Source organism: Molothrus ater, chromosome 1 (genome assembly GCF_012460135.2).
Source record: "Molothrus ater isolate BHLD 08-10-18 breed brown headed cowbird chromosome 1, BPBGC_Mater_1.1, whole genome shotgun sequence".
Lineage (NCBI taxonomy): Eukaryota > Metazoa > Chordata > Aves > Passeriformes > Icteridae > Molothrus > Molothrus ater.
The window spans coordinates 145562894-145707072 of NC_050478.2; the positions used below are offsets into that span (position 1 = coordinate 145562894).

Here is a 144179-nt window from a genome sequence, read left to right on the forward strand (position 1 = left end):
TTACTGATTAACTCCTGGCTTTTGTAACCCCCAGAGCTCTTCAGTTGGCTTGCTGGGAGACCAAAACACAGAGTTGTGCCAGTGGAATAATTTATAATGCACTTTATCTCTCCTTGGCACAGGTGTGCCTGGGCTGTGAGTGAGGACAGAGCTGCCCTCTCTTGATGGGAAGGGTTCAGATCCCTTTCAACACCTGCAGTGCCTCTCAAAGTGTGTCAAGACAGCCAAAAAATCCGTGTAGGACAGGGTGGATTGAAGTATAACCTCTTCTTTGGGGTGTCAGCTGCCAGAAGTTGGGAGAGAAGAGAAGGAATCATTGACTTGCTGTGTGTGCACATCCTCAGGCAGCTGCTTCAGGATGTCCCCTGCAGATGGGATGCTGGGCCAGCTTTGGTCTGTGACTCTGTGGCCAAGCTTATGCTCTGGGCTGGAAAGGGAAGGTGGAATCTCAGCCCGTCCAGGAGCAATCACAGTGAAAGCAGAGCAACACGCCTGCCTGGCAGGATGGAGAGCAGCCTGACGCTCATCTGTGAGGGAAAAAGGTGATTTCAGATGCCTTCTTCCACCTGACGCATCTTGTTTTCCCTCCTGCCCCAGCCAGCTGCGTTCAGTGTGGAGTGTTGCCTCGGGCCATGTCTCTCCCTGCTGTCGGTGTTGATGTTGTCGCCTGTCTCTGCGGCCTGTCACCGCTTCCGCTCAGCACACGCTGTTTGCCATCTGGAGGAAGGGCTGAGGAGCGAGGGGGCAGCACTCGCTGCCATCGAGGGCTCAGCTCAGCCTCCTCAGCTGCTGGCTCTCCCTTCTGCTGCCTGACAGAGCATCCGAGGCCCTGCAGGGATGGGAGGAAACTCCCGGAGATGTCAGTCCCTGAAGAGGGGCAGCTTTGCCATGTGGTGCAGAGGAAGGGCTTCCAAAATTTAATAGCTGCATTTTTAACTAACACAGCTTGTGTTTAAGTAGCTCTGGCAAAGAACTGATCCCGTGACACCTCAATCTCTGCTTCACTCTGAGATTGTAAATGTGGAGAAACAAACAGAAGCACCCAGCGCCATCAGCAGAGATGGACACAGGCCTGCTGAATGGGCAGGGTGTCAGGGGCCCCCCAGGCTGAAAGTGAATGCTGCACCAAGGAGGGCCTAGCTGTGTCTCTGGGGATAAAGGATGCCCTGTGAATGTAGTCTGAACAGATCCAAGTCTGGTTTGTGTTCTCTCTGACTTCTGCTCAGTCTCTTTTGAAACTCCTCATCTCTAAGCCAAAAACAATAGCCATTAAATATCCAAACTGTTGTTTCTCACCATTAGCTGTCACAGAAGGCAAAAATACCCATTTGCTGGACCAGCTCATTCTGCTGCTTGACCTGCCTTTGCAATGCTCAGCTTTAATATTTTTCACTTTAAATTTCACAGTAAGGCTCTGTTTTCCAGGTCCCAAACAAACAGCAGGGTGCACACTGAACAATAGCAAAGGGTTTGGCAGCGTGCAGGTTCCTTCTCTGTGCCAGAAAAGCTTTTCTGATGGCCCTGAGTTCCTCTTTACCCCCCTCTGCCAGGGCCTGACATCAGGGAAAGAGAAAATACAATTGAATGCCATCAAGAGTAATGTTCTGTTTATTTTCCTGCTAACAGAATTATTTTCAGAACATCTCAGAAAGCAGAAATGGGAGCAATGGGAGGGGTGGGAAAAATCAGAACAAGTCCACTTTGGGATTTCATTAGCTGCCAGCAGAGAAGAGACTGGGATCATGACTGAAATGCAGACCAGAGACACAATAAATGAAGGTGGACATGTCACATGTCCTTGTTTACCCTCCTATTAAAAGATCATAAAGAACTGGGGAGGTTTCTCTGCCAGAAGCAGGATGATGCAATCTGTTAATTGTGTTTATTGGTTATTGCAGGTTCCTATAGCTGTGTGGGACAGTCCCTCCAGAGCAGCTCATACATCAGTATGGATTTACCAGGGGAGAAAATAAAAGGAGATCTGGGCTCCTCCCCATGAGCAGGGGCTGCTACTGTTTGCCCTTGTGCCCAGAGATGTGGTTGTGCATCTGCACAGCCCCTTCCTTGTGACACAAAATGGGACAGCCAGTCTGGCATCTCCTGGCTGCTGGAAGGGACAGGTCTCACTCCTTCTTTTTTCCTCTCTTTCCTCCCCACAGTTGTACCAGTGCAGTCTTGCTCTCTTGCACAAGCTGTAGCTTGGATGGGAAGGGGAAAAAATAAGTATCAGTGGGGCTGAGGCTCTACCAGCTTCTGTAAAACAATTTTTTTTTGTTTAGTAAGAGTACTGTGTTAAATCTTGCTTTGTTAGCTTTAAACAGTTGAGATCCTAGTCTGTTCTTGTTCTGTGAAACTGTTCTGGCTTAAAATTGGCTTAATTATTCCTTAAAGGGAGGATCTTAGGATGCTGAGCTCTCTTATCCAGCACAGAGCAGCAGGACACATGGACTATGCAGATCATCTCAAGGTTAGTGGAATGTTCTCTCTGTCTTCTTGCATGAGTGGGGTCCCCTTGTCCAAATGTTGTGTGCCCATCAGAGATGCTCAGTTCTGCCTTCCAGGATTTTGAAAAACCCTCAAGATTCAAGTGGTCTGCTTGTCCTCAGGCCAGGAGAAATGAGGTGGATGCACATGTGATCAGGAGTGGGTAGAGGAAAATGGGCTGGTTTCCATCCAGGTTTGCACAGTGGGGATCAGAGATCGAGTGTGCTGCTCCTGACCATGCAGTCTCTAGAGCACCTCTGCCCACTCCTGCAGGGGAGATGTTCCTCCTCTGGAAACCCCCACAGCTAACACTGTTTCCACTGCTTTAATTGTTATTCCCATCCCTGCAATTACAACTGCTGTGACGTGGATCAATAACAAACTGATGAGCCAGAGCCTTTCCTGAGGCTACTGCATGGAGCAGGGCATGAGGAACGGACCAGGAGGCTGTCAGCTCACTACTCCTGTCTCACCAAGGTCAGAAATACCCAAAATCAGGCAGAACAGAGGGCTGACTCAGCAGGACCCCCTGATGGGCTTGCTGCCTGCTCCTCTCTGAACTGACTGTGCTGGTGATGATGGGGAAGAAAATATATGGAAAGGGATGATGGACCTGTCACCTCCTGATGGCAGGCTGGTATCAGCCATGGACTTAATGGGGCTGGGTAGAATAAGGGCACTTGACCTTTCTCTCTCTCCATTCCCTGGACCAGGAATGTCCTTCCACAGACAACTGTGCTATGAAATGAGCTTACAATTTTCCAAGAGAAGTAGTTCTTTCCATAGGAAATGAATGAGCCATGAAATGACATTTCTGTCCTTTACACAGTATCAGGAACCACAACTCAATGGAGCTTTTAACCAGAACAAGTTACTTTACTGATCTGTGTGCTGTGAACTCCCTTCCCTTGCCCATTCCCATTTTGGTAGGGACTGCATTTGTGGCATCATTTTCTTTGTACATCTCTTTTCCAGCATAAATCACTTTCCATTGTTCCAGTCCAACCAACAAGTGGAAAAGAAAACATGCATGGGCTTTGATTGCCATCTCTATTGCTGTAAAGGAGAAGTGCCAAACCCACTCTGAGTCAAAGCTAACAGTGGGTGGCCAACACCTGCTTGGCAGTGGGGAGGAACAGTGAGGAGATGGCAAAGAACATGGGGATGGCTCAGCCTGCCCCTGGCAGAGAGGCATTTCCTCTGCTGCAGAGTGCTCTGGTGGGATCTGGCTTTGAGCTGACTCAGGTTGGCTCCACAGTGATGAATAAAACGCAGACTGAAACCCTGTCCCACAGCTGTCCTTTCTGCTTGGTTGTTTGCACACTTGCTGGCCTGGTTTTGGGGGCCATTCTCAGGAGGCAGCACCTGGAACATGGATCTAACTGCAGCCAGCTGGGTGGATGTGAGCTGTGCTAAAGGTTTGGGACATGGACATGACCTGCAGTTCTCATCCAAACCCCCTAAAAACAATGGAAAGATCTCCCGGTGGCTCCTGCAGCCTGTGTGTCATGTCCTAAACTGGATTCAGGCCACAATGGGATCAGACCAACCTCACTGCCCAGGCAGCTTTGGGCTGATGTCAGTGCAGTGGTTGGTGTGAATGCTCAGCAGCAGGGCTGGTGTTGGGGGCCGAGAGCTTCCTCAGGGATGGATGTTGCTCATCAGGTCCAGGAGTTTATAACTGTGAGCATGACAAGTCCAGTCAGGGTAAATTTTGGAACAGTGGCCTGGGTAATGGTAATGACTGACCTATGGAATAAATTATTGTAGATTAAATCTGTTAACCTCATGCTTAAAGCAGCCATGCTGTACTCTCCCTCTACAGATGAGGGTTTTTTCAAAACAGAATGGGATTTAATAACGTATAAAATAATAACTTAAAGTTATTAATTTTTTCCAAGGAAAATTTTCACTTTGTTCCAGAATCTATTGCTACTTGTAAATACAGATGCTTTTTACTCTTTTCTCTGACTTTCAAAATTACTCCACAACTCTTAAAAATTTGGAGGTGGGAAAAAAAGATTTGGACAACATGTTAAAAAATTTAAAACTTAGGCTCCAAGGATAGCTAGATTTTTGTTGTGTAAATATATGTATATTTCTGTACAACCCCCTTTGTAAAAATAAGGTTAAGATAATTTTGAAAATTATATAGTCATTAATTCCATTTCTTCATTATTCTTTGTAGCAGAGTAGCTACATTAAATATTTACACAGCCTGTGTATCTTGGGGATAGGAATAATTTCTTTTCTGTGTTTGTGCATCTGGTAGTGAGGACAGACACCATTATGAAGACACTGAACACTTTTGCTCCAGCAACAAGGACTCACCCTGTCACTGTCATTTTGGTGACAACCTGTGGCCCTGCTGCATGCCATTAAGTGATAGGATTTTTAGGAACCTTTTGAGGTACAGGAAAACATTTGACTGACAGACAAGTTTTGCCAGGCTTTCTTTTTCATGGCTGCTGAGCAGATCCAAACTGTCTGGTCAAGGCCCAGATCTTCCTGTGCTAAGCTCCAGGCAAGAGTTTGACAAAAGACAAGCTCAAAGTGTTGAATGAATGGATACCAAGTATGGCATACCTATAAATGCCATGTGGCATTTCCATAAATCCAGATCCAGAAAGTTAAATTCAAGGAGAAGGTACAGGTGATTACAAAATTGGTAATTTTTAAACTTCTTTTTTGGTTTTTTTTCTGGGACTAATGGAAAATCATGCTGCCTGGTGTAAATTGATGTAGCTTTGGCCTCTGGGGGAGATGATCTACACCCATGAGAACATGGCCAAGTATTGCTGTGCTGCAGGACTGCACAGGAGTGGAGGGTCTGAAGGGCACTGCTATCAAAGGAAGTGAATACTTCAAACACAAAGAATTAAAGTTGTTCTGTACCAGTTGTGAGGCCAACATTTGTTGCTGTAAGCACAGTAATCTCTCTATCCTTCCTGCAAAATAGAGCCTCTCCCAAAATAACCTGGATGACAGGACTCTTCCCTGATGAGCTTAAAGGAATTTTTCGGTCTTTTGTTCCAAATCCTGCAACATCAGCTGGCTCACCAGAGCTATTCCCCTCCTGGTATAACCCCAAAACCACAGCCTTGCACATCAACAGAAAAATACTGTTCAATCAGTGTTTTTTCTCCCTGGAAACCTCAGCTGAAAGGACTCTTGGGAGGTGTCTGACCCAAGAGGGAATCCACAGTTCTGTATAAGACCAGCCATGGCTTTATCTAGCCATGCCCTGATGTCCTCCAGGACAGAGGTCCCATTTCTTCTCCTGGCTGGCCTGTTTCCTTCTCACCCTCCTGGTGAGAAAGGGCTCTTGCCTCATGTCCAGCCTGAACCTCCCAAGGTGTAATGCACAGCTGCTGTTGTTTCTCTCCATTTGATCTACAGAAATGAATGTGTCTCAGCCATCTTCACCTCCCCTTTACAGAAGGGCAAGGCATCAAAGCCAGACAGCATTTCTTGGCCTTTTTATACACTGTTTGCTCATATGGTAGAAAAGAAGGCTCAGGGCACACATTCATTCTAGGGACTAACCAGGACCTGATATCATCAATGTTATTTAGTCCATAGTGTGTTTGCTGGCACTGCTTTAGCTCATGGCTATCCATCCCCCCACAGACTGTGCCTGGGACACAGCATCAGCCAAGAACTGCTCCCAAACACAGCAGAGATGAAGCCATCCAGTATTTTTAAGACAGTGAGGTTTAGCTGTACAGTCACACTCCATGCCCTTGGTCACAAGAATGGGATATGATCTATCCTATTGCATCCTACTTTTATTATGTTCATATATCTACAGATATCAACACATCCCAGAACATCCTCTTAAGTGTCAGCTGCCAGGTCACCCTTTGCAATTCCAGCATTCCCTTCCTGCCACCTCTGGGGACACAGTGCAAACATTCTGCTTCATGTCACAGGAATCCCATTCTGATGGTGCTGCTGCAATACTCCTACATTATCTCATATACTTTTATTTAAAACGCATGAGTTTAAGGAATACCATTATTTTAGGGAACAGTATTTTAGGACAGTACTTGGGGCTACAAGAGATGCAGGGTTAGGGGCTAATCAGAACAGACATGGTCAGTCAGCTGGAGAGAACTCATCCTCAGCACAGTGGGGGAGACCAGCTCCAAAAAATTAAGTCTGAGCAGTGCTGATGTAGCCACAGGAATGAACAGTTGGCTGTTCCTGGAAGGATATCTAGAGCTGGTAGATGAGCCTTATTGTGCTTCCCATTATCATGAAGAAAGCACTGGGCAAAGAGCTCACACACTGCTGGCAGCCAGCAGCCAGATAGACCTGTTTTCATTGAACCCAGATAATTAATTTGCAGCATGGATTGTTTTTTACAATATATCTGTGCCTCATTTAACATTTGGTACTACAGCTGAGAATAAATAAATCCAAAACTACAGAAGCTGATGGTGTAGCATAACATGAAAGTCCTTCTAGAAATAACTGAGTTGCCTTTATGGTCCACAAAGGACATTTTGTCTGCTATAACTAAAGCCTTTTACATCCCCAAATAAAAGTTTTGTACCACTACAACATAGCCAGGACTCCCAAATATGTGTTCCTTATCAGGAAATTAGGTTACAAGGGAAGAATATTTTATTTATTTTTTTCAATGATGAGCATTTCTATAGGGTCAGAGAAAAAAAAAAAAACAACCACAATGTATCTGGTTGTATCTGGGGGTGCTGTCCCCTTTCAAACAGAAAGAAAAACTTCCCAGAAAGCAGCACTGATAGAAACCCTTAGGGTGTGAAGCCTTGCAGAACTTCTCCCATCTTGTTCTCCCTCATGGCCTGTGGGCTCTTGCATTTAGTTATTACCCAGAGGCCAAAATAGATAGATTCAGCAAATAAATCCCAAGCCTTACAGCTGTGAAGACAGAAGTGTCAGGAGGGAACACACTCTGAGCCTGTGATGTGACGCTGCTCCGAGAGGGCTCCAGAAGCCAGGGATAACTCATGGGAACGGGAAAAGAGCACGCTCTAGTGGGGGAATTATTAAAGTCTGTTAGAAAAATCTGTTGGAAAACAAATCACTGCACTGAACGCTGCACGTGAGAGCAGCTGCTGCTCCCTGTCTCTGTCCAGTGCTTCCTCTCCCACCACTGTGCATCTCCTGTCACTTGTTGGCCCTGGTACCCCTTCGCCCGGGCAAGGGGACAGTCCCTCCAAGGCTGTCCCACTTCTGACTCAGCTTGGGCTGATTGAGGGAGCCAGAACTGGGGTTTCTCCCTTTGCCTGGCTGAGTGCACTTGGCACAGGGCAGGTTTGTCTGTGCCAGGGTGGCAGGGCCTGCAAGGGGGGCGTGGGAGGACAGCTGGGTCAGACCTTGATGGCAAAGGGCCCCCTCAGCGCAGTGATTAGCAAGATCCTTCCCTCTTCCTTCCACTGTCACACGGTGGCAAACTCTGTCTCCATTAGGAAGGAGAACTCATTACTGGCAAAACAGACACTAATCAGATATTAGTTGTAACCATTAATGAAAGAGCTAATGAGGTGCTGAGATGCCCAGCTGACTAAAATGAGTTAATCACATCTCACTGCTCAAAGGCCCATTAATCTGTGTGCATGCTGATGTTTCCCATTCCTTTGCTTATTATAGGGAATAAAAACCACTGTTCTGGCTTCATTTGTGTGCATCTGCTGGATCTCTCTGCTAAGCTGTAAAGCCAAGTTGCAAATCCTGCAACTGGTGACAAGCAGTGACACTCCCTTGGCCCACAGGAAGCCACCACAGAGAGGTGGAATGGCACCCACCTTCAAGGGAGGAAGCAAACACCATTCCCACAGCCACATAACAGTGACTCCTCACTGCCCCTGGCTTTTGGTCTAAAATGTTATTTCAGCCCTAAGAAGTAACAAGAAGTGAAGAGCCACCAATGCCCCAGGTGCATTCCTCCTGAAGCAGCTTGTAGTTTTTTCAGCTACTTTCCTGTCTTTCCTGCTACAGGTGAGTATTAATGGTGAGTACTGATCTCACCTGATTCCAGTGGGAAATCTCTGGAATGGATGGGTAATGAGAAGCATGCAGCAATTGAGGTAGTTAGGTGTAAATTTGACCTAGATTTATTTCGGGTGTTGTTGGCAATACATGTTTGCAGACTTCCAGAGATCCCCTGGAATCCACAAGATTCCTCCAATGTCTAGTTTATTTTAATCTGCCTGGAATGGAGTTAGTTTTATTCCTAGCACCCATAGAGTGCTGTGTTTTGGATTGGTGGCTGTGGGGAGTGAGTGAGGGGGCTGTGTGGGTGCTTGGCTACTGGCCAGGGACAAATCACATTTGTGCCCAAAAGCATCACCAGCCTAATTCACTCCTGGCCCACCTACTTTGATGAACCAAACAAATGGGTAAAACTCTGCTTTTCTTCAAAAGGTTCTCCAAAAGATCCATTTGCTTTATTTTTATGTATCCTGTCTTCACCTTTAAACCTGTTTATTTTTATTTCCTTACCTACCTATTCAAATCAAACCCTCAGATGATAGAGCCTGCCAGCTTGCAGAATTTCTCCCTGCAGCCAACTCTTTGGTGTCCCCAGTGAAGAACCATCAGTCATCAGTTTCTCCCACACCTTTTTCCCGTGGCTCTACCTCTGCAGGCAGGAGCTCTGTGCCTCATCAGCATCTTGGGGAACTTGCTCACACTTACCCACCCTCTGATACCTGAATTCTTCAACATTTAAAGGAGAAAGAGCTGAAATGGTGGTGGGACAAGGGGGAACAGTTTTAAATTAACAGACCAGAGATTTAGATTAGATGTTATTAAGAAATTATTTACAGTGAGGGTGGTGAGGCACTGGCACAGGCTGCCCAGAGAAGCTAGCTGTGGATTTCCCATCCCTGGAAATGTTCAAGGCCAGGTTGGATGGATCTCAGAGCAGCCTGGTCTAGTGGAAGGCGTCCCTGCACATGGCAGCAGGGCTGGAACTGGATGATCTTGAGGGTCCCTTCCAAGCCAACCATTCTATCCAACCATCTCTGTGTTTTTGAATACAGCAGCAAAAAATTTTCACTTTTCTTTATCCCCCACTTCTCTCTTGGATCTAGTTTTAAAGGCACAAAACTTATTTCTGGGGATGAATGGGGATACAGTTCAGCATCATAAGGCAACAATGATTCTATGATTGGTTCTGTGACTGATGCTATGAAATCACTGTGCTATTTTGTAGCACGTGAAACCCCCTCTGGTCTTTGCACAGGCTGACCATGGGATGTGGCTGCAAACCCAAAAAACCACTTCAAAGCACAGCTCAAGTGTGGCCAGTCCATTCACAGCCCCAGCCCCAGACTGTGGGTTTGGGATGGGGCTGGGGGAGCAATGTGCAGCTTCCCTGGGGGGTGGCAGCTCTTTGGGGCCAGCCCCAGTACAGCAGGGAGAGGAACACAAAAATGCCATGGGGAGAAAAGGCCATAAGGGGCTCCATGATGTAACACTTGATTTGGGGCATCCTTGGGGGTGCTGCACGATGCAGTGTTGGTGGAACAGCTTAGGAGGCTTTCCTCACTGATCTGGGTGGACAGGGAGGCCAGCTGGCAGTGCCTGTGTAACTCTGGAGTCTGATTATGTGGAAACTATTGTGGAAAATGTCCTGTCTTAATAGGAGTATTAATGTCATGGGGACAGACAAACTCCCACAAGGATATATTTCTATTCTGCCAGCCAAAGGTTACCTTAGAAACTACAAACTAAGGGGTAGACCAACACAGTAAATTTCCTACAGGAGAAAATTTAACTGAAAACACAGAGATTTGCCTCTGCATACAAGTAGCTGACCATGAAGAACTTTTCACTGTGTGAACCCTATTTTATTTCATATTGCCTGGAGACAATAAATGTAATGAGATCAACTCCCTCAAATTCTATAGAAAAGACAAGGGAAATCAGATTTTTAAGGGTGGCAAGGGACTCCTTTGCCTTTTCATTCATTGGGTTTAATTGCTACTCTGACTGTGAGCCATCAAAGGAACCCATGCCATGGACTGAAGCCATAGAGTTCCCCTGTGGGTCCTTTTGTTCTTCATTTGATGGTATAAGCAAAGTCCTCTGTCCAAGTCCTGTGCCTGGTCCATCTGTTTGCATGCTGCTGGTGTTGTTGCTGCATGTCTTACTCGTCTCAAGTGGTTTCCAGATTGTAATTTTATGCAAACTACTTTCCTGACAAAATAATTTCAGATCTGGAAGCTGCATTGCATTGCACCTCTTGTGAGTGGACATGAAGCAAAATACAAAATGAGTTCTAAGACAGCTGTTCCTTGGTGTTAATTTGCTTTGCTGAGGATAAGAAAGGAGCAAATGCTTTGCATCTCCTCTGCACATGAAGTGACTGGAATAGCTCCTCAGGCCTGTGTGTCTCTACTTTCCACCTACTTTCAACAAGTGTGGTTCTGGCTGGGCTGTATCCATTAATATCTTACTGATGGAGCCTGGGTTGAAAAGCAAAGTGTCAAGAGAACCTGATCCTCTCAGGGTCACACTAGACAGCAGCTCCTACTGTGACCAGCTCACCACTGTTTGAACAGGAGCTCCCTGAGCTGACCTCTGGTGACTCCCTGAGCTCCTTCCACCAGGATGGTTCCATACCAAAGGGCACCTTGCATCACTGCAGACCATCTACCCTACTCAGTCCCTTAAACAATGAAAAGGAAAGGACAGATAAGCAAAGGGAGCAGTTGATGAGGTCCATGAGAGACAGCCAAGGTGGTGTTTCCACATGTAGAGCCATGGTCCTGCAGATGTGGGTGTGACCTGCTGAGGGGCACCTGACCACAGGGATCCATCTCTGGAGGGATTCTTCTACTGGGCAGCTGAGCCAGCCATGACTGCAGTGCCTGTGTGACCCTGAGAACAGGGACCTGGGGTGGATCCTCAGATCTCAGCCAGCTCACACAAGCTGAATTTCTTCTTGAGTCACTGATTTCTGAGTCTGCATTATTTTCCCTTATTTATCTTTAAATAGAGCATAGATCCATGAGGAGGCCACATGCATATTAAGTTCAATTTCTTTTCTCCAGAGAGGCCTAGAGCTGCCATGTGAGCAGTGTGATGATCACAAGCAGCCTGAAACATGCCACTGTCACCCAAGGGATCACAGAATCATAAAGGCTGGAAAAGATCTTTACGATCACTGAGTCCAACTAGATGGGTGTGAGGAAGTGGAATAAGTTTCATTACACTGTTATGTGACAGAGGAGGTTCTAGGAGTTAATAAAAATACTGGAGGAAAAAGAAGTGTGCACAGAAACACTTTGATTTGATTACAATAAAAAATTTATTTTGATTCATATCATACTGAAAAATTAAATAAATAAAGTGTCAACAAATGATTGTGTGAGACTCCCACCATTAGAGAAAAAAATCATAATTGATTGTGTAGTCAGAGAAAAGTACAAAGAAAACCTGGACATGGGAGGAAAAAAGTGCTCAAGAGATTTGGCTTTGGTAAAAAACATAACACACACTCAAGGAGTGCTTCAGAGATTTTGCAGTGGTGGCAAATACAGTCCAAGAGTTTGAAGCCTTGACATGTTGTTAAATGTTTTCCTCAGTTCTTTTAAACTAAATAAACCCAAAAAGTTTCTAATAGGAAAACAGTCTTCAACAATGCCAGTAGGAATTAATTTTTCCCTCAGCATCATCTGTTGGTATCTCCTGATTCTGAAGGCAATTGAAAGAGCAGCAAAATTGTGGAGAAACTGAGACAAGACTCAAACACAACAGTCAGCTGCCTAAAGGACTCTAGAGAAAGTTCCCCTGGAATAGAAACATGATGGCACAGACTATTCCTCATCCTGCACCTGGAGAGATCCACTCTCTGCTCTCCCTACACTCTGAAAAATGGACATCAGTGGTACACAGTTACTGCTTGCTGTTGGCAACAAAATTAAATGGGAATTGCAGCTTGTTCCATGATGAAGACACTAAATCTATCTGCATGTATGAGCCATGAGGTTTTATATGTGCTGTCAGAGGCAGAATGTTCAGGGGGAAATAGAAATTTTATTAGAACAGCAAAAGGAAACTTTCAAATAACACAGGCTAGAATATAGCTGGCTTATTTTCCACTGTTTTTGATTCCAAATTGATTTGATTCCCTGTGATTAAAAAAAAAACAAAACAAACAAAAAAACCCCAACAACAAAACATCAAGGGGATTTAACCACCAAGAGTTTTCTTCCAAGTCTTTCTAAAAATGACTGAAAGAGCAGTCAATGTTTCTGAATTACTAATATTTGTCTATGAGGAAAAAAAGAAAAGTACTTGAAGCTCCAAAATCCAGCCACACTGTGAAGCTATGACTGGCATTTTACACTAGTCTTTTACCTCTTAAACTTGCTTTGTTTGTATTACTGCAGCATCTCACAAGAGCCATATTGATTAACAGCAATCTAAACAAGCTGGAATCCTTAAAGCAAACAAACATAGTTCAGGCAGTAATGCTTCATTCTTTCACAAAGGACTTGTAGAAGACAGTGAGCCCATCAAATCTGCTGTGCCTGTGACATCCAGGTCAGTTCATGCTGGGAAATGGCTTCTTGACATGAGGATTGTGAACAGGTCTCATCATGAGGATTTGAGGATTTGAAAATCCTGCCCTTTCCATATTGCTGCAATGAAGGGTCACACGAGCTGAGGGAGCTCAACTCCCACAAAGGCTTTTGGCATTCTTGGCTCTTTATGAGCCACAAGTCCAGTAATACTCACACGGGTAAAGCAATTTGTGTTGGTGAGGGGTGCTGCCTTGGAGGCCCAAAATTCCAGTGCCCATGCCACTGTGCCCAGGACACTGTGCCCAGGACACTGTGCCCAGGACACTGTGCCATGTGCTGCTGCCTTGGAGGGCACCTCACTGGTACCAACTGGTGCAGAAAGACAAGGGGATAAATCTTGGATGAAGTACATCACTGTTGAAGGGCTTTCACTGACTCAGAAACTCATCTGCTTGGACATTCTGCCACAACTGGTGCATAGAAGAGAGGAGGTTTAGATGATGATTTTTTTTTTTGCCAGAAATTCCAACCAATGTGATACATTAAAAATTAAATATGCCATTTTTCCCAAGCCTGATCAAAAGTTCCTTGAAGCCTGTGGCAAGAACTCCTCTGGTTTCACCAAGGCTGAAAGTTGATCCATAATCCATGAGTCCTGTTTTCATCATATGGAGAAGAAAGGACCACAGTTTTCTATTCTTCACTGACTGAACTTGGATTTACACTTTATCTGTCCTTGAAGCTTTAATGCATTGATTCCAGCAAAAATCTGTGAGAATAAAACCTCCATTGTAACTTCCCTCCTCTCACTGCCTGGGGGTAGTGACATCAATATACTCATTTCTCCAGAGATGTACATGATTTTGAAATTGTCTCCTGCTCTAAGATGAGCTTGGACAGACTGTGTCTTTGTAGGTGCTGCTACAGAGCAAAAGATTCTTAGTGTATAGCTAGTTAATATTCCAAACCATGATTTTTTTTCCATTTTGGATAGACTTTGTAAAGAGATACTGCATTTTTAAACTTGTAAAAAAAATTAAGAAGAAATTTTTCATTGGGACTTTTGAATATTTTCCATAAAAAAGGTAAAAGCTACCTTCAAAAATTGTCTTATTTGTGTTGTTCAAATACAATATAGGAGTTGTTATTATTGGTTTTGACTACAAAAGCATACCAGACAGAAGCTAAACTTTGGTTAATTTTTCCCCCTTTTATAAAAATGTTGAATTTAGGGTTTGTCATCTTAAAAAAAAATCACATTTGTTGCACAATTATAAAAGGCACATATAAATGACTTGAAGAAAGTCCACTTTCCAATTTTAAACTGATTAAATAAAAAAAATTAAAAAAAAAACCCCAATCCAGAGTATTTTCCACCAAAACACCCCCAAAAACCCCAAAAATTACATATAATCAAATGAGACAAAGAAGTGGCTAAAAAGGCCATTTTTTTCCTGGAGTTTTCAGTATTATTTCCTCCATCATTATGGCTGTGTAGGAAGCAATATTAAATAATACATGAGATGATTTGATTCATATTTTCTAGACACTATCAATGCAAAATGAGGCAATGGTTGAAATATTTACTCCTCCAGGCAACTTCATCATGTTTTTCCTTAATACAGCATGAAAACAGAATAAGAGAACAGAGAAGAGGTGGTTCAAAAAGAAGACCAACAGCAGAAGTGAATTCATTTCTTTGAGGTAATCCTTACTATGATGTTCACAGCTGCCTTAGCAGATTTCAGGTCCCAGAAGTAATTTTCACTCTTCTTCAAGGATCTGCTGCTTTGCTCGAGGAGAGAACAGACACACAGACAGCAGTTCCCGTGCTCAGGCTTCCTCTAATTGCAACAGGCAGATCTTTCATCAGTAATTCAAGAATTGAGCCATAGAGCCTAAGCAGAGATTAATTTATTCCAGCTGATTGGCAGCTCCCAGCTATCCCAGGATGGGAAATCATGTGCAGCTTGGAAGCCTCGGCCTCGTCCCTGCGGTGTGAGATGCTCCAAACCCACTGCAGATCCACGCATTCAAACCTGGCTGGTGCCCAGATCACCTTCACTGAACTTTGTTCTGCTGCATGCTGGAAATTGCAGCCCCCACTTGTCCCCATGGCCAGGGTCATCTGCCCTTGAAGAATTTTATTTTTTCAATGGAGGCCAGAGTCAAAGTTATATTGAACTCAAAATCCCCGTCATGGACGCCGGTCTTCCGGAAAGCCCCACCTGAAGTGTTGTTCTCCCAGTAATGGTGCCAGTGTCCTTTGCTGTCTGCTCCAAAGCCATACACATTCACCTAGGTGGGAAGGGAGAACTAGTGTTATGGACTGGAAAGTAATTGCTCTTCATCTGAAGTGCTGAAGAAACTCTTTCTTCTTAGTATATTTACATGCAGCAGCACCTGAGGTGCTCAGTGGTGTCCCGAGCTCTCCTGCTGCATGACAGGACCACAGAGAAACAGCACAAGGCCTACCCAGGGCATGTGACATCCTAAGCTATGCTGAGACACCACCAGATCTGAACTCAGAGGGAAAACGAGATTTCTATCCATTAATTCTTGTTTAGCAATATGAAAATGCATTCCTATCCCTTAAGCATGATTGACCTCAGGAGATCCGTGGCTTGGGATGGGAATCTCCTTTTCAGCTGATTTAAGCCACAAAAAGTGAAAAAAAATTTGGTTTTGTCCTGGTCTTCCAAATAATGACCTAAGGTGACTACCCTTATATGCTTGACTATATGATATTTGCAGTTACTTCAGAGAAAGATGGATTTTATGTTCTTTGCATGTGTACCCAGCTGCAGCCTCTCCCCTCCCAAAGGCTCATTTGTCAATGGCTGTGCCTGTCTCCTCTGATGGTAACAGTCCAAATATCACCAGTGATTTATTTAAACTGAGAGTGGTGGTAAGTCTTGCTGGATTAGAATGGGTCATAGCCCCAAACCAGCTCCCTAAACCAACCACACCCAGGCCCATTCAAATATGAACTATTTTTAAGTTGTTTTTGGTAATGTCAGAGCCTTGTTCATTGCCTGCTTATCAGAAAACAGGCTCCAGCCAACCTGCTGTGACTATGATAACATTTCTTCCAGTATCTTTAGGAGTATTTCCATCACCTCTCCAAGCAAAACTCTCAGCAGCAGATGTGTGTCCAGGACAGGGATTTTGCCAGCAAAGTGATTTTGATGCACCATGCTGACAAGCCCATACTTGCAGGATTTTGTAGAGCTGACCTGGCCTTACTCTAACTAACTAACTCTAACTAACTACTCTAACTGGACCCCAAGGGTCTCCAGTCACCTTGGGGCACCCCACATCACTCAAACCAGGGAATTTCCCCAAGTGACTGCAGGAGCAAAGGTACTTACTACAACCTACAGTATAAACCCACAAGCCTGAGTTTGAAAATAGGAGACAAAATAGAATTCAGACTTTCACTAGCAAGATGGGCACAGATACCATTCATGTTTAGATGTCTTTTGATACCAGCTGGAATCTCTGTTTATGTCTAATTATATTCTCCTGGAGTACATAGTAAACCCTATGACTTGCTGACATTAAAAAAATCTATCACTGGCACTGGAGCATGTCTGCATGCTTCTGAGGAGTTTGCACATGTTTGAAGACAAGGTGGAGAGGGGGAAACAAAGGCTGAGTGAGTGGCCAGGGGTTGTTCCTGGCTCTTCAGTGTGAAATGTTCTGATTTTTATCCATATATCCACACACAGACAGACTTTACCTCATCACAGACATGGAGAGCAAACATCAAAGACAGAAGGCCCGTGGAGGGGTATCTCCCATGATGCTCCAGCCAGTTTTCATAGATGTATTTCATAAAAGCTGGATTATAAACCAGGATCTAGGCAGAATTGGAGAGAAAGACTCATTAGTAACATACCCTGAGGAAAAAACAATGGTAGCACATCATTCCTAAAGGACACTGGGGTAGGGGATGGGGTAAGAAAGGAATAATAGTTATTCCTTGGAGGCGAAAATAAGTCCCATATTAAGGGCATTCAGGAGTATTTCCCATGTGCAATTACACATCAATAGCCCTTCCTTGGTCTTGATATCCCCCCTGCTTGCAGTAATGTAAATCCTGGAGATTCCTACTGAAATCAATGGGAATGAAACAGCACAACTGACATGGAAATTAGGTATTGGCCATTCAACTCCCCCTGCAGCCTGCAGGTGAGCTCTGGGGAGCTGGAGTCCTGAACAAGGCAAACATGAGATGCCACAACACATTTCACAGAACCATGGATTAATTCGGGTTGGGAAAGACCCCTAAGATCATCAGCTCCCATCAGTTTGAGTGGGAACATAAGAACAGCTGCCTTTTCTGCACAATGTGCCAGCCATGTCTTGGTACCTCTACAGGTACCTCTAAGGAAACCAAGGGCCAAATGCAACTATCAGGAAGCCTATCAGGTCGTGTATGCTTCTTTTATCTTTCTTTTATCTTTTATCTTGTTTTTCAAATATGCCATTTTTCTATGCTGTATGTTTTTTTCTTACAAGACATAAAATGCATTTGTTTATCTCACAAAGGTCATCTCCCAGAGACAGAGCACTTAAGATAAGACCTGAGAGTACAGTAAATCCAAGGACTGGTAGGAGCCCTTGGTTTGAACCCCCTCCCCTGAGTGAGGGAAACAGAGACTTTTCCTTCCATGCTGTGTTTGTAATTAGAATGACAGCATTTCAGTGGTATTTGGTTAGCTGCAAGGCTTTTCCTTTTACAGAGTCAGAGGTTAATTGCTGATGTTGCATCTGTGTGTAATCTCTTCTCACAGGCTGTTTTGCATTGCACAGTGTGGGAAGGAACACAGGGTTCTCCTCTCATGCTCAGGAAGCTGCTGCATATCACTGTACCCTGGGCTGCTGCCACTCAGCTGTGCTGTGAGTTTAACAACCTGCCCTGGTGCTTCTCACAGGGGTGTTGCAGAGGTTGTCATGTACCTCACAACAGGTCAGGATGAGCTAAGGGATTATTTATTGCACCCTAGAGATCCATGGTTTGAAGCGAAGGAAAATAAACTGATACTAGCTCAGGGTGTCACCTGAAGGCTTTGGCAAAACCTGGCCTCTTGAATGAAAGGTGTGTGCCTTAATTTGTAATTTTAATGTTCTGGAACTAATGCCATACCTTAACAGCCTTTGATGGACTAGACACCTGTACTTCTTGGAAAATCTCTCCAAAGGCTGAGAGAATGAGACCTTTGTTTCTCTGGAAGCCAGAGGTTCTTCATGGTTATAGGAAGAGCCTGCCTGGGTTAAAGCCAAACCATGCAGCTACAGCAGCAGAAGTCTTTGCACAGGGGCTGAAGTTCCTCCATGGGTATTAACATCCTGCCCCATGGCAAATCCTGCCTCCAGCCTGTCCCTGTCTGTGCTCTCATGCACACTGTGCTTGAGCATTGCCTGTGAGACCTGGAACAAACCTTGCTGGACCTGGCCTGAGCTCAGCCTCCAAGCTTGTTTAATTGGGTACAGGTAATTACTGCAGCTGTGGGCTAAGAGCCTAGCACCAGGAATTCTGCACTGACCTGGAAACACACTGCTTTATGTGTTCAAAGTTCACTTAGCTCCTTATTACAAGGAACTGACCTGGGAGTCAGGAACACCCTTGGTGTTCAAATATTAAAATTATTCAAGAAAACCTCTGAAGTCTCTCCTCAGTATTATTACATACAAATGGCTGCAATGGGTAGGAACAGAGCAGTTACTGTGGAGGACAATGCTGCACTTTTTATGTTCCTGAGCAGCACCAGAGGAAGTGATGCAACCTTCAGAACAGAGCTCATGCAATGGCATAGCCACAAAAGCAATTTCTTTCCAACCACAGTTATTTAGTGGTTGATCTATGGCCTAAATGGCACACAGGAGCCAAATCTTAGCTTAACTGAGCCTTTTAAAGTGTCTGTATTTTGGCTGCAACTTTTTATCAATGTCAAGGGCTTGCTTGGATTCTTGCAGTCTCCCAAACAGGCAAAAGACCTACAAATAAATTAGCAGAACAAATCCACAAACTAGCACTGCTCACCTTTTCTTTTTTGACTTTGATTTTCCTTGGAACTGGAACATAAGTGCTGTTAAAGAAAAAGAAAGACAGCACCATTATCAATAAAAGCCCAACTTATTAGTATTTTCATCTAATTCCAAAGAAAGAATATTCTTCACATACAGTGATAAATTCAAATTATTCTAAAGTAATAAATTCAAGAAGTTGTAAAATGAGGCTGCAATTAAGTAACACAGCAGGAAAAAACCTGAGCTGTCACTGAAGCAATTTTATAGGAAACTATTACATTCTTAAATATTCAAGGTAATTATTGACAGTAGGACACGAAGATTTAGTTGAGAAAATACTGTAGAGTCAATACTATGTGGAGCTTGAGACTTCTAATTCTTGGATCATTACTGTTGCAGTCTTCGCTCTTTGATGATGGGAAAGACTTTCCATTTAATTTCATGGCAGAAAAACCTTCTCCCACCAGGGGGAGACTTTTCCTCTCCTAACACTCGGAGCTACCACATGATTTTCAGAGCCGGTGGCAGCAGAGTTCACCAGTTCTGTGGTTATATGGAACTCGGGCATTCCCAGTACATAGCCCCTCTCAGAGAGCTCTTTCCCTCCTCCCCAGGGGGATGCTGAAGGCTTCCTGCAGTTTCCAGCATAAAACTTCCAAGTTACACCTTATGACTGGGTTGAAATCACGAGTCATGTCTTGAAAATGAAAAAAACTTTTATTCCCCATATCTCATACACAGTGTGTGCTGGCATTGCACAGCTCATCACGAGTGCTGTAAGAAAAAAATCATCCTCAGTTTGTTTCAAGTGAAAAAATTTGGGTGAGCTGGCCTTGTAATTGGAGTATATCCCAAAATATATCCTGCACACTTTTTAGATGGGTTGTGCTAAAGCACCAATTTACTTTCCATTAGTTCAATCTCAATGTTTTCACTTGGGTTTTGGTGACAAGGTTCCTGTCATCAAGGTTTTATTTTCTTTGAACCATGGAACATCATCACTTTTAAAACTTAGTCTGAATCTGCCCAAACCAGTGGTGACCTGGCAAAGTTCTCCTGTGTTCTGGGCTGGAGGCAGTGAAAGAGGAGATGGTGGTTCCAATGCTCCTAGGAGGTGATGCTGGTGGGGAAAGGGACACTCATGCAGACTTCTCAAATATGTCCTTGCAGCTGCAGCCCATGCCTGACCTTGATCAGCAAATCAGTAAACACAGTCTTGGTGATCCATCCCCTTTTTGTGCTCAGGAAGACAAAAAGGGCTTCTTTGCTGGTAGAATCCACTTAGTATCATATAAAATAACAGTTAATCTTTTCTAAAAAAGTGATGTGAGAGAGGGCTGAGTTTCATAGATAGATACAGTAGAAGACCAAAGAGATGAAAATGCTGTGTCATGATAGTACTTGTGGACATCTCTGATCTAACCAGGAGACTGCTGGAGCTTTTGTCAGATGATATATTAGTCATTTTAACCAAGATCTACTTCGTTGTCTCAGAAGAAATACCCAAGTCCTGCTGTCATGTGACTGCAGAATTTCATAAAATGACACAGAAAATATTGGCACACTTGGTTAAGACCTCTGCTCTGATGCTCATGTAAAACCTGGGCTGCAGGGCAACCAGGGAATGAGTGACCCAGGAGGTACCAAACAGGAGTGGGACAGTGACACCTGTGATGGAGGTGGCTGCAGGCAGTGGAACATCAGCTGGGAAACATCTTCCATGAAGCACTTTGCAGGGCTCCAGTGGAATCTGTCAGTGACCCTGTACAAAACATTCATTTCATTGTACAAAACCTTTACTGAACCCTTGACCCAAGATGTGTAACATTTTAGGGAATACAGTAACTGTCTTTGCCAAACAAAGTGGAGGTTTTTCACCATACAGATTCCTAGAAGGTTTACAAGTGAAGGCAGCCAGGGTAAATATATGGCTCCTGAGGGTCTGAAAGTTTCCTACCCCAGAAAAGGCATTTCTTAGTCTTTTCTGGAACAATGCTTAGTCTTAGAAAGATGTTTTTAGATGGAAACACATCAGTCAAATGGGACTGAGAATGTCTGAGAGAATCACTCAGCTGTCAATTGAAGCTAATATTAAGGCAATCTGAAGTTTGGCTTTTGTTTTGAATCATAAAAAATTGCATGGATTATAGTAATACTAAGAGAAGAATATATTTAACTCACAGGTTTTGAGTTTGAGGAAATTCTTTCATACAGAAAATTAAAGACTGTGTAAAAGTCTAACCAATACAGGATGCTTATCTTTTTTTAGCTATGAGTGCACTTGGGTTCTTGTTAGCCTAAACTCAGCTGACACTATGCAGCCTGTGCACGTGGAACAATGCCCAAGCAGACCAGGGTAAGGAGATAAGTACTTCTTCCTTTCTAAAATACTGACTTTCATATGTGTTTTATTTTTCTTTCATGCTTTCTTCCCTTTAAAAATGTGCACTCAACAATTTCCTTATACCCATTATCTGACACTGTGTGTTTAATGCAGGATCATAGGTTAATTCTACAAGGCTAAAATTATGCTGTGTACATTGCTATGATTTGCATGCTTATGATTTTCTGCTTTTACTATTCCAGCTTATTAATTATGCAATTTCTCAGTTTTGAGTATGGCAAATATCTTAAAATAGTGGTATTTCTTTCATGTGGTTAAATAATTGCACACTAATTTATACCAGATGCTTACCAAGCCCATGTATACAATCTAATTATAAATATATAATATATCCTGTAATTTATTAGGCAAAGGTGTTTTCACTTTCATGTGCTGTGACTGCATTGTGGTCAGTTATATCTCCCTAACAGGCTAAGGGCTTACTTGAAATCAGTGCAGGGCTCAGAGCTCAGAAGCACCAAGAGCTTTCTCCTGGGGCAGGGACAGGCAGTGGACCTGCTTGAAAAACATGTGCCTATGTAAATTATAGAACAATAGCATCATTTAGGTTGGAAAGACCTCTAAGATCATTGAGTCCAAAAGTTAACCTACCACTGCCAAGTCATCACTAAGCCATGTCCCTAAGAGCCACACCTATAGTGTTTTAAATCCTTTCAGGGACAGTGACACCACCACTCCCATGCTTCAGTGAGGGACAACTCTTCTGGTGAAGAAATTGGTTTTGATATTCAATCTAAACCTCCCCTGGTGAAACTTGAGGCATTTCCTCTTTTCCTGTCTGTTGTTATTTGAGAGAATAGACTGACCCCCACCTGCCTACAGCTCCTGTCAGGCAGTTAGAGAGATTGGTAAGGAGCCCCCTGAGCATCATTTTGTCCAGGCTGAGCATCCCCAGCTCCCTCAGCTGCTCCTCATCAGACTTGCTCTGCAGACCCTTCCCCAGCTCCATGACCCTTCTCTGGACAGGTTTCAGCACCCCAATGACTCGTAGTGAGTGGTACACTTTTCTAAGTGTACTGATTTTTCCAAGTTATGTGTGTGTCTTCAGAGTGGATTTTTTTTAAGCCAGTTTGTGATTGTATGTATTAAATGCTGGTGATAAAAAAGGTAAAAGGAAGCTAACACAGATTTTTTACAAGTTAAAGGAATCTTAATAATAAATGAAAAGAATCTAAAATGTATCTACAAAGAGAGAAAAGGAAATGAAGAGAAGAAATAAATCTTCATTTGTTTTTCCATCAAAGAGTCTTAAAATTGTGAAGTGGGTCCTTATGCCCAGTCAGCAAGCCCAAGACACATTTTTCCAAGTTTAAATATTCTGAGACTTTCGAAACTGGGAAAAAAGTTTAAATGTCTTGAACTCTTTCTCTCTGGAGTAAAGCAATCTGATCTGCTCTTGCTGCCTGTGTGGAGCAGAGTGTCACCAAGCAACCCCTACAGGACTGTGGTTTCACATCCAGCAGATAACCTCACACACAGTACAAATGTCACGTATTTCATTCTCTGGATTAGGAAAAGCCAGCTTAGAGGGAGGAAAAGAATCTGCTAGCAGGCTTCCAGAAGAAACATGCATTTTGATCACATTTCTAATTCTGGTGCTTCCATAAATCTAGCAGGAGACAACCTTTACTTCTGACAGCACTCAGAAAAGAACTGGGGAATAAATTCCAATGTGCCACATCACTGCCAAGTAGAACTCTTGATTTAAGGCTAAGACATGCAGGTGACACACAAAAACATTGTTTCCTCTGCACAGATCTCAGTCACATTCCACCAGGAAAGACAGACCAAATTCCTGACCAACATACCCAGGGGAGCTCATCCTCTGGACGGGGCACTAAGTGCTGTGGTGTGCATCTGCTCTCCCTGCCTCAGGTGAGCAGCCTACACAGCCCTCTCTGCCTCCTCGTCCTCTTCTGCAAGTGTACTGACTCCCAAGGGGTTATTCTTGTGCTGAGAATAACACAGGAACAGGCAGGAGGTAGTATTGTAGAAAGAGCAAAGAAGGCTTTATTCAATAGAACCACACAGTTTTTATAGAGTGATATGATAGATTTTATTTGATTGGCTAACTAACAAAAACATCTTCACACTGTCTTTAAGAAGAACAGAAAGATGAAGTAGAAAAACACCATTTGCAGATTGTTTATACTTAACAAGTTATTACATCTTTACAACTCTCTAAAACTTCTCACAAGCCGCTGTGAGAAACGCTTGCTGTTTCTCTCTCTCTGTCCCATTGCATCCACACCAAGGAACCAGAGAGGAGGAGGCATGAGCAGAAAAGCCCAAAATGAGGCACTGAACCCCAAAGCTCAAGCCTTCTGACCAAACTGGTCACCTCCACCAGCAAAAACTTCCCTTTTCATTTCTCTGAGACCACTGGAGACGTAAGGGACTGGATCTCGATCCTTGCCTCAACAACAATCATAACATTAAACTTTTCCTAGAAATCAAGTGTTTAGGGCTGAACTCTGAATTGAGAGGGTCTGTAAAGCAGCCCTAGGCCTTACCAGAAGCAGGGATTTGCCCCACATAGGCTACCATCTCCTACAGCAGCATGAAATATGGAGCTCCCACCCCTTGTGCCTGCCCTTACTCACAAATTGATGGTGCCTGTGGTGAGAGCGGTGATGACCCAGCGCAGATCCAGGGTTTTGAAGGGGATCAGGATCATGCTCACATTTGCTGCCAGCTCTCTGTAGCTCTCAGGATAAACAAAGTGGTGAGTGGTCTTGCTCCCAACATCTGATTCGTAGCCAGCAGTGGGGGCACGGTTCATTCTGCAGCCCGAAAATAAGAATTGAGACAGAAGGCGAATTAGGTAAGCACAAGAACATGTGAGTTTTCACCAAGTCATTTGCTTGAGGTCAGGAATATGCTGCCATGGCTCAGGGGAGTCCTATATGCAGGGTCTTCAGACAGCCCTGAGAGGTGTAGGGGTCCTCAGGCAAGCTGGAATGATCATAACCCATGTGACTGAACAGTAAATGAAAGCTCAGCTTTAGTGTGGAATTCTTGGACTGAACAGGAGTGTACCAAGTGTATTTCTGAGCACATCCCTGTGTTCCCTTTACAGTCATCAAAAAAGTGGTGAGTCCATGAGGACACATCTCACTTCATCCTAAAGCTGCATCCTCCAGCTGTTGAGAAAAACATTGCCCTGAAGTACATCAGCTTGACTTCTTGCAGTTCCATTTCCCCCTTATCCATCCAGGTGTATTTGTATATCTTAGGGTCAGGGTAACAGACTGTGCTATGTGTGATGAGAAGCAGCAAATATTCCATATGGCTCCTCCACAAAAAGGCACAAAAGTCAATGCCAAATAGACACAAAGACAGTGACAAATACAGGACCTGCTGCTGATCCTTCATTTTCTCAAACCTTATCTTTACTTTGTAGTAGGTACTCCAACAGATACTCAGGGTCACTGCACACACATGGGATGCTTTAGGGAACCCTGGGGTCGGTGCATGGAAATCTGCCCAGGGCCTCCAGGGCTCAGTTAAGACATGTTGGCCAAACAGGGCTGCCCTACCTCATGTTGGATGCATCACAGATTCACAGAATCAGGGGATATTCTGTTGGAAGGGATCCACAAGGATCACTGAGTCCACCTCTTAAATGAGTGGCCCATACAGGGAACAGAGAGGGGATTTCTGGACTCAGGACTGCAGAAATGCCTCTGTGCCTGTGTTCACTTCTGAAAGCCAATCTGGGAACACATCAACAATTCTCTCCCTGATGCTTTAGCTCCTCAGTGGCAGAGATTTGCATATTTCTGTGGTGCAGCACAGTGCACATTAGAGATCCCTGAAGCAACTTGTACAAATCCATGGTGCTGTGCAAAACCATGGAGAAATCCCTCAGTTGTCTCTGAGCAAAATGGTTTTTTTCCCTGCAATAACATTATCTCAGCTCCTGGCAGAAGCACAGGGAGGACAAGGAAGGATGTAGCTGACAAGGTAATGAGGAGCATCATACACTGCCAGGCAACATGCTGCCCTGGTTAATGATAACAGGAGAGGCAAAATCTGTTTATCAAGTCTATGCCAGGCTGTGTTATTGCAGCTCTCCCCCAGGTGAATTACTTAAGTTTCTTCTAACTCCCTTCAAGGGAGTTATTAGTGTAGTTAGAGTATCCTGCCAGCTCGAGGATTTGTTACTGAGTTCCCTTTTACTGCCTTCCCTGCCAGAGACCCACACCACTGTGTAGAAACACTGGAAAAGCACAGGACTTTCTGTGTTTTGCCTTGAGATTAGTCAGTCAAAGGTATCAAATATGGGTCTTTCTTTCCATCAAGACAAAACCAAGGGTGACATGTTGGTTATCTTACAGCCTGCCCTTGGGTCCATGTACCTTTCCTGCCACCATGGTGGGGCTGTTGGTGCCATACAGCAGAAGGCAGAGCTCATACCCAGGCTCAGCAGGAAGGACCAAGTAGGAACTTCCTTCTGTTGGAAAGTAGATAGTTATACAAATAAAAGTGGGCTGTTTGGAAGGAAAGGTGCTTCCTCAGACTCCTTGGTTCTCCTCTGCACTTGGCTATATTGCCAGAGCATGTGGAAGTGAATTTCAGGTCAGAGAGATTTTGTGTTTGATGCATAGAGGGGTCACCTTCTCTTCTCACCCATGGTGAATCCTAAAACCTTGTGCAATCCTCTCAGATCTGGCTTAAGATTACTCAAATATAAATCTGAGACTGAAGGAGTCATTAAGTCACCCAGAGTTTTGCCCTTGCTAGGGATGGCTGGCTATGGGATGGACAAGGCCTTGGAGCAGGAACATGCAGCTGGGTGTGTTACTCTTTAGTTATTACTACCAGCTTTTGAGTCCAGCAAGGTCTTTTCTGCAGGGGTCTGGAAATGTAAGACAGGCAGTACAAGAAAGTCCACAGAGGAACAGGGCTGTCTCCTTATGGAAGGACACAGAGTTAAGCACCACAGCTTCCCACATTTGCAGCTGTCCCACATTTACAACCTGTAGGAATAATGTCAAGGGCTCTCCCTTTCCCTTCATGGATCTGAAGACCAGGTTGGTGCCTCTGCCTTTGGGGAGGTACTTTTGGCAGGGAGCAAGACATGCAACTGAAGGAAGCAACTCCTGATACGATTTGTGAAGATGTAGCTGTCTCTATGCCATGCTCAAGCCACATCAGAAGCCAAGGTGGCTTAACAGTTCAAACAGTGTTGACCTTTTGTTGATTTGTTCTTGACTTCAGTGCACAGCTTCCTACCAAGGCTTTTGTTGCTTTTGAGAGAATATTCCCCCATGTGGCATTTCAAGAGCAATCTCTCCCTTCCTGCCCTTTATTGCTCTCCAAATTGTACTGTGCTGGCAGCTGTGGTGTGAAAGAAAAAAAATCATCCTGAGTTTGTTTCAAGTGAAAAAACTTGGGTGAACTGGCCTTGTAATTGGAGTATATCCCAATTGCTCTGCTTACCTAGCTCCTGCTCGCCTTTCAGTAGAACAAAGTAGCCAACCTTGCTGCCTCAAAAGGGAGAAACAATGCCATCCTTTACAAATTACCTGCAGCCAAACAGGTGACTCCTGTCCACTGAAAAGTGTGTTTGGCTTCCCCACCCTACCACTGCTTAAGAATGAACTAGTGAAAGAAAGTCAAATCTAATACAGTCAGCTAAATGTCTAAAAGATCACTCGTGAGCACTGGCTGCAGAAATAACTTTTACTCATAAATGCAAATCTTTTTTTCTCCTATATTTTTTAACACAGGCAATTATGGGCTGTGCAGAACAAGCTACACCATCAACACCTATTAATGTTTTTTCATCCAAGCTAAAACACAAGGTGATATCTCCAACACACATAGTTGATGCCCCTGAAACTTAGACTTAAGTACCAGGTTTCACTAGGCAGACCCTGAAACCTTGTTTACTCACTTGTCCCCCCTATTACCAGTGAATTTTAGCCAGCAAAGGCAGCTGTAGCTGAGTGTTTCCTCTCACCTGAGCACGAAGTCGTGGGAGTCGATGTCGTGGCCGTACCGGGACTGCAGCAGGTTGCCCGAGTTGCCCACGACGGCGCAGCGCCGGCAGGAGTCGGAGCCGCGCTCCTGCAGAGGATCCCCGTCCCCAGGGATCAACCCAAACAGCTCTGCCAGAGTGGCATTCAAGCTCTTTGGAGCTTTCTCTCTTTGCAGCTTCTGTTAGGGAGAAAAAGCACTCCAGGTTACCAACACTGGCAGCTTTTCTGTGAGGTAGAGACGGCTTGAATGTCTCCTCAAAGAGTAATCCTGCAGCTACCCACAGATACTGCCTTCTGCAGTACAAGGCTTCATGTTGGGAGCCAAAGTGTGAAAAAAATCAAGTGGAAAACTCCTTAACTTTTCAAACTTGGCTTCCTTTTTCTCCTCCTCCTCCTCATCAGATTCCCACACTTCCTCTATCTAGCCATGACAGAACAGATCAGGTATTTTCCCCGAGGCTGGCCTTAGCAGAATAAATGTTCCTCTGGGGTTCTATAAGCCTAAACCCACTCTGGGTCAGGTATTTTCTGTTAGGATATGTGTAAGATTTCGTTTATTTATTTATGTTTAAGATTTCTTTTAACTCTCCTATAAATGACAGAAAAGCCTCAGGGGAGCTGATGGAAGACAGAAGTGGCTGATATCCCTACCACAAATTTTGGCACATGCCAAGAGTGGGAGAGGGAGATGGGAAGTGAACTGTGGAGGAACCAGCTACTCACACAATAAGAAACTCTACTAGAGCTAGCCCTGAGGGCTGGAGATGTATGATCATCTAAAAAAACCTCCAGGATGAAGAAAACCACCCGGATTTGGTCATTGTGGCTGTTGCCATGGAGGGGAACTGCTCTGTAGCAGCTCTGTGGTGCATGTTGGAAACAATGGCTGCATTGGGAAAGCAGAGGCAAGGTGCAGGGCAGGTGATGGTCAGACACTCCCCTTCTGGGGCTCAGCTCTCTGAGATTTACTGAAGAGGCTGGCAGTGCTGGCATGCTCACACACTGCATTGCTCACCCTCGTGGTGCCACGCGCTTCCAAGCTCACAAAAGGAGAACGGCTCCAGCACAAGGCCAAAAAGGCTCTGTCTTGCTCTGCCAGCCCAGGGCATGGAAAGCCAGGGAGGGAGAGAAGAGAAACACCTTTTCCCACGACTCCAGGAATGGCCTGGGCAAACCTGGCTTTAGTTTCCAATGTGTTTCCCTTGACTGCACCAGGAACTGTTAATTTGTCCTGCTCTCTCCCTCTCTCACACAAACAGGTGCAGCACAGTAATTTTTGTTTATATTCTGTGCTTTTTGCAGGACCTTATTTGCACTGAAGCAAACAACAGGTCTCTGGAGCTCAGAGCTAGAAGATGACATTGAGAACTTGGAACAAAGAAGACAAAGAAATGCATACACAGACTTAACCTTCCCACTAATCCTTCCTAATCTACATACATTTATATGGACTGCACAAGGTGATTAGGATGCAAAGTAATTAGGATGACCAGACAAGCATTGTAATTATGACTGTGTATGTCACCATTCAGTGCAAGGCTCATAAAAAAGGTCATTTTCTAAATTTGTGTGTGATCCAACAAACACATGGCCAAGTATCTAAACTCCTGTGTGTTCTTTATGAATAGAATCTAACCTTGCCTTACTTTGAATATGAGAAAAACAATGTTAGAAAACTTGTAGCCTTCAAAATAATTTGCGACTTCACAGATGTCACAGAGGCTAGTACAGGTGTATAATGTAGTAAAATACAATCTTTTTTGAAAAAGGTACTTATTTTGAGTCATTTGAACACACATTTACAAATACCATATATAAGCTCTTTCTCTGTAAAGATGAGCTGACTCTTAAGTGTCTTTAAAAAATGAGAAGGAAACCCACCAAAACCTTATTCTTGAACTGATTTTGCCTGAGAAAATTCAAGAATGGGAAGGCAATTTTCAGAAAATTCCAAGTACGTAAGTGCCCTTTTTAAGTTACATTTTCTTTTTGTCCAGATTGACAGCATCAGAAAAGGGAAAGACCTGGAGTAGTGATGCATTTTTGCTGCGCTAAGATAGTAAGAAACATCCTGGATAGGCACCTCCATTTACACAGCTCAGGCATCCACCATTCTTTTATGTTTCTGTCCAGAGTAACTCTACTGCAACCAAGCTGAAACAACACCAACCTGAAGCAGGACACCATTGTCCTACAATCCCTCTGTTGTACCCAACTTCCATGGGGAAGACCATTACTAATGCTAGAAATTCCCTGAGTGACCTCAAATACAGTGATGACCTTACTGCAGTGTGTGCTGAATATCCATACAATGAGACATCTGTCCTTAACTCATTTCAAGTGCTCTGTTGTGATTTCCTAATGATTATCTGTTTGAAATACATGTTTCAGGCCTAATCTTCGATCAACACTGGTTACTCTTTGACATTTCAGCAAAACAAAGAAGAGGAAGCAAAAAAGCTGATTAACTCCAAGGCATATTCAGCTTATAAATGTTTAGACTTAACATACAGCCAGTTCCTTATTGCACAATGTTTGCTTAGCTTATTGAAAAAAGATCACATTCATAGCATTACAATTACAAACCGATTATAGTTTATTTTCCCACACCAAATTTTTGTCCTATTTTTTTAAAGTATTGTTGTCTTTTCTTATTTTTTTTCTCCTCCTTGTCAAGCTCCACCAGTCTGGCCTTTCCCAAAAGGAAATCAACAAAATCACAGAGTGAAAGTCTGTCCATGCTGTGCAGGGCAGAGCCACAGCAGTGCCACGTGGCTCTGCTAGGACAGCATTCTCCCTCCAGGTGCTGTGGATGTGTGACAGGGACATGAGTATGGATATAGCTGGTACAGGTGGCCTTAGCTACACTGAAATACTTGACCCCTGTGTCCTGAGTGAAGTGGCTGCTTTTCTCAGAAGTCTGTGCAAGTAATATGTGTGTCTAAAGAAGAAATTTAACTTTTTGTCCAAGACCATAAAGCATCTTTAATCCATGTTGTGTTCCGTATAAAATATCACTCAACAGTCCAGCTTCCCTCCATAAGATCTTTGTGTGTCACTTGAGAGTCAACTCTCCACCTTAGATTGTTATAAACTGTATTTGGGAGTTCAAATTGAGAATTTTCCTTAATCATTTCCCAACCTTAGAAACTCCCCATTTCACACACAGAAGTGAACTAGCTGGTTTTGCATCTTCTCATTTTAAAAAAGCAAGCAATGGAAAAAAAAAAAAGTGAGAAAAAAACCCTCAAAGTTCATGCACTCCCTTTATTCACCCATCAATGGCTCTCCAAGGAAGATCCTGTTGTTTCCTCCTCATCACTGTGCACTCTCCCACTGAGGATAACAAGGGATTTGCTGCTTTTTTAAACTTCTCAGGAGGTTTCACTGGGCTCTCAATACCAGCACACTGACAGCACTACTGAGCAGCAACACCCAAAATTTGGCTAAGGGGTTGCAAAGGGAGAGTGTGAATTCAGCCAAGGCTGCTCAGAGCTTGGAGTGGTGAGAACACAGCTACAGCCATGGATCACAGAATGGTTTGGGTTGGAAGAGGCCTTAAAGATAAACCCATTCCAATACCCCTACCATGGGCAGGGACAGGTCCCAACAGACCAGGCTGCTCCAAGCCCCATCCAACCTGGCCTTGAAAACCACCAGGGATGGGGCATCCACTTCTTTGGGCAACCTGTGCCAGTGCCTCACCACCCTCAAAGGAAAGAATTTCTTCCTAATAACTAATCTTAAACCTGTCCTCTTCCAAGTTAAAACCATTCCTTTTTATGCTATCAGTACACGCCCTTGTGAAAAGTCCCTATCCAGCTCTCCTTTCAATATCTTTATCTTTTCAATATCTCCTTTCAATATCTCCACTCAATATCTTTAGATATTGAAAGCTGGCAATAAAGTTTCCCCAGAATCTTCTCTTTGTCAGATTCAACAACCCCAATTCTCTCAGTCTGTCTTTACAAGAAAGGTGTTCCAGGTATCTTCCTGGCCTCCTCTGGACTTGCTCCATCCATGTCCTTCTTATCTTGGGCCCTCAAAGGAGTCAGGAGAACCTCCAAGGAAAGCTCTCCTGGTGTGCACCCAGCACCTACAGCTAAGTCTGGCAGTGTATTAACCACAACTTCAGAACCCCAAATTATTAGCAGGTGGAATAGATGAGCCTGCAATCATGGGTGTGATGTAGATGCAGACAGACCATGGTTCAAGGCAGAACATCGTGGTGGACAGACAGGCACAGCTGTGGCAGCAGCCAGCACTGGTGAGGCAGCCCTGCCAAAACACAGCCAGGCAGCCTGGAGCAAGTTGGGGTAGCAATACTGGGCTTTGTGGCTTTTCTAATTTTTTAAACTGTTTTTCAAAGATAAAGAGCAAATGAGAATGAGAATCTCTTTTACCCAGCTACTAATTGCCTCACTGCTGCAGTTTGGAGGCATTAACACTCATGCAACACTTTCCAGCTACAAGATTAATCCTAGCAAGAGTCTGGTGGGGCAAATCCAGGTAATCTCTGTTCTAAAGACTCAAGGAGAGCCTAAAAGGAAATCATCAATTTTAAAGATGCCTCTTTGGTCTGGAAAATATGGCTTTATTCTTGTTATATTTAATGTCCTTCAATTACTATGCATGAGTTGAAGGGGAAGAATAGAGGAACTGTCAAGAGTTTGGGCTTTGTTTATTGATCTGTGTAATCAAAAAAATTTACATTCTCAAATATAAATATATACATGCATATATTTTGCAACTATCACACAATAATATGCTGAGTTGTACAATTTCTGACTTCCATGGTTGGTATGGGTCACCTCCACACTACTCTGACCCTTGTGCTGAGAGAGACCTGTGAGCCTGGACCACATCCATCTGTCCTCACCAAAGGAGGAGCAGCTCCAGCCCAGCTGGACTTATGTGGGGGCTGCCACTGAGGGTGAGAGGTGGCCCAGGGTCAGGTTCTTCCCATATGTCCAAATCTGGTCTAAATGTCAGACTTAAAATCAAGCAGCTCAGCTGCAGGTGGGGCTGGTGGGACTGGGACCAGAGCCTGGAGCCTGGCCTGGATTTGGGATTTGGTACCCCCTTCTGCAGTGATCTGGTAGCTGCACGCTACCTTCAAAGTGCTGAGCTCTCTGTATTGCTTTCCAAGTGTCACAGACAGCATCCCAGTTTCAAAGGAAACTTCTGGTGATCAAAGTATTTGGACAGATTTTCCTCAGAGAGCATTCAAAATGCATGACTCAGGTGCCAAGCAGCTCTGCTCCTGCCTTAAAAATCAGTGCAGCTGCCCCAGCTTCCCCAGCACGTGTTGGGTGGGGATGCCCCTTTGTTCACCAGCTGAAAGCAAATTTTTAAGCCATATGTTACATTTTTCCCACAAATATAATGAGTTTAAACTAATATTTTCTTTTTGATACGCTAATAACATGGCCCCAAGATCTGAGCTTTCTTCCAAAGAAAATGCAAAACCCTGAAACATTTTAAGACTTGAGATAAAAGTTCTTATAACACGATAGTTTATGAACAATGTGCTACAGAGAAGATTGCCAGGAAACTCTGAGCCTAAATTTACTTATCACAACTTCAATCCATCAACCTCAACATTTGGGCTTAGAACAGCAGGTTCTGATCTCCTGTTTTTTATACTTTCTGACCACCAAGAACAATGTATCCAGCCCTTAGAACAAAAAAAGAAAACTATAAATAAATGCTGTGCTTTGTCACAGCATGTAATTCTTGCCATGTTTCCTTATATATGGGTTAGGAGATTTAATAAGAACATTTAGAGAAATTTAGTGAGAACATCCACAGCATTTGTGTCATGGTAAAACAATGGAAAGCCTGCAGGTGAACCAGCTCAGTGAGGTGAGAAAGAAAACATAAACAGAAAGGAATGTATCACATAACACCAGGTCCCACCTTGCAAAAACACTCTCACAGTCCCTGAGCATAAGATGAGAGAAGGCAGAGGAGAAAGAGAGAGAGAGGAGGTGGGAGACAGGAAGTGTGAGAGGGAGAAAAGGGAGGGAGGGAGGAAGGAATTTCTAACAAAATGTTCACAGCCTGAAGTGTTACTAATGCCCAGATCCTCCCTGAGAGAAGGGGATTCCAATCCAACTTTAAGTCACAAAAAGTACAGAGCAGCTGCAGGAGTGTATGTGGGAGAATCTGGGCCCTTGTTTGCTACCTGATAATGCAGGGACAGTTTATCAGCTGTGTATATTTAAGCAAATGAGAAGCAGGGAGCAACCCTGACATCATCCCCCTTGTTTCCATGAACAAAGGAAGGCAGGTACATTTTCAGGGGCTTTCTCTGGAGCAGCCCTGCCCCAAGCAGCAGGATAAGCCACTGCAGGGATGGTGGCACTGACCTTCTCCCCCCTGCTCCCTCCCACCTGCACAGGGGGCAGCACCAAACCCAGTACACACAAACACTTGTATTCAGAGCAAGCTGGAATATTTCCTTCTAAAGGTCACATCCTACCAGGCTGAAAGTGCTCAAACTATATATTCTCCAAATAAACCATGAAGCAGCCTGGCAGCCATGGGAAGAGCTGTAAGGGAAACCACCCCGTTCTTTGGTCCCAAATGTCCCTTTGTCTCCAATACTGGTCATTAACTCTGAAATCCTCCTCACTGTCCTAGTCCTGGAGGGATCCTAATGCTGCAGGACTATTGGGATGAGCAGCACTTATTCACATCTACAGCACAGGGTTAAGGGGGAGGGAGGCAGAGTTTGGGGGACAGGCAAGAGCTGTGCCTGCTTTTAGGGCAGCACATCACACGGGTCTCCCCATGGGAGGGAAGTCACAGCCATGCAATAAAGAGCTCCAGTGCATCTCAGAGCCTCAGCTCAACAAAATTACAGCTCAACAAAACCACCCCACTGTCTGAAATCAGCTCCTGAGAGTGAACACACAGTCACCCGCCCCAAAAAGAAGTTGGAGCAATCTCAGGTTTCCTCATACCTCCTTTTTATGTACAAATATAGCAAAAAGTCACAAATTACTGAGCTGGTAGAGCACACAAGAGTGAAACATGGCCATGAGTAATGTTTTCTTAAAGACTGGCCAAAATCTCAGAATTGCTTTGAAGATGAGCCTGAAAATGAACAGCAAAAAGGGAGTTGCCCTCAGGATGCACCTGGGAATTGTTTCCTGAAGAAATGACACTCTCTTGGAAAAGCTTAGCCAAAGCAACATGTACATAAGGAATCAGCTGCAATGAGGAGGTGAGGCCACATCCTGCCTGGGGTTTACCCAAAACCATCTTTCAGAGGAGTCAGGGCACTTTCTTCATCTATGACACATTAGGGCAAAGACTTTCAGTGAGTAAAAACTTCCAATACACAATGCAGTTATGGGGGACATCAGAATATTTCACACATCCACATTGAAGATTGAAAAAGTCTAGGAATCTTAGAAGATTTATTTTTACCATATGAAAAAAAAGTTGCTTTGATTTTGTATTCTGAAGTGGTGTATTCCCTTTGAACATGATCTGAATAATAAAGGAATGAAAACACTAAAAGATGGTTAGACAGCCCTGAAAATTAATGAACAGCTTTTGTTCGGGATGGGGAGGGGAGACTTTCGGCTGTTCTGAAAATCTACTTTTTTCATTCTGCTGAAAAAGAAACAAAACTCCTCTGAAAGAATCTGTTTCAGGCTGAGCTGAACTTTTAACACACTGGTGAGGCCACAGCTGGAGTGCTGTGTCCAGTTCTGGGCCACTTCAAGAAGGACATTGAGGTGCTGGAGCAAGTCCATGAAAGGCAACAAAGCTGGGGAAGGGTCTGGAGAACAAGTCCTATGAGGTGACTGAGGCTGAGGGAGCTGGGGTTGTTGAGCCTGGAGAAAAGGAGGCTCAGGAGTGACCTTATCACTCTCTACAACCACCTAAAAGGAGGCTGTGGCCAAGGTGGGAGTCAGCCTCTTCTCCCAGGGAACTGGCGACGGGATGAGAGGACACAGTCCACAACTATGTTTGGAAGGTTTAAGTTGGACATTAGAAGGAATTTCCTCACAGAAGGGGTAATTAGACATTGGATGGGCTGCCCAGGGAGGTGGTGGAATTACCATCCCTGGAGGTGTTTAAGGAAAGACTGGATGTGGCACTTGGTACCCTGGTCTGGTAGACAAGGTGGTATTCAGTCACAGGTTGGACTTGAGGATCTCAGATGTCTTTTCCAACCTAATTGATTCTGTGAATTGAGGAAGCACTGCTTCTTTATTTTTCCTGTTTTACATTACATAGTCAGACTTCTGTACTGAGTCCCAAGCTTTTTCTCTTTTTAATTTCTTTTTCTAAGAGAGAATGCATCCAAACCTCATGCTTATATCAGTGAGTTCTGAGTGCAGAATGCAGAGTGGCTTTGCTCATGGTGTCCATGAGTAACCTCGTCCTCTCATTACTGAGCTCAATCTGGGCTACGTCCACTCCTTTGAAAACTGCCAGAGGTCAGATCAGCCCAGCCCCCTGGTGAAACCTCAAGCCAGGACAAGGATCTGAGCTTGCCATCTTCCCTGCCCAATGCCCCAGCAAAGCCCAGACAGTAAAGATGAGGAACAGAAAGCAAAGTGTCTGGAAGCTGCAAGAAAAACCACAATCAATGGGAAATCAAAGTCATGGCCAAGGGACAAGTGGAAAGATCCAGTACCTGAGCACTTGAGACTCGTTGCAAAAAGGAGGGCCACATCATAAAGCAATGATATAATTTACACAACAACTAAACAATTACACAGCAAATCAAAGTCATGGCCAAGGGACAGGTGGAAAGACACAGAACCTGGAGCACTTGAGACTCATCGCAAAAAGGAGGGCTGCATCATAAAGCAATGATATAATTTATACAACAATTAAACAATTACACAACAAATCAAAGTCATGGCCAAGGGACAGGTGGAAAGATCCAGCACCTGAGCACTTGAGACTCATTGCAAAAAGAAGGGCCTAATCATAAAGCAATGATATAATTTATACAACAATTAAAGGTGGCAGAGCTCAGTGGCATTTATTTTTCAGCACTAGATGCAACAGCCAGTGGAGTGAGAAGTGATAAATCTGATAAAGCCTCATTCCCACAGCACCTGACATCCCCTCCAAACCCAAATGCCCCCACTGCAATAGTGGGTGCCTGTTGGAGAGGCCCCCTCAGGATGCCAGAGAAGGCCTGAAAGCCCAGAATTCCACAACAAGGGTTGTGCTTGCTGCACAACACCAAGTTGCAGGCTGCTGTGGGCTCAAAGAAAGGCACAGGGGACTATTTTTCCAGAAGGGAGGGAAAACAAGTGCAGTGAAACTGTGATTTCACTGGTGTTGTTGCAGCAGAACCTGCACTTTAGCACCTCAGCAGCACAGCCAGAAGTAAATCAAACAACTGATGTCTTGTTTCAAGAGAACATAAAAGGGGCTTTTGTTAAGCAAAACAACAGCATCTTTTTCCCTTCTGTGCTTTATGAACTAGGCATCCACTCACTTTCATGGTGCTTGGATCAGGCTTCAAGGGGTAGCTGGACCACCCTGCTCAAGGATACACCTGGGGCTGCTCCTTCCCAGTGACCCACAGGCACCCATGAGCTTTCTGGATCTGTTTAACGCCATCAGCCACAACAGAGAATGTTCTCATAGGCATGGTATAAATAACTTCACATTTAATCCTGCTAATTATTTACATATCTTATGGTAGGGAGAGCCCCTGGGGGAATCACCCACTTCACAATTAGTTTAATTATCCACCTTGATGAATGGCAAAAAGCCCATGTGAAGCAGAAACAGAGGGGTTACAAAGCCTGGTCTTTGGAAGAGAAGGGAGAAAATGACAGTGTTGACATTTGCAAATTCTGGATCTACCACCTAATTCTGTCAGGGACTTCTCTAGTCTGGGGCAAGTGAATGTGCAGTCCAAGCCCCTCTGAGCTGAACACCAGCACAAACACCCACTCCTTCCAATTCCACCTTGTCAGCTGAGACAGCAAATGCCTTGGGCAGAAAACATCTCTTTCAATGTACCTGGCACCCCTGGAAGCCTGACACCACCACTGCCACCCAAAGCCTGGGCTGTACCCACACCCCCCACTTACCAGCCACCACCTGTAGCTGTCTTCTGGGATCAAGGCATTGTGTGAGGTCAGGAAAGGTTGCATAGTTGAGTTGAATCTCTGGTCGAACCAGAGGGAATGCCCCAGCTCTGAAATGCACGTGTGGCAGCTGCAGGGTCTCCTGGGGTACTTGAAGAGCTTCTGGACGTGCTCTGAGAACTGCACCACGAGCTGTCGGGGGTACCAGGTGGTGGAGGTCACCTGGTGAGTGTAGTTCAGCAGGAAGGATGTCACTGTGATCAGCAGGAAGGCCAAGGTGAACACTTTCACATTCCTCTTCCTCACCACGACCATCTTTGCCCCTGGGGTTCCACCCCAGCGCTGGCTGAGAGCAGCACAGGGTCCAACTTAAGGCAAAAAGGAAAAGCTGCAGCAGGTCCCTGCCAGTCACCAGCCCAGCCCAAGGCTGAACTGATTGACTCCACTACTTCCAGCCATAAAGGAGAAGCTTCATCTTCCCCAGATGGGCTTAAAAAAGGACAAGCTGGGTATTTCCTTTCACCCTCTCACAATGCTTCCAAGCTCCTTCCACCTCTCTGTGTCCTAAACCTCTCCTGGTGAGGGTTTACTGAAGGCAGACCCTTGTCTTTCTGCATACAGAAATTAAAACTCAGGTTTTGTGTGTGAGAGCAAGCCATACACTAAAACAAGCAAATTGTAGAAAGGATTGTATTCTTTTTCTTGGAATTTAATTCTTGAAGAATTGGATCATCTGGAGTTGTACATTCCATCAGAGAGACATGCTTCAATGTCCATTTAAGCCATAGAGAGAAGTTTGCAACCTAGGGACACAGAGGCAAAAAAGAAAGAAAAATGGTCAGATTTTTTTTTTTTTGTTCATTCCTCCTAACCTAATTTCTCTGCTTTTCCCTCCCCATCTCAGAACTTCTGATCAGGTCAGAGTCCTTGAAACAGCAGCCCTAGTTTCAAGCTCTGCTCTGGTATTTGCACACTGAGGAGTGTGAGGGTGAAATTTTGGAAAGGGCAGAGCATCGACCTGTGGACAGAGTCTCTTTGTACTGAATCAGCCTCCTGGCTCTGCTCTGGCCTTATCTGTATTACAGTTTGTAGCTATTTGAATGACAATGAGTGCCCTCCCTCCTTCAGGCTGACCTTGATAGCCACAAGATATGCAGCAAAGTATTCAAAACTCAGAGCAGCTGAGCAGCAGGCAAAGGAGGAGGAGCAGGATGGGGAGGAAGAAGAATCAGTTCTTTTCTCTTCTTCCCCAGCCAGTTTAATTTCTTAGGGATTGGGATTGGATTTGAGATTAGAGAAAGCCAAGAAAAAACAGCTCATATGTCCTGGGACAAACAGGGGAAATCAAAGTATAAATGGCCTTTGTTTCACATGGAATATTGTTCTTTTTTCTGTCAAAGAAAGGTAGGTGATAGCAGCTTGACCCCAGCCTAGGCAGAGAGGCACCAAGCTGCTTTGGAGGTACAGAGGGACCCAGAGATGCTCTCCCTTCCCCTCCTGGCAGCAGTGATTTAAACAAGTTTTTAAAAGTCATAACATGAATCCCTTCTTCCCACAGTGTTTTGTGGGAATGCCATTGTGGGACAGGCATTGTTTTGTGGGAAGAAAAACACGTTGTTTATAAAACTTCAGATGTTTACAAAAAGTCCCCAAAGTGCAATTGCTTAAATAACACTCTTTGTTTTCTTTCTTTTTTTTTTTTTGCTTTTTTTTTCGTTTGTTTGTTTTGTTTGTTTTGTTTAAAAAAAAGGTAGGAAAAAAAATCAGAGAAGCAACCATGTCAGGATATGTGCAACTTATGAACAAATGAAAGCCCAGGGAGAGAAGTCTCATTCACTGCCCAGCTGCAGGCTTCAGCCCAGCAAAGAGCCAGCAAAACTGCAACTGTCACCACAAAACCTCACTATTTTAACCCATTTCTGTGCATGGCATTGAGGCAGGACCCCCCTCACTGCCTCACCCAAATGTGCTGTTTATCCAGGCAGGAGGGAAGTGCAGCTGCAGCATCCCCAGCTTTCCTGTAGCTCCTCTCCTGGGCATCTGCCAGCAGCTGCCCCAGGCCAAACCCCTTCACCACCTTGGGAACGGCTTGGATTTTAGAGGTGCTGTGTAAATATTTACAGAGTCCCACACAGCCAGTTCTGAAAGCAGGAACCTCAGACCTCCTTTTTAAGCCTTTGCCCCAGGCTTCTCCTCCCCAGCACATGATGGGCAGCATGTGCCCTTCAATTAGCTGCTGTTTGCCAAATGCCTCGAGATTTATTTTAAGTCTGGCCCCTCCACGTGCATTTATAGGAGCTCAAGGGCTGACAAGTGGGTCAGGCAGGATAACAAAGGGCTGTATTAACCCCATCTGCTTGGGCTCTTGCACCAGTACATCAGGGAGCCGTCCTGCATTCACTTTAATGTTGCAGAGGAAAGTTTGTACACTAACCAGAAATCTTCTGAAGTACTCCTGGGTAAAATTCAGGAATCTCAACCTTAGAGACATGATGGGGATACTGCCACTATGCCTTGGAGAGTGAGAAAGGGAGCTCAGAGAGCAGCCCCAATGCACAACCCCATCCATGCCAGCTCCTTTCTGTGCTGCAGAACAGCCCCAAACACATTTGCTTTCCAGCCTGGATGTGGTTGTGAGTCTAAACAAAAACACAGCCTCTAACAACCCGAAAAACATGCCCAATCCCAGAAGCAAATTGATTTTCCATTTATGGAGTGGATAATTCAAGGGCTGTAATGCTGGCAGGTCAGCCCCCCACTGCTGTCAGCGCTGGGCCAGGGCAGCATCTGCAAACACAGCTCCTGCTCTGCTCTGGTGTTTGGAGAGGAGAAGGGAGAGGGATTATCCAGCCTGTCTTGGAAAAGCCTGTAAAATGGAGTAGAGTGGATGAAACAGTTCTGGCCTCCAAAACAAGCACCCATTTTGCACATTGATTGATTGATTGATTGATTGTAACTCAGCTAAGGTAAATTTATACTTATAACTCCAGGAGGAAGAAACCCAAACCAGTGTTTACACAGTGGGCTACAATGTCTTCAAATTCCTAATCATCCTGTGTTTTTTTAGCATATGATGGGAAGGTAAGAAACCAGAGTTCCCAAGGCCCTTTTTCCTTGTGGATATGAACACTGGATACTCTATTTTAATTCTTACTACTTACAGTTTCCTCTGCATGTTCATGCTTCCTATAGATACTTATGATAGAAATATATATAAAAATATATACACACACACATATATATATATGCTGACAGAAAGGCTCCAGGGACTATATATTCAATTTAGGGCCTGAAGAAAATGATAACTGAAATTAATGTAAAACTTTTTTTTGAGTTCATTGTCACTTGGAGCTTTTTTTTTTTTCCTTTTCTAAAAATACTTGGAAGATCCAACCCAGATATCATAACTTTTATTCTTCACAACATCTTGTATCACATCTCAGGCTATCCCTGTGTCTGTCTCCCTCCCTCTGCTCACACAAGATGCATAAATATTTGCAAAATTGTTTCCACAGGATTCACCAAGGTAGTGGGAAGTGCAATGTCAGGGACTGGTGTGGGAAACCATGCAGGGATGCCAACCCCAGCTGCTGGGAATGTTTCACTTCTGGATACTACTTGTGATAGTTAAATTAAGCCATCACAAGTAGCATGATACCAGCCACAGTCCTTATCACCATCCCTGGCATGACCTCAGCATTAGCACATCTGTGAACAGGCTATTTTGGCCTCAGATCCAGAAACAATTTCTGGGGACTTAAGGTAGGGAGATTTAGTGCCCAGCCCTCTCCCAGCTACAGTTCCCTGAGAGATAAACAGAGCTCAGCACTGCCTGCCTGCAGCTGTGCCTGTGCTCAGAGACCCCAGCTCAGCCCAGGCACGCAGCAGGTTAAGCTACCTTAAGTGATTGGGTGCTTAAGGTCTTATTTCTGGGCTGGATTTTGCCTGCTACCTTCCCACTCCCTCCTCTTTTAACCGTGTCACTGTCCCCATGTGAGGCACCTCTGTGCACCCCAGGGCAGTTTATTTATGCTGATAATACCCAGTGATGTGCAGGGCAGGGAAAATGCAAAGGGTCATGTCCCAGGAAGAGCAGAGAGGCAGGTTCAGAAGAGACAAGCTCCTCCAAACTCTGTCCTGAGTGTAAAGTGGGTCCAGGGTGATTAAATGGTTATGAGAGTTGAGCTTAATCTTCTGTCTACATTTAACGTTGTAAAAGATACCAGAATCAATCATCAATCGTGATTGTCATCATTATCTTCTCAACTTTTAGAAAGAAGACCAGAAGACCCTTTTTTTAAATTTTTTTGTTGTTGTTGTTGTTTTTTCCCTCCTCCAAGACAGAGGAGGAAAATTTACATTGTAAACTCACAATTTGCATTGTAAACTCACAATTTGAAGAATGTCCCTGGTCCCCTGCCAATCCAGTAATCAACAAAGATAAAACCCCATCGGTTCAATGGACTAATACAAAGCAATTCTTAACCCCTTAAGGAAATATTTTTTTTTTACAAATCCACCTACAAATGCAATGTATTCTCACTGCACTTGCCAGGTTCTTTGACAAAAGCTCATCTGCACACCCACAAAGGAGCACAGAAAGAAAAGGGGAACCTAAATAATGCCCCGCTGAGCTGCTCCCAGGCCCATCCCAGGAGCATCAACTGCACCAGCCCAAGGAGCCTGGGGCACAAGGGCAGGTGGGAACCTGACACAAGAACTCCAAGAAGGGACACCCTGCCTGCATCCCTCCCAGGGCTGGCCCTGCACAGCCTCAGCCTCAGGCATGAAACTCACCCAGGTGAGTCAACTCTGCCTTTGGGACTGATTTATGCTGCTGCCTTGGGCATGGAACAGCTCATGGGGTGCAGGGGAAGGGCATTTGGGCATTACACAACATCTGTGTGGTCAGCCACACAATATTAATGTTAATGGTTAATAATAACCATTATGTAATGGTTATTTTTTTTAATTTCTTTTAACGGGTGGGCCTTGGACAAAATGCATGAAGAAAATAACAAAGAAAAAAACTGAGAAAATCACCATACTACTACCACTCATCCCCCCACAGTGTAAATGTCCCAGTACCTTGGTGTTTGGCCCTTTTTTGATGCCCACTTTCCCAGCAAAGAAGTGCTTTGTACCAGCACCACGTTGAGGAGATCTTTGTCAGCCTGGGTTAGATGCTGGTGGTTCAGGATCCAGCTTTTCTGGTCTGTAACTCACATTAAGACCCTGGTGTGAAATGCACTCTCTAGTCTGAAGCTGCCAGAACTTTCCAGACACTGTGTCAGGCAGAAGAGCACAAAGGCAGCAGGGAACAGCAGCATCCCAGCACAGAGACACTGCCAGTGCTCCATGCAGGGCTTGAACTGCTCAGAGGTCCCAAAATCCTTTAGACTCAAACCTCACATATCCCCCTGCCCTGTCAGGGAAAGGACAGTGTGACCTGCTGCAGCTCTCTCATGACTGATGGTGGCCATCACACAACCTCTGGACATCCCACAGTATTTTACAGCTGGAAACTCTACACTTGAAGGAGTAAGTTCAAGACTTGCTGCAATTTTGGCTTCAAGAGGATGTGCTGTGCTAGAAAGGCCTCAGCAGCAGAACTGCAAGTGCCCATTTTCAGAAACACAGCTCAGATTCCTGCCCTGTAAAGCCTACAGAGATTAAATAGTTTCTCAGCTAAGCCACTGACAGCTTTGATGTTATAAATTTGCCAACACCAACAGTATGTCCCTAAGCATCCTTCCTGCCATTTGAGGACTTTTTTTCTGTCCACACTTCTTGTGAGCAACTACTTGAGCAACCCTTGGTCTCAAAGCCCTGGCCTGGGAGGTTAAATCTTGCCTTACTGAACCCACAAGGGCCCAGAGCAGCCATGAAAAATCTCATTCTAGGACAACAAAAAGCACGTCCCTGGAAAAACGCTCATAAATTCACACCCCAGGTCTGTGCTAGGCCTGGAGGGAAACAATGGAGGGAACTGTTTCACTCCAAACCACAGCCTTGTCTGCCCTGCCCAGGCTCATCACTGCCTGCTTCCCCTGGCCAGAGCTGGCTGACATTTAGAAAGGAACATTTCCTTGGTCTGACACCTCACCAGAGACCTCTGAGCTCTTGCTCTGTGAGACAGAATGTGAATTACAGGACAGCCTGGCAGGCAGTCAGAGCTGAGCACAGGGAGTGAGCCTGAATCTTAACCAGATGATGTTGGGACCCTTCAGACCTTTGCTCCATGTCCTCAGCTCCAGCAGGTCAGTCCCACCAAGCTCTGAAGGCCCCAGGGAGACATGAGGGGGTGCTGCCTGTGCCCCAGCACAGCCCCTGCCACTTCAGCCTGTTCCATGCTCTGGCAGGCAAAGCTGAGCCCTGCCCTTATAGGGCACCAAAAGCCACCATGTGACACAATTTTGGAAAAGCACAAGGTGCAACATCCCTTTCCTTTCTTCCATCCATCCATCCATCCATCCATCCATCCATCCATCCATCCATCCATCCATCCATCCATCCATCCATCCATCCATCCATTCCTTAATTACATAATGGATTCCATATAATTCCTCATCCCTGGAAGTGTTCAAGGCCAGTCTGACTGGGGTCCTGAGTAGCCTGGCCTAGTGGAAGGTGTCCCTGCCCACAGCAGAGGGGGGTTGAAAACAGATGATATCTAAAGTCCCCCCCAACACAAACCATTCTATGATTAATTAAAATCAGACTGTGCTTTGTCTCTCAGAACTCACTGTCTCTTTTCTCCTGTCCATCATTACATCCCCACAGAGATGGCATGTGAGTTGCTGTCCAGTGTGCTCACAGACAGAAAGGCAGACCCAAGTCTCACCTGCCATTTAATCAGGGAGAAAATGATCTGTAACTCTTCTGCCCCATCACTGGCCAGGCTGAGAGGCATAAATCTGTTTGATTGCCACTGTCAAATGGCATGGCAGCATTGAAATCAGGCAAGGTAGTTGGTATATTGCTCTCAGATTTATTAAAATGTCCACTCCAAGCAACTTTTGCCTGGAAAACAAAAGCATTCAGGAGCATTTAAGCCATGAGAAAAAGTAGTTTCAGAAAAATTTGAATGCAGCAGCTCCTCTGTGCCTCTTGAATGTGAAGCCAGCTATTGGGCAGTGTTTCATCCATCACAGTGAATAGAAGAAAAACTGGAGATGGTTTATGGAGCGTAACCTGAACAGCATTTTAGGTGCCAGTGATCTGAAAAAAAATCATTACCCCCTTGTGCCTTATCAGTGAGCAGTTTGGCAGCAGGGTGGGGCTGGCCAGGTCCAAAGGAAACGTGCCTATTGGTACTCTGACACAGCCCATCCTCCCTACATGCAAAACAGGTCTGTGAGGTCAGGGTAAGCAGGCACCTCTTTGTGCTAGATATGTATGGAATCAAAAGATGCTTGGGTGGGGAATTTTCATTCTGCTGCCTCAAAATAAGTATCCTGGCAGACTTTATCAGGCTTGTTGCTGAGCGGTCTGGAAATGAAAACTCCCTTGCAGTGTTTGAAGAAAGAACTGGAGGATCTGGCTTGGAAAGGTCACGAGTCTGCTCTTATCCTTGGGTATGGAGAGCTGGCATCCCTGCCACCTCCCACCATAGTGAAGACATTTCTTCCTCCACCACATCCTCCTCCCTTGCATTCCAAGAGTTCACTCCTGCAAAGGCTGGAGAAATCACACTGTTAATACCCAGGATTAATTGTGCTGTCCTCCATGGGCTACAGTGTGTCCTCGTGACTTCAGGCCAAGTAGGAAATTTTGTTTTGAATGGCACTGCAAATGCCATGAAAGATTATCTGGCTCCAAAATCTCCTTCATGAGGTTCAACAAGGGCAACCCCAGGTACCAATACAGGATGAAAAGACTGAGAGCAGATCTGAGGAGAAGGACCTCTCCTATGAAGAACAGGCTGAGATATCTGGGCTTGCTCAGCCTGGAAAAGAGAAGCCTCTGGAGAAACCTCAGAGCAGTTTCTCAGTTCTTAAAGAGGGCTTAAGAAAGGTACGGAGAGACTCTTTAGTAGAGCCTGTAATGACAAGATAAGGTAAAATTATTTTAAACTAAAAGATGGAAGATTTATACCAGATACAAGGTAGAACTTTTTACAGTGAGAGTGGTGGAACACTGGAACAGGTTTCCCAGAAGGGTGCTAAATGCCCATCCCTGAAAGTGCTGGAGACCAGGCTGGATGGGACTCTGAACAAAATGATCTAGTTGAAGATGTCCCTGCCTTGGCAGAGGAGCCCTGTTGAACTAGATGATCTTTAAGGGTCCTTTCCAACCCAAACTCCAATTCTATGATTCTGTGACTCTGTGACTCTAAGAATAAAAAATGCTGATGATCCATTCTATGATTCCAATAAATTCCTCCTATTTGATAAACATCATGTCCCCTACCACCATCTCTTCACACAGCACCTGACTTCCAGCCTTGAGAGAGGAGGTGAAAGGAGGGATTGTGGTGAAGGGAAAGGGTGGGAAAGCCCAGCTCCCTCCACTGGTGGCACCAGCTCTGCAAGGATGGCATTCACCTGGCTATCACTTATCACTCAGAAACACATGAATGTCTGGGAGCATGGAGATAAATCCTGATCAATTTGTTTCCACTGGGAACCATAATGTGAGTAAGTCAGTGTTGATATAATGGCCTTTTGTTACTGCAGCCAGGCTTGGTATCATGCCAGGTTCACTGAAGAAAAGCACACTGGTAATGCACCACAGCTTGCCAGTGGGAGCTTACTCTTAAGTTTTCCAGGTCATTACCGTGCCAAGGGAACACTCAGCCTCATCCTCATAGCAGGAAACAACCATGAGATAAACTGGGAGAGGCCAGGGAAAGGCCTGAATTTGTTGATGAATTCAAACCTAACATGCAGCTTCACTGCTGACCTGTTTATGGTCCATTCCTCTGGCTCAATCCTCTGTTCAAGCATTTTCAGGACAAAATAGGAGCACTGGAATGACAGAACTGTCCAGCCAAGTTGTGAGCAGTGGCATTTATGGCCAAGAGGTTGGAGTCTGCCAGGTCAACCAGGGATGAGTTGAAAAACAGCAGTGGAAAAATAAGCTGCTGGTCAGAATGTCTTCCACAGCCCCTGTCTTGCTAGAAAGTGATTTTGGAGGAGCCCTACCTCTCTGGCTCTTTGCACACACTCCATTAATCAGAAAATGGCACCTCTGCTTCCCTGGGGTTACTTCATTTTCTTCTATATATTCCAAATCCCCTTTTCCACAGACACATTGATGTTTTAAATAGCAAATATATTGTTACAAGTTCTTAAAAAAGAATCTCTTCCTTCCTTATCCTGCAGTTTGCAATGCTGGACAGACACATAGGTTTAACCTGCTGGATGAGAACTTCTGTGGCCAATATTCACCATAGGTTGGGATGGGATTTTTTTGGGCTGCATGCCAAGAGTCCGAAGGTGGGACAATGAGAAGAATAACTCTGTGGTGAAAATCCTAAATTAAAATTCACTCACCTCACTAAAATTTATTCACTCTCTGTCTGTGAATTGCTCTACTTCAAAGAGTTCTTTAAAAACATCCAAGCAGACAACTGGACACATAAAAATTGCTGTTTGATTCCTGTTGACAAACTTTGATAGCAAAGTCCATGGTGGACAGACTGCCCAGGTGCTTCCACATCCTTCCCATGCCATTCAGTGATTTGTAGGCTGTGATCAAAGCTCTGCTACTCTTTGCTTGGAAAAGAAGAGTTATCAAAGGGATTTCCAGGACACCTATGTGTGTTTGCACCTAGAAGAATTTTTCAGTGGTTCGTGATATGACAAGTCTAGAACTGGAGCTGGTAAGGAGTTTCTCAAGCACAATTTATTTTTATTTCTGTCTTGTTTCAAATGAGTTTTTCAAAATTAAATCTATTTTTCATGTTTGCTGTATTAAGAAATTTCTAAAAAGAAGGATCTTTGACATTTTAAATTAAGAAATCTACTTTTCATTTTGCAAAAGTTTTTTTTTTCTGGAAAATGTGTAATTTTTAGTAATTAAGGGAAAGCAAAACATTTTGAAATTCAAAATAAAACAAAAACACCACCACCACCATCACTGTCCAAATACAAAGCACTCCTTTTACTCCTTGTCTGAGAAAGGAAAATAAAATCACCTCTCCTTTTTACTTTTAGTTTAATGTTGGGATGACTATGGATTGTTTTTAAAGTCTTGCTAATTCACCAAAGACAGTAAGAAAACCACTTCCATGTAATTCAAGTACATAGTGGCTAATCAATAATAGCAGCAGTAGTAGAAAGAGATACAAACTAAAACCACTGAAAAGTGAGTCCTGAAGCTGCATTGTTTTAATTTTTATAAGATCACAATTTTTATAATATAGGATTATTTCAGACTGTAGAATACTCTGAACTAAAGGTGTGTAGTGGGTTGACCCTGTCTGGGTGCCTATGCTGGACACAGGGGCAGCTTCTGGCAGCTTCTCACAGAAGCCAACCCTGTAGCCCCAACCCCAATCCCACTACCAAAACCTGGCCAAGCAATCCCAATACAAAATGGAACTCAACCACAGGTGTTTTGCTACATCATCTGTGAGTATGCAGCTCAAAAATATTCACCAACCTGCTCCTTGGCTAAAGCTGTAGGGAAATGGATGTGGCTATAAATACAGTTGTTTGTGACTTTAGAAAATGTGTTGTGAGAAACATTAATTCCTGATATTAAGAAAGTGATTAATGCACTGCAGGGGATGCCATGGCATTACAATTCTGAATGCCAGGAAACATTAGATGGTAATGAGGATAACATTGATGATATTGTCAATAATCCCAAAATTCCAGGAAAATCTAGGAGAAATGTTTCTGTGCCCATGTGAGCACCTCTGACTCTCCTTGGGATTCCTGCCCTGAAGCCATCCCCAGCAGCTGCTGGCACTGTGGGGCTGTTGAGTGCAGCTCAGCTGATGGGATCCTGTTAAACCAAGAGTGTTTCTCTCCCAATCGATGGCTCCATCTGACACAGCACTGCATTAAACATTTATTCATTGGGCAGACTGAGCTCACTCTGGGGAAGATTTAATGACACCACAGGGATTTTCTCATTCATTAACCTGGGATTTACATTTAGTCTTTATGGTGCTACAAAGGTGTCAAACTACCCACAATTAAATTCAGAGGTGTTTTAGCATCTGTGCATAGTCTGGACCTGGCATCCACTGCAAACCTTGCAAGAACAAAATAATACTTCCAAGTTTTTTGTCCTGCTGTGCACACTATGATAAGTCTGGCAGCCACAGAAAGTTTACAGGAAGTCCATAAATAACACAATAAAATATATTAGAGATATAAGTAACACATTTGATAACTCACATCCTGTGTTACAGGGCAGAATTGCAAAGCCATTAGGCAACCACTTTAACTGATTGATCATTTATGTAGGTGTACTTGACCTATTTGGATCCAGCTGCACTGTGTGCTCTTGCCACCAGCCCAGGCATCACTCAGCCTCTGTGTGTGACATTCCCATTCCAGCTTTTGCTCTGCATCCACAACAGAGGTGACAGTCAAGGAAGAAATGAGTGATTCAGGCTGCCTTTCATCCAGAGGAATGCTAGATCTCAGGTTGTCTCTGATACCTGATGGATACAAGGAGCTGCCCAGAGCAGGGCACATGGATATGGCCCTTCAGCACACCACTGGTGGAAGCTTTGCTCTGAACCATGTGGGAGCCTGGCTACAGAAAAAAACACAGGGTTTCAGTGAAGAAGAAATATTGTCTATTTGTCTGGACTTTTTTAAAGTGCTTTTTGAGAAACAAAGATTAGCATACATCAAAGTGGCACACAAAAAGCTTCCCATAATCCTAAATATGAAAATATGTCAAGAGCTGCATGCAAAATGGATTTCATATATCAGAGCTGCACATACAGCACTCAGCAGGGCATCCTGAACTGCATTAAAAATGGTAATACTGAGGTTTTGGATGCTGATAATTGAATGCTGGAGAAACACACACACAGACATGCACACAACTATGGCATCTTTTCCACTTGTCTTACTTGGATGGCTGAAACATAAACAGGGAGTCTGCTAAGATAACCAGCAACACTGAATATTTAAGGCCTTCCTCATTCAAAGAGAAATTCAAAGTATCACTTAGCCATACAGAAATAATTAGCAGAGGAAGCTTCAATTAATTTAGAACTTAATTTTTCAATTCTAAAATGGTATCACTGATTTTGTAAAAGGAGAAATTTTAACACAAGAAAGTGGTGACCAATTCAATATTGCTTTGGTCTTGCTCTCTGCAGTGCTGCCAGCATTCTACCTAGAAATCAAGCTGTAGCAGGGCAGATGCTGTGGAAACATCAGCCTGAATTTATCCTTTTACCTATGACAAAGAGTGGCAGAGAGGAGATCTTGGTCCTTTGGGCTCCTGTATATTGAGGAGTTTCCTTCCTTTCCTTCAGGGTGGAGAAGCCCCAGCTGCTGACTTTTCCCCAGTAATACTTTCCAGTTAGTGACACATAAGAAAACCAAGAACTTCTTGTGCATCACCAAAGACAAACACCAGTTCTACATGGGCTGGTGAGAAACCTCAGCTTTAGCCTCAGTGTCCTGAAGTGACCATAATTGTGAGAGCTCTTTGTCAGCACAAAAACCGCAGCAGGGCAACATCCAAAGCTAAATTCTGTCCTTGGGTTCAAGATCACACCTCCCATTCAAACACTGAGAACAGGATCCCACACTCACTGCAATATTCTTCCCCACCTAAACCATCCCTCCATTTTCAGTGGGACAGGGAAGCTTTCCTTTGGGACTGCAAGGTTTTGTGCATATGACTATTGCAATGAATATGGGATCCTGCTCTCACTCCAATGAAAAATTTCATGGTAACTTTAAAAATGGAGCTTATGAAAATGCCACCACTTGCTCTAGAAATAAAGCTCCTGGAAAGTTTTAATGGGCACACTGTTAAAAACTAACAGTCCTCAGTGACCACAGGCAGTAGAGCCCTGGGATTTTGGGTTTTCTCTTAAATGAGCCACCAATTTGTGTCCAAAAGCTTGCTTTAAAAGTGGCAGCTACAAGATTTTTATTTGTGTTTTGCCTTTATGAAGGAAAGGGAACAGAAACTTTTAATTAAAATCTCTCTAAGATTTGCAAGGAAATGTATATCAAGAAACTCTGGGAAATGCACTGTTCTGCTTGGCTTGGTTTTAAACAGGCTAATACAAGTTTTTCTCTTTTTATACCACGCCTTTCTTGCTCAAAAATAAAAAGTGAATGCTGAAAAATAATGACAGCATCCAAAGGGCAGTCATTCCAAACAGAACTTAGACATTCCCAGAGGAGAATTGACCTATGACTTATGGAGGAGATGCATTGGCTGAAGGGCGCCATTGTTTTTAATTTCCTCTAAAATGAGATGTGACTTCCCAGCCCCAAAGTGTTGTCACACTCAGCTACAGGGGGATGATCCAGCACTTGGTAATTGCTGTTGCTGGGGAGTTTCCATCCTCAGGAGAAGAGAATGGATACCAGGGGTTGCTGTCCCATGCTGGATTGCTAGATCTTTGTTTGAAAGATGAAGTTTCCAAGTTTCCAGTTCCCAGCATCAATGCTGCCAGGGTGTTTCCAAACGTGCAGCTGATGGAAATAGTTCTCATTTTGCATCCTCCTGTATTTTTTGCTTCTGGATTTCATTGCCCCAGCCCTGGTTGATGTGCATGGCAGATCTGGTGCATCTCTCATCTCCTCAGTGAGGACAGTGCAGAGAGGCAGGGCAGTGAGGCTCACAGTGACTGCACCCACCACATGGAGGCAAAGTGATCGTTCTTTCCTGAGTTTTACAAATATCTGCAGTCATTTCTGTTCATGGAGCTACCAGCCAGAACTGCAGCCAAGGACAAGACTGCTCACCCCCAGAGCCCCTTGGAGAGGTGCAGCTCCTGGCTGACACCCGAAAACTGAGACAGTTTGGCTTCAGTCCTGGACATTTGTTCATAGACTCGTGGGAGGCTCAGCTGGGTGAGGTGCTGAGAGGTTTCCTCCCATGCAAAGCAGTACCAACCAGTCACACATAACCAATAGAGGACTTTTTAACTCCTTCTCCACAAACAACCAGTACAGGAAGTTCTCTTGCCTCTCTTGATTTGTTATCTCTACCAGATCATAAGACAGCAGCAAAAAATGTGTTTCCCCAAACTCTTATTTAACAGTCTTAAAGGACTGAAAGCAGATACTGAAAGAAGCCCAGCCTGCAGATGAAACACTGTGCTGCCATCCTGTCAGTCCTGAATAAAAACCAAACTCTTTGGGATCACTCAGCATCATCCCCCTGCAGAGTCCATGAGCTGAAGCTGCACCCTGGCTTGCACAGCAGTGCAGGGGGCAAGAATCACAGAATCACACAGGTTGGAAAAGACCTCTGAGATCACAGAGTCCAACAGTTAACCCAGCACCACCAAGTCATCACTAAACCATGTCCCCACGTGCCACATCCATATGTTGTTTGAATATTTTCAGGGATGGTGATTTCCTTACTTCTTCTGGGCAGCCTGTTCCAATGCTTGACAGCTTTCGTGGTAGAAAAAAAATTCTTAATATCCAATCTAAACACACCTGTAAACATGGCCTGGCACAGTGTGAGGCTGCTCCTTCTCATTCCATCTCTTGTTAATTGGGTGAGGAGACTGACCCCCACCAGGTTACCACCTCCTTTCAGGGAGCTTAGAGAAAGTCTCCCCTCAGCCTCCTTTTCTCCAAACCAAATGAACCCAGAAGGAAATGTCCCTGATTTTAGATACAGGCAGCCTGGGAAATAAGCTCAGCCTTATTTACAGGACATGACTCTGTGCTGGGAAAGCTAGGGGAAGTCCTGGGATGCCATGATCCAGGCAGTCCTGGGGGGACGGAGCAGGTGGGGTGGGCAGACTGCACACAGACACCTGTACAGAGCCCACCGAGACAGCAGGGGCCAGGCTGCACTTCAGGGAGGCTGATTTTGCTATCACGCCCCTACCAAAATGGCTAAAGTGTGTTTCCACAACTTTCCTTCCTCTCCTTCATCCTCACCTTTTTACTTCAAGGTGATGGAAGCAACAGAGGAAGGTAGAGGGAAAGAGGATTTGCCAGGATTAGCAGGGAGCAGGAAGGGGTGGGAGCAGGTTTACTGACCTGCTGACAGGGCTTACTGTGGAATTAACCCCTATATGGGTCATGCTGCTGCCTGCAAGGAGGACAGGAGGCACACAGGATGTCCAAACTGCTGCTGCTATGAACCAAACCAACCTCCCATTGAGATAAAACCCATCTTCTATGGCAAAGGATAAAAAATGAGAGAGACATTACCCCTCTTCCTCCCCACAGCTTTCATTAGAATCATGGAATAGTTTGGCTTCCAAAGGACCTTTAAAGGTCATCTAGTCCAAGTGCACTGCAATGAGCAGGGACATCTCCAACAAGATCAGCTTCCTCAGAGCTCCATCCAACCCAACCCTCAATGTTTCCAGGGATGGGGCATCTACAACCTCTCTCAACAACCTGTGCCAGTGTTTCACCACCCTCCTCATAAAAATTTCTTCCTTATATCTTCCTCAGTCTGAATCTAAACACTTTTAGTTTAAAATCATTACCTCTTGTCCCATTCCTACAGGCCCTTGGATGTGTTTGGTGCCTTTTCCAACTCAAAAAGTAGGGCTGAGTCTGCAATAGCATCCATGGGGTGAAACATGATTTACAGCTCAACTTGTCCAACACAAGCAGAATAAAAACAGGATTTGATTTCAGAAACAACTTTACAAAACCCATGGAGGTGAGCTGCACATTTGGTAGCCAGGTTCCCCAGCACTGTCACAGCACACGGAGCAAATCAAGAAGTTTTTGCAGCCCCACCAGTGCTGCTGGGCAAGAATAAAGCTCCTTCATACCCAGATGCTGTCAGCAAGATCCCCCCTGTGCAGGTGAGGCTCCTGTGGGTGATACCTGCCCCAAGCCCACACAGTACAGCCCTGTGAGAGCACAACTCTCCTGTCCCCAGGCTGTCTAGCCCTGGTGTGCAAAGCCTTTGGCTTGACAAGTGCTGCACGTTAGTTTAATTTGGCCAGACATCTTTGAATGAGTGAAGAAATACCAAGCTAATTAGCAAATGAAAATAGAGCTATCTTCCTGATGAGCAAGCAAAGAAAGAAAAATCCTAATAGTGCTAGACCAAAAAAAAAGGAGAAACCAACAAAAAAACCCCAAAAAACAACAACAAAAAAGGTCAGAATTGAAGTAATAAAATTCAGGTGGCATTTGTGGCTGTGCAACAACAAACAAGTAACAGCCAAAGCACTCACTGCTTCCATTTGTGGTACTCCACATGAGATGTTTGGGGTATGAGTTTCCAGAGATGCTGAGAGCCCACACTTCACTGTTTTCCACAACTTTTGCCATTCAGTGCCCCCAGGCAGGCAGAGCAGAATCCTTCAGGATTGGTTTGCTGTTCCTCAGACTGAACCTCACAGTTCAGCATCATCAGCTTTGCTCTGACAGCATTTCTGGCCACATCCATGCACAGAGATCACACCCCTCCCAGCTGCCACAGGCTCCCTTACTGTTTATGGAGCTCTTTGGGAAGATGTCACAGAATGGACTGATCACCTCTGGTTTCATTTCCTGACCCACTCAGGTTCACTTGCTGTGGGAGGAGAACCCCTTGGAGGGGAAGGTGACACAAAACAAGCAGGTTATTCAACTTCCATGGCAACTGTTCATGACAAGCCCTTTTTTTTGGTAATCCTTCCAAATTCCACCACACAGAAGATATGCTGGTGCCAGCTCTGCTTTGCAGATGTGGAAGGGGTGAGTGAGCCTGCAGGCATCCATCTTATTCTCACCATTCCAGAGCTTGAGGTAGAAATGTAACATCCATCCCTGGCTCCCAACTCTGCTCCTAACTCCACTTCTTCCCTCTCCCAGAGCTGCTCAGCATTTTGACAGTAAATCATCAGGAATGGGAAGCTGGTGCAGCAGCAGACTCCTTACTTTGCCCTCTGCAGCCCCTTCACACCTCCAACCTGAAGCTTTTTCAGGGCTGTGTTTCAGCCTCTGAACACTTGTTAGGCAGCCATCCCTGCCAGGGGTAAAAATTAGTTTAAGATGGAGCTGGCTGCTGTTCCCCTCACTCTTTGCCAAGTCTGATGCCTCCCTCAGCAGATTTCCTGGCATAGCTGGACTGAAGGAGAAGCACCAGCTGTGCAAAGTCTACTGATAAGGGCCATTTAGTTTACAAATGCATGGGTAGATTTCTTAGCAATAAGCAGGTAATGGGGGATTCAAGCCATAAAAATGTGCTTCAAGGCTTCTCTTGTCCAACTCACATCCTTGTGCATGTGATTGTGGCAAGTGGAGCTGAGTTCCATGGACACCCATTGCATGGGAAGTGCTGATCCCCACGGGCACTGCTGGCAGTGCAAACCTGCAGGCACAGCAGCCACTCCTCCATCACAGCAATGGGGGTCCCCCTGAGACCCTGGGGGTCCCCCTGAGACCCTGGGTGCCCCCAGCCCCAGCTGCACTGGGACACTGAGCTCCCCTGCCACTTGCAAAGGCTCTCATTTTGCACTGGTTACAATGGCTCCTGCTGGAGATCTTTCCTATTTCCACACTGACACCAGCAGAGCTGCTAATGTGAATTACTGTCCCCTGTCCCCCACACAATAATTTCCATATATACAAACTCCAGAGTTAAGGGGCTGCATGATGCTTTTTATAACTTTACCACCAACTCAGTTTTTAAAAGCCTTTTCTTCCACTGTTGTGAACAAGATTAGCCTCTGCAATTTGATTGTGCCGCTATGGCAGTAATAAGAAAAAAGTAATTTCTTTTTCGTAAAAAAAAAGAAAAAAAATCAATAATTGGCATTCCTGTGTAAGGTCTCTGACATTAATTATAAATAAATGTTAGACCTACTAAAATAAGAAAGTGAATTTATGGCAGCAGGTTGCATGCTGCTGCTGAAGCCTGTGTGGCTGCTGCGATACAGATGCAAAATATAAAGTCTTGAGGACCGCAGTTTGTATTTTATTGCCTCGGAAAATAAATGTGTAAATAGCAATAAAATGCACAATTATTTAGCACAAAGCCAAAAGACTCCACAGCATTTATAGGCTGATGGATGGCTTGCCTGCCTGCTCTAATTTTCCATAAAACAAGGAAGACAAGGATGGAGGGAAATAAACAATGGCTGCTGTCACTGTGATTAGCTGCGAGGCGCCAGGTGAGAGCAGCTGGTCTCTGGAGAGGGGAACACTGAGCTGCTTCAGCTCCTCTTTGCTTCAGGAACTGAGCCCAGATTGCAGCACTGCTTGGCAAGGGCAGCTGAGCAGGGAGGCAGTTCCCAGGGTCAGGATGTGCCCCATCCCTGGTGCCTCTGGAAAACTGGAGCAGCCACCTGGGGTGGGTGAGGAATTAAGTGTCTGCAATGGGAGGAGGGGGTTGTAGGCAGCCCTGCCACAGATTGGCTTCTGGACAAGAAAAAAGACCCTGATAATCTTGGAGGTCTTTTCCAATCTTAATGCCTCTGTGATTCCATGAAAATCTTGCTGGTGCAGAGGTCAGTGGTCAGGAGTCAGGGGCGTCACCCATGACATGATGAAGCAGGGAGAACCTTAAAAAAAACTGGGGAGAAAAAGGTGAAAGTCCTTCAATGTCATCTGTTAAAAAGCAAAGAATGGGGGGCAGCATTTGAAACTCTTTATGGGATATAAAGAAAGCTGCAGGCAGGGAGCTACCAGCTGGTTCCCTGGCTGTGATTCCATGGCCATGGTGATGCCTACAAAGGAGCCACAGGGCTCCATGCTGGGCCCTGGCTGCAGGAGCTGCTTTGCCTGGCACAGCCACCACACTCATCTGCTGCCTCCACCTGCATCTATCTAGGAGAGGCCATGCTATTGTCAGCCACCCTATTCAAGAGCATTTCTGAGTGTGACACAGGAATATATTAACAACTCCTTTCTTATTTGTTTTCTTCTAGCTATGGAAGTCCATGTAGGCACACAAGCTCAAATTCCACATATTGCCTTTCTCTGGGTCAGAGAAGCACATGCAGCTATTCACATTTGCAGAACTCCTTTTAGGTCCCTGGGGTAGCAAAGACATGAATCTGGGTGAAATCTTAGTGTGATATGAACAGCAGGTTGCTTATGCAGAGAGCAGTGCTCCTGCAGAGGGTAAAGTAAGTATCCTTGTGATGGTGGAGCAGGTGAATGGAGGTGCTCAAGCTCTTGAGTCACTCCTCATGAGCACCCAAGAAAGAGCCAGGATGTGCAATTCCAGCCCATTTCTGAGACAGAAGCCTCAGTCTCATGCTTTCAATGCACACTTGTAATTTTGGAGTTAAATTCTTCCCCTGAGTAATCACAGTGCAGAGACTCACTCCCACCACTGGAAATGTGGGGAGCCTCACTGTGCTGGGTTGACCCTGGCTGGATGCCAGGTGCCTACCAAAGCCCCTCTGTCACTGCCCTCCTAAGCTGGACAGGGGAGAAGAATATAGTGAAAAACTTGTGGGCTGAGATAAGGACAGGGAGAGATCACTCACCAGTTACCATCACAGGCAAAACAGACTCAACTTGGCAATCAGAACAGGACAATGAGAAATAAAACCAAATCTTAAAACATCTTCCCTCCACTCCTTTCTTATTCTGAGACTCAACTTCACTCCTGATTTCTCTTCCTACCCCACCAGCAGTGCAGGGAGACAGGGAATGTGGGCTGTGCTCAGTTCACACTGTCTCTGCTGCTCCTTCCTCCTCAGGGAGCCAAACCTCCACAGACTCCTCCAATGTGAGTCCTTCCATGGGCTGCAGGAACTGCCCCAGCGTGGGACCCCTCCACAGGTGCATCCTCCAGGAGCCTGTGACCTCAGGGTGTGCAGAGCTACTGGTCTCTTACCCTCCCTCCCTCCTCCCTCCTCTGGCTGTTGAGAAGAACTTTTCCCCCTTCCTATGCACCTTATCCCAGAGGCACTACCAACATTGCAGATGGACTCGGTCCTTTTGGAACCAGCTGGCATTGGCTCAGCTGGACATGGGGGGAAGCTTCCAGAAGCTTCTCACAGAAGCCACCCCTGTAGTCCCCCCACTGCCAAAACCCTGCCATGCAAACCCAGCAGACTTGCATTCTCAATTACTGGGCTCCCAATTTAGAAATGAAATTCAGTGCCTAAGGAGAGCCAGTGAGAACAGCCCAGAGTGCAGAGGAAGGAGAAATATCAGCTGACAACAGAGATTTTTTTTCACTGCTGGACTTGTCAGTGTATTTTGAGCCTGCTCCAGCTGAGTCTTTCAAATGATTTCCACCAGCTGTTTTATCCAAAATCCCTTTTTAAAAACAATTAAGTATGAATTTTAGTATTGCTCCTCTTTATAACAGTGGACATTACAAGCAGGATAGCTCCTATATTCAACAGAATCAGGACAAAACTCCCCAAAATAACAGATAGAGACAAATGCTGTCTATCCACATCAAGTCCACTCACTTCAATGAGAACTCCAGAAGCAGGTCCTGCAAGAAGGGATTACTCTTGCTAGAAGGAGTGTCCTGTGAAGGACTCTTGATGTAACTTGTCAGACCTAGTTCACATCACAAAGCCAACAGAAAAGTTTCAAGTAACACATGGAACATCTTTCATCAATTACCAAGCTCCAATGTGGAATCAAAAGAATGTTAAAGACTGAGTTCTGCCTTTCCTCAAACATTTCTCTGTGTAAGAATAAAAAAATAATCAGTAATCATCAGGATGACTGTCTACTTGGATTTGGAAGCAGATAATGAATAGTACATCCGTTTTTCACTTATTAATAAAACTAAGCTTGTTGCATAAGATCTGCTTATTTTTGGAAAGCAGCCCTTTCTACCTGTCCCAACAGCACATTACTGTGTTGGCAAGAAGCACGAGCTTTTGAGTGAATAAGAGAATTTCTTCAGTTTGAACTCACTTGCCAAATATTTTGTCTTCAAAGTCTGGGTCACCCATTACAAGAGTTTTTGAAGGAGGAAGTTCCCTTGACCAGCTTTGCCATAGCTTCCATTTCATTTGGCTGTGTGTGATGCCTGCAGTTTATTTATCTCAAAATGATTACAAAAAAAAAAATTTGGTAAAGACTCTTCTGCCAGATTGCTCTCAAGTGTGCTGAGAAGACACATCTCCTTCCACCTATCTTTGCTCAGGACAAAACCTGTTGCTCCAAACCCAGGGCTAGACACAGAAAATGGTCCATGATGGCTTTCATCCCATGCCTGTGATGGTTGTGCTTCATGTGGCTGAAGGATTGATCCTGAACCCTGCAGAGGATGAACACCCCAGAATACCCTGGCTGGGAATGAGCCCTAGGAGATGTCATACCTGCCCCACAAACAGATCTGCAACAGCTGAGGACTTCTCTGCACTGCTCTGTGCTGGCTCTTAATAACTGGATAGACTGGAGGTACAGCCTGAATAGTCAGCCCTACTGTGGCTGTCACCCAGTGTTTATATTCCTCAGTCCAAGTCTCATAAAAAGCCCAGATGTTGGTCTTGGATAGATAAATCAGTATTTCAGTATTTACTCTTGCTTCCATGAGGTGCTATCAGTCACATCCAATATATGTTTTATAGTGCTTCTCTTTTCCTTTGCCTTTTCACTGTACAAAACTCAGTGCTGGGGGAAAGAACACCAGCCTGTGTCTGAATGCAAACAATTACAAGGTGTGAGAGTCCAGGGTGGTGTGTGGGATCTGTATCTGTTTCTGTATCTCTGAATGGAGTTCTCAGGGGTTTATGAAGAAAACAAAGACTTGGGATGCCTTAGCCCAGCTGTGGTCACAAAGCTGAAAAAGGAGAAGACCAAAAGCATTTACCTTTCCAACTCTGCTTAGTCTAATTTGGTCTTGCAAGGGATAGTCAACACTGCACAAATACAGTAGAAAAACAAATAAGGCATTAGTTGGCACTTTAAATGGCTCCTAAAGTCCCTCCACAGCCGTGCAATGTGCTGTCATCACTACAAGCCAGGCACCAGATGCCTTTATTTCCTTTATTTTTAATTGCACTGAAGAGATACTGGTCTCAGGGAAGGCTTTGCCCAAAGGCAAGACTGATCACAGCCCCTTCCCAGGCAAGGGCTGTTCTGAGATATCATTTTCCCATGCACTGAAAAATGCTCCTAGCTCAAAAATTCATGGCATGGGTTCAAATGTCTCCTAGAAGCTCTTTCAACCACAGCCACAAATATGGTTTCACTCTTCAAAGGCTGCATTGGCAGCAAAATCAAAGCTTTGCCACTGCTTGGCCATTCCAGTTTGGAATCAAATTTTTTAGCCAAGATTTCTCCAGTCAACCAAATTCCCACTAGTCATCAATCACAGCAGCCTGCTCAGATGAAGGTGAAAACACTGAATTTGTCTACAGCAAAGTAACCCCCTGATTTTGGTGCTCTTGTGGCTTTTCCTCAAAGGTAAATTTCTTCACATGAATCATTCCACAGAACCCCTCTGTCTTCCAGGTTGCTATTGAACCATCCAGGAGGCAGCATTTAAATGCAAGAAGGTAAAACAACAGTATTGACTGTCCTTTGTCTGGGTTTATTTAATTCTCTAAAGCAAACAGTTTGTGTGAATTTAAGTAATAAAGTCGTCCTGCACATTTGCTTATAGATGGTCACCAGGGAGAGCAAATGCACCTGTACTCAGCAATAAATGTTTGACTCTGTGTTGCACAGCAATTATTCAAAATGAGAGAGACTATTGGATCCAAGGCTGGTGCCCTTTAGGACTCAGCCTGTCAAGTTGCATAGCTCTGTACTTTTTATCCAAGTGGATTTCATCTCCACAAACTTATTACTGGGTGATATTCCAGTCTTTCAGTCCAAGCTGCACCAAGCTTGCAAAACATTTGACTACCAGACTGCCTTTTCTTTGCTATAAGGGGCATTGCTTTTTTTATTATTATCATTTTTGATCAATATCCCATGGCATATGAAAGGAGCAAAATTTAAAATGCATGGGTGGTTTATTCCGAGAGGACAGAGAAAGGCAGAGATTCCAACTGAATCATGCCTAAAATTGCTTCATCCCTGGCTTTAAAAATGCCATAGCTTTAGTCATCAAGAGGAAGTTATGATGCTGGCATATATTTATTTTCTCATGGTTTTTTGTACTTAACTTCAGAAATTTATCAGGAATGTGCTATTTTTCTGTCTTCTTAAATTAAAACAAGGAGCCATTAATCTATTTTACAAATACATCCTTCTGTAGATACTTTCTTGACATTTATTACATATCTAGACTTGCACTTGATGTACTTTCACATATTGCTCAGCAAAGAGAAGTGCAGCAAAATTCCACAGAGCTTAAAGTGCTTGCAGAGATGTGAACCAAGTTCTCCTCAAAGTAAGATTTAATCAAACAGTGCCCCCCCAACCCTGACCAGATGATCAGTCACCACGGCTTTGAGCAATATCTTGAGATGTCTGAGCTTACACACAATTACACATCACTTAATCACCAAACTTAATCAAGATAATAATTAGGCACTGCATCCTGTTTAATGCACAAGGATGTGAACTCTCCAGCTCCTGCTGCCAGATCAGACCTGAACACAGGAATGGGGGTAAAGAATCAGCAAAATCAACAAACCATATCCATAATTATAGAAGAAAAGCTAAACTCAGCTTGCCAAATCCTTAAGAAATCCAGTTTTTTGTGCCAGCTGAAAATCCAAGCCTACATGATTCTTTCAACAATCTATTTCTTCAGAAGACCAACTGATTATTTTGCATTTGACCAGGCTTGAGAGATAAAGCTGAGGGTCCTGGCACAGTAGGTGTTCAGCTGGTGCTTAGTAAGCACTTTCTGCTCAGATAAACCCTGCTCTGCAGAAGGGATGAGGGGGAAAAGGAAAAGCTCCATTAAGTGACTTTTTGAAGGTCAAAAAGCAGAATATAAATCTGTCAGCCTTCTCAGCCACTGTACTACACTGCCTCTTGCAACAGCTTTGTAGGTCCAAGAAAACAGTTACAAGACTCTGCAGTTAATACATTTTTTGAAGCACCTCATATTAACTGTAAGCCAACCAAAGTCACTTTCTGGGATAGATTCTATTAAGAAGATTTTTCCCTATTTTCCTCCAACTTCAAAGGGCCATGTGAGTCTCCTTATTAGAGCCCAGTGACATCCACACATCCCTGAGCTGGAGAACAGCTGCAGCAGCAATGCATCTATAAACATTAAAAAGCCCAGAAACATGAAGGCTTGCAAGAAATAAAGGAGGGCTGTAGAAAATTGGCTAGATGACCCAGTAGGCCACATCTATTTCTAAATTCCACAAGCCCTCTGTGTTAAAAATAGGATGAAAAGTTTTGGGTTTTTTTTTTCTTTTAAACCAGTGGGGATATTGGCTAACACTTTCTATTCAAAAAGTCAGTAAGTTTCAATAAGGGCCAGCAGGAAACCAACTCCAGAGAGTGATGGGAAAGTAAAATCCTTTCTTTACATACTTAAAAAATGAGACTTAAAAAAATAAGACTTAAAAAATAATAAAATAAAAGTAGAACTGAATGATAGTTACATTTTAATCTTCAGAGCTGCTGTTAGCTGCAATAAATCCCTTTTGTAAAATTGGTGTCTTGAGCAGCAAATTCTTATCAAGAGTGTTATTATCAGCCACTGTGGGACTGTGAACAAGAATTCTCACTGTATTTTAATGGCTGCTGGCCATATCCATCAAAAAGGCGACTCTAACACACATACAGTTATCATTGTTCAAATTTTAATGGATATATGGTATTCCCATTCATGATTCAAGTGACATTCAGATGCAGTTTCAGTCAAAGCTGCCTCTTCATAAATGTTATTAGCCACAAATGTGCCTTTAATAAAATATTACACTGTGCAAAAATAAAGCATTGTACCGATAATCAAAGGAAAATCAATGGCAGGAACTAAAATCCACAGCAATACAGTCTGAACTCCTTAGTCAGTCAAAAACCTCTTTGATTTTAATGACCAGTTTCTCAGAACCAGCACAGGAATGCAGGATCAGGCCCACTGGGCACACACAGGACACAAAAAAACAACTTCTCCAAACTCTTGTGGCTTCCATGCAGAGTGCTACCTGATTATTTGAGTCAGAAGGGGTCCATCTGTGCTCAGTCTGACCACAGCTCAACAGTACTGTTTGCAAATCCAATATACATGGACACCTTTACATTCATTATCCAACTGCTTGGACAGCACACCTCGGAAAACCCTCTGGAAATGAGTGTCGTACATGGTTCAGTGCCATTAAGGCTCTGCTCTTCTGGTGAGTGCTCATTTTTGGGTTTTTCTTTATTAACTTGTGTGTTGAGGTATCTTAAGTTTGGCACTGAGAACTGAAACATCCTAAATTTAATCAGGTTGCACATGCTGGCCCCAGACTCAAGCCAGGAAACATCTGTTTGTTTTCTCTACATTAATACCAGCTCAACAAGACACAAGCACACACCTAACTTTGTAACCACAGGATCATTCCCCACTCCCTTAAACAGTTCAGATACCAATGCTCTGCTGAATCAGTTTTATAAAAACCCAGTAACACTGAGTAATAATAAACCCTGTGACTGAGCTCTGCAGCCAGGAGGCTGGAGCACTCTGCTGGGATCTCAAACACAGCGTCCCCACTAATGCCACAGGGCTGTCCCCACTGCCCTGCATCCCACCCAGCTCCAGGCCCACAGCCACACACTCTTGCTCCTCTCTGTCTGGGAATTAGATGTATTTCTACATAGAAGCCATCTATTTTGCAAGATATATCTTGGGTTTCCCTGCCCTGCCCTTCTAACTGTGCATGTGAGATGGAAATATTGCCAGCAGCAAGGCTGGGTGTCTGAAGCAGGAGGGACTGGAGCAGAGGTGGTTTATTTGCCAGAGCAGAAGGCTCTTCTTCTGCAGCAACTTTGCATGAAATTGGATTTATTTCTAGCAGGATGAAAGAACAAAACACTCCAGTGGAGTTGGGAACCTACCCCCACTGAGTATAGACAGAACATGCAGAAGATGAAGGTAAAACCAGATCCTGCTAAACCTGGTCAGCTCAGATGGAACTCTGGACTCTGCTCAGGAAAAGAGTCAGAGAGACAACAAGAAGAGGATGCCTGACTGCAAACTTGGGCATCTAAGCCCTCCTGGTCAGTAGCCCTCTTCCCACACTGACACCTAAACTCTACAGAGACTTTGTCATAAAAGAAACAAAACCAAAGTAGTGGCAGTGGTCATGTTCTCAGAGAACCTGGTGTGATGTCCCTGCCCCTCTAGAGGGTGAGCATTTGCCCTGTACCTCATGGCTGCATACAGCAGGCACCCAAAAATCACTCATTTCCCTCCCTCTGCCTGTGCTTCCTCAGGGCTCCCACACTGGACATGTTGTGCCCAACACACAGGGACAGGATGGGCTTTTGCAGAAAGTCAGTTTTGTTGAGAGGAAGACTGAAGGATATTCTCCCTTCCCACCTCTGAGGGCTCTGCTCAGGCTTACACCTGAAGGATTAATAATCTATGACCTGAAAGAAGACAGTCAGCACTGGCTGCTATTTTTTTGGAGAGGAGGAAGAACTTGGGAGGTACTTTTGGGTGAAGGTTTGAGCTGAAGGATCAGGAGCACAAAACAGGCACTCTCCTTGTAGCCTGAGGAAGGCCTTCAAACAGGTGTGACTTCATGCACGTGGAGGGTCTGGCCTTGACTTGGTGTACAATACATAAATTACCTTAATGGCTCAAGAAAAAGGACCAAAACAATCTCCTAACATCAGCTAATTCAACAGATTTAGGGGAAGGACCATCAGCATCAAGAAAGACATGCCCAGGGAGAGATGCTCAAAGACAATATACAGTTTTATCAGAGTACATCTGGATTAATCCCAACTGGTATGCACACTCATCCTAAGGAAGCACACCAGTTTTTCTATATATCAACAATTTTTTTTCCCCTTACAATTTGGGTAATCCTTTCAGATATCCACCATTTGATCCTGAAGATTCAATTTCATAAAGAAGTTTCAATGGGAAGTTGTTATCCCTCCAGCCTGGGTGGAATCTGTCACTGTTGTTGTTTTAGAAGGTGACCATAAAAAGACATCTCACCCAGGCTACAAAAACCAGCATTCTAATCTTGAAACTCTTTCCACTATGCAGGGTTATTTCCATGGAACCAGGAGGGAAGAAGTACCCTCTTCACTGCTGCTCCTCACTTAAGAGTTAAAACACTTTCCAAATCCTACATTTTTAAGCAAGGCGATTCCTCAGAGCCTTGTCTAGATTTAAAAATGAAAATTAAAGCATTATTAAGGGGCTAAGGGTCAGGCATATACGCAGGCAACTATTTGGCAATGACTCCACCTGGAACAAAGAGATTCTAAAATAAATTTTTTAATGAGAAGGATGGAGAAAAGCCAAGCAGAAGTTGCAGAGGACACCTCATTAAAGAAATTGATAAGCCCAAGTCAGGTCAATCTGTTTAAGTAACTCAATGGCTTCAATCAGACTGGAATATATCTGTTTAATTTGCCTTCAGAAAAGCAGCAGCACAGTGGGAGCGGAGGAGGAGACCTCGCAGGGAGCCATCAGTGCTCCGTTAAAGTTGGTAATTTTGCAGAAAGTTGCATCTGTGGTTTACTCACTTGGAAGAGAGACATCTCACATGAAATGAGCTGAAGGAGCTGGAGGCAGTGAGAGCAGCACTCTCAGCACAGTGGGACAGGACTGTGGGACCTCCCATGCTCAGCCACAGCCTGCACGGGGCACCACCAAAAGAGCCAATCTGGCAAACACAAAACACTCAATTTAAGGCATGAGCCAGAGCCTGGCTTATTTTTACACCTTTGCAGCACTGAGAGAGTTTCAGCAGGAAAGAGGAACTGATTTTCTGCCGGAACAAAGAGCTCAAAATATGGTTCTCATTTTGAAATTCAAGCTCGGGGGCCCTGAAAGGGAAAATGAATTCTTGCAGTTCACTGTAAGGACTGTGCTGTGAACCAAGCAGCACTGTCTGGTCTCTGTCAGGATGTCTGCCCTGACTCTGCTCGTGTGCTGATCAGAGTTATCACTCACTCCAGGATTTCCATGATGCTGAGAGCAGCCCAGCCACCAGCATGCCACGCAGCCTGGCTGGAAACTGCCAGAGCCAAACAGCATCTTGGTAATGAATGCTGCTTCCAGGGCACTGCATCAGCTACACCTACTAAAACTGCTACTAAACCTAAAACCTGCTGCTAAACTCAGGCACCTCAGCTGCAGGTGACCTCACTGGTGAGACTTTGGGGCTTATTTCATCACTGAGCAGAAGAATAATGTCTTTAAGTAATTGCACGGTTTGATAATAGGTAAATAAGAACCTTGACTCAATAAAAAAATTAAAATAAACCCAGTGCTGCTTTTATTGGGCAGATCTCAGCAGCAATACCATGGGAGGTTTTGTCGTGCTTGGACTTTAATCTGCCTTTTAGAGATGATGTAGAAGCAATTATGGTAATGATTAAGAGGCAAACACAGCGCAAACGGAGTCCCTGTCACCCAGTCTGCAAGCAAGCATTAAACTTTATAATGTATGACTGTACACGGTAATGAATAATCTCTCAGAGGCTTTTGTTCCTTGCAGCTGTATTCTGAGGGGTTTGGTGCAGTCCCAAATATTAAATACCCCTCAGTAGGCCCTCAGGAACCATGAGGTTTTGAATTCTTTGAATAGACCTTCTGGTCTCAGCACTGGGAATCACACTTCAATGCTTATTCTGCTAATAGGAAAGTTTGAAAAAAATATTAAAATATGAAGGGAGAGATTCCCACATTGCTACCCAACCTGAAAAGGAGGCATTTTAGTGAAACACCATTAAGATGACCATGACAACATCATTAATCTTATCAACACAGCAATAACCCACAAGACTAAAACCTGCAGCATCAAAGTGAAACCCATTTATCTGGAACTGAGCAGATTATATTTTAGCTTGGAAAAAGGTACTACATCCCAATTGAAGGTTCTCCTGATTTTCCAAAAGGGGACATGTTAGGCATATCTTCACCAGGGATGTGGGGATCCCAGGGGTCCCAGCCATTTAATGCACTACTCATGACAAACAATCAGAGTGGCTTGGGGTGGAAGGACACTTAAAGATCACCCAGTTCCAGCCCCCTGCTATGAGCAGGGACACTTTCCACTAGACCAGGTTGTTCTAAGCCTCATCCAACCTAGCCTTGAACACACACCAAGACACAACAAGGACCCTCTAGCAACCCACCACACACCAAATGGTTCCCCTTTGGGAGGAAAGGAGCTACACAGGTTGGGGACATGAAGATTTTAGCCAGGATTTTGGATGAATGATTACTACAAACCATTAAGCTGCTCTCCTCTGGCTGGATATATTGTTGACTCAACAAAGAAACACAGCAGGGGTTGGGTACCTGCCAGGGCTGTGCAAAGTTGAGCCAAATTTATTTAAAAAAAGGAAAAGCCAGTGTAAAATAGGAAGGAAGCAATAGACACTTGCTTCTTCTTGCACCTGCAAGACCAAAGCTACCTCCCCTCTCAATGGGAAAACTGCAAGTGCAGAAGCCAGAAGCTTGTGAGAAATACACCCCACCCCCCTCCTTGCCACCAGGAATATTCCCAGTGGATGTTTAAAAATCCCATCTCCACCACACACTTCACTTCCCAAAGCTGAGCACATTTGGCTTCACCTTCTCCTAGCAACTTGCAGTTCCTTTTCTAGGGGGTGTGATGGGCAAAGCAATGAGAAGGGAAAAAAAAACAAACCTGACAAATGCCCCTGTCCCCAGGGCAGCCAGCTCGGAGCAAGTGGACACGGCGGGAAGCACAGGAGCCTCAGGAGTGCTGAGAGATGGATGATCTGGATCTGCAGAGAGCTTAGGTCTGTCAAATGACTTCTGCAGGCTTTGTGCCAGAACGAAGCAGAATGAAACAGAGATAATCCTCTGAAAGAATGCCCCATACAGCAGGGGAACAGCCAGATGCTTCCTGTGTATGATATTTCAGGGTGGCATAAGATACAGATCAGGACAGAGGTTCAGCAAGGTCAGCAGCAGCAGGTCAGAGGGGGAAAAAAAGGTTTAAAAAATTGCAATACAATAAAGCAAAAGCAGAACTACAGGGCAAGTGCTTTGTGCTGGGAAGTTGTGACACCCTGAGCTCTGGCACTGAGAAAGGGCACTCAGAGCACCAGAGAGGCACCTCAGAGCAAAGCTGCATGTGGGTGGATGGTAATTTGGGGGGTTCTGCAAAGTCAAATATTCATAAAAGGTTCAGAAAAAAACATACAGATAAGGAAAGCATCATTCCGAAACAGACTTAGTACTCCCCAACCTGAAATGCAACTTTTGATGCAAAAGCTTCCAGAGTTAGAAAAAAATTAAATACGTAAATAAATAAAATAAAATAAAATAAATAAATAAAATAAATAAATAAATAAATAAAATAAATAAATAATTGACATGCTAAAATGGCATACAGTAGAGGTTTCTTTGCTTTTTTTTTCCGGAAGCATCTGAAAATCTAAGGATCATCCATAACAGTTATGTTAGACCTCAAAAGAACTGCCCACAACTTAGTTTTGTTTCTTTTTAACACACTTCCTTAAATATCTAAAATTAAGTATTTAAGAAAATAGTGCCTCTAGCAGACGTCTGGGCTTTCTGTGGTCAGATTTTCCACCTATATCATGTGCTATTTAACACAAAAATCATGCACTATTTAGCAACATCTTTCCTTGTATTCAAGTATTTTGGTGCCTCAGGGGATTTTAGATCACATCATAACTAAGGCTATAGCTGCCCAGCCAGTGACAAATAATCAGAATATTATGAGTTGAACACACAGAGAGACAGACAGCAGAGTGTTGAGAGCCAGAGGTGTGATGCAGAATTACAATATAAAATCTTCTGAAAGTGAATCGTGTTTTCACATCCCTCAGCTGCATTTGCAAAGCATTGCTCCTTTTACTCCTCTATGACTGACCAGTATTTTTGGCTTTATTCTTTTACATACTTAGCTGTTAACAGAGAAGAGAAATAACGCTTCTCTACTAAACAAATTTTACTTCTGCATCCCCTCATCCCTTCCTGAGAAGAGCCAACAAAAAGCACACTTTTGCAATGACAGTGAACGTGTGTAAGAGCAATGGGCTATCAAATAAAAGACAAATGTGTTATAATATCAACACTGACTTGCATGCACAGCAGAGCTGTCTTGCTGGAAAAGGAACTAATGAATCCTCTGCTACAAACCATCAGAAAAGTGCATTTGAGCAGTGTGAACGAAGGGAAATTGCCACTGAAATTACAGCTGTTCAGATGGTTGTACAGGACAAATTCCATCCTCAGGTTATCACCAGCAGCTGGTGTTCCAAAAGACCACCAGAACATTATGAAAGGCTCTTTCAGACAGGAAGAGCCATTTCCTCCTTACCCCTGTGGAGGCAGCAGTACAGCCCAAACATGAGACACAGCACCCGGTGTATCAGAAACCCTGCCCCTGGTTTACTCAAAACTACAGCACAGTGCAAGTTTCAGGGTCAACGAGACTCTGATGAAGCATCACCACTCCACTAGAACTTAAATGTTGCAATTCTTTCATTTGAGAAAAAAAAGAACACCCTAACATTTGCCCTGTGCAGAGGGCTCACAGCATCCTTTCAATCAGGGGACATGGCAAAGTAATAAATACTTGAGAAAGTTGTTTCCTCATGTGGAAAAAAAAAAAGCCAGTTTGAAAAGGGTTCACTCACTGCACATGTGGGCACTTGGGATGGGGTCAGTCTGGATCACCTATCCATGGTTTTGTACAGGGGGTGTAGGCAGCAGGAAGGCACCAACCAGCTTTCAGCTGAGCCATGGATCTAAGCACAATTCAGTATTTGGGTTTTGACTCTGTTTCATGTGTTCAGGTTTTATGGAAAAAAGTCTGGGTCCTCAGGTTCTGCAGGACACAGCTCAGTCAACCAGGCCAGTGATTTTTTTTTTCTTCCTACAGAAACAGGAGCAGATCCTGTTCATTTTGGACCATAAGGAAGCTTCTTCATCTCTTCCACTTTTGTCTAAAAGGAACACCTACATGTAAGATATGTTTCAGAACATACACACACACACACACACACACACACACACACACACACACACACATATATGTTTTTATATATATATATATGTATGTTTTTAGTTGGTTTGGGTTCTTTTAATGACATAAAAGAAGCAAGGCAACATGGCCCTCACTGACTTTCATTGAGGTGCAGACAACTCAGTGCTGTTTGGGCTCTGAAAGTCTCACACCAGGTTACTGGATGGGCACTACCTTGGTGCTCCAGTTCTCCACAGAAGGAGGTAACCACAGACCCAGCATCAGCTCCCTCCCCAGCCTCTGCCCTCTGGCCCTTGCATCCCCAGCTAAGAGGTTAATAGGATCTCACTCCCAGCTGTGCTGGGGCAGGACCCAGCTGATCTCACGTCACACCTCAATGCCCCAGCAAGTCATCAAGGCTTCTTTAACTGTCAGCACAGAGGAAGTCCCACCTCCAGGGCCTATTTTTCCAATGCCTCCTTTAAATGAGACAAATTACATGCTAAAGTACCTATTTCTCATTGTGACCCATAAAAGGAGGAGAGATTACCAGGTCTGACAGCAGCACATGCTTTGCAGATGCTTGTACTCTGTCAGATGTACCCAACATCTGCACTCTGGAGTATCTGCACTCTAAGGAAGCTCTAGCACAGGAAAACTCTCCTTGTTCCATAAGGAATATGAGTTGTTTTCGTCCTAGGGTGACGTTATGATGCTTGTATCCCCATTCCTGTGTTCTGTTTACGCTGGATATTATGTTCTGTGCCTTCCAGACTGGCTCTGAAAAGTGAAGTTTTGAGTTTTGTTTTGTTATCAGCCTGCTCACTCCCCCACAGTCGGTGGGACACAGACGGGGCAGTACATAGCGCTGCTTTTGCTTTTTGCTCTTGCTTTCGCTTTTGCTCCTGCTTTTTGCTCTTGCTTTTTGCTTCTGCTTGTTGGTTAGTTTAGCTAGGCAGTCTGAATTTCCCTGGACTGTCTTTCTTGCCTTTTTCTTGGAGCCACTCGAGCCTGCTCCAGACTGGGACCTGGGAACACCGAGAGTTTGCACCTCGTGGCTGCAGCAGCTGCCCCAGCACCAGAGGGGCTGATAACAGAGCGACCACTCCCAAGAGAGACTTTCTGAATTTGTCATCTTTTTCAGAGCAGTGAAAGAGTGTTGCCATCTGGTATTGTTCATTCTGTGTGCTGGGGGTGCTGTGCCTGTTAAATAAACAGGTTCTTTCCACTTCTCTCCGAGGAATCCTTCCCGAACCAGTGGGGGTAAGGGGCCATGTGGGTTTGCTTTCTGGAGGGGCTCCCTTTGGAGATTTTCTCCCAAATTTGCCCTAAACTGGGACAACCTTGTACCATGCCTGTCCTCCATGCACCCACTGCTTTTCATTTCATAAGGAGAGCAGTCTTCTTCTGATTGAGAGAAACTGCAGTATTCTAAAAAGAAAATGAAGATCCAATTCCCTCCAAGACTCATTCCCACAAGATTGTTTTTACATTATGGGGTTGCAGCAGGGTATTATTCCCAGTACTGATCCTGCCAGTGGCTCTGTCAGCCAGCAGTGGGGAGAAGGGGCAGAAGGAGCGGGAGTCTTGTCCATGAGAGCCACCCATGTGCCCACACAGCTCTGGAGCAAGATGGAGAAACCAAGCCCTACCCTCAGTGCTGAAAGGCAGGGCTTCTCACCAAACACGAGCATGGTTTTCCTTCCTATCTTCCTCATCCCACATGTTTTTGCTCTCCACTTTGCTTCTTAAGGAAATAAATCCCAGAAGCCAGGTGTTTTTCCTAGCTGTTTCTTTTCCTGTTTTCTCTGATCACTGGCTCCAATTGACAGCTCTCTTGTCCCTTTCTGTCCTCACCATCAGCCCAGGACACCCAGGACAGTGCTCTGAGCAGCCTTGCCTGAAAAGCCACAGAAATGAAGAATAAAGACATGTCTGGGAACAAAATGTACTGGAGCTGGAATGTTCAGGAAGCCCTGAAAACCTAAAACCACCTTCCCTGGCATGGGTACAATTGTCACATTTCAATCCCCCTTCCCAGCACGGGGACCAAGAGGAGAGAGAGATAAAACAGTGACAGGCTCCATCCTGCCAGAGAAGAGGAATTCCATGGTGGCAGCTCCCTCCACTCTCCATCACTGCATGACAAGCACAGTAGGAGGAGAACATCTCTCGGTGGTCACCAGAGTCCCTGCAGACTGTACAGCACCTCAGCTGATGGACCTGCCTGGGCAGCAGAAATTCCTCATGGATTTTCCATGATTTCCACCAAGGAATTTTCTGCTTAAAAGGGTGACACCTTTGCAGTTACTTTGGGCCTGGCAGCTCTCCAAACTCCCATGCCATAGGGCCCTGCTGTGCACCTGGGTTGATTCACTCCTGCACCTGATTCACTCTGCACCCTTCTCTGCTCAAGGGTCATCGTGGCTGGGTCTCACCTCTGCTTTCCTGGCAGGCAGGCAGCACCATCCCACTTGGATAACACCTTCAACAGTGTCCCACATCTTTGCCATGTTGATAGCAAATCCTGCTGAGGGACATCTACTCTCAGCATGCTGTCAATCACTGCTGTAACCATGTCTGCTATGTACCAAGATTAATCACAGAATGGCTTGGGGTGGAAGGGACCTTTGAGATCTTCTTGTTTCCAGGGAACCTTCCATTAGAGTGAGTTAGTCACAGCCCCACCCAACCTGGCCTTGAACTCTTCCAGGAATGTGACATCCACAGTTTCTCTGGGCAGCCTGTTCCAGTGTCCCACTGCCCTCACAGCAAATGAGCCACTCATTCTTCTCAGCCAGTACATTAAAGGCTACAGGCTTGCAATTTGCAAAACCTAAACCATTCAGTAAAAATTCCATCTAAACCTGCCTCTGTTTTTCTTTCCTGTACATCAGAAGGCAAGACAAGTGCTCTATTTCTCTTGTTGCAGACTGGGACCTCTCAGTGTAGACCAAGCTGGTTTTTATTATTCCCACATGCAGCAAAGCTCCCCTTCCCATTGTTACCCTCTGACACACTGTCACTGCAGGAGCAAAAAGGATGGAGAAGAAGGTAATGACACAAAACACAAGGTTTTAACCTGAAGTTTATACCTCTTTGGCTGTCTGAGGCTGCTTGAAGTATGAATCCAGTTCTGCTGTTTAAAACAGGAATTACCCAAGTGACTCACATCTTGCTGAGAGAGAGACCACTGGCTTTTTCATCATGTGCCAGTGCTCAGGGCATGCCACTTGTCCCTGCTTACAGCAAGAACCCAATTCCTGCAGTTTATTCCTGAGTCTGCTGTGGATTGTGTGGCTTTGGGAAAATTGCAATGAAAACTGGAAAACTCGACAATTTTAAACTGATGCTTACATTCTCAACAGCCTCTTCCTGTACAGATTGTTTAAGCTCCAATGCTGAAGCTGAGATTTCAAACTTGTGCTTATATTGTGAGTTTCATTCACATAGTCATTAGCAGCATTAAATTGGGGGAGAATCTGCTATGAAACTTATTCAGCTGGTGCCATGAAAAAGTGCTGGCATGGCTGTTTGATGCTGTGATAGAGGCTGGTACTCGAAACCAGGAGAGAGAAGAGCTTTTCAAGTTCTGCTCATTATTGCTTTGCAATGACACAGGAAACAGCAAGGGTTTTAATCTCTAAATAATTTTTCATTCAGGGATCTGGGAAACAATCTAGAGGATATAGAAGTTGCTTTGTTTTGTTTTCTCCATTAAATGCTTCATTAAAGTACTGCTCATTTAATAACAAGCTTGGGAAGAAAAAAAAAGGAAATAAATGAAGCTTAGTAAATGATGTGTTTTTATGCAAAACCAAGACTGTGACACCTCTTTGCTCTTGTTGTGCTACAAACAAGCTTGCTTGAGTTGCAGGAGACTTGGCTTTGCATAAGAATGTTTCACAGAACAAGTGGGAAAAACAATTTTAAAACACAAGGGAAAAATTAAGAGGGAAAACACAAGATAAGATGGTCAGATGAGCAGTTAAAGACTCCAACACCTTGATCTCAGCACATCAAATAGAATGCATCTACTTACATGCAGCCTGTGCCCTCTTCCTAAAAATACACTGCCTCCTTGGTGCAGATATTTGATTTCAGATCAAAGCATTCTCAAAGGTTGTTTTTTTTTTTCTTCTTCCAGCCACTTCCTCCAGTAACCCTCACTGCTCCAAACACCCCTTGATGCATTGAATACAGGGCAGCACTTGGGATTCAAGTTTCAGGGCTGTACATCACCATGACTGATGAGACTTCAGCAAAAAGACTGTGCAATGAAAATTTCAGGAAAAGGGAGCATTAACTTAGGTGTGATACCACAAACCAGTCTTCATTTTGGAGTAATTAAGCCCAGCAGCTACAAGCCTGGCTACACTCAGGGCTGCTACAGGTACCCTGTACACCTGGAAACATTCAAGGTCAGCACAGACAGGGCTCTGAGCAACCTGATCTAGTGGAAGGTGTCCCTGCACCTTGCAGGGGGTGGGACTAGATGATTTCTAAAGGTCCTTTCCAACAAACTCATTCTGTGGTTCTAGGATTCTTCTCCCCTGCCTGCCTATCCCCAGGGTCAGAGGCAGAGTGTGATGCTTGTAGGTCAGAGGAGCAGCAAATACAAGAAGCACCCAATGAAGTCACACTGGCCATTCAGGCAAAACAAGGTGAAATCCTGGCCATGGTAAATTTGGTAAAAGCTGCAGGCAGAGGAAGGAACTCAAGAGCCTGATTTGCTGTGGCTGGGTTATTTTAAGCATAGTAGAAAATGCATCGATGATCCTTGGTTTAATAATTGAGAGCATCAAACTAAAACTTCAGGCCAAATTATGTTCTCATTTTAGTTCATTTAGATCTGTGAAAATGAATTGAATTACTCAAGATCTTCATTGATGTAATAAACCTGGTCATTTTGGCACTGCAGTCCGTGGGTACTCATTACAGCAGCTAAACCACAGCCCTGCTCCAGATGGCTTCTCTCTACAACACAGCATTCATCCAAGGCACTCCAAAAACTAATCACCCACTGATCATATCCCTTCAATTAAAAATTACTCAATATTTCCAATTGCTGGCATCCATTTTAGAAATAACAGAAAATTACAAAGTGCTTGGCCAGTAATATGCAGCTTTTCCTACACTGCAGAAATGTCAGCTAAGCAACATTAACCAGTTCAGCAAGGCAGTAGATTTTATATCTGCTTTGTGGTGTATTTTAAAATTTCTCCGCCTTTACATCTGCTGTGACAACAGACTTTGTGGGACCAGCTGAGAACAGAGACAAACAGGGAAAAATGTCTCTTACCCTATAGCAGATATATAGACGGAGAGAATTTTTAGACAATTTGATTCAATCAAACAACAAAAGCTTCAAAGGAAGGTTCAGTATCACTCTTTTTCACTGAAGAGGACCCAGGTTGATGCACAGATTGCTGCAGAGACAGGACTGAAGGAAGGGAGAGCTTTGCTGAAGAGTGTGGGATTGACCAGTTCTCATTCCTCCAGTAAATCCCACATTTGCTTCCATGACACTTCCTCTGGCTTATATCAGGTAAATATAGAAAAGTGGAGAGATGTGGACCTGAGATGATGATGACTATTTTATGGAAAACAGAAAAATGCAGAGATTTTAACAAGAGTTTTCTGGGTTACTCATATGAACTATGGACACAAAGCCAACTGGGTTTTTTTATTCTAATGCCAACTCCTCAGAGCATTGCTCACCAGCTGTTTCAGCTTGAATCAATGAAGTCTCACCTCCAGGAATAGTCATTAGTTCCTCCAGTCTCTGCTGATAAAGACAGGCAGGGCTTACATCAGCCATGGCTAACAACTTGGAGTGACTAGCAACAAAACTAGATACACCTTTGAGGAAGAAGCAGACTTTCTTACTTATTGCAAGGAAAATTAAGGGTACTTTCCAGACAAATGACTGTGCATGTCAAATTTGGTTCAATATATTTAATGTCATAACCATGCTTTCAGGCTGGAAAGGAAAAAGCAGCTCAGCTCCAGAGCAGGAGCAGATGTTTGCATGGGATGACTGAACCAGGGTGAGCAAATTCTTCCTCTACTGAGCCTTGTTGATAAGTGAGCCAGAGGTTCAGTGTTTTTTCCATTGTGCTGGGTGAATGATGGGATGTAGGCATTCTACAGTCCATAAAGACAGCACCCTCCACACTCATCTAACTACTGTAGTCTAAAGCTTGGAGCATCTCAAATTGACAGGGCAATGAGACAGCTACTAAGAAATTTGAGCTGATAACAGAATTCAAGAACAAAATCTAAAAGGAAATAGGTGGGCCATTGCATGAGGCTGCCCATCTGGTTCCCACTGTATGGCTGCATTCAGTATGTTCAAACACTGTGCAAATGTGTCACCACACCAAAACTGTGCTTTGCAAAATGACAAACATGACCTGTTCATTGGAGAATATGCACAGGTGTATAATAATATACCAGTTTCCTTTAGAGCAGCCCCATGAAAAGGTGTGTTCAGCTTTCCCTTAATCTCAGTGTAAACACAGCCTTAAAAATGAGTACGTAGACAACCAAAACATGAACAAAAAATATTCATTTGGGGCCTTAAAGAAGTTGGCATGATGACTTAAAGGCAACCTGTGCTTTCCCACCCTGAAACTGTACATTTGCTTTTGGTACCTGTCTCAGTGAACACTAACTGGACCTGTGCTAATAAAAATCAATTTTCTTCTCAGCAGCGAAGTATGACATAGCCTTTTTTCCAGAAACCCCAGTATTTTCAGCTAACAGCTTCACACTGTTCTAGGTTGCAGACCTCTTCTTACAGATGCCACTCATGACCAGAGACTCAATGTACTAACTTATTTTTGCTTCACTGCTAGCAACCAGAGTCGTGGCAGGTCATTAAAGAGATTTGTCTGGCTGAACAGCTTCCAGAAGTGCAATGAAGTAGTTGTTTAATATCCTCAGATGAAAGATGCTATGCAAATGCAGAGCACTGTGTTACACCAAAGAGGATCCACTGATTTCCTCCTATTAGTCCAACAGAGGTAAATGGGTTCTAGCCTGAGGTTTTGCAGTTCCATTTCCCTGCTAAACAAGCTGTAGTCGACTTAGCTTGACAAATTTAAACAGTTAACCCACAGGAACTCAGGTCTCCTTTTCATATTTGCAGGTCAGCTGCCTTGAGACAATGTCTGAAGTACAAACAGGCTTTCAGGGCCAGATTCTGATTTCATTCAGGATGGTGTAAATCAGGAATAATCCCTTCAGAGATTAGTAGGAGTGAGATCAGATTCAGGCTCTTGGAATTAAAAAGTACAAACCATGTGCTTGTGGGCTTATTCTAATTCTGCTAAGTACAACACAATTCTCTTTCATGTCCTTCTCCCATTCTGTCTAAAGCACTCTGAGCTGAAGAGCAAAGAAAGTCCTGCTCTGAACACACTGCAGAAGATTTTTGGCATTGCAAAATATTTTTGTCTACAAAGTTCTTAAATAAGCCTTGTGCTTGAAAAAGAAAGAAACAAAACCCAACCCAAAAACTTCCATTAATTGACACTAAAAAAAAAGAGAAAAAAGGCCACCTTCAAATTACACAAGCAGAGTGAAGATATGTTTAAAGATCCTCCTTACCCCCAAACTATGAAATGAACTACAGTAACCATTTTTACAAGAAATCAACACATTTAATTACTCCATTTTACAGCATCTGTCTCTGGTTCTGGGCATATATCAAAGGAAAGAACAAGCAGAGCCTTTGCCGGATGCCTTCAACATCCATAGGAAGCATCTCAACAGAAATTCCAGCATTGCTACAAATTAATGCAATGTCACCTGAAAGTTACCTGTGTCCTTTCCATGCCACTGTCTCCTTTGATAGGTCAAGCAATGAAAATAAAACCATGCCAGTCAGCACCTTGTTTTTTTTTAGGTAAACTCAGGAACCACCTTTTCAGCACCTTAACGAAAAGTTCACCTCTGTCCAGCTAAACCAAAAGGATGGAACTTTTGCCATTCACCATGGTGTGGTGCACCCTGCTAGCATAGTGGTTTTCAGTGTGCACCTAGAGAATCCTGGTGAAAGAAGCCAAGTGACAAATCTCCATCCTGTTTAGATAAAGACACAAATCCCACAAGTGATAGGGAACAATGAAGTTACCCATGGGCCTGCACAAACACTGCTCCATTTGCTCTGGAGTGGTGGCTGATTTGGGCCAGTATGGGGCTGTGTTTTGGGGAGTCCATGGGAAGCTGGGAGGAGACACAGCCAGGACAGGTGACCCCAAGTGACCAGAGGGATATTCCAGACCATATGACATCATGCTCAGTGTATAAGGTGGGGGGGACAAGGAGGAAGGGGGGACATTTGGGGTGATGTCACTTGTCTCCAAAAGTCACCATTACCTGTGACAGGGCCCTGCTCTCCTGGGGATGGCTGAACACTTGCCTGGCTGTGGGAAGCAGGAAATAATTTTCTTGTTTGTGTGCATGGCTTTTGCTTTCCCTATTAAACTGTCCTTATCTTGAGTTTTCCAGCTTTTACCTTCCAATTCTCCCCCCAGTCTCTGGTGGAGGAGTGGTGTTTAATTGCTGGCTGGGGTTAAACCACAACAAGTGTTTCAGTCTCTCTGCCATGATGGTTACATCACTTAATGCCTCCTAAAATAGCCAGCTGGGGAGGCTGAAGGACATCTTTCATGATAATGCCAGTGCTGTGGCTTTGTTCTGCACCTCCTGAAAAAAATCCAAACCAATTTTAACTCTCTCAACACCCAAGACACTCTCTGGGTGCCTGCTGCATGCCCTAAAGATCACTCATCAGGTTTGAAATCTTTCACCATGTACTGTTGACAAGGATCCCTTGTTCTGTGTCCTTTCAGGAACAATATCTTGTTAACTATCTCATGTCCCAGCAATTTTGGACAGGAAGTTGAAATTCAATAAGAGCTATAAGTAGACTGTCACACCAGTGAAAGAATTTCCTTGGGGAAGGGAAGAGCAAGAAATAAAATTTTGTTTTTACTCACTTTCAGCTAGACTTTCAGACAGTGATGACTGATGGTTCTAAGGGAAGGGCTCTGCTACACAGATGGGAGAGTCCTGTTGGCTTTGGGTAAGGGAACTATCATTGACAAGCCTGCTCATACAAATGCCATGTGCCTTATAGACTATGAGAAGTCACAAGCTTTGTAAACCTCAGTAAGCAGATGTCAGCTTCAGCAATCAATTCAAATACATGTGCTGAACAACATTCCCATGCTCACTCAGAGGGAAGCATGCTGCCCTCGCTGACTTCTGAAATATTTTGGTCTTGCCTTCAACAGTCCCCAGGTAATGAGCAGATCAAGCTCTAATGAGCTCACCAGACACAACAAATCCACACTCAAGGTTACTGAGCACGACCCTACTCTCTCTTGGAGACAGGGCAAAGTGTTATGCAGCATTTTTTCCTGACAGAAGAGAGTTATCACAATCAAAACACAGGACTAGATCTGAGATGCAGAAAACCCCCTCCTTTCCTTGGAAATCAATATTGTTGGTGCCAGGCACAACAATGCTGACACTTACCTGCCCAGGAGTAGCAATAAGCTCAGAAGAGAGTACAGCAGCTGGATGGGGAGAGCTGAAAGATTGCTTCTGACAGCTATAAAAGCAAGAGATTTTTAATATTCAGAAAAATCTCAGCGCCCTAATAACAGAATTTCCAGCTCCAAGAACTAGAGTTGTCAACTGAAGTCTGAATGGATACAAAAGTAACAAAGGCAAATTTGGATGGGTTCCCTTTGTAGAGATGAAGGACTGTGAAAGAGATACTTCAAAACAAGTAAATCTCTCCCAGTCTTGCCCTTAACTTAACCCTTGGGCACAGGGGGCAGCACGCCACATCTCAGTGTTTAAGTGAGGAGGGTGTCAACAGCACAGCAGGTGGCACCAGCCCCAATGGCACCAAGTTCCACCCTTGTAAAGCCACCTGGTCTCTTCCAGGAGTGGAAAGGGTTAAATGCCACCCTGGTGATCCCACCCTCAGGCTGTGCCCCTCTGCCAAGCAAGCCTGAAACTCCCACAGCAAGAGCATCAAGTTCCTTTGGGGTCTTGTTCCAGCTCCAGTCTGTTCCATGAGAAGCTCCTCACTGATATCTTCTGCATAGCAGAGCCACTAAATTTCCAAGCAAGACAGTAAAGGTGTAAAAAGTGTACTGGAAGACAAGAGCCAGACTCATAATACTATTTTCCAAATTCAGAGACATGCCAAATGTGAGGTTAGTGGCTCTGAGAGCAAGGCAGGGGAGAGTTACACCTTAATGAAAAGTTGTTTTCGAAAATGGAGCTGTGCCTGGTGGGTTTATTTCATACAATACAGAGGACTTATAAGCTTGTGTGGGGTAAGATAAGTCAGAAAAAAAGACATTTCGAGCAATGCTTCTTTAAAAATTCACAAGCACACACAAAAAAAAGAAAATCTGGGTGTGTCTCTGACAGCTTGCCTGAGGAGGATCTAAGGATTGCCTTCTGCTGCACTAAGATATGACTCTTGGTCCAGCTTGTTCCCACAAGACAACTGTCCTTTTTCCAAGATAGTAACTTAAAAATGGGGCAAATTTCTTAGGATTGTTTCTCAATTAGTGTGATGACAGTCACCAGACAGGACTTGGGTATTTTAAGCCAAGGGGATAAAGGGCTACTGTCACTGGAGTGTGGGAAGCTTTTCTCCAAGAACAGTAGAGACAAGAGCCACACTGAGCACTCCTGTCTTAATCTGGTAGCTGTATATATCTAGTGAAGGGGCTGGAATACAAGTCCTGTGAGGACCAGTTGAGGGAGATGGAGGTGTTTAGCCTGGAGAAAAGGGAGACCTTCCCTCTCTCTACAACAACCTGAAAGGAGGTTGTAGCCAGATCGGTCTCTTCTCCCAAGTAAAAAGTGACAAGATGAGAGGAAATGGCCTCAAGCTGCATCAGGTTAAATTTAACATTGGGACTTTTTGTCCCATGAAATGGGTTGTAAAGCATTGGAACTGGCTGCCCACAGGAGCAGTGGAGTCACGATCCTTGCAATTGTTCAAAAAACTTGTGGATGTGGCACTCGAGGACGTGGTTTAATGGTGAACGTGACGTCAGTGCTAGTTTGATGGTTGGACTTGATGATCTTAGACATCTTTTCCAACTGATTGATTCTATGATAGAATTCTTCACCCAGACCACTTGCAGGCAAAGAAAAAGCATGCATCCTCCTAAGACAGCAAATGAGCTGCTCTCCTACAGCACCAGCAGGTCAGGTGACAACAGAAGAAGAAACAAGCAGCCTCTTCTGGTGCTCTGTGAAACAGAGACATCCCCCTCCAAAGGAGTTAGATTGGAAATGCCAACCTACTGATTCTTTTCAATACAGGCCTCTGTCATTTTCCTTTATTAAAAACACTCCAAAATGAATTGCAATTCCATAGCAACATCCTCTGCCAATACTCAACTCAGTATCAACAGGAGACATTGGCCTTGGGGAGAAGCAGCTTATCCTAAACTCCTTTGTTTCATTGCTACTTCCAAGTGTTTCAGCCACTTCTGCAACTACTGTTTGTTTTTCAATAACCTTGTATTTTTCAACAGCCAGTTTCCATCTCCTGCTCCTCTGCTCTTTGGCCTCACAACCAGTTATGTAGTTGCTTGAGGTAATTTCTGTTTGAAGCATTGGGTGTTCTATGCAACAGAGTTACAGAGCTTTTGGAGAAACAAAAATCAGTGTCTTACCTGGGCATTAACACACAACTTTTGTTGGTGTAATTACCTGTCTGAATTGTGAGCATTATGTCAAATTGTTCCTGACAAATCTGGTGGTCTTCTGCAATGAGCATACAAGGGTCTCACAATGCTATGGGATGAGGGAAGAGCCATTGGCATCATCTACATGAACTTGTACACAGCATTTAACACTGCCCCACACAACATCCTTGTCTTTGAACTGGAGAGATATGGATTTAACAGCAGGATGCAGGACAGCTGTGCTCCAGCATCCTCACAGTTTATCACAAAGTTGTGAAGCTGCTGCTCTTTCCCACATCCTGCCACCACAATACAGGCTTTTTCTCTATAACTCCAGGTCTGAAGCAATTTTTACTTTTGCATATCTATTTTTGCTTACTTTTTAACAGAAAATCTGCTGTGACAGCCACAGTGACCCAATGACACTCTGCTTCTCTGTAAGGTCTTAAGATCCAGGCAAGCAAAAAAAGTTCATGAACAGCCCCATGGATAAGACACCAAACTGCATAATCCTTGTAGCACTATGGTGATAACCCCATTGCAGTAAACAAAACAGAAATATAAATGATTTATATTGCATCAGCTGTGCTTTTGCACATCTTTGATGACTGCACCACTCAATGAAGTGGCAGAGAGTGAATCCCTTCTCTAAAGCTCTTTTGTCCATGTAGTGGATTTCCCTTTACTTTCGTAGTTCAAAAATCAAGCTGTTGGTCAAAAGGGCAGTGTTTACAACTTTACTGGAATCTCCAACCACTTCACAGGCTGAACTGAACCTCCAGGAAACTGAAATACCGTCTTTTGCATCCAGAAAGTCTGGAGCAGGGGGCTGAGAGGGGGCAGGCCTTCCTCAAGTTCTCAGCCATAAGTGTGTCCTACAACACCACACACTTGTCCTCAGATGCAAAGTTGAAGTGTCCCTGGCTCTCCTGCTGTCTTGGTTCACTCAGATCCTGGCACACAGAGAACAAAGCCTCAAAGAGAGGGAAGGGGGTTGGTGGAAGCTGCAAGAACAGTCTGTTTTCTCCAAACAAGGAGAATTTGAGGAAAAAGGGTGGATGAGAGGAATTATGTGCAAAAGGACGCTGCTGGTTTTGGCTGGGATCATTAATTTTCTCCACAGTAGCTGGTATGGGGCTGTGTTTTAGATTTGTGCTGGGTGCACTGTTGATAACACAGGCATGTTTTCATTATTGCTGAGCAAAGCTTACACCAAGCCAAGGCCTCTTCTGCTCCTCAGCCCACCCCACCCCACCAGCGAGGAGGCTGGGGGTGCACAAGGAACTGAAAGAGGCACAGCCAGGAAGCTGACCCCAGGTTATCATAGCATACAGCATCATGGGCAGCATAGCAAGATGGGAGCAGAAAAAGAAAGGGAGACCTGTTCAGAGTGATGGAATTTACCTTCCCATTCACCATTATGTGGGATAATTAAAAAAAAAAATAAATCAAAATAAATCACCCTGCTTTCCTGGGGATGGCTGAACAATTGCCTGCCCATGGAAGTGATGAATGAATTCCTTAGCTTGCTTTGCTGGCCATGTGCAGCTCATGCTTTACACATTAAATTTGTCTCAACCCATGAGTTTTTCACTTTTACCATTGCAGGGAACGTGAGAGAGTGGCTGTGTGGGGTTTAGCTGCTGTCTGGGGGGTTAAAGCGTGACAGGGAAAAAATCCTGAAGAGCAGACTAAAGAACATTTCAGTACCTACACAGGAAGGAGAGAAATGGAGATGAAATTAGAAAAAAACTGTCCTGAAGCTCTGATGAAGCTCTCAGTGTCTCACACACACTCTTGGTACTTCCATGGGCACTTCACATCACCATATGGCAGACATCAGAATAATCTTGGTGGAGCTGACATCTTGTTCCCCATAGCTGCAATCTTGAAGCAAAGCCATATCCTGACCCCACACATGTGTGCCCTGCCCAGATTTTTTCCACGATTTTTTCCACTGCAGAGTCCCCACTTACACCAGCAAACCAACCATAGGCATTTCTGGAGCCCAATAGAAGGGAGCTGCCTTTTACCAAACTTATAAAGCATCCTCACATTGCCCTCCCAAATTGTTTTCTTCCTCTCAGCACCAGAAAAGACAATTTTGGTTTCCATATGATATTTTCTAAGAGCCAGTTTACATTTCAATATTGCCTTCCTAAGCAAGAGAAGTTTTTGCAGGGGTCTGCTTAACTCCTGACATTTTATAAAGGGTAATGCAGCTCTCCCTTGTATTTCTGTGTTGCCATTACAGCACAGCCTCCAGAGCACAAGAGAGAACTTCATCACAACATCACAACAGCAATATAACACAAGAAAGATAGAAAAATATTAAGAAGTGTCCAAAGGAGAGCTGTGAAGCAGTGAAGGGCCTTGAGGGGTGGCCATGAAGAGCAGCTGAGGTCACTTGGTTTGCTCAGCCTTGAGGAGACCTCACTGCAATTACAACTTTTTCAGGGGGAGAAGACAAGGGGCTGGCACTGATCTCTTCTCTCAGGTGATCAGTGACAGCACTGGAGGGAATGGCCTGAAGCTGTGTCAGGGCAGGTTCAGGGTGGACACCAGGAAAAGGTTCTTCCCCCAGAGGGTGGCTGGGCACTGGAACAGGCACTCCAGGGCAGTGATTGCAACACCAACCTCACAGAGCTCAAGAAGCATTTGGACAACACTCTCAGGCACAGGGGGGATTCTTGGGATGTCCTGCACAGGGCCAGCTCAATGATCCCTGGGGTCCCTTCCAAGCAAGGATGCTTTAGGATTCTGTGATAACTTGCACAGTTCCAGTGGCTGTGGCATTCTCAGCTGCTGTCCACGCGTCAATGTCCTGCCTGCAAATTTAGTTTCTACCTGCTTTGTGGTCTCACCAGTGCTGCTGCTTGATCCCCTGGAGATATCAGGCAGCCCTCAGTATTAGAGTCTGAAGGATGAAGCTGAACACTTGATAGTGGGCAAGCAGAAGTTCATTTTCACTCCTCGGGTTTAATTTTTAGGCTAGAATCAAGCCAGCTGCTTGAGAGGAGCAGCAGATCTGTTTTAACAGGCAGAGTGAAGTGACAGGAGACCTGATCATAAAGTCAATGCTTCCCCATAAAGGCAGATTTTAACTGAAGGGGGAAAGCAGAGAATACAGGAGCTGAAAAGAGAAGAGAGATCAAGAAGGAAGAGTTCTAATTCTTCTAATAAGCACTAGACTGAGCAACAGGAGAGATCCTTTTCTTACTTGAAATATATAGAATTGTCCCTGAAGAGAAAAACAGGGTAAACCTTCCAAAGAATAATAACTTCACTACAAAAATAGTTTCAAAAAGAAAAGAAACAAAACCCCAGATTCAGCTATAACATCAGTATTGCCATTGGCTGACAAACTGTGACAATGCAGGTCACATCAAATTCAGAGGAATCATTCTGACATGTCTGAAGGCAAACTTGGTTCTTTCAAAATGAGTGATTTTGACTACCTGAGAGGTTTGAAATGGACCTGGAATTAAGACAAAGTATATCCAAAAGCAACAATGCACCACTTTCTCAAAACCATAATTATTTTGACCTGCCTTTGCTTAACTAAAAATTGCTTCAATTCAAGGTAAATGAGTATATTTTTCAGTGTTGTCACAAAAAAAAAATCTAAGTCACATAATTTACACAAACTGATTGAAGTGAAGCTCTAGTAAAAGAAGGATTAGATGCACAGAGCAAAAGCATTTATAGCCAAAGTCTTGCAGTAATGCAGGCTGCAGGTTCCATAGAAGGCATCACCACCTCCCATCAGGCTAAAGGAATTTAAGATACAGGTGTGGATGTCCTTATCACACCCTGGCAGCTTTGGATGCACTCCAGAGTGTCAAAAAGAGACAAAAACTGTCAGGTCAGCTCTGATTCAAGTTGCAGGCAGCCCTACACCATGCTCTTTACACAGGAGTTTTAGAAGTCTCAGGGTGGAGTAACACAGGTCTCTGCTTCAGGATTATTCCCAAAGGACTGTCTGTAGGACTCAAACTGCTGTTTCAACCCAAATATTCAGATGACATCTTCCAATTTCATCTGTGGTTTTGCATGCCAGGATGCAAGAAGTACCTCAGAATTTTTTTTTTAATCCAAACCTGGCCATGTGCACTGTGCTTTGAATTTGAGCTGGCAGTGGGAATCTGATACCTTCCTAAAAGAACTGGAGGTGATGCCTTCTGCTTCCCTGGCAGGGTCATATTAACTGAGCTGGCAGATTTGATAGAATTAGATTTCTTTTCTGAGCTGGTACAACACTGTGATGTGTCAGCACACAAAGTATTTCAGATAAGTAAGATTAAGTTCTTGATTGAAGATCCAGCCTCTAGAAATAATGCAGTGTCCTTTAAAAGGCAAAATCTTTGTTTTGTTTTGGTGTTCCAAAGCTCTGAAAACAAAACAAAAAAAAAATACAGAACTCCATGGCTCCTGGAAAACTGTCAGCAGCAATTATATAGTCCAGAGACATTTTAAAATTGCATCAGACTTAATACCTCAGTGTCACTCTGCCAGTTTTTACTCTGCAGAACAATCCTCCAAGAGGATGGCTAAGGAGTCCACTGCAGGAGTGTTGGGGGTACCAGGAGAATGTGTGATCACCTCCATGCCAGCAGCAGTCCTCTGTCAGGCACCAGCAAGGTGGGAAATGTTGTGCTTGGACCCTGTGGGCTCTAACCTGTCACCCATTCCTCCTTGTCCTCCCCTCAAATCTTTTGGGATGGAAAGCTACAGAGTGCTGAGCCTGCATTGAAAACCTGAAAAGTTACTATTAAAAAAAAAAAAACAAACTAAGAAAGTTCTATTGAGATGATGTCCTCAGAGAAAGACAGCTACACTTCAAACATTTGTCACCAGCTGCAGGTTTCAATCACTTCTGTTGTGTCTCTGTTTCATTCTAGGACACCTTGCAATTGCTTGGCAGAAATAGCTGAGGGACTGGCCCAGAGAAACAGATGTGGTTTGATGAGGTTAACAGGTTTCCTGAAATAGCACAACTCCTGTCTGCTCTAAGGTTTGGTCATCTCCTACCCAGGGCACAAATCTTCCTCTCCCCAAGGAGGGACATGCACGTCAGTCCAGATGAAGCAACTTAATCACAGCACTTCCAAGTGAAAGGAAGCCAGGAAAGAATTGCTTCCCACCCTCCTTTGCCCCAGAATTGCATTTTAACAATTACTACAGTCTTTACAATTGATGACATTCCTAATCTTATCTCATGGTTCAGAGCAAGCTTCTACCAATACTATGGGTGAGTTTCTTTTAAAAAGAGCTCCCTGTCTGTGAAGGCCCCCCATTTTCCACATTCCACAGCTATTTCACAGCTTCAGGGGGCTGTGACTTAAAAGAGCTTTTCAAAGTCTTATGGGACATTTTACTTAATCCTTACAAATTCGAGCATGGGACACTTGGCACCAGTGGGAAGAGGAGGTTGGGTAAGATTGGGAAAGGTGACCAGAAGGGACAGCAGTACCTCTGTGGCTGCTGTTAATTAGTGCCAGGTCAGGCCAGAGCAGTTATCAGGACAAGAGGCGTCACAAGAAGTGACAATTTTGAACAACAGACACACATCCTGAACAGAGACCACTTATGTTGATAAGGTTATCTATTTCATAGGATAGAAATTGGTGCCCAGAAAACTCACACAGCTCCCACAGGGTCAATTCAGCTGCCAAACACATTTCAGGTGCCACTGAAGATACCGTGGGCATCAAACCCACCCTCCTGAAGTCTCAAATACAACACCAGGTGTCAGAAGACAGGGACAGCTAGTCCAGGGCAGTTCAAACAGCACTAAGAGCCTACAGAAGCCAAGGTCCCTGAAGCCTGGTAGGAGATCCCAGCTCCCTGGAGCAGACACATGCTGGGTGATACAGAGCAGATGCCTGCTGGACAGTGGATCCCAAGCTGGCCCACAGAGGAATGCAGACCTGCTGTGGATGGGCTGCAAAGGCAGCTGTCCATCCCACCAAGCACCCCATTCCTGCCAGGAGCAGAGAGGCACAGGGGAGCTGTCACATCCCTAGGCCAGCCACGGCCTCCACTGGTCTGCTGCCTGCTGCCACAGGCCCTGTGGCAAAAAGAGCAACACAAACATTTACAACAGCATTTTGCCTGCAAGGCTGCATGTCCTGAACAGGAAATGTCTGTATGGGTCAAGGAGCTTTCTCCCTGTTGTAAGCAATTCCTCTGAATTGTGAGCTGACAGATAACCCCAGAGTTTACTTTCAGCTTGCATACCTGTGAGTTAGATTTTCATTTATCAGTTAGGAGGCACACATAAACATCACAGATAGGCTTTGATGCAGTCAGGCAAGACTGCAGCAGAGGGGGTGAATATCTCTGCCATACTTCACCTTAATTCCTGGAACTCATTCCCATGTTTTAATAACCTATATCAGGAATCTCAGATCAGTTCAAAATTTATCTGCCTCTCTGCTCCTTGCAAGCTTGATTGAACACAGGCTGTTAGCAAATATTTTATAGTAAATAAAAATTTTATAGTAATATTAATATAAAAGTACAAAAACTATCAGTACAAAGCTAACTGGGCTTGCACTGAAAGGTTCCACCAGAGTATCTCGGCAGAGGGGCTGGTTATTAAAAATAATTCCTTCACTTAAGAAGTGCTTGTAGGTGAAAACTTCACCCCCTACTTCACCAGTTCATCTATCTGCTGCTTCACATGAGACACTAATAGCCCTATGCTGCCTTCTGCAAAGTATAAAAGATACAGAATGATAGAAAATTAATTAAGTCTGCTATGAAAAAGAAAAAAGTTGAAGAAACTACATGTGGCATGTGACAGTGTTGAAACGAGACAAAAAATGCATCCTTTTCAGAGTTCTCTCAGCCAGAGCCATGAAAAGCTCCACCAGGTGGTGGGATTAACAGCACTTGAAATATGCTGGGGAGCTGAGTTTGCTCTCTCTCTTCCCTTTGCTTTTTAAAAGCAGGTTTCTGCTTCACTACACTTTTGAAAATAGGTGCAAAAGATGTTCCAAGTAAAAATTTATTTCTACTATCATTTAATGGCAGCATTTGCAACTCACTTGACATAAAAGATGCTTTTATAACTTAGAAGATGGAACTGCCATCTGCATGACCTTAATTTCCTCTCAAGCTGCTCCCAGTTTTACATAAACAAAAAAAGAAAATTGATAAGCACATACCAAGTCTTACACAAAATTATGTTTAGTTTGAAAAGTGACCTTCCTCAATTGAGAGGCCATTACCATTAGCAGTATAATCAAGTTTGGAAGAAAAACTGTAAAGAAGTGCTCAAGTTTGTTTCTGGCAGAGATGTGTGACAAATTCATACAAACAGGGCAACTCACTGTCTGCCCTGCAGAATTAGACTGTGCACCAAGTGAGTGAGCCAAAAGAGTAAGTAATACATTTTCTCCCCTCTTTTGCACTTTCAGAGACAATGCTTCTACACACTACTAAGCAAAAAGCTAAAACAAATGTATATTAGCAGAACTACAATTTAAAAACTTAGTGGTAACTTAAAAGCTGGTGTGGCAGAACCACAGACTGGGACTTTGATGAGGCACAGGACTGAAACCTCCTGACACAGAAATGTTACTCTATAGCAGCACCAAAACAGAGTAAACGAAGTGAGAAATCAGCAGAGGAACAGAACACCAAGCTCACCACAGACCTGTGCTGGGGCTTTGTTGTTTCCAGGACAATCAGGAAAACACATGCTATTCTCTAATAAACGAATTCATTCTTTTTATTCACATCCAACCATTCCCTCCTTTACCCCACTGGACATGTGCTCAAGCAGATTAGAAACTGTCAGGTTCCCAGATAGGTCCAGAAAGGACCCTGAGCACAGCCGTGCCCTGCAGGTAACACCCTGCCTCTGCTGAAAGCAGGAAAGGGAGCCCAGGGCCACCCCAACTTCTGACACCAGAGCAGCTCTGTCGAGGCACTGAGCACAGTGGGCAGAGCATCTCTGGCTCTGGACTGGGACAGAAAAACTGAGGAGGGCTGAACACGCTGTCCTGGGGAAGGTGCTGGCTGGCATGGGTGGCACAGGGTGTAACAAGCCAAGGGTTTCCAAGCAGATGCTTCACACAGAGCCACCCCTCCAGCTGAAGCTGTGTAAATAATGTACGGGAGAAGTGTGCTGCTAATTGAGTACCTCCCGAAATGCCAAGAGGCAGGAAGGCTCCAGTTAAAGGCAACTCTTCATTTTAACTTGTGTCACTGAAGAGCACTAAAGTAAATGAACTCCTGAGGACAAGATCAAAGTAGAATAAGAGTCTCTTTTTTTATATCCTTGAATCTCCTGTCCCTTTTGTACACTGAAATTTAATTTCCTTTTCAAAGAGAGGTTTTGGAGCTTATGAAAATTGACCCAAAAGATTACAAGGGCTTTGTCACTCTTCCAATCTCTCTGAAAGACCCATAATTAGGGAGGTTTTTCCTTCAACATATGTGCCCAGCAGACAAATATATAATTCAGACTTACAATTGCATGAAAGAGTTATTTCAGTATATTGGATACATACAAGCCCAACCGTTACAAAGAGTTGGAAAATCTTGTGTGCCTCAAATGAGTAAATATACATCAAGGCTTTTTTTTTTTTTTTTTTACTGGCTTGTTTTCATTTGTGCCAAGACTACCCACAATCACACTAAGGACCTGGGATAGACGTTCGCTACGGAGATATATATACCAAGTACAATAAAAACAAACGGCTGACCTCGAAGAGTAGTTATTTATGCTCCTCTAGAAATTCATTCTGCAAGGAGGAATGTGCGAGCGGATACCTAAGACAGCTAGTCTGCTTTTTGCCCTCTAACGGAGTAACACCGGCTTTACTCCTTCGGCACACAGCCTTACTACCCAGGGGAGAAGGAAAAAGCCCAGCACAGCCGGGGCGCGGGGCTGGTCCCTCCCGCAGCTCCCTCCCGGCGCCGGCGCTGGGCAGGACCGGTCCGTGGGGCAGCTGGAGGGGGGTTCCCGGCGCTGTCGCCCCCCGAGCATCGCCCGAAGGCGGCCCCTTCCCCCGGAGCCCACCCCGGTACCCGCCGCTTCCCCTCTGCCTCCCTCCGGAGGGGAAATCCCGGCTGGATGGATGGGGAGAAGCCTCCCCGCTCCGGAGCGCCGGGGGATGCTGCGAGCAGCGCCGGGGCCGCCCCTGCTTCTAAATCACAGAAATATTTTTTTTTTCAAAAACCCAAACAACTCAAGAGCCGAGTGAGGAGTCAGGAGGCGGGGAGGCTCCCACCGCGCCTTCTGCAGCAGCGGGGATTCGCAGGTGAGCGGCGAGGAAGGACGGGCGGGAGGGACGGGGTCCCGCGGTACTCACGGCGGGCTGAGGGGGGCCGGCGGGCGGCCGAGCCCCATGGCCGGGGGGACGGACGGACGGGCGGGCGGTCGCTGCTGCGGTGGCTGCTGCTGCCGCCGCGCTGTCTGTGTGTCGCGCTGTGTGTCTGTCCGTGTGTCTGTCCGTCTGTCTGCCGGGCCGAGCCGCTCCGGGCGCCCCGTCCCTCCCCTCGCTCCCTCCCCGGCCCTTCCTGCCCGCTCATATAGCGCGCCCTCGGCCACGTGGACGGCGCGGGGCCCCGCCGGCTCCTCCTCGGGGCCGGGCCGGGAGGGGCGAACCCCCCCTACCACCACCACCACCACCACCCCCTCATCACCTCCCCTCAGCATCCCCCGTCTACAACCCAGCGCCCCCATCTCACCCTCCCATCAATCTCACTCCCCAAGCAACCCCCATCACTGCCCCCATCGCCCCCATCTCACCCCCCCCCATCAACCCCATCTCACTCCCCAAGCACCCCCCATCACTGCCCCATCTCACCCCCCTCATCAACCCCATCTCACTCGTCAAGCACCCCCCTGTCCCCCATCACTGCCCCCATCTCACCCCCGTTCCCCTCCCATCGCCTCTCCCGGAGCGGGGCTGTGCCCCGGGGAGCTGCGATGCGAACCCAGACTCACCCCCAGCGCCCTCGGGATGAAATCCGGCTCTCGTCGGGTCCTCCCTAGAGAGTCACCCCCCAGGAATGTGTGTGTGTGTGTGTTCGCCAAACTGCTGTGTCTGGAACTGGGCTGCGTGACCCAAAGGTGATCGCAGCAGGGAAAGTGGGAAGAAATTTGGCGCTTCTCAGGGCAGAAAATCTATGTGGCATTGCTAATAAAAATAGTCGATATTCACAGAGTCATAGAATGGTTTAGGTTGGAAGGGACCTTAAAGATAACCTGCTTTGGACCCTCCTACTATGGACAGGACACCTTGTATTAGTCCAGGTTGCTCCATCCAGCCTGGACTTGAACACTTTGACGGATGGGTCATCTGCACCTGGTGTGGTCCTGTGTCTCACCAGCCTCACAGGAAAGAATGTCTTCCAAATATCTAATTTAACCTACTCTCTTTCATTTTAAAGCCATTCCCCCTTGTCCTATCACTACATTCCCTCAGGAAAACAAACAAACAAACAAATAAAAACATTTCCAGTTTTCTTGTGGCCCCTGTAGATACTGAAAGGTGCTATAAGGTCTCCCCTGTGACTTCTCTTCTCTGGGCTGAACAATGCCCACCCTTAGCCTGTTTTTATAGGAGAGGTACTTCAGCCCTCTTCTTTCTGTCCAGCATCAGACATTTTTAAGGTGCCTATAAAAAACTGTAGAATTAAAAAGAAAGCAGCATCATTAAAGAATTCCCCAGGCAGATGCATTAAAGTGATAAAGTGTCTGCTAAAACTATTTAACAACATAATGCTGGCTTTTTTAGTGTTGATGAGTAAAGGCTGGAGCCATGAGATGTGTAAAGACTGGGGCCATGACTAGAAGTGGGGGGATTATAGCACCTCCAAAGAAGCAAATGATCTCTGATCTTCTCTCCCCCACCCTTCCGTAGGCAAGCGAATATGCACGGTAAACATGCACAGCACATATCAGAGGGGAGAATGCATTCCTGAGCTCTGAAAAACATGTTCTGTAACACTGGACAGCCAGTGCACAACTCCCTTTGTGAAGCAGATGAGTTTACAGGTGATTAATCTACTTACTGAAACTGCCCACGTTGTTGGGTTATTAAATCCAGCACCAGGTACTTGCAGTGGAAACTGTAACGTGCTATGTAGGAGCTGTAATTCATCAATCACCACTGAGCTTGTTTCCATAGAGTTGTGTTAGTAAAAGCCTGTGTGTGGATTTAGACCAGTGTCACATCATGTACTGTGCTGTGCAGGCATTTGCATGCAGTGAGAGCACCTGTGACAGCCTGAGCTCTCTGCTCAGGGAGCATAAGCCCAAACAAGCCCTTCAAGGGACTCACCCCATCACTAAATCCTGCCTCTGCATCCTGAAGAGCAGCATAGTGTTATATCCTTCATAAACAGGGTTTGGAAGGGATTTAATCTACAGTAATGAGCAGTAAAAGAAAAAAAAAAAAAAGCACATTAGTCTTCTTTTACGAGGAATGTATCAATACAAGGAATTACTGTGTGGTGGAAACAGTCTATTAAAGAGCTGTTCAGTGCTTTTTCCCAGGAGCTGCTTGACACTGCTGGAGGTGAGATGAGGAGCTCCAATTTGATCATCTGTTAGTGTCTCTGTTACCTTTTTGTCTTGATGCTCTCCTACTTTCAGGCAAATTGGTTGAATTTGGTGCTTCATTCGCTTCACAATAATGGTGAGTGACTGGGACTGTTTATGAAAAAATATCTCTGGGGAACAGCTCACCAGTAATAGGGCTGTGCATCAGGTTTGGGGATTTCTGCCAAACATTTCTGGAGGGAGGGAGTGAAAAAGTGATGAGAAAGAAGAGTCTGAGCACTCTGCATTTCACTGCCTGTTGTACCACACCTGGTCTGTCCATGAGTTCAACAGAAAGAAAAGAATGTATCTAGTAAAACATCTGATTTATCATCATACAACTTATAAAGCTTTACTAGGTTGGATCACGGAAAGCTTAACCCAGCAGCCAAGAATGTCCTAATTATTAGCAGTTAATCAAGTTGACACTGGCACAGGCTGCCCAGAGAAGCTGTGGCTGCCCCATCCCTGGCACTGTTCAAGGCCAGGGTGGATGGGGCTTTGAGCACCCTGGAATAGTGGAAGGTATCCCTGACCATGGCAGGGGGGTTGAAATGAGATGATCTTTAAGATCCCTTCCAACCCAAACTATTCTATGATTCTGAAGAAAGGGAGTGAGAGATGTTTTGTTTTGTTTTTTCCTGTGTTTTCAGTCCCATCTGTGCACCATTTCTCTGGAGCACACAAGAGAGGATATGGTGCACCCCTCCAGCCACACTAACCTTGGTCACAAGTTGCAAGGAGGAGATATGGAGGAGAGCTCTGCAGTGGCTGGGTTTGCTCAGAAAGGCTCCTTTCTGCAAAGCAAGGCAGAAGAGGAATGTGTTTGCCCCAGAGATGCCTCAGGGAGGCATGACACAGTGACAGGGGTGCAGCATGGAGAAGTGCAGAGCATGGAGAAGATCTGCAGGTCTCTGCCAGCACCTGGCTGAGCCAACAGCAGAGAACAGGACCAAATCCACCTGAAACAGCAAGTGTGGAGCCTATTTCTCCTTTTTATATCAGTGTTACACTCACTTAATTCATTTAGATGCTCTCAACCTCCCTGATGCACCCCAAAGAGTGTGGAGATAACAAGTGGTCTCTGATAATGCCATTGGAATTACAGCAGGGTCCAGCCCAGCATGCTGGATCTGATCCCCTCATGCTGTAGCATTTCACTAGCAAGTGTCATTTAGAGGGTTTTGGGAAAGAATTCAGGATTTGTTTCACAGACAGTATTTCCTCAACAGCTCAGTGAATATAGAATAGTTTGAACTAATCATGCAAATCTTGCTTGTCATCTTATGTGGAAAACTATATTCTAAAGTCTGGGCCAGGGCTTTCAACTGCTGATGGGGGATAGTTGTGCAGACTTCAAAGGAGCTGTATCAGCTTTTACCAAGTGGGGATCCAGACCTTTATTCATGTTTTAAAATTCAGAAACTGTGCCTAGGTAAAGCATTTTTCTCTATATTTTTAAATAGCCAGTTTTTTATTTTATAGCTGCTCCCTCAGTGGCAGGATTGTTTCTCAGTAGTCAATGTTTAAAGGCCCTTCAAGGCTGAAGGAATTAAAAATGAATAATTTAAACCTGGTCTATGATGCATAATTTTTAACATATGTTTTACAGGCCATGTGGAACACTTTTTGACTTGTCAGTAGATATTTTACAAACATGCTGTGCTGGAACCTTTTTTATTTAAGAGTTAGATTTGAGCCCTCCTATGCTTCAACACAGCAGCTTGCTGGAGTCTACAAGCCATAACAAGGAAACCATTATCACCAGCACTGATCAGAACAGAGGAGAAATGAAGCAATTGCAGAACTTTTTTCCTGTTACACACACTGCTAAAACAAATGTGGGCAGAACTATGGCTCTCCCATCTTAAGAAGCCTCATCCAAAGGTAGAGGTAGAGGAGCTGTGATTTGTTTGCTCTAAGACTCCAAAAGGGATGGACCTTGATGGTGCTGGAGAAGGAGCCTTGAAACATGTTGTCTTTGGGTTATTTTTTGAATAACCCAAAGACAACATGTTGGTTGATGGCTGGAGTATTTTTTTGCCAACCTCCTGTTAAATATTGTGCTAGGAACACCATCTGAGTAATTCTTGACAGTTTTAATAGGCAAAGCTAATTGCTGGTGAATAACAACTTTTTATGAATTTCATTTCTTGTCCCCTCTTGACTGCTTGCAACAAGAAAGGGAGGAGGCATCTACCCTGCAGCTGCTCAAAGGCAGCCTGGGTTTCAACCTTATTGACTGGTTCCCACACTCTGCCTTGTTTTCCTGGATTGTCCAGCTTTTCATTTCTATTTTAAAGTTACTCCATATTTGTTGCTAAAAATAAATTGGTTTGGTTATTTCAAAAGCTTCTTGGGCCCAAACCCAATTTCAAGTGTTTCACCAAGCTGTAAATTGAGGCAGTGCACTGGGGAAGCGCAAGTTTGGGCTCATGTTTGCTCCCCCTTCATTAGCTCTCCCTTCAGTTCATAATCCATCATCTTTCAAACAAGCCAATTGCCATTGTGTCTAGAAGTTAAAATAGAAAATCAGCATTTGGCATGTACGCAGTTGCCAAGAAGCTATTTCTCCTCGCCTATGTAAATAAATTGTCGTTCAAAAATGGTTGGCTTGCTCTAAAAGATGTGCTCAGCACTGTGCTCCCAGTGGGAGGAAAGAGGAGAGGATCCAGAAGTGTGGCCAAGTAGTGCCCCATCCCCAGCTTCTCCCACTCATTCTGTTGAATGGGACTGTTCTTTGCACTGGCCAAAATGCCATTGGATAGTTCCTGTCTCAGTGAACAAGGGAGGAGGGATTATTGACCTTGCTGGTTATGCCCCAGATCAGGACCAAGCTCCACACAGGTGGTTCCCGTTAAGAGTGGTAATCTATTTAATTATATTGGATAATGATTTGTATTTCTTTTATACCATACAGAACACACCTGTTGATCAGTATGACTAGATGTGGAAGAGAATAAATACTTCCAAACTTTACAGATATGAATCTAAGATTGACCATGGATGGACTGTGCACAATTTGTTCTGACAGGCAGAAGGGACAGCTGGTCTATGTACATATTACAGGTGAAATATGTATACCTACCTTACCTCCACTGAAGAGGTACGTCCTGTTCTGTGTGTAAATATGTAAGAGTCACTGCCCTTTTTTTGTATAACTTGCAACAATAGCACTTAATACACTGTGCTAATAAACTTGATAAGGCTATTTGGTGGCTGTAGACTTTGCCATGAGTGACACACAGCTTTATCATCTTTGTCTTGGTCTTCTTGCTGGCTTTTTTTTTTGCAAACTATGCCCCACACTTCTGACAGATGTGACAGGACTGTAACAGCCTTCCCTGTTCCAGAGTCACCTAAAAGCAAGTGGTAAGAGTGCAGGCTTAAAGCAGGCTTTTAGATCACATCCTCAGCCTCCGCACTTCACGTGGGCAGGCTCTGGCACCAAGGTGCATTAAGAGCAAAGAGAAAAGAAACAATAAACAGCATCCCTCCCTGCTTGCTCTTGGAATTCAAATGGTGAGGAGTTGCAGGGGCTCTGTGGTACTGACACACAGTCAGTGGTGTCAGCCTCTGCTTTGCAGGACCAGGGTGCAGGCCCACATCAGAGACAGCTGTGACATCAAAGGAAGATTTATTGTGAGGCTTAAACTATTGCACAGAGATGTGTTTTTATCTGCCAGGACTCATTAGTGCTGTATACAGGAGCATTGGCTATAGGTAAAGGTTGTGATTTGGTACAATCTGCTCTCAATAAATGTCTGTGAAAGTCAGAGAAACCTTTCAGTATTGCAGCACAGAAAAAACACACAGTAAACACCTAAAGCTCCAAAACCTGGTTTTTTAGAAATATTCAGCAAATCTGGAGCTTCCAAAAACTCACATAAAAACCTCTCTGTGCTTTGAAATACTTCTTCGCTTTTGTACTCTTGGATAAATGCAAGTTTTGATATAAGGACAGTATAAAGCCTGAGAGGAATAATAAACACTTATAAAAAAATTTTAAAAGGCACTGATGGATATGAAAATAGAAAAAAAAACAAACTCAGGTAGGGGTGGAATCACCATCTTTGAAAGTGTTCAAGAAACAAGTTAATATGGCACTTCATGCTATGGCTTAGTGGGCAGGGTCAAAGGTTGGACTTGACGATCCCAGAGGTTTTTTCCAACCTTCATGATTCTGTGATTCTACCTCTGTCAGGATAAAGAAAGATTAAAACAATATAAAAACAATTTGCTATAAATATTTTACTGCAGAAGGAAGAAATGGCATAAGCACCTAAAATGAGGATAAAGGTAAGCAACTCTATGGCAAAGAGAGGCAGAACCTAAAATGAGGATAAAGGTAAGTAACTCCATGGCAAAGAGAGGCAGCCATGTGTACTTTGTGTGTTTCACAGATTGAACATGTAGCACATTCAATCTCTCCAATATAAATGACCCTTCTTTGCAGTTCAGATGTCACCTACAGAACATCACAGAAGTAAAATAAACCTAATTTACCTTTGGCCATCTGGATCTCACAATGCCTTGAGTACCATCTATTCCCAAGCACAGACTTGAAAATATGTGCATTAAGTGATTAGGAAGTTATTAGCATAATGTAATTTTATTTCATTTCACTTGTCCGCAGGACAGTCAAGAATAAACCAGAAGGTGAAATTAGACCCAGAAAATAAATGTTGTTGATTAGGTTGAAGTGTTTATTAGGCTTCTGTTTGAGTTTCCAGCCCACAAGAAGAATGGCAAGCAAAGCCTGTTAAAGACACATTTTGACAAGAACGCAGTTTTCTGTGGCTCCAACAAAATAAATATAGCAACACAGATGAACCTTTTAAAAGTCAGGCTTATGTGCTTGTCTGATCAGCACCAGCTAGCAGTTTCATCTCTCCTGAATGTCACAGAAGCACACGAGCTGTGCCACCATGCAGTTCTCAAATTCTTTTCCTCAAAGGACATCACACACATACCAGGGGCTGTACATTCTGTATTCACTTAAACACAAATAACACAAAATGGCAATTGCAGGTGGACTTCATCTCCAGGGAAAATTGTGAATAAAACACTAAGGCACACCTGGCAGATGTTACTCACAAAGCTTAATTTAGTATGGATAGGCATTTATTTTGAATGGTAGTAAAGCAATATAGTAACACAGGTAGGATAGAAAAGTTTGTGTGTTTTTGCTTTCTTGCCAGATATATAGGTTAAAATAACTTTTCAGTCCATTCCAGCTACTGAGATAGGCTGGGAAGGGATAAATGGTATAAGCAGAATCCCTCCAAGGAGGGATGGTGAGTGCTTGTGCAAGGATAATTCTGAAATTCTGCTGTTAACCCACAGCTTGGAGCTCAGGACAGACCAGCTGAAATGCTGCCAAAGAAAAAAAACCTAAAAATGTTTAGAAATCAATTTCCCAGATGTTGCCTAGAAAATACCTATGTCACATTATTTCTGTGTGCAAAAGCTCATAGAATGCGTCACTAAAGCAGCACCAAGTCAGCTGCAATGCTGTTTTAGATCTGATATTAACAAATCTATGTTTAGAGAAAATCTTGTCATCACAGGTCACTTTGAGTACACTTCCCTGATGTCAGAAGAGTGAAGTTGTGTAAACCAAGGAATTTAATGGTTAGATACGAGATCTGGACAAAAGATTTCAAAGACTTGAAAATGGTCTTGGTGTAAACCAGACAGGTGCTGCATTCAGAGTATAGCCTACCTCTAAGAAATAGGAATTAAAAAAAAGATCTAGAAAACCAGAGAGCAATTAATCTAAGCTGAATACAGTGTGATTTCTTAGAGTAAATCTAGAAGGAAAAAGAAATTACCGTGCGGAAATAAATACAAAGTTAGATAAAATGCAAATCTGTATTTATCAGAGAAACAATAAACCAGATTCTCAGGAAAAGATTAATATAATATATTGTGTTTACCTGGACTTAAGACAGAAGATACCCAGATAATTGGCTGTTTTCTTGGGGGCAAAGGGTAGAGCCAGACTGGTGGTGCAGAGTCCGTGTGTGCTAAGCATGGTCTGTCCCAAGCACAAACACAGACTGCAGGATGAACAAATTGAAAGCCCTGAGGAGAAGGACTTGGGGTGCTCATGGATGGGAAGCTGAACATGACCCAGGAATGTGCTCTGGATGCAGCCCAGGAACCAAACATGTCCTGGGCTGCACCCAAAGCCCCGTGGGCAGCAGGTGAGGGAGGGGATTCTGCCCCTCTGCTCTGCTCTGCTCTGGTGAGGTCCCAGCTGGGCACTGCATCCAGCTCTGGGGTCCCCAACATGAAAAGGATGTGGACCTACTGGAATTCCAAATGAGGCCTTGAAGATGATCAGAGAATTGGAGCACCACTCCTATGAAGACAGGCGGAGAGAGTTGGGGTTGTTCAGCCCGAATAAGAAAAGTCAGTGAGAAGAACTTCCAGCAACTTTGGAGATGTCAAGGAGCTACAAGAGAGCAGGAGAGGGACTTTTTCTAAAGTCACGTAGTGATAGGACAAAGGAAAATGGCTTTGAAATGAGACAAAGTAGATCTAGATTGTGTATTATAAAGGAATTGTTTCCTGTGAGGGTGGTGAGGCACTGGAATGTGTTGTCCAGAGAAGTTGTGGATGCCCCATCCCTGGAAATGTTCAAGTCTAAGCTGGATGGGAATCTGAGCAACCTAAAGTAGTGAGAGGTCTCCCTGCTCATGTCAGGTGGGTTGGAATTAGATGATCTTTATGGTCCCTTCCAGCCCAAACCAAACTATGGTTCTATGAAGGTGCAGACAGAGCCTTGGGTGCTTTTAGTGAAAGCAGATTCAAAATAGCTTCCTATGGATACATGGGAGCATTTCCCAATCTCCCAGGATCCCATTGCATGCACTGTTTTTTTCCTGATGTTGGGGTGCTCACCTTCACCCAGCTGATGCTCAAGGCTGTGCCTGCAGCCAGGGTGCAGAAACAGCCCCTGGAGCAAGGTTCATAGCCAGTGTAGCTCAAAGTGCTGCACAGCACACCTCCATGAGGCAGGCTGCAGTGTCACCCAAGAGAATAGGCAAGCCCACCACTCAGGAAGAGAAGGTATCCAAATAAATCACAGAACAGAACCATGGAAACATTCATATTGGAAACTCTCTCCAAGATTTGTGTAGAAGGAGTTTTACCTGGCTGAGAGATAAACTGCTGGAAAACAGTCAGCACATTTGAGGGAGCTGTCAAGATGTCCTTTAGGGCAAGGTAACTGAGTGAACCTCACCCTTAGAAATTTATAAAGCAATCTGCCTTGGGGTAAGAGCTCTTTACTTGCTTCTAGTGTAGGAGGGGAAAGATTGTGATGACTTTAAGCTGCTGGCAGGATGCAGCCCTGAAATGGGTGAATTGAGATTTGCTCAACCTTGTAAAAGGAAAGCTGAGGTGGGATCCTGTTGCTGTTGATTGATAGGGAAGTAAATGTCAGGGAAGGGAGGATGTATAGCAGATGAAGGAGAAAAGAGGATCATGTGCAGGTGAAGGTATTCAGGCTGTAAATTAAAACAATGTTGGTAACCATCATATCAAAAGTCAAAAAAATGCAAGGATGAACAAATTCTCTGAAGTTTGCATATGGGGCTTGATGTATTCCTGACAAATATATTGTATGGTTTCCTGCCTTAATACATTAGACCCACACTTCCTTGTATAAAGAACAGTAGCTTCATGTTTTCACAAAATTATTTCTTGTTTTACAGCAAGGAAAATGTGCCAAGCAAGAAACAACACATGTAAAGACATGAGGACATAGCACAGTGCATGCATCACCTCCCAGCTGCCCCTGTGATGCTCTAACTCTGCTGCACAAAGGAGTCAGAGGAGCCTGCAGCAGTTCACGTGAGGCAACAGAACATGTTCTACTGAATTCTCTGAGATCTAAACTGAGCCAGCAATGCAGAGCTCAGGGCAAATATTTCTCGTTATCTCTGAAACCAGGTGGTTATGGACACCAGTACCACCTGGAGGGGGCTGAGCAACCCCTCTAACCTACATTTGTTACTTGGAGTAAGTACGAGTCTGAAGAACCATTGATTCTGGGGGCAGCAGCTCAGGTGACTTACTCTGTTTGGCTTGCAAAATTGTTCCTGCCTTTGCAGATGAAATTCTTGTGCTCACTGCCCTGACTGTAGAATGCAGTTATTTTTGAAAAGGATTATCTCTCTTCTAAAGATGAAAGAACCAACTGTATTTCTATGTGTTTATTTATTCCCCCTGCAGAACAGAGGGGAAGACTGTTAGATATAGAAAAGTATGCAGGTTTTAAAACAAATTTAAGACAGGCACTAGCCAGACATTTTGAAGTAATCTGATCTGGTCTGATTTATGGAGCACCACAGTTTTATTCAGGTTAATACGTTTATTCATTTAACCCACATTAAATGGAACTGGAGCTCTGATGTTTCATAAAGACATTGGAGGCTCCCAGAGATCAAGAAGCCACCTCTCCTGCTGCTGAGCAGTGGCTTCTTTCATTCAGTGTACAAAGCCCTTCATTTTGTATTTTCCTTGCATGTATCTTGCCTCAGCCTACACCTGTTAATTTCCTTGTCTGCTGTTAACAATGCCCATTGGAAACAAAACTGTCTTTACATGAAGGTCTCCTTGATATGTTAGCACTGTGATCTGCTTCTGATGAATTAAGGAGATGGAACTTTTCAGGTCTCTCACATGGATATATCTGGCCAGATGTGCACTTCTACCCATCAGACGGCTGTACAGCACTAGTCACCATCCCCCTGGAGTCAGCTTGGAGCAATGAGCCCTTTCACAGTGAAGCTCATCTCATCCCAGAGCGAATCTTTAAACCAGACTGGATAAATGTCCCTCACAGCATTCCTGTTTCTCTCTAGCAACAGTCAAGGAACCCTGTGCTGGCTACCTCTCCTATCACAGCCTGCATTATAGACTTCTGTATTTAGGCAAGATGAGTCTGACTTTTGGACTGAGGCATTTTCCCAGGTTTGAATCATTTCCTTGGCATCCTCCTCTGCACATCACACTGATGAGGCTTTGCAGATCTCCAGCAGATGCATGGTGTTATTGCCTATGTATGAGAGGACTCACTCTCAAGTGCTGAGGGTGCACAGAGGGGCAGCTCACTGAAAAGCTGGTTAGGGAGATAGAGCTGGATTTCAATACTTATGCTGTCCACAGTCTGTGCTTGCTATTGATTGTACCTTTTTAATGAGTTGCATGTGGCTCAGATAAGAAAATGCCTTAATAATTATGGTCCCCTGGAAAAAGAGCAGATTATGTAACTATTGATCTTGATATTTTTGTTCCACAACTATTTCCCCTTTTTCTGATACTAAAAAGCATTGCTGCATCACAGGTTTCAGCTCCTTCCATCCAGTTTGGTTTCCAACATTAGCCATTCAGCTGCATATACTTGTACCAGGCACAGCCTCTAGCCCTGCCAGACAGCTGCCAGGTGTTTTACTGTTAAATAAATTCTTACATCTGTCAAATTATAAAGCAGAAAGCAATCAATCCATTCTTGATAGCTTTTTTTTCCTCTGTCACTTTAATAAGGCATGCTAAGAATTACATACTCTCTGCAACAAATGTCAAAACATTTGTGTATCTCAGCAGGTTCCCCTTAATTTGTACAAAGTGTGTTAAGTGTTGGGGTGTTGACCATCAATCCAGTGTGGCTTATTAGGTCTGAAGGAGAGAAGTGTAATGAAAATCCTTTCTCCTGCCCAGCATCTCATCTCTGTGTTAAGAAAGGCTGGTTGGAACGTTCTCACATGATAAATATGATTGATAGGTTTATATATTGCCCACTTTCATGGGCTGAGGATCTTCCAGTCTTTCTGGCTGGGAGAAGTAAGGAGTTTTCCCAAGAGAATCCTGCTGTTCCTTATGGAAGTCTTCCACCACAAGCTGCAGGAGCAGCTCAGGTGAGTCCTATCCCCATCTGTCTTTCTCATCCCTCTGTTTTGCCCATTCTCTCTCCATCCCTGTGTTCTTCCCCCCAGTCACTTACTAGCTCTGATTGCAGATACTTCCAGGAAAATGAACAAATGAACTTTGTCTAAAATGAACTTTTGGACAAGTGTTGCCATTTTTACTTAGCTCTGTGTCCCCACAGATGTTCAGGCCATCCTAGAGCCAAGTTTCAGCTGACACTTGCTCTGTCATCTGAAGATCAACCTCCTCTTTACCCATAAACTGGTCTGATATAGATGATGAAAGCAAATTCATGATGTCATTTATTACTTTGTCTTATCACTTGCTCTTATCACTTCTTTTGGGACAGGAAGAATGAATTGCAGCAGAGAAGAAATTCCCCCCAGAAAAGATTTTTCTTGTTGAATTTTGCTGTACACTATTGCAGTCAGTGAGCTGAGATGAGCAGGTGAGATCACACCACTCCCCTGCAGCTCCACATTGCTCTAAAAGTGATTTGTATCCATTTAGTTTTAGTTGGTAGGAATCAACTTCAGTTAAATCAATATAATGTGGGCTTGCATTGGTTTGAGAAGGTTGACACAATGTGTTGTGCTGGTTTAAATAATCATTTTCAAGATCTTTGGAAGCTGTAGTTAAAAAACAGCACAGAAGCCAGTTTGAGAGCTCCAGATAAACAGAGTATTTTTAGTGGTGGATCATTGCAGGGGTAGTAAAGTCTAGGCAAAAGTGAAAATCTTGTGGGATAAATGTGAAAGTGTTAAAAACATGAAACAATTCACTAAGAATTCAAACCATGTCTGGCATTTTGAAACTAATCTTTACTTAGCTAATGTAATCCTGCTTTAAAAAAATAATTGTCGTTTGTTCATTTCTTCACTTATTTTACTGCTTTTTATATCAGAAAATGTTGGTGATTGTCTGTTCACAGACAATCATACAAACAACCCTGTGACAATTGGAATGATGTTTCCTTGAGGATTAGTGGAATTTGTAGGAAGAATCATTACTTCATGTGGGAACAATCAAGCACTCTTTGGAGGCATCTTTGCTGCTTAATTTCTTTGTGCCAGTACCTTGATTTGTTTCTCAAATTTAACAAAGAAGTGTATGAAGCAACAAAAAAAATTTCTAAAATTACAATATAACCATATGCAAATATTAAGTTAAAGAAGTCTAAGCTCACTTAAACCAACTGTTCAGGGTATTTTCCCCTTAATGTGCTTACATAAATCACATTAGTTTTTATGAGAGGTATTTTTCAAATTTATAGACTTTTTCAGATGGATCTTCATCTCCCAAGGTAGCATATGCAGAGGCTGAGTCTGTTTCTGCAAGTTAAAGTCTGTGGAATTCAAAGTTTAACTCTGACACTGGATTTGGGGATGTTATTGCATAAGCAAGTTATTCATGGACTTTTGGAAATAGCTTTTACTTTTTAGTGCTCAGTTTTAGAAAGATGAATTGTCATTTCTGAATACCCAGCATTCAAATTATGGATGTAACAAGCAATATTTGTGTGGCAATTCTAAAACTGATCTGTGCTAAGGCTTCATCCCTAACAAAATCTGAAGGGGAGAAAAATCACTGTCACTATTTGAGCAAACACAGTGCACAGAAGTGTTGCTGTTTCACTGAAATCCCCCATTTCTGGAAATAGCTTTTTTGAGGGTGTTGTGGTTTAACCCTGATAGTCAGCTCATCCCCCTATGTGGGATAGGGGAGAGAAGGGGAAGGGTAAAAGTGAGAAGATTCGTAGGTTGAGTTAAAAACAGTTTAACAGGTAAAGCAAAAACTGCATGCCCAAGCAAAGGAATTCACTCCCCACTTGAGGCAGGCAGGTGTTCAGCCATCCCTGGGAAATCTGGGATCCATCTGCCTACCTGGGAAGAAAAACACCTGCCTGAATGTACCTTTTTCCTCCTTCTTCCCCAGATTTATACACTGAGTGTGACCCCAAATGTTCTGGAATATCCCTTGGGTCAGCTGGGGTCAACTGTCCCTCCTGTGTCCCTTCCCAACTCCTTGTTCCCCCCCAGCCTCCTCACTGGTGGGGTGGGGAGCAAAAAAGCCCTGGACTCTGTGTCAGCTCTGCTCAGCAGCAATGAAAACATTGGCTTTCAGAACAAATCCAAAACACAGCAGCACCGTATGAGCTGCTATAAAGAAAATTAACACTATCACAGGAAAAAAAATTGGCAAGGGAATATCTTACAATTTAGAAAAGTAATATTTCTAGGTTTGATGAATTATATTAACATTTATGTACTTAAATGTTTATATACTAATACTTTAATATAATGTAAATGTATTTTAATTGTATTTTAATTTATATATACACTATTTCTAATTTTGCTAGGAACATGTACTGAATGCGCCCTGAAGGTTCAGAAACCATCCAAAACATTCCAAAATTTATTACAATATTGAATGCTATTTTAACATTGATTTGGAGATTTGGGAATGATTCAACTGGTTTGAATTTTGCATTAATGTCAGAATCAATGAGGATCTCTTGAGTGTATTTGGGAGCCATGTGGGCTGATTGGTGTTGCAGGGAGTGTTCTCCTCTCTCCTGCAGGGAGTTCCCATGGAGCAGGCAGGGTTCTGTGCCTGCAGATACAGCATATTGAAGATCTAAGGAGAGGCTTCAGATGCTCAGTTAGAAGTCAAGAAGCAGAAACCAGACAAAGCACAAAGGTTCTAAGTGCCTCACACATCTGCAGCCCAAACAGATTTTGCCTTGGAGCTCTTGAATTCACCTTTAACCAACCTTTTTGTATGATTCCTTATGCAGGTGTGGGGTATTTTGGAGTTACAACTTGCCTTATACTTCCATGTACAGCTCCAGGTTCCCTGTATCCAATGAGAGACAGTGTCTGAAAAGTGAATCTAAATACATTTGTAAGGTGAAAGTTCATCACAACAAGGCCAATGAATAAGCAGCACAAAGAGCGGAGGTGTGCTGCCAGCTAAACCTGCCTTTGGGACAGAGGGTGGGTCCTGATTCATATTTCACTCAGTGCTTAAGCATCTTTGAGTGCTGGTTTTAACTCTGTCTCACCCTGGTGAGACTTGGAGACATCAGAAAAAGGAGAACAAAGCTTCACCAGAAGGTCCAAGTGAGCACCAAGGAGGTTTTGTCCCACCTTTGATGTTGACAGTAACCCTCACAAACACTCAGCTCCTTGCAGCTGTGAGAGGGGGCCGTGAGCTGCTGCCCCTCTGCAGTGCTGAGGGATGGAGACCACCTCTGGAACAGTGCTGAGGGATAGAGACCACCTCTGGAACAGGCTCCTCCAGGAGGATTGGCTCCTTGTGGCTGGGCTTTGTGATGTGTGCGAAGCCAAGAGACATCAACGAACAGCTTAACTTCTGAACAAGCTCAAGGCCCAGTATCTGCCCTCTGAGGCAACAACCAGGCCAATTTTTGGGCCTAGAGGATGTTAGTCCAAGCTGGGACATGAGAGCAGTGGGATGAGAGATTTTCCAGGCCAAATCCAAGCTCCACCTCTAACATCTCCTCCTTGAGGGCAGTGGGGTGTTCTCCATCCCTTGATACCTTACCCCACACTGAGAGTTCAGGCTGGCTCTCTGCCCTTCTAAAGGACTCATGCTCAGGCAGGAGCTATGGGCTCAACGTGGGAAATGCTGCTGTACCTCCTGAAGGAGTTCAGCAGAGATAACCACAGAGGCTCCTGCTGGCCTTACAGCCACTGTTTACGCTCTTGACCTTGATCTTAGACATCTTTTCCAACCTTGTTCTGCGATTCTCTGATATAAGAGAAATTTTTAAAATTCTGTAGAAACGAAGTTATATTACCCTAAGAATAACTTAAGGATCTTATATTCACACTCAGAAGCACTGCCTCCAGCTCTGGGGCCCCCAGCAGAGGAAGAACATTGATCTGTTGGAGCAAGTCCAAAGGAGGCCACCAAAATGGTTAGAGGGATGAAGCACCTCTCCTATGGCCTACATAATGCCTGCCAGCATCTAAGCCTTCACTGACTCTGACCTTAGCTTCTCCAGCATCACACCCTTGAAAAGCCTTACAACTGCCTGCATCTGGGTTTTAATTGCTTTTCTTGCTAGCTGTAGTCTAGTTCCTACACCTTAAAAAAACAGCATTTCCATTTAGTTTCCAACTGTCATGGCTATGAAGTGGGGTGAGTTGAACGGGCCAGTGAGCACAAAAACCACACCTACCCAACTCAGTGGGTTGGTGGTATGGACTGGTGATTGTGCACATCACACAGAGACAATGTAGACATACAGAGATAAGGGAAGAGGCATTGAGTGGTTTCACAGGAAGTTTTTATCTTTGAAGTCAAGTCTTCTGCTTCCTATTTATTTTGGGAAACAGTTTACTCTCTTTGTTTACCCAAGGAGTCAAACAGAGCTGCAGCTCCCAAACTGCAGGGTTGGAAGTATGTCCTGAGTGGGGCAGTTACCTGGATTACATTTCAAAGAGGCAAAACTCACTGCTGTGTGCTAGAGAAAAGAGCAAATTCCTTTCCCATTTTAATGGCAGCTGACATCTGTACTGCCAAATAGTCTGTTCAATGAGCTTTTTAAAATAATCACCTCAGTGTAGCCCAGATCTCATCCCCTCTCCTTTTCCTTTGGCTGCCATGGAGAGGGAAGGGCTGTGCTATGCCAGAAAGGCAGCAGAATTACAGTGCACAGTAACAGCAACCAGATTCCTTCAGCTTAAATGGCATTAAAATAATTCTTTCCTTGCAAGAAAAGCAAAACAAGGAAGGCTAAGAGGAAAGTCTGCGTGAGGGAGTATGGCATGTTAACCAGCTGGGTCTGTTCTGTCTTCTGCAAAGGGACGTTTCATGGGAGACAGTTCTCTTCAAAATGCAGAGGTGTGACAGAGCTGAAAGCTCAGATGCATCAGTGCCTGTCCCAGTGGGCTGGTTGTTGCATGATAGCTGTGCTGCTGTAGCTGGTTAAAACAATCTGCAAATTTATTCTAAAGTTGTTGCCTTGATGTTGCTAGAGAACTTGATATGTTGAAACCTCTCTTTTTGCAGCCTTGCCACTTTCTCATGGTTCTGCCATCTCCAGGAAAGACCTTTGAAACTGATGCCTTAAGTTTGAGCTTTCATATTTTCCAGATTCTGTACTGCATTAGTATAGAACTCTGAACTTCATAAAAAGTCTTAGCAAGTTCTCTTCACAGTTTTGTCAGACAAAACAATCCTTTTCCAGCCCAAGAACCAAGGACACCATTTCAGATTCAGGCCCAAAAAGTATAAACAACAGCAAATTGAGGAGAGAAATCTGGGAGGATGTACCTCATAACCTGAAGCTGTAATTGGACAATTAACCCAATATGTAAATGGACCAAAACTTATAAAAGTGTGAAACTCATGATGTGGGGTCCATCTTGGGTGTAGCTTTGGCTGGGCTCTTGTACTGCCCAAGTTGTATCCTTTGAAGGAATACCTACTTTATTCCTTTAACACTGTCTTTTATTCCTTTAACACTGTCTAGCTTTTCTTCTAGGTAGCCTCTCAAGGCATCAAAACAGCTTGAGACACTCATTCTCCTTCTTCACAATACTCATGGATGAGCATTTTTTCAGCCTCACAAGTCTCCATGAAGAACTACCTCTGCAGCTCACAGCCCCCTCCTCTCTCTGCATCAGGTGTTGGAGACCACCTGAAGAGCTTCAGACTCAGTGGCAACAGAGAGAACATCCAAAGATATAACCCTCCATAGATAAAGAGCTCAAATACATCCATGGATTTCAGTTGTGGTTTTTAAAGTTACTTAAGAAAATGGGAACTTTAAGATTCCCAATTTCTTAGTCAAATAAATTCCCTTTATCCCTGAGTCTTCCTTTCCCCCCCCCTTTTCTTTTTTCCCCCTAATTTTACCAAAATTTCTGCATCTACAGACAGTGCAAAATCTACCCATAAATATGTTTCCAGCCTGGTAGTCCCTGTTGTTCTGACACTGATTACTGCTGCAAGCAGCAGGTAAGTCATCTGCCAGGAAAATTGTGCAATGAGCCCACTTCTCTTTCCTTCCCTGGGCACCACATAGCTGCAGGCAGGGTGCTTGGGTAATAACAGGGTGCTTCTGCAAACAGCCAGCTGTGAAGTGACACTTTCTATCAGCAGAAAACTCTGCAGCTATTTTTTAATCTCTCAACAGAGCAAACATTTCTGTGCCACCCTAGCAGGGAAACCATCTTTGTTATAGCACATCTGAGCAACTTTGTTCTTTTCCAGAATATGCTACAGCACATCTTTGTGTGCCTGGGGAGCTGCACCAGGCAGAGACAAACCTGCTGACTGAGACACCACTGGACACAGATTTATTCCTGAAGAAAAGGTTGAACAAGACAAAATCCTCATGGCAGCATAGAGGTATCTGAGGCTCCAGGGAACATGAACAAGCTGCAGGGTAGAGCCAGTCACCATCAACAGCTGAGTGGGTAATTCACAGCAAACCACAGCTTTGATTAAGTGCACCCTTTTCCCAGCCACAGAGAAATTGTTAAGCCTCTTGGAAGTTCCCTGCTTGCTTCTGGTAATTACAAATTGAGCCCTTTATGGAGAGGACCAGTGAAAGATCTGTGCATCTGTGAAATGCCCTGAAGCCCTGGAAACAGAGGATGTCACAACATTCAAGGTATTTCAGAGACTTTGAGAACCTTGTCAGTGCATGGATTCCACCTGCTTTTCAAGTCTTGCCTTTTACAGTCAAGAGAATAAGGCAGAACTGTCCTTCTCTCCTGTCTCTAAAGGCAGGAGTCCAGCAAAAGGAAAACATCATGCAGAGTACATGAGCAATAAGGCTGGGAGACACAAACTGTGTCACTGCTTTCTTCATAAAGATTAAACGTCATCTGTGCTTGTCCCCCTCCATGCATGGAGCATGCAGGAACATGGAGACACTCAATCAATGTCCATAGCTACTGCAAAGTCAATGTCCCTGTGTCAGTGACATCCACATTCCCAGATCACCCAGCCTTTCCTACACGTTGGCTTCCAGTCTTGCTGTGCTCCAGTGCCAGCAAACTTCAGGCACTGCAAGAACCAGCTCACACATGGGTATGGATTTAGCCTAAGATAGTCAGGGAGCCCACATCACCATAGTAACTGCATGCTGTTGCATTAATTTCAGCAAATAAATGAAGCTTGTAAGTCAAGGGGTATTTGTGCAGAGCAGTGCAGGAGCACACAAAGAAACTGCAACAGTCCTGAATGAGGCAGCCAGGCTTCCCTGGCTTCTTTATCCTGCTTTTCAGGAGGACTGATTGCCTGGTTGGAAGATTCCATCAATATGATCAGCCTGCTTTCTGTATTTGATGTGGTGTTTTCAGACATGACTTGGGTACATCTACACAGCACAACACTGAACCATGTAGGACCAACCAGAAGTATAAAAAAGCTTCTACAGTAATGTGCACATTTTCAAAAACTGAGGTTGCTATAGAAAAACTTAGCAGGTTTGAGTATTCCCCTTCTGACGGGTGATGTTTGGTTAGGAGCTTTTACATATTGATAAAGATTGAATGAAATGTTCTTTATGAGGAAAGCAAGAACTTAGGGCTAGGATCCTCATTTTGTTGCCAAAAGCCCACCCACTATTCTTTAAAAAATGAAACAAAAAATGCTCACCAGGGGCAAACACAGGTACAAAGTTCTGGTTCATCCAAGCTGACTTAAAGACAGCCTGGCTGGGAGGGGAGCAGCCAAGCACTCGGCTTTTTGGCCACTCTGACTGCCCAATCTCATCTGTGCCTGCAGGGTGTTGACTTCCCCTTTAGTCACATGTTTGCAGAAGAGTTATTAAAAAACCAGAATCTGACTAATCCAGGAACTCTGGAGTCAGAAGGAAGAAAAGCATTTTTATTGGGTCTGTTTGAGATTGAGTTCATTTTCCCCTGGCAGCCCTCTCGGTGCTCTGCTGGGCACTGATAGCTGGAAAGGTGTTGGTAACACAGAAGAGAGCAGAGCTGGCACAGCATCAGCACTGTCTCCCTAGGATCCCCCCCATCAAGGGGCTAGGAGTGGGCAAGATCCCAGGAAGGGACACAAGCAGGCCAGTTGACCCAAATTAACCACAGGAATATTCCATACCACACAAAATCAGTTCTGATATAAAAGCTAAGAAAAGGAGGACAAACAGGGTGCTTTTGTTATTTACAATATTTGCTGTCTGAAAAAACTGCCACCCATGCAGAAGTCTGGCTTCCTGGGAAGTGCCTGAACATCACTTGCTGGTGGGAAGTAGAGAATACAATTATTTTTTTTTTCTCTTTGCTTCAGTGCATGTAAACTTTTGCTTTTGCTTTAGTAAATTGCCTTATCTCAACCTCTAAGTTTTTTTCCATCTTATTTTCCCTCTGCTGAGAAGGGTGATAGAGTGGGCACCTGGTGTTCAGCCAAAGTCAACCCACCACAGCATTGAAAAGAATGGAGATGAGCAGAAGTATTGCCATAAATAATAAATATTCTGAAGATGGCAGAGGTTCCAGAGATGGGGCATCCCCAACTTCTCTGGGCAACTTGTTCCAGTGCCTTACCACTCTCACAGGGAAGAATTTCTTCATAATATCTAATTTAACCTAGTCTCCTGTAATTTAAAGACATTGCTACTTGTCCTATCTCCATCTACCCATGGAAAAAGTCCCTCTCCAGCTCTCTTGTAGGCCTCCTTTAATTACTGGTAGGTGTTTTAATGCCCCTTGAGAGCCTTCTCATATCCAGGTTGAAGAGCCCCAATTATATCAGCCTTTATCCATAGCAGAGGTGCTTCAGCCCCTGCTCTTCACCCTCAGGACTCATACCAAGAAGTCCACACCCTTCTTCTGCTGGGGACCCAGAGCTGGATGCAGCACTGCAGGTGGGGTCTCACCAGAGCAGAGCAGAAGGATAAAATCATCTCCCTTGACCTGTTGCCCACACTGCTTGGGATGCAGGGCAGGGCACAGCTGGTTTCCTGGGCTGCCAGAGCCCATTGCCAGGTCACCAAGCTTTCCAACAATCAACACACCCAAGCCCTTCTCCTCAGGGCTGCTCCCAATCCACGCTTCTCTCAGCCTGTGCTTGTGCTTGGGATTGCCTTAACTCATGTGCAGGACCTTGCACTTGGCCTTGCTAGCCACCCTCTGTTGTCTTGTTTTTGTATTTGAGTATGTCCACAAGCTTACACAAGTCTGTCCTTCAGAACACCAAAAGGATTGCATAACTGAGCCAATGCCCTCCTGGCAGTGCATTCATCCAGAAGTGGGGCAGGATACACCTGTCATGCTCACAGCTGCCCAAGAGGTTCCTCCACCCCTTATATTTTGGCAGTGACTTGGGAACATCATCTGAGTGAGGGCTCCAGACTGCCAGAAGCCTTAAGCCTCTGCTAGCTGCAGAACTCCACTGGGATGATGCTCATACAAAATGGGAGATGGTGTGAGGACAGCCCTCAGCCATGACATTCCTTTGAAGGTTGTTTTTTTTCAGGTTACTGGAAACTCGATCAGCATCTAAATCACTACAGGTTGGAGAATGCATTTTGGGGGCTTTAGCTGCAGAGGGCACAAGGGTAGTTTGGAACATCCCTGACCTGTGATTCACCTGGACCAGATGAACTTTGCAGCCTGATTCATCATCAAGAGTATTCTGATTGTGTCTCTTTGCTTATAAACAATATAAGGAAGTGGTTTTTTTTCCTTTTATTTAGAAAAATGTCATGTGCACCAGCGTGATTTCTTTTCCCTGCAAAGCTATCCATTTTCCAATAAACCCTCCAGCAGCACAGGCAGTGATAATTCAGGTCACAGGTTTTGACAGAGAAACCACATTGTCAGCAAGTCACTGCTAATGAAAATGGTTTTTTCTTCCTCCTTGTGCATTTCTTCTTATGTCCAGACCTCTGCTGCTTGGAGTGGGAGTAAAAGATTTGTTGCAGCTGTATCTTAGGAACCTTCTAAATCTTTGCATGGGGCTGCCCTTTTGCTGAACTTTTAAATCCACAAAGTGGGGGTGAATTCAGGATGTGAACAAGGTGAGTAGCAAAGTCACACCCCATGCTGGGAAGTCTGGAGGAGGCATCATGCAAGAGAGGGAATTTCTGAGGGCATCTCCAGGATCTCTGCAGGGGCTGGATAAGGATGTGGGATGGTGGGAGCAGCACAGCACACATCAAGTCCCCATTTCCACACAGAGATTCAGGGATGTTTTGTCCCTCAGCTGATGTGGCAAAGGAGAGGAGGACACTTTCTTCCTGTTGCTCCCACTTGCACAGGGATAGGCAAACATGACAAGTGAATTTACAGCAAAATTGACATTTTTCAATCACATCATGATGTTCCACCCCAGAATCAGTGCACCCAATGTCTGTTTTTTCAGAAAATTGAACCAAAAGAGCTCAAAGGAGAGTCAGAACATAACTAGACAGCAGGTCCTCTAGTGCATTGACTTCAGCACCTGTGTGAGCATCCTGAGAGCTCAGGGCTGAGTTGAGGCCACAGACAGGTTCTTGGAGGCAGTCAATTGCTACTGCCAATGTCATCTCTATAAATCAGTTATATCTCAATTGATTTCAGTGACATTCTGCTGGATTTATACCTGAGAGCAGACACTGACCTTAAGCACATGGTCTGAACAGGGCCATTCCCACTCAGCTGAAACCATTTGGAGGTTTTCCAATGCCATTTGATTGGCATTGAGGCTGGATCCATAATGGGAGAGTATATAATAGGCTGAGAATAGAATCAAATAAATCTAATCTGGGTCAGATCCTCAGACATGGATGTTGATGGATCATAAGCCAATTTAGTGCAGGTTTTCACTAAAAATAAGGACATGGCTCTTTAAATGTCACTGTGAAAGGCCCATGTTTGATTGCATATTAATAATATTTTAATTTGAGCTTGTTCCTCAACAGCACACATCTTCCTTGCTCATTAAAATTAATAAGCTACTTTCTCTGGGAAAGACAATGCCCACACCTGTGTTTCAGGAAGAAGGTGACAAGAAAACAGGGATAACATGACAGTTCAGGAATGCTCAAAGACCTTCCTTGCCTTAATTCAATGCAGAGTACAGTTTTGCACAACTCCTTAGCTGGAGCAGTTCTCTCCCCTGGGCTCTCCAGTCTCTAATTTCTATGACCCTGTGAATTTAGTGTACACACAATGCTGTGACTGATGCTTCTACATGGAAAAAAAAACACATTAATTTTTTATTCTCACCAACCACAAAACTAGAAAACTGCTCCCAAGAATGTGTGAAAGTTCATCCCTGCAAAGACATTTGACTTTGGTGGGTGGATTTGATCACAGGTTAGGTTTGAGAAGGCAGGAAGGAGGGAGGCAGCAAAACGTTGGCTAGATTTGAGGAGTAATTACACATTCTCCCTTCAGAAGAGAGGGGATTGGTGAGATGCAAATGGAGGAGAGAGAAAGGGAAGAGGGGCTATGGAATCCACAGATCAGGCAGACTCAGGACTGATGGATACAGCTGCTACTGCATCCTGGGGCTTATAGCTGTGCTCTCCTCTTCCTGCTTTCCGTGGCCTTTTCTGCCAAGGCAGTGATGTTGGGCTGACAGAGTTGGAAACCATTTCCCATCTGTGCCTGGAGGTGTCATGGCAGTGGAAGTGGCTGCTGCTGGGGGAGGCTGGCTCCAGCAGTCAGGAGGAGGAGAGTCTGGTGATTTATTAAAAAATTATGGATATCGATCTAGTACCGATATCCAACTGTGATGGACAAAAACTCTCTAACAGTTTAAAGTTAGAAAGTGTATGTTTATTGTGGGACAGCTCCCAAATACACACCACAATTTACAGGTGATTACAGAGTCATTTTATCTATACAAGTATTGAATACCCAAAATACAAATGCATATATTTGCATATATATATATATACAAATGCATGTAACTTTGGGACATCCCATTTCCCCGCTTCATATGGTAATTAGCTCAAAAGCTATTAAGCATGCACAGTTTGTTCCTTGAAATGGGCGGTCCCTTTCTTGGGGAGGGGTCCCAAAGTGAGGAAGTAAATGAAGCCTTCCTCATTCTGACCTTTCTACCTTTTCAATGCAAATATGACAAATGAACCCTTGGTAGAACTCCCATTCCCTGTCTTCAATTGGTTTCAGAACAGAGGAGGCCGACAATTGTCTTATGTTCCTAAAAGCTGTTTATCAATTGCTATCTTCTTCATTATAAACCCAGCTAACCAAACATTGTGTTGACAAGCAATCAATTATTAGTTAACTACTAACCTTTAACTTCATCAAGGCCTACCCATTTATTTTAATTAACTCCAATAAAGCTTATCTCTAACTAAAATCTTAGCTTCTCTAAAATCTCTGAATTCCTTAAAGTTTATGTCTCACGGGCACAGCTCCATGCCCCAGGTCCCAGCAGCATCCCTGCAGGCACACACACACACACAGGACACACCTACACACATTTACACACGTGCATAAATCCTGGACAGCCAGGTTACAGACACAGAGAGCACACACGACACAGTAAGCACCAGTGCTGGCACCTGGAGATGCCAGTCCCTGAGATCACAGCTCCAGCTCAGTTGTTATCACAGACCAGTTTGCTCACACAGGAATCTCTCTGGGACTCCCCTGGTGTCTCCAGCCTCCTTTGGTCTTGACCTCAGAGGCTTGCTGACCCCCTTGCTCCCAGGCCACGTCACGTGCTCCCTGGCTGGTCCAGCTCCAGTTTCCCTTGTGACCACAGACTCCGAGCCCTGCACCACTGACACAGGGATCCTGTGGCTCCTGGTTGTGTTCCACTTGAGCTGTTCCCATATACAAGCAGAGAGTCTCTCACACAGAAAAAGGGGGTTTCAATGAAGTTTGAGATGGAGAACACAGGACAGATAGCATTTATGAGGTACAGAGTATGGTCAGGCAAGCATAGTGTCCAGCAGCCTGTTTACACTTGACCAGCCACTTTATCTCCATATCCATCTATTTTCCAATGCTTGTTCCTTATCCTTGCAATGCTTTCTTTCCCCTGCCTTGGTTACCCCCCCCAGCACCCCTTAACAAGCCTTGCACAATCCAAAGATGTTGTTCCCATGCATCCCTGTGCAGAGACTCTCCTCAATCAATGAGGAGACCCAGAGAGTGCTGCCCACAGCAGGAGTGCCAATCTGTGGAGCCAAAGCTCCTTCTGGACAGCCCTGGCAGGTGTTTGTGCCTCTGGCTGGGGTACTGGGACTGCCCCACATCCCTTGTGCCTCCTGTGGGTGTGGAGATGAGCTTTTTGTGATGAACAGTTGCAAGGAGGGGATGGAAGAAGGCAAGAATGGAATGTTCCAGCATGGGGGTTCTGCACTGCTTATGGGTCACCATAATGGCAAATCCAAGATGGAAGTACAAAGAACCAAAACCTCTAAGAAACAACCAAACAAAACCAGCAACAACAACAATAACAAAAAACATGCTTGCACACTTCTAAAATTGTTTCATTAATCTTAAGGGCTTTAGGGAAGGGTCTGAGTGTCCCAACCCACTGAGCCTCCACACTCCTGCTTGGTCTCGGGTGACAAGGGCTGTCATCCTTCAGTGCTGTGTAGCCTTTGTGCAAATGTGCTTCCTCCCAACACCTGACAGTGCTGCTGCTGTGAGGTGGGTGGAGAAAATTAATCATGAAAGTGGGCAGAATGGAAATCCCAGGAGTAAAGAGGACACTGCGAGCAGAGCTGAGGACTGGGGACTCCTGTATTGTTTTGCTTAAAACTGGAGCCTACAACTATTCCCTTGGATGATGCAGCAAGCCAAAGTTAACACTTGGGTTGACAAAGGCTCATTTTTCACACTAGCTTAGGACTAATTTTCAGGATGTTTAGATATTAAACTTTCACTGAAAAAATGACTTTAAAAAGCTGTCTCTGAGTCTTCTTCACTGCATAAGAAGAGATTTGGCCATCAGTAAAATTCTGCCTCATTCCATCCATGTGGGATTTCTTTGCTGAGCTGTGAGACATGGGCAAGATAACAAGGAGCTGAAAAAGGTATCATCAGCCTGCTGGGTCACATCTGTTGGTTTTCAATCCACAACCAAACATCTACTGTCCTGCCAGCATCTTCCTTAAAGTGGTACTAGAAAAATTGTGAAGATATACTTACTGAATTTTAATTAAAATTAACTGTTTCAAATAACTCCAATCTGTTCATAGGATGGATTTAGCAATGCAGGGTCCAGTGATGTTATGCCTCATAAAAATATAAATATTAGGGTAATGCTCAAGTTAACCAACTTCAGCCTGATTGGATTTTGCTGCTGATCTTTCCCATTGGAATATTGTCTCTTAGTTTCCAGATTCCTCCATCCACCTCAGATAACACAGAAAGTCTGAAAATCCCTTGTCAGCCTGGGGTGCCCATGATTTCCAAACTTTTATGATAGAACTGGGAGTGGTACCAAAATCTAGCACGAAGTTTTTAAGGATTTGGGACTACTTGGGAACTGATACTTGGTTACAGACCCTAATACCTTATAGTAGAAGGGAGAGCCTTGGGACCCCCTATGGCTTCCAAATTCAAAGGTACCATGCAAGTTTAGAGTTTAATGGAAGATTGCTACAATGAATACATTCTCATGGATATTTCAAATCAGCATTTTCTAACAAAACTCAATTCTACAAACATCATCATCTTTATTTTCTTCTGGTTGTACTCAATTTAAAACTCTATATTCTTCTTCTGTTATGGTATGAAAAGACCAAAGTGACCAACAACTACAGAAATTATAAAATCTTTTAGGGTATTGTGAATCCCCTAGGAACAGAAGTGTCTTCAATGTAATTTGAGATCTACCAGACCTCTTTTCAATCTAAACCTATCAGGAAATCTCAGGTTTCTATTCTGGGGCAGCTTTTATTTCCATTGCCCTCTAAAGACAATATTACACTTGAAGTCTGTTTTCACAGTGTTTTTTATCATCTCATGACTGATAACAAGGCACAGATAGACCTAGATAGATTTTCCCTCCCTCACATTGGTACCTGTTCTTGAGACTTCTTATCTTCCATTCCTTTTACTTTCCTGATTTATGCATGTTTATGGCACGGAAAACAGGAAATATTAAGGAGAACCAGACTGATTATCAAAAGTTAAAGATTAACTACTGAAAGGAAATAACCCAAATAATTTATTTGAATAGAGATCTGGGGCTTTGGGGTTTGGTGTGTTTTTTTTTTTTTTCCCCAAGGAGGCTTCTGCTCTAGTGTCTGGCTTCATCTAGGGAAGGGGATCCTACTGAGCCAGGAGAAAGATGCAGCTGCTGTGCCCTTTGGCAAGGACCTGATGGGCTCTCTTTTCTTGACAGCTGAACAACAGAGTAAATGGACACAGGAAAGTTTATAGATTTGCTGTCATATAAATGTAGTTTGCACGAAGTGATGAATTCAGCAAGTGTAGTAGTGCTTTACCTTGGCCTCAAGGGAGAAGAAGAAACAAGCATCAATATCTGCATTTAATTCCTCAAATGAGGAAGATGGACAGACTACAGCACTCTAGGGCAGCAAGGCTGGCATTGGAAGTTGTGCAGTATGGGATGAAGGATGTGTGATAGCACAAGGTAGCAGAGATCCAGAGTTCTGGTCTTCTCCTGTCCCATGTCCCCATGGAGTCTTATTCCATGATGCAGAAAGTGCAGATCACTTCCATACAGACAAGATTTTCCAGTGCTCTTTAAATTAATACAGATGTGCCAAGTGCCCACAAAGTATCCTTCTCTCAGAACAGTCGTGTTTCTCTCTTCCCTTTTTGTTTCTAACACAGTCCAGATGAAGCACAGCCCTCTGTGTTCCTTTCTTTAAACCTTTTCTCAACCAAATCTTTGGCAGTATCTCACAACCATTAAAAAAGTGCCCAACATCATCACCCTCCTCCACTTCACCCAGTGTATTATGTCCCACAGGTACAGACTGAGAAAGTGTTTTATTCAAAGCTGCATCTACAGATGCAGAGCCAGAGGGTTGTCCTCAGGATCTTCTTTCATCTGATGTGGTGTATTTTGGAAGAACTCTATTGTGTTGTGTGATTGAAGGCTCATCCCCACACACACAAGCAGAAGGACAAGCCATGGAACCACAATATCCCAGTCAGAGACACAAGACTCTAAACTGGGCAGGGGCTGTTCCAGGAGAGCCTCAGCTTCAGGGGCAGGAGGTAAGACCCTTCCCAGGGGAAACAGCTGCCCAGCTCACCTCACAGCTGGGAGAGGCATCCCTGCCTAGGAATGGACCATGAGAGGATGTGGAGGAAGAGCAGCTGGGGATTCCACAAGACCTGGTATGGGATAGGCTGGGGGAGAAACCAAAGACAGGGAAAGGGAAGGATATGACTGGTGTAGAGAGGAACAAGGGTGGGGGAATAGAGGGAAAATGGGATTAAGTGGCCAGTCCCAAGTAAATAGGTTGCCATTTGGTGTGCTTGTATGCAGGACATGTTCCCAAGCAATGAGAACAGGGGAAGAGATTTTTGGGGAGCTGTTAGCAAGGGGATGGGATGGCCCTATTTTACAAGAAGATCTTTCTTTTGGTAATTGCTTCACGCCTTGCTCTGGTAGGGCACAAGTGAGGTGCTATTCTCACCCCAAAGCAGCACTCATGAGTGATAAAGACAGGAATGCATCTTACTTTTCCATTCTATATTCCTTTTGTGTCTTTGTAGGGATACTGTTAACAGAACAGAATGAGGAGCTCACCCTCTGAATTCCTTAGACTCTGTTGTGATTCTGGCACTAAAAGTCTCACTGAGAGCAAAATCCAAAGGGAGTCATTTGTATTAAAATCAGACAGATACAGACCCTAAAGCAATTTGACCATATAAGGAAACTTCAGTCTTGAATTAACTTAAATTCAGTCCTGAATTTGCTAGTTAGAAGTCTAAGAGCCTATAAAATGCTTATCATGAAACGCAAGTCCCCATAATCAGCAAAACACATAAATCCTGTCTGTGCTACTTATTTAGAAGATGACAGCTAGAGTTGTTACATGCACACAAGGGTTTGGGTTATGACCCTGAGGAACTGATGGATATAGCCAAAGGATGATTGGAATTTCCTGTTAGCTATAATTTCTGTGGGCCTACTTTTACTGTGTTTGGCTCCTGGCAGGATGAAAACCATGATTTCTGAATCTGGAAGCCTTCCAATCTCTTGCTTGCCACCAGACTGATGTCCTTGTGAGGTTCACAGCAAAGATCAGATGCAGTGAAAGGGAGCTTTGTGTGTTCAGAGTCACAGGGACATAGAGAAGACCCACTGGGCTGATCCCCTGCCTTGGATTACTGCAGGTTTCTTCTCAGATGCCAGATGTTTTCAGGTACATCTACATTTCACTGAATGCCTGGGCTCTGTACAGAAAGACTTGCAATAAGATGGTTATGCAGCAAACCTACACTCACCAAGCGTAAATTTTCTTTTTTGTATATTTTCTAAGTATTTGCAATTGCTTTAAGAAGTCATCTTTTCTGTTGCCCAGATCTCAAGCATAGTTTCACGTCAAACCTACTCCTGAAGCAGCCTGATTTATACCACTCTGTTCTCATGCATGGTGAAGTGACTCCTTGAATTGAACAGTTCTAGACAAATTATAATGCCATGAAAAAGAAGTAAAATTGAGGTCTGTAGGCAGCTTTATGCCACTCAAAATATCACCCTTCTTCCCACAGTGATGTGTGCAAGTCCCACTAAAAGACAGCACTTTCCAGTTTATCTCACTGGCATTTGCTTTCTGGGTTTCAAATCATGATCAGGGTAAATCCTACTTGAGTAGCAAAAGTCCTTCTGCTTCTGAGAAACAAAATTCAGTTTTGAACACATGTCCATCCTCACACTGGCAACCTTCCCCTGTATGCACACTAAGCTCCTCAAGGAAATTGAGGCCCTCAGCTCTCACTGGAGGGCACAGGGAATGAAAATGCTTTGGCCTTTACTTGGAGTATTGTAGGATGAAGCCTCATTTCATGCTTGTATATTAAAAGGCCTAAGAGTATTTATTTTTGCATTAAGCTATTCTTTCCTCAAACAACTGGTAACGATATGCCTCCCTTAGGGTGGAAGTCTGTTCTGATGATATAATGTATCTAATGTTTCTCTGTAGCAGCTGGTCTTCTCAAAATATCACATTGGATTGATAACCTTCAAGGAAGGGTTGTACTGTGCGTGGTGACTGCTTTGTATTTTATCATGACAGTGAGAATTGCTTTAAGCTCTCCTCCTTTTTCATCACCTACAGGACCTACAAGGAGGTAGGTGGCACTTATGTGTCACCTGCACTGGTGGCTCAGGCAACTCTCCCACCAAATCTTGTCATTGGTGCCTTTGGTAATCATCTTGGGGCTCAGAAGGAGGCAAGCAAGATTAGCAGGCATGAGAAATAGAGACATCCATAGTATCACTCAATGCATGCATGGCTTAAAAGCTGCAGAGACGTTGTAAATATTTCTCTTGGAAAAAGAGCTGTTTTAATTTTGTGAGCTCTGAGCTCTTCCATGATGGTGATTGATAGAGACATGGATTCCATGGTTGGGATGCATGAAGCCAATTTTATTGATTCCAAAAGCTCAATATATACCTTTTCAGCTATAGCTAAGATTAGCAACAATCACATTTCTTCAAAGCATACCAAGCACATATTTTGCTTCCATGTTCAGGGTTCTGCCTTGACTTGCCAGGGGCTTGTGGCTCACTAGACTTAGCACATCCACCTCAGTCACGAGCTGAGCAGTGTGCTCTGAGTCTGCTCTCCAGCTGTATTCCCACCCTTTCATGGTCATTACCCATTACAGAGAAATCAGTATTCCTGAGCCAGGTTTTCAGAAGGGCTTGCCTTTGCTGGAAACACTACTTGAAACTGAGGTGGGGTCAGACATCATCCTTTGGGGGTGGAAGACTGAGTTTCTTGATTATCCCAAATCTTATCTACCATGGAATTTATTAGGGGAAAAAAAATCATACACAAGCTGAAAAAGGTTTTTCCTAAGCCCTTTGAAGTCAACGGATGAGGTCCTATAACCCTTCCCAGTCTCAGTGATTGGATCATAGGCACTCACTGCTCAAAGTGCTGCGGTGCCAGATTTCTTCAGCCCACCTAGCTCCTGACACCGTCAGCGAGAGTGGGGCACCCCCAGAAAGCTGCCGAATCCAGGGTGTGGCTGTAGGGCACAGCTGCTCTATGGCATGGGTGGACTGAGTTGGAGACAGGACTGCGCCAAGGGTAGGAACAAGAAACAGGGAGAGGTCTTCTGTATGGTTTCCAAAGCTGTTTATTCCCCAGAGGGTGAGGTACAGAAAGACACTGAATCAACAGCACTCAGCAACTTATAAACAGGGGAGGTCCCAGGGGAGGATTCAATCTTTAGCCAATTGGGAGAAACTGGGGGTGGAACACAAGGCTGGGAATACAGTGTTTAAACCAATAGGGGACTACAGGGGAGGAGAACAACTTAAACAATAACCAATGGGATTTCAAAGGATACAAAATTGATAGGGAAGTTTCTAGAGAAAGGGGCAAGCTTGGGGAGGGATTGACACTCAGTGGGAGGAGGAACAGGAACAAAAGGGCAGGTCCTATGGGAGATGGACAACCAGGGCAAAACCAACAACACGGGGGAAAGGAACAACCGTTGGTAATAAAATATGCTGTAACAATACAAAATAGGAAGGATTACAAAACTGACTACTAGAACTGCATTACAATCAAAAACACACAGTGCAACACAAAGGTTACAAACATTGCTGCTGATCTGGTGCTGAGAAGTCTCAAATCAGGGGCAGTGAAATAATTTTCTTAGATTATAGGTGAACTTGGGACAGCAATGTGGTTTCCATCTTGCAGACTTACAGTGTTCATGCCCATGTTTTTAATCACTATGAAAATTCCCTGTTCCCTTCATTAGGCACATCTGTCCCACATGGCTCATACATAAGCATTTCAAAATACACAAAATGCCTCCAGTCCTAAGTCCAATTTTATTACATTCTTAAAAGTTTATTTTTAGAGTTAGCAGGATGGACAAATTCCACTGCTGCCTAAGTAGTGCATGACCTTTAGCTTTCCTTTAAATCAGGCTTCTCCATCTGTGTGATCTTTACAAATCAAAATGTCGTTCAATTAAATCTAATCTTCAGCCTGCAACTCTTGCCAGGGTTTCCTCCACTGCTGCTTTGGGACTAGCTGACTCTGTGTGGACCAGGTTCCTCTGTGAAAAGGAAAAGGCACATGGAGTGAGGAGGAAGTTTCTCACTTGTTATTTAAGTTGGTGTGCCACACTGCTCATACACACTAGCACTGGGTCAGGACAGGGTTAAGCCACTCCAACTGCAGTGTAATTTCACTAATATAAAATGCAAACTATATAGTTTCATTATTAAGATGATGCTCCTCATTCTCCTTCCTGTGAGAAGTAGGTGACTACTATCAGCTCTCTCCATGTCCTCCAGCAATGGAGTTTCTTAAATCTTCTCTTCCCTGCTTCCTTCAAAGCTCTTGCAGGTCTTTGAATTGCTGCTAAGCAAATGCATGCTTTGATACTGAAGTAATGAGCATTATGGAGGAAAAATACCAGTATGTGTACCTATGTGCAGCTCATATCTCTGTATATCTGTTCATGATTCAGTCTATATCTCTAGCCATCCTGTCTAGAACTTATGGGTTGTTTCAATATTAAAAAAATCATAGTAGGTAGCATCAAAGCCCAGACCAAGCTTATGAGTCATTCCCTTCCTTCAAAGGACATAGATTAACTGTTTTAAAATAACACAGTGACTTTCTGATCAACAGCTGAGACTTGGTGCAAGAATCTCAACAACTATGTGACAGATTTTCATGCCTAAGCTCCCCAAACCAAGTTTAATGTGTTTTATGCTCCCTTTTAATCTAAGTTCAAGGAGAAGTATTGTATGGATTTCAAAACCATGGTATACATCCAGATAACTAGAGGCAATGCCTGAACTAGCCTAGATGTTCTCCCTGGACACCTTAAAGCACACCCCACAAATGTGTTCACATTTTTTTCCAAGAAGAAAGCCGTGGTGCAGCCCGTTGTCTTAATTGCTGTAGCAATTGCAGCAAAGCCTCTTGGAGGCAGTTCTTTGAATTTGTAAAACTATTGTCACTCTGTGAAGGGGAAAGTCCTGGATCACTCCCCACATCCTAGTGATTTATCCTGTTCTGCAAAAGGAGGGTAGGAGTGCCTCTGTTTTATTCTAAGTAGTCTCTGATGCACAGTACAAATTCTATACCACAGCAGTAGATAAACTCTAGGACACACAATAATCTGGTCTTCTCATTGTCTGCACCTTGAGAACGGCAGGTGGATAAAATAATCTTGTTAGTTGTGGGCACTGACTCACTCCATCCTTAACCTCAGACATCTGGGGGGTTCTGAGCTTCTTAGCCAATGTGTAAACAAAGTTCTGCCAGTTGTCTTGAGCAAAACTAGATAAAACAACATCCTTGAGTGAGGAGCCAGAATCTACTTTAGGGGGGTGTGATCAAACTACTTTATTGACAATAAGATTAAAAGGGAGTCTGGGAAATACGTGACACTGAATCACAGTGGAGCAGGAATACAGACATGCATTAAAGGACAGGAACAGTGACAAAGAGTCATTCTCTGTTAGCAGCTAGAGCCACATGTGGACATGGGCTTTTTTAGGGACCAATAGGTTGTTTCATTCAGTAAAGTGATGATCTGCTTCATTCTTTCACCCTTGATGGATAAAATTATTGTCTGAAGGTAAAGTGGATTATTCCATATGTGGAAATTGGATTATGGCTGAAGGAAATGGAGCACTCTGCTGTTTCAGCTCATTAGACAGAGGATTAAGCTTCACCTTCCTGCAGATCAGCTTGGTCCAGGTGCTGGAGGCACACGCTGTGAGTGATGCCCACTGATGTGGTTCAGGGCACAGGTCAGAGCACCTGGAAATTCCTTTGCTGCTGTAGATGTGAAAGAGGATCAGGATTTGACAACTGTCCAGAAAAAGCCCCTCTCCTTTCTGTTTGACTAAACTTTCAGGGTTTGTTTTCTTTGCATTCTACTTTACTTAAGCAAGATTCATTTTATCTTCTTCCTGTGCCCTCTTTTGACCAAGTATTGGAGGTGGCTTAGGTTTTGTTTGAAGAAGTCAGCTGATACAGCTGAACAATGTGATCACTGGATCTGGCTTAGGCCCTTGCGAGCCTTTGCCACTGCTAATGTTCATACCTATGACAACAAGGCTCTCTTGTTACCAGTTCAGAAACAGGTCTCTGAGACCTGTTTCTCTCTGGGCTGAAGATAAATCCTGTCAGGACTTTTCTGTCTCATCTCCAGCTCACCTTCAAATGTGTTGCAAAGCTGCACTACAAAGAATGGTATGAGAGCCTTTTAATGGGAGCCTTATGCACTTCCTCCTTCCCTCTTCATTGGCACTGGTGTGATTGAAGGCTGCCTTACCAGCCCAATTCATACTGCAGTGACAGATGACATTTCAGTCATTTCAGTTATATATGGGAAACAAATTCAAAATATGTGTCTCTAGGACCAAAGGAAAAGCAGCATTTGATACTGAAGGAGAGTCTGTGACTGCTGCTATATGTCACCTCTAAAAATGAATGGGCAAAGGAGACTAAGGGACCCCACACAGCTGGGCAATGAGAGAGACATGTCCTTCATAATACCCCAATAAGGTCTCATAGGTTTTATTTGGAGAGACTATTTCCCTAATATACCTTCTGCAAAGATGAAATTTCTGCTGATTCCCTTCCCTTCCCTTCCCTTCCCTTCCCTTCCCTTCCCTTCCCTTCCCTTCCCTTCCCTTCCCTTCCCTTCCCTTCCCTTCCCTTCCCTTCCCTTCCCTTCCCTTCCCTTCCCTTCCCTTCCCTTCCCTTCCCTTCCCTTCCCTTCCCTTCCCTTCCCTTCCCTTCCCTTCCCTTCCCTTCCCTCTCCTCTTTCACAGATGTACCCAGCAGCACAGGAAGCTGATGATTTTTTTTCCCTTTCCAACACAAATGAAACAAAGGACTCACTAGTGAGGGCACTACTGGCAGCCATAAATTAGATTCTGAAAAGTCAAATTCTTGCTGTTTTATCAGTGAGTATGGTTCCTGTTGCACAAAGGGCTGTTTGGAGAAAGAGAGCTGCAGGGAACAATGTCAAGGCAGTGAGATCCTTTTCCTAGGCTGGGTGGCAGTGATAGATGTGCAGTGGTAGGGTTTTATCATCCATTTATTTTCCAATGTTTTAAGGCTGTAACTCACCATAAAAATCCAGTTTTTGCCTGCCCTGTCATATCTTCTTTTAAAATATAAGTGATCTTCCAGTCTAAATTTGGCAAGGGCATGCTATAGACATAAAAGGTTACAAATAAGAAGTGATTTGGTTACAGACAATAATCAAAACCTCTGTGGAATCAGCTTTCAGGAAAACATTCTTGAATGTAACCTTACAATTCATTGCACCTTCTTTTTTAAACCAACCCTAACTAAACCCTTTTTTGGGTAAAGGATTTCCTTGTCATCTAATTGTGTTCTGCTCACATTCTGATCCCCAAGGGGATTCCCTGCTGATGTAATGATGGTGATGAACCACAGCATTCTTCACCTGGAAATTACCTGTGATTGCTGTGGTTTTGTTCTGTGATAGTGGCTCTGTCTAACCCTTACAGAGGGAGCAGCCAGAGAATGACCTGTGCGCTCTTCACCCCACCTGGGGGGCTCAGTGACATGTGAACAGCACTGTTTGTTCTCCTGGGGTTCAGAATGTCTTTGGGAGGGGACAGGTGTGCTTGGACACACTATCAGTGTCTGGGAGACACCAAGGTGTTAAGAGACTTGTGAGATGGACTCAACTTGCCACAGTTCATGGAGAGCTGTTGCTCATGAGATGGACTTGCTTGGAGAAGTTCATGAAGACCTAATGGTAGAACAGATATAGGGATGCAAAAATGTGACTTGCTTTACAGATCTACTTTGCTGGTCAGTAGAAATAGTAGCAAATCAGCAAAACAAGCCATTCCTCCTACAGCTGGATGTTTCCAACCCTGCTTACTCAAATGCCTTACCAAAATAAGAAACACCTGATCCTTTCCCTCACCATTTGTACAGACCATGACACAGAAGAAAGGTGCAGAGATGCAGGACTTTTCCTGACCCCCCCAACCACTATTTTCTGGCCTCAGCATGAGACATCACCCTTTTCATACCTAGGTTTGCAGGGTTACTGATGCCCCAACTGTCCAACACACAAAACCTGGACTTCCATCACCACAACACACAGGGGAGGCACTAAAGGCACTGCAAAGTATCATCCACAGAACTTATTAACAAATAACCAAGCAGAAGGATTTATTGCTCATAAATTCTAAAACCAATTATACCTCCTTTGGGGCCTTGGTAATTAAAAGTCTCCTGTGTGTGCTTTCAAAGCACTATAAATCTGATGTATTCTTCAGTGTCCTCACATAGAAAATGGGTCTAGTCCTGTAGGCTGCAGCAAGCTGGATGCTCTGGTTATTGTCACCCAGCTACTCTGAACTGGCAGCAAAATAAAGAATTCTATTTAGGATCTGCAAACTTTTTAGTAGTTTGTTTGGTTTTTTTGTTGTTACTGTACTTTGATTTTTGACGTGGTTGTTGTTGACTTGCCTTTGATGGGGCAGTGGTGTTTGTCTGTTTAAAATAAAATAATGGCCATTTCTTGAATGACCTATTTTGAGATGTATTTAATTTCTATTGTTGCACATTCCAGGATGCATGTGGATTCCTCTCCATCAGTAAACAGTCCTCATAACTGTAGTTGTAGAGTGATGGAAGGACAGAATTTTCAATGTACTTAAGATTTTTCATCTTAAAGCACCTGGATCTAAACTGATTGTAAATTAAATTTCAAAAAGTTCTATATGTCAATCCCTTTGCAGAAAAAAAAATAGGAATGGTGAAGAGAATATGTTTAAGTATTAATAATTACGAGACTAGGTATATCTACACCACATGCACCTAGTAGCCTGAATAATTATACAGATGGAGAGGGAAAACATGGCTGAGAAATTGTCAGTGTCTAAAATTAGATCCAGCAAATAAGAGAGGTGGGTTGAAAAGCTAAACCTAATGGCCAGGGTGTTTGTGCAGGTAGGCATTTCTGCTTGGTTTTAACTGACTTGGGGCAGTGAGCAAGAAAGCAGTAGCTCATTGTAGATCCATTCTTCATCCTGAAATTCCCTCCTTCTTTGTAACCTCTATATGTTGCCATCTTTCTTGGTAGCAGCATTTGGGACTAAAGGCTTTATTGCTCTGCAATATGTTCATGCATCCTAAATTTGCTGTACCAGGCTTGAGATGAACCACACAACTCATAGGGCATGCTCTAGCTCAGCCTTGTTTGCAGGTGCAGTTTTGAGCAGTGCTCTTTGCTACTTGCAGCTGTCATCCAAATTTTAATTGAATCCTCAACTAGACTGAAATGACAGGCTGACATTTTTTCTATAGGATCTGCTCTGTTGGGTGGTATCTGTGGAAAGACAGCAAGGTGGATTTCTGGACTACAATGATGCAGTATGAAAGAGGATAATAGAGCTGAGGAATTACTTTTACTGGGAAATGATGTGATGCTGAGCTCATGTGTGTATCAAACTGCTCCTGCAGTCCTGGGGTGAAGGGAATGAACTCAGAAAAAGGAAAACACCACATAATTAGATAGCCTGAAAAAGAATTGGTACAAGAGACTCTAAACTAAGAAGTGAGTAGCCATCACTGCTCTGCTTCTTGGTGATGGGTAGTTCTAACCAGATAATCAACAGTGGAGGACGTTTCTTGACTTGTGCTGCAGTGATGTGCTCTGCCTCAAGCCACAGAGCTGGGCACCACAGGGAAGAAGACAGATCTGCCAAGCTTTGGGCTCCAAGGTGTACCAGTCATGACTTGGTTCCTGTACCTGGCAGCAAAGTGCAAAGGGAAGAGGAACAAAAGGGCATAAAGCCAACAGGAAATGGAGATGGGAGGTTGGCATGGATTTGTTAGATAGAGAGAAACAAGCTTTGGGATGCTGGATCTTTTGACAGGAGCAAGGAAGGACTGGAGAAATGCAACCAGAGCCAGAGAGGGAGGTTTTTACTTCAACTTTCTGACCAGGACTACAAAGAAAGGGGAGGGGTAAGAAGATAGCAAGGGTTTGCTCACAAGAACAAAGAACAGAAATAGCATCTGTCATACGGAAGAGAGGTTCTCACTAAAACTCAAACTACTGAAGCTATCAAGGAATCCCACTCTGGAGTAATTCACCTCCTAACTGTGCTGAGTAAAGTGATTGCAAGACCTTAAACCATCTCTGACACAGAATAGCAATGGGTTCAATCAACTGTAATTGCTGCCACTATAATGCCAGCTGGGTGTAGGAGCTAGAAGGAAACCAAACCCCTACAAGAAAAATTGTCTGTACATTCCTGCTTAGGGCAGAGGGGCTTTAATTTCATTCTGTCCTTCCCTCTTGAATGCTTAGAAATATGAGGCTGAAATGTGTTCTCAGGTCTCAAAGAGGCTGCTTTGACTGTTTTGTTCCCAGGAGAGGCAGTGCCTCTCCTGTAGCACAAGAGAACAAGAGAAGCATTTATGGTTATTTGGTCTGAGATATCTTTTGCTGCTGATGGACTGTTGCTGGGGAGGGCATATCTTTCTATTCATTCAACCTGGGGAGAAGTAAGGGTCCATACCCCGCTCCAATTCCATCTTATTTCCATGGAAATATTTGCTGTTCTGGAAGTATTGTTTGTTTTCTCCTCTGGTCCACTGTGTTCTGCTCCTTTCTCCATCTCCTTTTTCAGGAAGCACTTTTTCATACTCTTTTCAATTAATTTCCCTACCCCTCTCTCTTGTCCCAGTTTCTGTCTTCTTTCAGTCTCCTCCCATTTTCTCCCAATCTGCCTCTTTGTCTCTTGCCCTGGTTTGCTGTCGTCCTCCCTCTGTGCTCTCACTTTGATCTTCCATCTCTCTTTATCAACTTTGTCTTCTGCACAATCCCCTTCTCTGCTTCTTTCCTTGTTCACTGTTCCCAGCCTCCCCTGGTGCAGATCACTGTCTGCTGCTGCGGCTTCTCTGGTGGCTTGAAACACAGCTGACCTCTCCACAGAGGAACCAGAGATCCAATTTGATGCAAGAGACATCTTAAGACTTAGATGTTTCACTTGTGACAGCAGGAACTTCAAGTTCCTCTGGAGACCTGCCTCTCTGGGTCTCTTAAGATGTCACCAGAGGCATCCAGTTAACTACTGTCTGATCTATAGCTTCAGATTTTTCAGCCTGTTCTCTCTTTTCCTGTGAGTTGTGGGTAGGAGCAGCCTGCTTCCTTCAACACCTGGATCATCAGGAGGAAAAGGAGAGGCATCTGAAGGGAGTTTTAGTCTGCCTGGCTCTCCATGAAGACACTCACCTGAGAGGGGCATGCTGCAGAAGAATACCTGGGCATGGCAAGAGCTTTCCTGAGCAGCAGGTGTCCTGGAAAATCAACATTTTCATAGTGTGGCCTTACATGAAGGGCATGCACAGGCAGAGAGCTCTGGGGAAAAGTCTCTGCAGGGGACCAAGGGGTACAACATTTACAGAAAGCCACTGAGGCAGTGCATTTATGGGATTGGAGGAAAACTGATGAAATTACAACTGCTTTGTTGTAATTTCTCAGGCATCCCTTGGCCCTCTGCCTCTCCAGGTGAGCCCTCATCTGCCTGCTCAGCTACAATCATAGAATGGTTTGGGTTGGAAGGAAACTTTAAGATCAACTACTTCCAACCTCTTTGCCAAGGGCAAGGACACCACACCAGGCTGCTCAGAGCCCCATCCAACCTGGTCTTAAACACTTCCAGGGATGCCCACTGCTCTGGGCAACATGATCCAGCATCTCATCAGCCTAGATTAGATGTTTCTTCCTAACGTCTAATCTACATCTCCCTTTCTGAAGCCTTCGTCATGTCTCTATCTGCTCATGTAAAGAGTTCCTCTCCATCATTTTAGTAGTTTCCTTTAGGTACTGGAAAGCTACCATAAGGCCTTCCTTGATCCTTCTCTTCTCCAGGCTGAATAGCCCCAACTCTCTCAGCCAGTCTTCACAGGGGAGGTGTTGCAGCCCTCCTCTGGACCTGCTCTAACAGGTCCATGTCTTGTGCTGAGGAGCTGTAAGAGCAGGTCCAGAGGAAGGTCTCACAAGAGCAGAGGAGAGGGACAGAATCCCCTCCCTTGATGCTTTGGATGCAGCCCAGGATGTGGTTGGCTTTCTGGACTGCCAGCACACATTGCCAGGTCATGTCCAGCTTTTCTCTCAAAAGGAACCCCAAACCCTCTCTGCAGGACTGCTCTCAATGAGCTCTCCTCCCAGTCTGAAATTGAGTCTGGGATTGCCCCAATGAAGTTGCAGCACTTTGCACTTGGACTTGTTGAACTTCATGAGATTCTTGTGGGCCCACATCTCAGGTTTGTCCAGGTGCCTCTGGATGTTCATCCCATCCTTCTGTTGTGTCAGCTGCTCTGCTCAGCTTGGTGTCACCTGCAAATCTGTTGAGGTTTCCCTGTCTGTGTCACTGATTAAGGTGTGGAAGAGTCCCAAGGCACAGCCTGAGGGACACCATTCTTCACCAGACTACCAGGACACAGGAGCCATTGACCACAACTCTCTGGCTGCCTCCATCCAGACAATTCCTTATCCACATCAAATCCACGTCTCTCCACTTGGAGATAACCATGTCATGCTGTGTCAAAGGCCTTACAGAGCTCTTGGCAGGTGGCATCAGTCAGTCTTCCCTTGTTGCCTCCTGCAGTCACTCCATCACATAATGTCACCAGGTAGGTCAGGCATAATTTTCCCCCTTAGTGAAGAGATTTAGATATTTTTAGCCTTTCAGATCTATGGACCAAGGCACAGGGGTTTTCTCTCTAAGCCTCATTAGTCTTCAGCTTTCAACTTCTTTATAGCATAGCTTGACTCTGAAAGCTCTTATCCTCAATTTTCAGTGCACCTCTGCAGATGAAGGAAAATGTGGTAGTAGGGTCTCTGGGGATGCTCTGCTATTGGAAAGCAAGAGGAACCCTCACTCTTCTCAAAGGTTATGTCAAGGCAGCAGGCAATTAAGCATAGTTATAAGTGAATTTCTTTTAATCTTAATAAAAGCAGAGGAACTCCCTGCAGAAAACTCCTGAGTTCCTCTTACTGACAATATATGTGCCCAATATAATCCATACCAGACTCAGAAGATATCATTTATTGTGTAAAAGTTTGCAGTTATAGAAAAAAGAATGTCCTATATTTATAACTGAGTCTGTGCTCCTTTCCCTCTCTCTCCCTTGACTCCATTTAACATTCCCAGAGGATGGACTGAGACTAATGGGGAATGTTCTGGACTGGTCTAAAATGACAGTTCTACTCCCAAAGATGTAGGACATTAAACAAGATAAAGCAAAGGGTTTATAGCCCAGATTACTGCAATATTGCTCCAACACATACACAGCACAATAAAATATGATATAAACTCATCTAATCTGTCAACACTAAGTATTGGAAAGTTGAAAGTTGTTTCTTTTTTTCTCACATTAAAAATGCCTTCAAAATTGGTAAGGTGGTAAACTGATGACTACTTGTGAAATATTTTATTGGAAAAGCAAGACCTTTTCTGCCAGGGAAGTTGTACTGTCACAACTCTTCCTGAGTCAGCTCCAAGGGGGACTTTCCTAGGCAGAAATAGTAATGGCTCTTCCTGGGTTTTTCCATCTAGCTGCATGCCTGGTGGAGCTCTCCCCCTGCAAATCCCAGCAAGTAGTGGAAGGGTGCTCAACAACTTTCACTATAGTCAAGTTTTTTGTCCTGGAGCAAACCTCATGTCATTTTTTGTGAGGGCGTGGTCTGGATGCAACCTTAACACAGCAAGGAAAGGACCCAGGCAGGGCAGGGAAAGGGACACAGCTCCTCTTCCTCTGTGCTCCTCACTCTCAGTTCCCCAGCAGGGATGCCCTCAGTGATGCTCTATTTATTCCCATACTTTGGCATGTATTTCTGCCTCTTGTTGAGTTTCTTCTCTGCTTTAAAGTTACTCAAAGGACTTATTTCTGAAAGATGGGATCAGTTATTCTACAAAAGGAAAGAACAACCTCATGCACCAAAGCTGGTGGAAAACACCATGGAAACCACAGATGGAAATCCCCTGTGCACTACAGGGGGGTCCTGGTGGGCACCAAGTTGAACATGAGCCATCAACATGTGCTTGCAACAGAGAGGACAATGGTGTCCTGGGCCTGATCAGGCAGAGCACTGCCAGCAGGATGAGGGATGTGACCCTTCTTTTATTCTGAGCACTGGTTGAGACACATCTGCAATGTTGTATCCAGAGCTGAGCTGCCAAACATGGACATATTCGAGAGAGTCCAGCAAAGGGCCATGAAGATGACTAAAACAATGCAGCATTTTTGATAGGCAGAAATGTGGCATTCACATTCTCTGAAAAAATCCCTTCGCCCAGGATGTTTCTCCTGGGAAGCTGAGAGGCCTCAGAGAAAAGGAAAACAATTCTTAGCTCATTTGCTTCTCCTCTGTTTTGCTCATGTGGAATGTGTCTGGACATTGTTTACTCACAGGTGATTGTTTCACTGGATTCTGTTGTGAGTTGTTTTCACTCATTGGCCAATCAGTACAAAGGTGTGTTGAGACTTGAAAGAGTCACAAGGTTTCATTATTATCTTTTAGCATCAGTAAGTATCCTTTCTGTATTCTTTAGTATAGTGTAGTTTAGTATTCTTTAATGTATAATATAGTATAATAAAGTAATAATTTAGCCTTCTGAGAACATGGAGTCAGATGCATCATTCCTGTCTTTGTCGGGACACACCCTGCAAACACAATACAGAAAGGCTGAGAGAACTGGGACTCTTCAGCCTGGAGAAGGCTTGAAAGGATCTTATAAATAAAGATAAATACCTGAAGGTAGGGTACAAATTAGATGGAGATTCTTTTCCATAGTGCCCAGTGCTAGGACCAGAGGCAATGGGCAAAGACTGAAGCAGAGGAGGTTCCCTGTGAACACCAGGAAACACTTCCTAACTGCAAGGCTGACTGAATGCTGACACAGATCACCCAGGCTCATCTGGAAGTTTTCCTCACTGGAGATATTCAAGAGTCATCTAGACTGGTCCTCAGGAGCTGGCTGTAGGTGTCCCTTCCTGAGCAAGGGGTTAGTGCTGGATGACCTCCCAAAGTCCCCTGCAGCCTCAGCCTTTTTGTGGTTCTGTGATTTATACAGTAGAAATGCATATGCTGCTCTGTACTTTTTCCTTTTTAAAAGAAAAAAAGAAACATGAAAAAAGATTCTTTATAAATAGGCAGCAGCCAGAGATTCCCAGAGGCAGAGACCTTCTTCCCCACACCATGCCTTTGAGAGAGCTCTCCATGCTTCAGGCATGATGAAACAATTCAATTTCCACAGCCAGCCAGGCCTTGGCTCCTCTCTGACTAGCAGACTTTGCAGCTCTGGTTCTGTGGGGTGCAGGCTCTGCTCAGCAGCACTGGGCTGGCACTGGGAGCTGCCTGCTGGAAATAGAAGCATGAGAACTGACTGCACATGTAGTGAAGGGAGTAGCAAGTTTCCTCAACAGGAATTTTTGAAGCAAAGCACCCTCTCAGCCTGTCCAGGAGGTTGCTGCCATCAAGCCTCACTCTGTCCTACCTGATGAGTCCCTTTTGGTGTGCTGCAGACAGCAGTGCTGGATGCTGGTGGTGGCAGCTGCAGCACAGCTGTGGTGGCAACAGGCACAGATTTGGGACCTTCACATCTGCCCAGAGCACAGATCATGTGCTGCTCTTTCTCAAAGGGTTCTCCCCACAGTAACCCAGGGCAGCTGCTTACAACAAGAGAGGCTTTTAGAGCTCAGTTTTCCAGGAAGGGATAACACAAAGTAAAAATGCCATGAAGACCACATGATGTGTGAACAAAAGCTTGAGGATCAGTAGTGCTGTGAGAGAGCATTATGAACATCTGCTCTGAACTAGTCAGCACCCCCAGCAGCTTTGCATTCAGCCCAGCTTCCTCTGAGAGGGGCTCCTCAGGCCCTGTCCCTGCCTTGTGCAGGAAACTGCCATAAATCTCTTGAATTTCTCAGTTAGTGGTCAAGCTGAAGCAACAGAGCAGTGCAGGATTCCCAGAATTTACAGCCCAGAGTCAATCAATCACCTTGTTTTCTTGGGAAGTGCATTTCCCTGCTCCCTATGGCAGCTGGGGGGAAGGAGAAGCCATGGGGGTTTCACCATGGGCTCTCAGGTGACACCTTCTTTGGGAGTGTCCTCTGCCACCACCACACTTCCCTTAGTGCCTGGACTGATGCTCACTGTCCTCCCACCTGCTCAGCAGGGCCAGGCTGTGCCAGCATCCTTTGTTGCACAGCCCACCCCATTCCACATAGAGATTTTTGCTTTTTCATCCCAGAAATGACATTTGTTTACCAGCAAAGCAACAAGCATTCATTCATTGTCCTGCTCAGGTAGCACGAACAATGTATTTGTCTAATACCTGACTCTAGGAGGTGACTTTCTGAGCTAATTAAATTTTGTTTGTCAATTTGCACTGAATTTTCCACAATTATTAATCTCCTATCACTTGGTAGGCTGATGGAGCCTTCAAGAAATACTGCAAAAGAGTGCATCCAATTTCTTTTTCCCAAGCAATTAATGAAAAATATCAAAAAATCACAGCAGCTGTTTTCAGGTGCCAGGATTTAAAACAAATTCCTTTATTTTCTACTGTCTGAGATATTTGTGGAAAGTATTAGTAAGCCTGAGTGACCACAGACATTTGTGGTTTTGTGAAAATTGACTTTTGTTTCAGTAAAAAAAGAATAACCATTAAAAGAAATATTTTAGACCCATGGCATGTTTTCAAAACCCACAGATAAAGGAAATGTCTTTTAAAATGCCATATTTCAACAGGAGGAGGGGGATTTCCAGAAGTCACAAACTTGAATATTTCTGGATCAGGAAGCTATGGAGAAATGATCTCCAGCTGGAATAAACACACAGTTGAGCCAGCTGAGATCTTTGGAGTTTTAATGGCCACTGCTTGCCATGGAGCAGGCTCAGCTCTGCCTGGGATTCAGTGGGAGGTGGGAGGGAAGGTTGTCCAGAGCCCTGGTGGGAGCAGGGACAGTCTCAGACCAGGTGGGTTGGGCTTTGCTCGTGCCCTGCCAGTGCTGAGAAATTGCTTCACACACTATGGGAGGCCAAAAACAACAGCTCTGCCTTCTTGGAGATGGTTCTTTAATCTCCTTGCAGAAAAAGCTGAGTCTTGCTCTTTTGACTCAATACGGAAGATTTAGGGTGATTTTTTAATGTTGCTATTCAAAAGAAATGTTAAAAATTGTTACTCCCAGAGATATGGGAATTGTATTTCTGTTTTCTTTTCTCCCCTTCTCTTACCTCTCCCTTCTGCCTGCATTTACACTGCAGCAGCTAAGTGCACATATTGCTCTTCATGCACACTGTGCATGGTTTCACTATGTGCAGCAAGGCTGCATCTGCTACAGTGGAAGGTGAAATTTTACCCACGAGTTTCCTGCCCCCCCCACTTCTGAGAAGGGAAGTGTTTGAAGGTTTTCTTCTTCTTCTTTCTTTTTTTTCCCTTCCTTTATTATTATTATTAATAATAACAATCTTCTTCTCCTCTTTCTCCTTCTCCTCTTCTCCTTCTCCTTCTCCTTTTTCTCCTTCTTCTCCTTCTTCTTCCCCTTCTCCTTCTTCTCCTTTTTCTCCTTTTTCTCCTTCTTCTCCTTCTTCTTCTCCTTCTTTTCTTCTTCTTCTTCTTCTTCTTCTTCTTCTTCTTCTTCTTCTTCTTCTTCTTCTTCTCCTTCTTCTCCTTCTTTCTTCTTTTTCCTTTTTCTCTTCTTTTTTCTTTTTTCTCTTTTTTCCCCCCCTATTCTCTTTATCATTTTGATCTTAGGCATTTCATGGGTTAAATTCTGTGGCCTCACTTACATCATTGAGGTCAGGATGTTCTACCAGCCTGACTGCAACCTATGTCACATGCTACAAGCCACTGTGTATATGTATCTGTTTCTCTCTTTCTCACTTCCCTGACTCATAATGGCTCCTAAATTTTGATTTCGATTAAATGCCAGATGGGTCATCTTTTACACAGGAGAACTTAAAATCACTTCAAACCCTGGGCTTCATTAACAGTAGCAATGGTGAACAGGAAGTCATCTTTAAGATATGGCTTCAATTGGATATTATCAACCTTTTAAAGAAAAGAATAAAATGCATGAAAGGAAAAGGAACACCACATAAGCAGACAAATATTCCCAAGAGTTCTGGATTTTCTACTGGATTGTTTTTAACTGGAGTGTTAGACTGATGGATAAAAGTGCATGGGCAGCAGAACAGGGCAGTGGGTAGCACTACATCTGTCCAAGGAAACAACATGTTCAAGCCCCTTCTTGTTGCCCTGCTTTGCCCAGGAATGTGTAGGTGCAACCCTGACAGATGGTGCACAACCCTGTTTAACCAGAGACAATTTATACTGAGAGTGATGCCAGTAACTCATCCACAGCCAGCATGTAACTCCCAAATATTGTCATCTTGGCCACATTTTACAAATATTTGTCTTCCCCTGTGATAAAGTCTCATTTATGCATCCTTTCCATGTGCTGAGGATCAGGGTTTCATGGAAGGAACCCCCCTGGAGTTCAGTGAGGGGAGTTCAGTTCATTCCTGTAGATGTTCATTGCTTCTGTGGTTGCCCAAACAAAACCAGGATACAAATTTTTAAAGGATTCCTTAAAAGACACATCTAACCTCTCAATGACACTGGCATCTAAGTGCTAAATTTCAATTTTCAAAGAACATGAATGATGAAAAAAACATGACATGATTTTTCAGGGTGAGAAACGATGTTTTTCTAGAAGGAGGCAGCAATGGTAGATTTAAAAATTGAGCCCTTTTAAGGATTATTATGCACATTTCTATTCCAAATCTTCAAATCCTCATTAGTAATTCTGGGTACACAACTTCTTTTATCAGACACACTTGAGAGAGCACTGAGCATGGTGAATCCTTAAAACCCAAGTCCCTCCAAGGTGTCTCAAGACACCCATCAAAAAATACAGTCAATTTGGAGCACAAGTCACTTCACAGATCTTTTACTGTTTCTAAATAGCTGCTGTCATCCTGTACCCAATCAATACAGAAACTCCACACCTGCTATCCCAAATAACTGCATTTGGGGCGGAGTTATTTGGTAGCAAGCAGCACTGTACGCCCTACAAAACGCTTAAAGTGTAACAATAGAAGCACTGAATCATTTGTGAACTGTCATTTCTGATTTATATCAAATGAAATATTCCCCTTCAGTCTTCCTAATTACCAGTATTTTTTATTCCCTGGGTTTGTTTTCTTTTTGTTGTTTTTTTTTTTTTTTATTTTTTTATTTTGTTTTTTTGTTTGTTTTTTTTTTTTTAACAATATATTGGAGTATTTACTGAATGTCAAATGCCTTATTTCATATAATTTTCAGTTTGGGAGATTAGATCATTGGTAGTTCTGGAGATGTGGCTTTGAATTATTTGGAGGGTATAAATCTGTAATATTGAATGAATTTCAGGAGTATTTTTTCATTAAAAATGTATCACAGGGGTTCAGTGTGTGATTTCTTGAGTCACATTAGGCATTTTTAATTAATTTTTGAACCTGGAAAATTGCTTTTTCTCCAGTGTGAATAAGTTGTCTGCCAAAGGGAGTTTTGTGATGTTCTGAAATGTAACTTAGGCTGTCTAGCTTGTGCTTTGACTTATAAGAAGAAAAAAAGGGTGGGGGACACACACACGAGTGCTGCCCTATGAGACTCAAGTGCACATTACTGCCCATTATGAAAATACTCTTTTTTTAACACAGACACCTTCATGATTCCTAAAATACTAAACCAAATCTTAAATGAGCTATGACATGGTCCTCAGTTTCTGCATAACAGCATATCGCACATTCTATAAATTAAGCAGAAATTTAATTTAAAAATGTATAAGAAATGAAATCACCAACTCCAGCTTCTTTTTTGTTAGACTTGTTTAAAAAAACTTCTAATGGACATGGTCAAATGAATTGTTTTTCTATTTAAAAATGTAAGTTTTTTTCAAGAGAGTTTGATATTTCACCAGGAAAAGCTGTTTTACAATCTCCCAGCAGTCAAAGAGGACATCAAACCTGTAATGAGAATTTCAGCTAAGGAAGCTGCAGACAGCCTAGGATTACAGAAGGGACAGTGAATCTCCTTCCTTTGCTCCCCTTACAGTAGCAAGAGGAGGAGTGAGGAAGGAGCAATCTCAGCCTCTGGCCAGCCTGGAAGATTTAGTGGGGTTCATTTCATCATTTAGGCCTGAGACTCACAAAACTGCCATTTCACCTCTCCTAGAATTTAAATATGGAGAAACACGATCACTTAAAGAGTGCTGAGGGTTTGTTGTTGATGGCCCTTTTCTTTCTCCTCCTTTTTTTTTTTCCTCCTGCCACTGGCTTGAAACAATCTGCAGGAATTGGACATTACCAGCTAAACATCCCACTGCACTCACATCCTTGTGCCACCAGGCCAGATGGGGAGAGCATCAAGCTTACAGCTCCCAAGAATGTGCCCTGGATACAGGGAAGGGGATCCAGCCTCCATGTTTAATCCTGCAGAAGCTGATAGCAAACATTAAATCCATCAGAAAACAGTTCACAGAGGTTCTCAGTAAAAGAGGGGGTGTGAATATGTCTCTTTGTACTGTTACCTGCAGCCCCTGGAAGATGTCAAATTCTTGCAAAGGAAGTATTTGCTGATCTCTATCAGCAGTTTAATGAGATGGGTGACTCAGTGTTGCTCTAATTAATGCATGGAAAGACCTTTTCTAAAATACATTTGGTGTTTCCTCCTGCAGACAGGAGATACCTGCAACAAGCACATCCTCCCACACCTCTCCTGGGCACTTGAACTTATTAGTGAATCCCCAGGTGATGCTTTTTTACTAGGGCAGGTACAGCTGCAACAATCATCATGGGAAATATAGGAGAGGTAGAGCTCAGGAACTCTGGAAACAATTTTTAATTTCATCTTGTGTCATGAATCAACCATGAATCCTAATGGTCAACCATATGCTAAAGGTCTGCCATCTCACCTGAAAATAAAATCTCCTGCCTGAAGAAGATGAGTAGACCAGTCAAAAATGATAATATAAACCTCTATGTCTCTGACATCACCTGTAGAGAGTATGGGGTATCTTTGGGGTATCCTTCCTTGCCATCATGAAAATTTCCTAATGTTTTCACAGGATTACTTGCACAAGCAAGTTCTTAGCTCAGTGGAAAAAAAAAAATCTTACCCAAATGTGCTGCAAAGAAGGAGATTATTTGAGTGAAATAAAAACCCACCAGTGGCCCAGCAAAACTTTTTGAAGCATTTGCTCATTAAGATTAGCCTCATGCCAAGATTTTCTCACTGGAAGGATTGACAGGGTTTTCATTAAGTGTTAGAACTTCACAGCTCTGACATCTGTCAATATTTTTGGCCAGCAGGTTCAGAGGTTGTCAGTACAAATCACACAGACACACAGAGCCTAATCAGAAAAACTGAATTGCATTGGTAACAGTGGGCTTTAAAGGAAAGTACAGACTGGCAAAAAATGTTTAGCTGGAAACTGGGACTGCAAGAAAGGACTGGTATTACTCAGGGAGTGTGACAAAATTTCCCTGGTCTTCCCATCACTCCCCAAAGTTTGTATGGTTGTTGCTGGGATACTTTGGCACGGGCTGCTAGCATGGGACAGAACAGAGAAATCTGATCTGGGGATGTGTCCCACAGGCCAGGCAGAGAGAGGACAGTGGGACCATCAAGCAGGCAGAGAAGGGCTCTCATCCTGGAGAGGAGAGGACAACAATGTGATGTCTCTGTTAACATGCCTGTTTGAAACTCTCCAATCAGCAATGACCCCCAAAAACCAGGAAACCAAAAACTCTCCATTAATGGCTTTACTACTGGCTTTACTACTGATGATTTAGAGGTGAGTCTGCCTTCCCTAGTCTTTCCTTCTTCCTGTGTAATGATTTTTTGATTCTTTGCCAAGTTCATTTACCACTGGCCATTTCACTTCTTACAACCTTTTTTATGTATAGATTTGGCACCATTGATTGACATTTTCTGTGTGGTGGGTTGTTCTTGTCTGTCTGTCAGGTGCCCACCCAATTCCTCTCTCAGTCCCTCCCTTCAACAGTGAGAAAATAAGCTGAAAAACTTGTTGGTCAGGACAGTTTTAGGAAAGAAAGCAAAGGCCATGTATGAAAGCAAAGGCCATAAAAAAATACAAATTCACTACATCCCATATGATGTTCAGCTGCTTTCTGGGAAGTAGATATTAATATGTGTAGTGGTTGCTTTGGAACACAAATACCTTAATAAGATATGCCCTGCCCTTACCCTTTCTATAAGATCTTTTTGTTGAACATGGAATGGTATGGGACAGCCTTTTGGTCATCTTGGTCAGCTGTCCTGGCTGTATCACTGCCCTAGGTCGTGTCCACAGTCAGCCTATGGGTACTTGAGGGAGGAATTGAAAGATTTGATGCTGTGGGAACACTGCTCAGCAACAGCCAAAACACTGGTGTGTTGTCAGCTCTGTGCCAGCCACAAACAGAGCACAGCACTAGCAGGGCTGCTGTGGGGAAAGTTAATTCCAGCCCAGACAGACCCACCAGAGCCCCACAGAGAAGCCAGGCTGAGCAGGGACTGCAGGTGCCCCTACAGTGAGCTGGTCTGGGGAATCTGTTCCTCAGATTTAACCCAGCTACCATCCCTGCCAAGGCTTTGAGGAGTGCTTGTTCCCTGCTGTGATACTGAAGACAGGGACTGGTGTGAGCTCTGCCTTGGGTTTCACAGGAATGTGCCCTCAAGGCAGCCTTGGACAATATTTCCTGGCTGTGTGGAAAACTTTAGTATCCTAGAGGGAGTCCTCAGGAGGGTTCTTTGCCATCAGTGGAAGATGTATCACAGAATATTTGCATCTGCCTGGGCAGAGAGATAACAGCAGAGAGATAACTCTGCAGCTGGAGTGGAAACCTGCTTGTCCTGTCTCTCTGGGGACAGACTTTCCCATGCTTTTCCCCACACTCTGTGAAAACCTGGGCCATGAACTCACCCAGACTGGCATCTCTGTAGGGAAAGTGACTGCCAGGCCTTTATGAAAACACCAAAACTATTAGAGTTTGTTCCTTTCCACTTCCTTTATGGCTAATAAGAAGGAGCTAGGCAGTAGGGAGATGCTGTTCTTCCCAGTTGTTTTTAGGTTTTGCAGGATTAGGTGAGTGGCATCGTGCTCTCCCTTATCTCCATCTCCACACCATTGAATGAAGGGTGCTGAGGAAGACTGTCAGCTGTAGCTTTCTGTATGGTAGAGATCTGTAGGTTCTCTTAAGACAGGCCTAGCATCGTGTGGAGGCATCTTTGTGGCTTCCTGAGTGTGTTGGAGCAGATGAAGGGCAGTAACTCACAGCTGATAAATTCTGCCAGACTGCCTGGATCTGCCTATGCCATTTAGTATTTTATCCATAATCCCACAGGTGTTTCTCCCACTCCTTAGCCAGATACTTGTGTTCCTTGAGTTATTTCACACTTAGGAAGAAGAGCTGAGAGAACAACTGAGAAAACCTCTTTTAAGTCATCACAAACAAATCCAAGGTTTCTTGCTGATTTAGCAATATCTTTCTGTTGTTTCAACAGAGGGCCAGCCACGCCATTTTTGTGAGATGTTTTTGGTCACTGACAAACACTTTGATCCAGCAGATCTATAGCTGTCTGGCAAAAGTCCTCAGCTGGTGTTCATCATGCTGATTTACACTGGTTGAGTCCTTGCCTTGCTGTGCCTCCCAAATCAAGACAGATTTTTTTGTGTGCAGTTCCTTTGTTTCTTTAGGAGAAAAAAAACCTCAAAAATATACCCCACATCCCATCCTATAAAATAAAAATGAGCACAGGATGCGCAAAATAAGCCTGCAAAAGGGAAATGTTGTCTCTTGGAAGAAAATTGAAATTCTTCTAAGTGAGAACATTATGGCCTATGGCACTGTCATGTAGCTGCACTTTTATAATGGACACAATATAATGAGTGCTGCTCATGAAAGCTGGTTATTATATCCTAGCTGGAGGTCATACTTTGGCATATATAGAGTCAGTAATTTGTATACAGTGGGAGTTCTGCTGCTCTTCTGGTTTTCTTAGGTTAAGTCTATATCATATTGTGTATCATATTCAAGTTCCTATTGCTTCCTAAACTACCCCATCGTCCTCAATTCGAGATGAGCATTTGAAGCTCAGTTTCAGCCCAAGCCCTTAAGCTCTACTGATGTCAAAGCTCTTTCCTAGATCAGTTTGTAGAGTGCTTTGAGTGTGTCTCTGAGAAGATTGTTGCTGAGCTTGGATGCAAGGAGTGCCTCCTCTGGCCTGCCATAGTCTCAGCCTTTTGGGACTCTTCTGCTCCTGCTCTGTGTGATGCTGGACATGGGGTTTTCCTTATGCACATTTTTTCCATGTATTGGAGTTTGGGTAAAAGCTGTTATTGAGCTATTCAGTCCTTTCAGTGAGTGACAGGGTTTGGCTTATCCTCACAAGGGTATTGGCACAGAGATTGTGGGATGGCTGCAGGAAGGAAGATTTTTGACTGGCAGTGCCTTCTGTGGTCCCTTCCAGGCAATCATCAGTCTCTCTTTAGAAGTAAGGTACAAACCATTAATCTTGTTCCACCTCTCCTAGGATACTTCTTGGAGGAGTCAGAGAGAGTCTCTGGGAGATGCTGCTTTTGAGTTTGTTATGAGGCAAGAATTCTACATGGTGGAGTGATCATTGAAACAAAACAACTTCTGCTGACAGGTCTGACTGTGCTCATTGTTTTTGTTCATCTTTGGGAGCTCAGTAAAACCTCCAGGGTTTTTGTCTGAAAACTTTACATTGTTGTCTGTTCAACTATGAGAAAAGGGAAAATGGCAACTATGCCAGGAGTTTTATTGAAGTATAAAAACATGAAACAAGCAATCTAAAATATCTAATAAAATGGTGCCCTGTGCCCCAAACTACAAGCAAGAAATGTTACATTAGAACTGATACCTAATCTAGCAGATAAAGCAGCTCATGTCCATACATAAAATTAATTAGGCACAAAATACTCTGAAGAGGCAGGCAGTCCCCATTATCCCTGAGGCTTTATTCTTTTTAAGTAAAGATAAACAGAACAAACATATTAAAAGTGTGGGGTTTTTTCAGTAAAACATAACCAACACTGTTTTTCTCTCTATC

The 144179-nt window shown here is 44.1% G+C and overlaps 1 protein-coding gene and 2 long non-coding RNA genes across 3 annotated transcripts in view; 2 read left to right on the forward strand and 1 right to left on the reverse strand.

Annotated features, from left to right (window-relative positions):
* Positions 1–12668: 12668 nt before the first annotated feature.
* Positions 12669–90819, reverse strand: ST3GAL1 (ST3 beta-galactoside alpha-2,3-sialyltransferase 1). Its single transcript, XM_036407002.2, has 7 exons — positions 90694–90819; positions 37514–38313; positions 27413–27609; positions 24048–24227; positions 19054–19099; positions 16747–16866; positions 12669–15302 (listed from the first exon to the last, which is right to left on the reverse strand). The coding sequence occupies exons 2-7, from the start codon at positions 37823–37825 to the stop codon at positions 15129–15131; spliced, it is 1029 nt and encodes a 342-aa protein (XP_036262895.1). The 5' UTR covers positions 37826–38313; positions 90694–90819; the 3' UTR covers positions 12669–15128.
* On the forward strand, positions 90406–111207 carry LOC118702004 (uncharacterized). Its single transcript, XR_008508602.1, has 5 exons — positions 90406–90642; positions 95851–96036; positions 100655–102859; positions 103219–103317; positions 109116–111207. It is a non-coding gene; the product is annotated as an uncharacterized LOC118702004 (long non-coding RNA).
* A 29467-nt stretch (positions 111208–140674) lies between these two features.
* Positions 140675–144179, forward strand: part of LOC118684000 (uncharacterized) — a 6023-nt gene continuing 2518 nt past the window's right edge. Inside the window, exons 1-2 of the long non-coding RNA XR_004979753.1 lie at positions 140675–140898; positions 143640–143756. This is a non-coding gene — a long non-coding RNA (uncharacterized LOC118684000). The remainder of the gene's footprint in view (positions 140899–143639; positions 143757–144179) is intronic.

Coding starts and splice junctions, on each gene's coding strand:
- ST3GAL1 (XM_036407002.2), bottom strand. CDS start 37,825: ATGGTCGTGGTGAGGAAGAGGAATGTGAAAGTGTTCACCTTGGCCTTC. Junction 16,867..19,053: donor TCAAAGTCAAAAAAGAAAAG/GTGAGCAGTGCT, acceptor AATTCTGCCTAG/ATCCTGGTTTATAATCCAGC. Junction 15,303..16,746: donor CTCTCCATGTCTGTGATGAG/GTAAAGTCTGTC, acceptor CTTCCCACCTAG/GTGAATGTGTATGGCTTTGG.